Genomic DNA, 130022 nt, shown 5'->3' with positions numbered 1-130022 from the left:
TGGTCACATGGCCGGCTCGAGGCCTGTTCCAGCTGAGCAGTCCCATAGTGGGCGCAGTGCAGCCGCTGCCAGGACCCATACCCACCACGCAGCTCTCTTGTAGCTTGGCCTGGGTAGTGTTGAGCCCTTCCCAGGTGACTCAGACGCGGCCCAGACTAGGCGTGACCTGCAGTTGGTGGCGTGACAGTGTGACCTCACGTCATACCTGCCCGTGTTGACTTGGCAGGCTGCGGCAGTGGGGGGTTGAGGAAGGTGCTGGAGGCTAAGGAAGGTGATGGGGCTTTAGGAAGGTGATGGGGCTGTCGTTGAGGATGGTGCTGGGAGCCTGAGGAAGATGATGGGGCTGTCGTTGATGATGGTGATGATGGACTGAGGATGTTGATGAGGGACTGATGACTAAGGATGGTGAAGAGGGGCTGAGGAAGGCGATGAGGGCTGAGTAAAGTGCTGACAATGGTGATGAGGGGCTGAGGCTTAGGAAGATGATGAGGGGCTTTTGGGCTGAGGATGGTGATAAGGGCTGAAATGGTAATGAGGATCTGAGGCTGAAGAAGGCAATGAGGGGCTTTTGGGCTAAGAATTGTGATGAGAGCAGAGGATGTTGATGAGTGGCTGAGGGCTAAGGATGGTAATGAGGAGCTGAGAACTGAGGATGGCTGGCTGTAGACCCTCTTCCTCCTACCCCTACAGCACCCACAGCACTGTCAACAAGAAGACCTTGAAAGAGACGGCAGACAAGAACTACAGCCTGCATCACCAGTGACAGACAGACAGTATAGCAAGTCATAGTGTATTTTTTCTTTATTTAACAGCTGGCATTTCTTTCAATTAACAATATCATGCTTCACATATCACACATGCAGGGGAGGGATGGTGGGTGGGATCGGGGTTGGTGGTGGAGAGATGGGGCCCGAAGACATCAGTGTACTGGGCCCCAAGATTTCTATTGTCGGCCCTGCTCAGAGGGGCATACGTAGAGAAGACTCTGGCAATATGCGCCCGAGCCAATTTCCCAGTGATCGCTGTACTGTGCATGAGCAGATCTCCTGGTAAATGGCACCTGCACCATTAACACAGTGATTTCTGCGGCACTGAAAGATGGAGAAGTATCATCTATTGGTGCAGGTGTGCACCCATTATAGATACGCACATGGGGGTCACCCACTGTGCTGCTTTTGCTACAGTGTTGGCGAAGCTCTATATATTTTTAGTACCAATTCACGTGTTCGAGTAAAACAAAATTGTGAAAAATTTTCTTGAGAAGTGATACATGAGTAATTATATATTATATATATATATATATATATATATAAAGTCCTCAAGGGTGGCACTCCCAACATCAGCAGTATAGCGTGCAGATGCCCTCCAATACAAGTCAACAAATGCTGACCCAGAGTATACAATACACACAGGCGGCTCTCTGTCTCCAATAAGCCAATACAGGTAAGTGTGAATAAATCACCGATTTTGGAGCGTTTATTGTAAAACCTTGATGAAGGGGCTACAATAAATGCTCCGAAAACATTGGTGATTTGTTCACCAATCTGTAAAGAAAATAAAAAAAAAGGCAAAACACTGCCCAGGGCTGCTTGTTCTAGGAGTGGCGGGCATTTTTTTGCGGTGGTCCTGACTCTCTGTGGTTCCAACCCAGGGCTGACCAGTTTGGGGCTGGTTAATGGTATGGCATCGGGACCCCATGCTGTTTGTCTCCCTGCTATAGAGTTATCTCCAGGGCAGGTTCAGCCTGGTGCTTGTTATAGGGGGAACTCCACATCATTTTATTTCCCTATTTTCCAATACCAGTCCAGGATCAGGAGTCCGGGACTGGTTACTACATTTTTTTTAGGGGGGAGAGCACACTTTTTGACTGACAGCCACTGTCATGACTGACTTCAATATTTTGGATCACTGCCCCATTGAAGTTGAAAGTCAGACAGTTGCAGGCACCTAAGTAATCGTATCATATTAGGCAAAGTACAGAAAGTGTCGGTCAACTGTGTGTATTAATTCAACTGTGCTAGCAGCCAAAAGACTTCACCAGTTAACTGGTGATGTTGCATGTAATGCGACCGCAGCCAGCAGTGCTTCATTTGGTATTGTTGCATCACATGCGCCCGTGCCGCCCCGCTGCTTCCCCCGGCTTTTGCACAGGAGATCCATTCTGTACTTGAGCAGAACGGATCTCCTCTGACTCCCCAGACCACCTCGAAGTGATGCGGCGGTTTGTGAGCGCTGACATCACTTCTGGAATTGTGCCCTAGAATTCCGTGCGACTGCGAACGGCACTCCAGAGCGCATGTGCCGGGGATCACAGTGCGAGGAGGGGAACTTAGTTCCCCCCCCAAGCACTATTTGACTAATAAAGTAATAAAGGGGGATAAAGTAATAATAAAAAAAACAACATTATACTGGTCACAGGGTAGGAGGGGGGGAGGGGGCAAGGAAAATGGTCTTTTTACATGGGGGAGGGTTGGTTTAGAAAACAGGGATTATTTTTTACAACTAATGGGGTGTGTGGGGTATTATTAATAGAATTCATGACCCCTGGGGGGTGGGAAGTTATTTTATAATGGGGGCCTATGGACACAGGGGAATAGGAGCGTTGTAAAACACTCCATAGATATATATGTTTTTATATCAAATATTGAAACATAGTATTAAAAATAATTTTTTCAACGTAATTATATAATTAAAAAAAAAACATAAAAATTCCTAAATTGTTTACCGTGAAAAAAATGGTCATTTAAGTGGTTAAAAAGCAGGACATAAGTAGGGGACAAAAGTAGAATACTTTATAGTATAGCTGCAGTTAAACCAATGTGTGTGTCGGCCAGTGGCGTCCCTCCCCATGGTGACACTTGGTGCGGGGAGGGATGCCTTGTGCTCAGCTTTGCCGCACGCCCCTCAAAAAGGGGGCGTGGCTTCATAAAGGAGGCATGGCCTCAGAAAGGGGGCATAGCCTCATGGCCCGTGTATCTCTATGGAGTGGTGGGGGTGCCGGAGGTGCGGGCACTGCAGGCTCTCTCACTGTGACAGGAGCCGAGTGCTGCACTTAATTCTACAGTGCAGCACCAGGGCTCCTGTCACTGAAGGGAAGCCTGCACCTTGGTGTCACCCCACGGCAGGTGACACCCAGGTGCGGGCCGTACCCCCCGCATCCCCCTAGTGACGCCGCTGGTGTCGGCAACCCTCCATTTAATACTGGGCATCAGTTTACAGGGTAACCTCAACAGAACGACCATATCTAGATTACAGATGAGCAGTTCAGATTAACTTTAATTCGAATGCACCCAAACTTCTGGTATCCAAGTCAATCCGAGCTGCGGCATGGGTCTTCCAGGAGACACCTCCCCCTGGGGTTGCCTGTTGTATATGTGACTGGCAGATGGCGATTAGGAATAGGAAGCCACTGCCAGTCACAGTGTAGCCAGTGCAGTCACGGACTCCACTGACTACACTGAGGTGGTGGATTTTGCTGGGGGTCTGCAGCCTCGCAGCCCCCAGGCAAAATCCACCACTGCTCCAGAGTTTTGACTATAAAAATTATAAGAAAATATAACAAAATCTTCTTTGTATTATTCTAATCATTTTTATAGTCAAAACTCTGGAGTAAAAAAGTGTATGGCAGGTGAGGCACTGCCTCCCCTGTCAACTATTTCAACTATTTCCGCACATCCCTGATCAAAACACACCAAATTTCCAGCACTATATACTGCTGCACCTTTGTATAATGCCCACATGAACCCGCGCACATCTCTAATCTAGATTCATACCACCTAGACCATAGCTTGTGATACTTAGATAACGCCTTCCTGCTCATATAGAGGCATTGTTCGTGATTAACAGTGTCATTATCTAAGGATTTCAACTCTGAAGATCCGGGGGATTCTCCCTAGTCTGCAGATTTTATTTCAAATAAAAACTAAAAAATGCTGTATGCGTAAGTATTCAGTATTCAGTGCTGTAGAAGCTCCAAATATACACAGATGAAAGATATTGACCTAACAATTGGCTATCATTTAGGATTAGGCACCCCTCGGGAGCCCTAAACCTAACCCTCCCACCGCGGATGTCCGCTCGACCCGCCCGGCATCCCTTCGATCGGGATTTTAGACGCCTGTCATTTAACCCTAGCCGGGATTGAGGAGTCGGGAAGCCGGCGGTCGGTATTGCATCCTAAACGTATACCGGCAGATACTGCTTCAGTCTGCTATAAAAACTAACATTCACCTTCTCCTTGGGGCCTCACTCACATATTCTGCAATAGTTGCTCTGTGAGTGAGGAGGTGGAGTCAGCTATCAGCTCGGCCCCATTGGTTCTAGCAAGAACTACAGGGATTGAATACTTATGCTAACTGCATTTATTTCACTTTAAAAAAAAAAAAATATATATATATATATTTTAATCTGCAGACAATGAATTATGAGTTTTAAAATTTACTTTAAGAGACTAATACCAGCTGGAGAAATCTGGGTATGTGCAATTTGTACTACATACTTTTAGGGGATACTTTTTGCAAGCAATTGTATATGTTATAGTAAATATAATATAGAATCAGACATCGTAAAATAATACAAATGCACAGGACTTCACATGGCAATATATGGGGGCAAATATTTATAGCCCCTTATACTTTTAGAACATTCCAAGCAAGGAATGTGAACATCAAATCTTTTTATACCATATAATTACCTTGTAAGCTTTCAGTAATACACACATTTCTCAGCATGTCATACCCGTAATTTGAACTCACAACCACATACACTGCAATCAGGCACCTAACACATTGAGCTATTGTATTGGAAGCCTGATAATTGTACATATTTGAAGATAGCTGAAATTGTCAGTTTAAAATCATTGCATCTAAGCAGATCTATGTAGTGTGCAGACACACATCCAATCCCCTGATTCAGCACACTACATATCTGTAGATCTGCTTAGCTGCAATGGTTTTAAACTGACAATTACAACTAGCTTAGGGATGTAGTCAAAATTTAGACAGTCAACAACCAAAATGTATACACAATTAAAATGTCGACAATCATAATAAAATGACATAGCCGCACCCAAGATCCAATGGCTCCGATGCTAGTAAAACCCTCTGAGAGATGGTGGTTTAGATGTTGCAGTCTAGGAGCACCCAAATAGCTAACATTAGCAAAAAAAAAAAAAAAAAGTGTGCTCTCCCCCCCAAAAAAAATTTAGTAACCAGTCCCGGACCCCTGATCCTGGACTGGTATTGGAAAATAGGGAAATAAAATGATATGGAGTTCCCCCTATAACAAGCACCAGGCTGAACCTGCCCTGGAGATAACTCTATAGCAGGGAGACAAACAGCATGGGGTCCCGATGCCATACCATTAACCAGCCCCAAACTGGTCAGCCCTGGGTTGGAACCACAGAGAGTCAGGACCACCGCAAAAAAATGCCCCCCACTCTTAGAACAAGCAGCCCTGGGCAGTGTTTTGCCTTTTTTTAATTTTCTTTACAGATGGATAGCAGGCCCTTAATGTCCAGGTGGTTGTACAAGATCTATCTTGCTTTGACTTGTTGGTCGACTGTAAAGAACAATATTATTAAGCATATAATTACCATTAACTCTGCACTCCTGGATGGAGTGCGGTCCAGGGGTGCGGGGAACAGCTCTGGGCTTCAACCTGTCTGTATATTGTCTACATTATGTCTATGTCTACATTATGTTCCTGTCCCCATTTTGACTGTGCACATATTGATTGTAGACATATAGGGCCTCATTCAGAGGTGGTTGGAGGATGCAATCGGTCGCTCAGAAACTGGGCGGCCGCTTGCATCCTGACCGCCCGCCTCTGTTGTAGTCGTTAGGCTGTGGGTTAACACCCACAGCTCTAACGACTGCTCCGGTGATGGTCACGATGGTCATAGACCATTGCAACCATTGGGGCTTACGACGAGACCCTAGGGTAGGGTCTCCCTTGTCGTAAGCCCCGGAGAGCTTCTGGCTCTGTCTGAGCCGGAAGCTCTCCACTGACATCAGTGTCGGTCGTAGCGGGTCTCACGCATGCGCACGCCGGCGCCGGCGTGCGCATGCTCTGTGGGGGGCCGTCGACCTGCTCCGAGCGCATCGGCGCTAACGACCGGGTCTGAATGACCCCCATAGTCCAGGTAGACATTTTGGTTGTCTAAATAATGTACCTGTCGACATTACGGTGTCTATATATTGTTTGTCTAAATGTTGACTTTCTAATTTATATACCGCACCCCTAGCTTCTATACTAAGAATTACAGGGCTTCCAATGCAAGATAAAATAGCTCCATGTGTTTGAATTCAGTGTATGAGGTTGAAAGTTCAAGTCCCTGGTATGGCATGCTAAGAAATGTCTGTTTTAAATAGAGGGGGATAAAAATGAAGGTGGACATATGTCCTGAACATACAATAGCCCAGAAACAGAGGCTGCCTGTCCCACCCTCAATACATCAATAGAACATCAGATGGGGTGGGAGGCTACTTGGTCACTGAAAGAAATCGTCATTAGTATAAAGTCACAGATGCAACAACTTCAAAAGACATTAAAGCGATTGCAGTAGCATTAAACTCTGAATCAACCCAAATATGTGTAGCCACAGAGGAGGCTGTATTATTGTTTTACTTACTAACCTGAACACTCTCAAGCAATATTCAGGATAGTAATACATGACTAATAACCCCAGACCATTTTTTCTTTTCTTGTCTACAGGAGAATCCAACTCTGGTTTGCCTACAACAGATCATAGGAAACATCCTCTCAATCCTTTGATAGTGTTTATAAACAGCAGTTAGCAGGGTAAAAACTGGGTTCTCCATGGTTCCCCCTGACAACGGTTAGCGCATGTGCCATGAAGCACCATACTGGGCTTTGTAGAACATGTGAAAAGACATCCAGCTCAGTGGCATAAATTCATCCCAGATGCCTGGAGGCAAGTTATAATTTGGTGCCCTCCTGTCACAGAAGCTGACACTCTAATGTAGCAATTTGCATGCAGACAGGCTATAGATTGACAAAGACAGCAGTTGATGGTCTGACACAGAGCTCTCCACTAGTGTATGGTGGCTTCTCAGGTGCCAGGAAGGGGTGCCAAGTATTGGGCGGCCGTGACGGTACACTCCAGGTACATAGTTACAGCCATCCTCCTCTATTACAGCCCCCGCAGTATAGCAACCTACTCCTCTCTCCCATCACGGGTGACGTCACCCGCACACCTGTGCACTGCATCACTGGGAACGCTGGCCTCTGAAATGATTAGAGGTGTCTTTAGTCTCTGATCACTTCAGAGAGCAGCATTCCCAGTTGCACCAGCAATTTGGCAAGCCGTGCTACAGAGGGTGCAGGGGGACGATTGCTGGGGCAAGAGCACCCCCTGCAGCCTCTATAGTTACGCCACTGAATGCAGTACGTAAATCAGCAAAAAATAACAAAATAACCACAGATCAGCTGAAGAGTTTAAGATTGAACAGGTAGGTTTTGACAAGAGAGCAAAACAAAAGGAAAAAAACTCTTTTTGGGGGCACTTTTATTCGTAATTCTATTTAAAATATACTTTTTATTAGATATGCATTAAAAACGAAAATTGTACATAGACACACAGAAAAACCTTATAAATATCCTCTTTGGATGGACAGTAAGGCACATAATTCTTATATCATAAAATGTATAATTACCCCAAATAATTACTCTGTATATGGGCGAAAATATTTGTTAACACCACTGCTATGATGCAGGTGGTTTTTATATGGTAGTACAGAGACACAAATGGTTAATTACTTTGTTAATATACAGTATTTTTCTCACAGGTAACCTAAAAGTATTCTTCAGCAATGACATATATTAGAGACCTGAATGAAATACTGATAAGCTTAATCCGATAGCACAGTGTTGTCAAATATCACATCTACCATTTACGTATATGATATTTATCACATGTTTCCTTTTATCAAGGAACCAACATATTTGCTAGTACATCATAAAGTCGGAAAAAATAATATGATAGATAGCAGGTACGGATATCATTCCTATTTCCCTTGACAGTTATTCATGCAATTCCAAAGAAATAAGAACCTGCCAGTATACACATATCTCTTATGTTAATCATATTAAATAACAACAGCATCAATAGTGTGACATGTTTTCAGATCTCAAACATATCATGTCCTGTAACATGTGAATGGTAGTATTAGTTTTTAAGTCTCAGTGATGTCAGATTTCAACTTATCATATTATATTTAAGAGCAAAAATTAAACATATATTTCCATCTGGTCAGAGAATGTCTGACATCCTGGCAAAGATATTCAGATAATTGTATAATTTCACACACATGTTATAGAATAACAGACTGCCTCTAATAATATAGGACTGCAATTGTAGCAGTACCAGGTTTTCTGGTCCTAGTAATGTCAATTAGTATCACTTCATTAAATACAGGTGCAATACATGGTAATAACACTCCTGATTATCTCACAGACATATAGTATAATGTGAGTGTTGGTAAGCACTCTTGTAGGGAAGGGTATCTGGTACCTATGATCCAGTTACTTCTGCTTCTTTCCCGTGTAGATGCTAGTCCAGGGAACTGGAGGTGAGAGAGTAGCTGGTAGGGCAGATAGAAGGTAAAGTGTAGAGACGCTTCTGCTGTCATGACCAGGGGCGTATTTATAATGGGTGCAGGGTGTGCGGGGAACACTGGCCCCTGGGTCCAGGGGGGCCCGCACCGCACACCCTGCACCTATTAATATTATTTACCTCTCCGGAATCCCACGTCGGCGCGGGAGTCCGGCGCTGTAAACCGACTGGAAAATGGCCGTGGCGGCCATTTTCCTGTCGTTTGCTCATGCGCAGTAAAAGGAAAATGGCCGCCGCGGCCATTTTCCCGGTGATCTGTGCATACATTATAAACTCTGGGCACACTCTAGTGCCCAGAGTCTATAACTCCGGCGCTGGCCGCGCACAACTCAGTGCGCTGCCGACTGCCGGGGGGACAGGAGGGGGCCCGTGTCGGAGACTGCACACGGGCCCCCTCCTCTCTAGAAATGTAAGAGGGGCAAGGGGTGGACTGCTGTGTGCGCCTGCTGCCGTGCAGGTGTGGCGGGGCACTTACCTCTCACACCACGTGGCTCTCACCTTCAGGCCGCCTTGGTTTCTCCCACCGACGGTCCTGGGTCTTTCCGGTTTGACACAGCCGGGGACGGTCTAGCCTGTAAGATACGGACACGCTGTCGGACACGCTGAGCCTATGGACCGGACCTTGGTGCCACAGGACGGACTGACGGACAGGGGTGCGGGGACTAGAGGATGGTCATCATTGGCACTTGTGGCCTCAGACTGGTTTACACCCGCGTGCCAGGCACATCTGTGCAACCCGAACGGAAACGCCTGAAAAGGGGAAAGGGGAGAAGGGACGACACACGACAATGATACGACACACAAACACAGAATGCGCTCACCGGGTATACCCCTAGTCTCTTTGCTGGGCGAGTAGTCCTGGTCTCCACTCCTATAAGAGAGCACGGCTGCCTGGCGCCGCGCTAGAACAATACCTGCAGCCTAACACCGTATGGTGATGATGCAGTGGATATGCAGTAACCTAGCACAGGTACAGTGGTCTCGGCCTAGTGCCGCACGGTGGTGGTACAGTGGGTACACAATAACCTAACACAAGGGTACAGTGGTCTCGGCCTAGCGCCGTATGGTAGTGGTACAGTGGGTACACAATAACCTAACACAAGGGTACAGTGGTCTCGACCTAGTGCCGCACGGTAGTGGTACAGTGGGTACACAATAGCCTAACACAGGGGTACTGTGGTCTCGGCCTAGCGCCGCACGGTGGTGGTACAGTGGGTACACCATAACCTAACACAAGGGTACAGTGGTCTAATACCAAGATACAAGGGCCTCACTGAGGGCTTACCTGAACTGCCAACTCGCGTTCGGGACTCCCTCCAGCGACGGTCCGCCTGCTCCGAAGACTCCTCCGCGCTCCCTCCTCCTGGCCGCATGCAGGGGTTTTAAATACCCCGCCGCGCGGGCTTCTGGGCTGGATGACGCGGTGGGCCCTCATTGTCTCGGCCTAGCGCCGCCGGGTGATGACGCGCCCCAACACGTGGGCGCGCCCGGCAATGCGGGGTCCGGTCCTTACCGGCGTCATGGCCGCGCTGCGTCGCCGGGTGATGAGGCGCCACAACACGTGGGTGCGTCCGGTGATGCGGGGTCTGGTCCTTACCGGCGTCTTCGTGGGAGGGGGGGCGCGCGGCCCCGGACCTCCCACAGAAACACCCCTGGTCAGGACCCGCTTCCTCCCTCCACCCTGTTATTCAATGACATTGCAGGGAGGTCAGGAGGTACCTGTCCTGATGAGAGAGCGTTGACAGAAGAGTGTGTACCTGTATAGAAGCATTGTGCTGAGGTGGGCTGGTCTCTAGCCCGATTCCTGCGATTGTTAGTGCCTGATGCCGGGACTCGTGTGTGCACCTGGAAGTGACGTATAACGCATGTTTTGCCCCGTGTTGGGCTTGATCACAGACAGCCTATTGTGCATTGCCTAGATCATAGGCTATATTGCAGCGTGCAGCCAATCGCGAGCTGCATATACGTGATTGACAGCTGATAGTTCCAATCTAAGCTTATCTAAGCTTATCATGTTGTAAATCCCATGATTGACAGCTTCAGTCTACAATCAGGAAGTACCAAAATCCTCCTGTTGGTTTAATAAGAGTCTAATGGTGCATACACACAGTCAGATTTGTCAGATGAAAGATGAACAATTGAACGTTTGAACGATTTCATCAATGATGAACGATTGAATGATTTCTGACAGTATTAAAATGAATGAAATCATTAAAATCTGACTGCAAACACGACAGATTTCAGAGATCATTATCTGACATGCGGGAACGCGCATCGTTTGTTCGTCGATGCATGCCCCACACATTCAAAGATATGAATGACTGAACGATTTTTACAATCGGTATCTGAAACAAAATCTGACCGTGTGTAAGCAGCATAATAGTTGATGTAATTATGTATCTGTTCTTGTATAGTAACAATTCATGGTTATGATTTCATTATCATGCCTTATGCACTGTATATTCAGTTATAGTGCAAACAAAAGCTATTATATTGTATACATCTATAGTTTATTTTGGACATGCTTGATGATAGAGAAAACAGAGAGGGATAAAAAAAAGAGGAAAAAAAAGGGAAAAGAAAGAATTGCCGGTCCAAAAAGCAGCCTATGGATTTAATAGGATTCTAGAAAAATGATCTTGTAGTAATTTTATTAACAGATCAAAAAATTATTAAAAATATACAAAAATATATACATAATATAAAATACATACTTTTATCTGGTGCATATTATACATGATAAATATATGTATGCCATTGTTGTATATCCATTCTACTATAGTGTCAATTCATGGTTATGATTACATTCTCATGCCTTATGCACTGTACATTCAATTATAGTGCAAACAAAAGTTATCATATATATTTCTGGTTTATTATGGACATGCTTAATGATAGGGAAATAGAGAGGGATAAAAAGAAAAGGAAAGAACGGCCTGTGGATTTAATAAGATTCTAGAAATTGATCTTGTAATGATATTATTGACCTAGTATAAAATAAATTAATTAAAATATACAAAAAATATAAAAGTTATTATAAAGATACATCTGGTGCATATTATACATAAATATATGTACGTATCAGAAAAACTTTGTACACATTTATTAAGAGATGTGTGATATTATGAGCTATAATAAAAAGAGTTTAAGATTGAGCCCAATATATATAAGAAAAGTAATTGGTAAACAGTATTGTGCCTTTAAGACCCGAATGTCTGAAGCTGACAGATGTATGACATTATTAAATATGCTGTATGGCTAAATAAACACCTTTGGGGGGAGATGTACTAAACATTGGAGAGAGATAAAGAGATAAAGTACTAACCAAGGCTGTTTTTGAAAAATGATTTAGGTGTTTGGAATCTGATCCTGGAGTGTCGTGTTCTTCTTGTGAATTGCTTTATTACTACACCCTTTGAAGTGCCCATCTCCTATATATAGTTATGTACAGCAGAGTATAGCCTGGCACTCCACAAATGAATAAATCATGTGCCTTATTTCTGTGCCCTCCAGAGGCAGAACAAACTCTCACCACAACATAATAAGAACGACGGGCAGAACTCGCAGGACTGTATCCATTTCAGTAAATTAACCACCGGTCATTTGTTATGCTAACGTGTCACTTTCCTTTACTGGAGATTTTCCTGAGGGACCAAACAGCATAAATACAAAACACAGAATAAATACCTACTCACCAATGTGCAAAGTGATCAGATGCCGGTGCTGGGGGAGATTACGTCACAAAGCTGCATCCTTGCTGCAGTTGTCCCTCACACACTGGATGGTTGTCACCTAGGTAACCAGACCACATCTGGTGTGTGAGGGATGTCTGCAGCGGGGACGCAGCTTTGAGACACCCCTTACCCCCTTATGCTGGGTACACAATGGCCAATATATCGACCGTTCAATTGTATCACGGGCACGTAGGCGGTTGTGTACCAGCAATATGTCTGTGAACTATGTAGTTCACAGATATATCGTGTCGGCTGTGCAGCACAGCCGATGGCCAATATGTCTGCGGATGCCCGTACACTTCATCAGTGACTGACATCACAATTACATGGGCACATGTAAATGCCCGTCCAATTGTGACATCAGACACAACACATCGGGCCGACGATTGGTAACTGTATATGCACTTACTAATCGTCAGATAGACTGTAGTCGTCAGCCACTGTAATAGTGACAGAAAAAATAAAAAAACAAAAAGATCAATTTAAAGTTTATAATGTCAGAGGACAGGTCTGTCCAAAAGGCGGATTTACAATTAGAATCAGCCCGACAGCTTGCTTGAGAACTTGTAGAAGCTTTATTATATATAGTCATTGTGTAAATATGATCTGGCCTGTAGCATGTAAAATATAGCAGTAAGATGAGCTATAGTGGATGCAAACAGATGCAATGTTTGTCATATGCTCTTTCTGTTTTCCACAAAGACAAGGAACTCAGGGCCTGATTCAGAGCCGGATGCTATTTGCGGACGGTCGTTCCTAAAAAGGGGCCGGCTATTTAAATTGAGCGCTCGCTCATTGCGGTTTGTTGACGCCTCTATGTCTGAGCGAGTGAACGAAAAATGCGCTCGCTATGTTGTAAAGACGCCCCTTTGCCGTTCGCATCACACGTCATCTCCGGTATTTATTAGATTAATCGGGTACATCGAAAGGCATCTGAACTGTTCGCAGTGCTTGAGGTAGGTTTATCCTACCGCAATCACTGCGAGCAGTTCAGGCTAAAAGACAACCAAGTGACGTGGTCGATGACGCTCCTTTACTAATTATGCACTCCCATGAAACGTTCTTTTTACCATTAGGCACGCCTGCGTTCGGATCTTCACTCCCCTGTTTTCAAGCACTTTCCCCTGTTACCACCCACAAACGGTACATTCTGTCAATCAAATTAGCAGCCCCTCGCTGTTTTGCGAGCGCTCGATTTCCGACCGCAATGACTGGTTTACGCATGCGCATTACAACCCATACGCATGCGCAGTTGTGCGAACATCGCTCAGAGCGAACAAGCGGCTCTGAATCAGGCCCTCAATACAGAGATTTACATCAATAACATTTTCCAATCCATAAAGAAAGTAGTGTGAGACTTCTCCTATTTCAGATAATACCATCCCAGAATTCTAGTTGGATTACTTATAGGGTAGAGGATTTTGAGGTTGAGGATTTTGAGGTTTCTGAGTCAGGAGATCCATGTTTCTTTTTGCAGGATTTTGCCAGTCCAACTCTGTCATGTGCACGGTCAAATATACTGTAAAACTTGGACATAAAGATATCTCCCAAAATCCAGAGGTTTCCAGATTTTGTAGACAAATCCATGGGCTGAAACCCAGACAGGCATACGGGTGACTTTCCTATATGTTCCTGTAACAATTGGAAAAGCAGTTATGCTGATGTGCGTACCCTACATAGTTCATTTTCTAGTTTATAGAATATCACTGAAAATACATCATGCTGATCACGTTATATGGGTACATACCATAAGCACGTACTGCATAGGAGCTATTGTGTAGTCTCTCTGGCTGATGGTGAAAGTGACACTTGGAAGACTGGATGTCTGCCTGCAGTTTACTGTGTACTGTAAAATACGAATGTAAGATCTTGAGTGATGTATACTTGAGACAAGCATGCCAATAAATCTTTGTGGGTGTTATAGATGAGTTTTATATTTTTATGCTTTATGCTCAACCCAACACATTATTTTGCATTTAAAACATGTTTCTAATTTCCATATTTCTTATATTACCATTTTCACATTGACCAGTTAATTGCTGGTGGCTCTGTTGCCTCTTTCACTGACCTTTGCACCCAGCTTTCAGTATATTTTCAGTAAATGCTAGCTCCCAAAATCAGTGAGACAAAGCTACAACCAATGGCGGATTTTACCTATGGGCTGTAGTCCCTCACTTCCCGTAAAATCCCCAGTGAGATAGAGTATTCTGACATTGGCTCCCTATTAGAAGCGTTATCTGCTAATCACAGCCAGACAGGCAGCCCCAGGTGGAGGTGTTTTCTCCCCCTGGAATTGCCAGGCTGGACCACAATTAGCAGACAAAGCACTTCCAATGGGAAACCACTCGTCTGGCTTACTGTGAGCCATATCCGGCTTCAAGGGGGCAGCAGTCGGTGCAGTTCATAGAAGCCGGCGTTTGTGTGAATGCGCCGGTAGCAGGCCCTGCAAGATGCAGGGCCTGCTACCATGCACACAAACTCGGCAGCACACGGGCAGTCCCCCTCACATATAAAGGTAGGAGCCGCCACGGGCTACAATGATGCCAGAGCTTAGCAGCTAATAACAGAATGACTTCTATTCAGGGCCGGTTCTAGACCTTGTGGAACTCAGGGCGAAAGTTCCCTTCAGTGCCCCCCCCTTCCAAAAAAACCTGCAAAATTGGAAAAAAATCAAACAGGGTGTCGCTACTGAAAAGGGGAAGTGGCTTTGTGATATGTCCCCTGTTCATCACTCTAGGGGGCATGTTCAGCAGAAAGTGGATGCACTGCTGCAGTGTACTGATGCTCCATCCTTCATGCCCAGCACCACAAGCATTCTAAGAGGGACTGGGAAGAACAGCACAGTTTGTTAATACGGCACCACAGGAGTTTGTACATTATGCCACACAGAGCGCATTCACGTTATGCCACACAGAGCCCATTCACGTTATGCCACACAGTAGGACTTTTATACGGAATCGATATGTAATGCCGGCTGTTGGGATGCCCCCCTTGTCCCCCTAACCCTCCCTGCTTGTAACCTAACCCTCCCCAGTGGCAGGCTGAGCCAGAGGGGCAGGGTGCCATGTGCCCCCCAGGTCCGCAGCGTCATGCGGGCCGCGGGCCATCAGTGTCACTGTGACACAGACTGCACCAGGTGTGTAGCGCTGACCGACGGAGGCCCTGAATCAGAGCCGGTCGCTCTGACAGAGCGCTCGCCCTGAATCAGGGCGGTCTTTTTTTATTTTTAGAACCACCCACAGCTATAGCGAGCAGCCAGGAAGATGGTTGCGATGGTCAAGACCATCGCGACCATCGGGCTTGCGACAAGACCCTTATGATAGGGTCTCTTTGCCGCAAGCCCCAGAGAGATTTCGGCTCTAACAGAGCCAAAATCTCTCCCACTGACATCACTTGTGATGTCAGCGGGGCCGGCCCCAAACGGAGGCATTCACATGGGAACGCCTCCGTTTGGGCAGTCACTCCCCCGGCCCGCCCACCAAAGGGGGCGTGCTGTCACTCAACATCGACAGCACGCCCCCTTTGGTACGAGACCCGGAGCAACGGATTGCCCGTCGCTATCCGGGTCTCGCGCATGCGCACGACGGAGCCGGCTCCGTCGTGCGCATGTGCTCTGGGCCACCATCGTCCCGGTTGCGTGCGCTCAGCGCTCGCAACCGGGTCTGAATCAGGCCCGGAGCTCGGTCAGCGCTACACAAGTGACAAACACACAGCCGCCGGCACCGGCAGCTGTGTTTTGTTTTGATCACCAGCCAATGAGAGTCTGTCAGACTCTCATTAGCTGCTGCTGCGCCCACTGCAGGAGCCGCTCCATCTTCCAGCTCCCGCAGTGGGCAATGGAAGAGGCGTCATGATGTCTTGACGCTTCTCCCATAATGCAGAGCGGCCCGGCCCGGAGAGGACAGATGGAGGAGCGGACAGCGACAGCGGGAGCGGGGATTGAGGTAAGTGGGTTTCTTTTTAATTACGTGTGTCTACTGGGGGAGGGGCGGACACTACAAGGGGGAGACCACTACTGGGGGCACTAAAAGGGGGGGACTACTACTACTGGGGGCACTACAAGGGGGGAACCACTACTGGAGGCACTGCAAGGGGGGGACTACTACTACTGGGAGCAATACAAGGGGGGGACTACTACTACTGGGGGCAATACAAGGGGGGGACTACTACTACTGGGAGCAATACAAGGGGGGGACTACTACTACTGGGGGCAATACAAGGGGGGGACTACTACTACTGGGGGCACTACAAGGGGGACTACTACTACTACTGGGGGCACTACAAGGGGGGAACCACTACTGGAAGCACTGCAAGGGGGGGACTACTGCTACCGGGGGCAATACAAGGGGGGGACTACTACTGGGGGCACTACAAGGGGGGGACTACTACTACTGGGGGCATTACAAAGGGGGAACCACTACTGGGGGCACTACAAGAGGGAGGGACTACTACTGGGGGCACTACAAGAGGGAGATCACTACTGGGGGCACTACAAGGGGGAGACCACTACTGAGGATTATTACTGGGGGCACTTCAAGGGGGGGACTACAACTGGGGGGACTACAACTGGGGGCACTACAACTGGGGGCACTACAACGGGGGGGACTACTACTACAAGAGGGGACTACTACTGGGGCACTACTAGGGGGGGACTACTACTACTAGGGTCACTACAAGGGGAAGGGACAACTACTAAGGCACTGCATAGGGGGGAGGGGACTACTAATAGGGGCATTACATAGGGGGAGGGGACTACAACTGGGGGCACTGCATCGAGGGACCACTGCTGGGGGCTCTATAAAAAGGGCAATACTGGGGGTACTGCATAGGGGGGAGACTACAACTGGGGCCACTATTTAAGGGGCACTGCATAAGGGTTACCACTATTGGGGGCACTGCATGGGGGGTGGACTGCTACTGGGGGCACTATATAAGAGGCACTGCATAGGGGGTACCACTACTGGGGGCACTATATAAGGGGCTTACTACAGGGGGCACAAGGGGCACTGCACAGGGGGGACCACTACGGGGGGCACTGTATAAGGGGCACTGCATAGGGGGATCACTACTGGGAGCACTACTGGAGGCCTGCATAAGGGGGTCCTCTCCTGGGGCACAGGGGGGCACTGCATATGGGCATCATGACGGGGCTGCCCCTAATATTTATTTTTACTTTACATTAATCCCATATGGACCCGCCTCCTCCCTGGAACACTTGAGGGGGGGTGGGGGGGGCCGTAGCACGCACGTTCTTCGGGCACCCTGGCTACACGCTACTCCTCTGCCAGGGCCGCCTGCATGCATTTGCCCCCCATGCTAAAAGTTGCCAGCCAGCCCCTGACCCTCCCCACCACGCACACTAACCCTCCCCGTTAGTGCCTAAACCTAACCCTTCCCCCTCCGTGCCTAAACCTAACCTTCCCCCCTTAGTGCCTAACCCTAACCCCCCAAAGTGGTGCCTAACCCTAAACCTCCCCCCTAGGGGTGCCTAACCCTAACCTCCCCTCTCAAAATCTAACGCTAACCCCGCTAACACTAAGGACGTCCCCCCCCCGGCGGCTAACACTAAGGACGTCCTGGACTTACCTCCTTCGGGCAGCCATCCTTCTGTGTTCGGGATTAAGATAGACGTCTGTATTTTGACGCCTATCTTAACTCCCTTGTCGGGATACAGTGTCGGGATTTACTGACTACATCACCTCTTACACACATTATGCCACACTGTAGTAGTGCCCTGTACAACACATTATTCAACGCAGTAATGCCCCTTACACATTATGCTACACTGTAATGCCCCTTACACATTATTCCACAGAGTAATGCCCCTTACACATTATGTGGACCAGATACTGCTCAGTTGCTTTTTTTGACAAAAATATATTTCTTCAAACTGACCAGATTCTGCCCACTTGCTATATAGACACAGATGGCAGTGCTGCCCATACTGCCCCACTTGCTTGCTGGACTGATAGCCAGCTCACATACTGCCCTACTTTCTGGCTACAGAAGCTCCCCCCCCCCCCCCCCCAGTAACAAACACTCGGCTGCTAAAACGCAGAGAGTGGATGCAGGCAGTCCACTCTCTTCACTGTTAACCAGTGACCGTTTCTGCCGGCAACCATGCACCCTTCCTTGACTGTGGAAGGGATCTGCTCTGCGCTCCAGTCTCATGCAGCCTAGCACTCTGACATGGCCGGCAAGTGGAGAGGGATAAAGTACTAACCAATCAGCTCCTAACTGTCATTTTTCAAATACAACCTGTAAAGTGACAGTTGGGAGCTGATTGGGTGGCACTTTATCTCTCTCCAAGGCTTAGTACATCTCCCCTTAAGCCACTATTATAGAAAAAAAATCAATGTATTTATAACTGTCCATATGTTATATAATTGAGTTTTACTTTGTTAAATATCCTTGTCAGCATTAGCATACCTTGCCCTGAATCACCGAGTCACTCAGTTTGTGCATGTAAACAGCTGCAGTAAAACAGCTTCTAGGCCTGTACAGGCTGCAGCCCCTAGAAGCACATTATGGCCGACGACTTGAGCACAGCTGGAAGCTCTTAAGGCTCGTACACACTAGACGATGTCTAGTGTGCCAACCTCGTAAGCAACGGCACCCGACAGGGTGCCGCAAGTGCATACACACTTGCCCATGCAGGTCCGATGGACGAAATCCCAGATGATGCGCGGGAGCGCAAGCCAGGTCCATTCCAGTAATTTAGTCATGCTATCACTATATTTTTATGCCTTCGCTGGGACAGCATCTATTCGGATGCAATATGTTGGCGGAGCGTTCTTGGTAAATTGCCTCTAAAAGCTGGATGGTTTATTAAACATGAACAGTAAAACCTATTTATACATTTAGAATGTTTTTGCCATAAATGTTATTTACCTCTCCAAATGACTGGGGTGTAGCTCCAATGAGTTCCTGTAATTGTTTAATGTCAACACTAGGCCCAGTAATGAGGGATGTGCCTGAGTCAATGATAGCCTCACAACCATTGTGACAAAATGCTATTTTCCCATTAACTTTGACACTGCATGAGAAAGAGAAACATGCTGAGACAATGCAGACAGAATCAATGTAGAATTTAGTCAGCTTAAGTGGCTGCAATGACAACATAAAAAGGAACATATACATTTACAGTGCATTTAGCATCTATAAGCATTATTTATTTGCACAAACATTATTCTAAAATCAATATATTGAAAACTGTGTATTCTATTGTATCTGCTAAACCTGACTATTTGTATTGTAGTAATAGTCTGTGTGTTTTTATTTGACATGCTAAAAATGTCCAAAAATTATTACTTATGTTTTATTGCTGTGTCACAAATCCAAATAGCTACCAAATGCAATACATTGGGTGCTTGTAAAGACACTTACTTATCCAGTCTTATTTGCCAGTAAGCCTTCTCAGTGAGTGGAATCCAGTGAATTGGACCCTTGTACAGGGATTCATCTATCCCCCCTAATATCAGTTCTCCTCCATATTGAAAATCGTCATCTCTGTGAGAGAATACAATGTGATGTTAGCACAAGGAAATAATACAATGCTTTCCCACTCTGTAGTCTTAAGTAACATATATTTTATCTGTAAAGGGTGTTAAATACCAACTTGTTTAAATGGAAGGAGAATATTGGCTCGTCCACTAGATTTTGCTTCAGTATTTGGTCAAATACAGGAACTGCATTACCAACAGCCAGTGAGGGGTATCCAAGGCCCAAAACCCCATCAAACTGTGCCAGAACAAATGTCCGCCCAGGCTCCATGACTGACTGACCGAAATCCTGTCCAACAATGGTCAGGTTACTGATCTGTATGGGGACCGAGGAGCACAAACAAATTGTCAGTGTGAAGTAGATATATAAAATACACATAAATACATGTGAATAATTGAAAAAACAACTGTGAAATATATTCTTATCTTTGGTAACTAGCAATGTAATGGTGCATACACACGGTCAGATTTACTTTCAAATTTGAACGACAACGATTTTAAAAATCGTTCATATCTGAAAGAAAATCTGACATGTGAGGCTGCAACGATGAACAATGCGCGTTCCCATTCATCAGATAACGATATCTGACGTGTTTGCAGTCAGATTTGGTTGATTTCATTCATTTTATTACAGTCTAAAATCGTTCAATCGTTCAAATCGTTTGTAAAATCGTTCAAATCATTGGAAAAATCATTCAATCGTTCATCTGACATATCTAACCGTGTGTATGCACCATGAGACAGGGCCGTAACTAGAGTAGTGCGACCAGTACCATGGCACAGGGCACCGCAGGGCAGAGGGCGCTGTTTGGGCCTGTCAATTTTCCTGTTTATTATCATTCTCTCTTGTAGCTTCCTCTTAATTTATCCCCAGCATCTCCTGGCCTCCCCTATCTCCTCCCTGGCCCTTCCCCATGAGGCCATGGCCCTTTTTCAGCTGCACTATCTTATTTCCCTATTTAAAAAATAGGGGGGAGGGGGCGCCAATGCTCTCCATGGCACAAGGCACCAAAAAGTTGATCCAGGCAGAGACAATACCCTCCACAGCACACCCAGGGGGGTTTTACCCAGCAAAAAAAGCCTGTGTTGGCAAATCATTTACGTGATCACTTCCGGATATGGACTTGCCAGACATAGGAGCCTATTTATCAATCCGTTTTATTACATAAAATTATGCAGAAATTGCAGGTTCTATCTAATTTTATCAATGCAGATTTCATAGAAATCTCTGTCATAGTGCTAATTAGCACAGCAGATCGCAGTCCCCATTATTATCAACGGGAACTATGATCTGACCCCTATGTATTAAACTCCAAAAAGTGAAGCTTTTCGGAGTTTAGCACCGGTAGGTTACACTATCTTCAGATGGTGTAAACTACTGTAAGCCTAAGGGGGGCCCAGGTGCAGGAGATCTCTCCCGCGCAGCCCCTGGCAAGTTCCGGAAGCTGATACTGTGTGCATGCACAGTGTCAGCTTCCCCCGGAGAAGTCTCTCACTTCTGTGAAAGACTTCCCCTAAATGCTGGGGATATAACTCGCGGGGACAGCTGTTACCGCCCCTGCGAGCCGGGATATTGTTATTAAAAATGAAAATATCCCCAGCGAGTTAGGTACATAATAATCGCGGCAGTACCGTAATTATTAGTACATAGACCCCTTAATGCACATAGGTGGCTATCGGGCCCCAAAAGTGCAAGTGGGTTCTTTCCGAACCATCCCTCTCTGATTAAGTATCTGAAGATACTCTCTGAAAATATTTGCGATAATTTAGCCCATATACTACAATTGCTGACCCCATCTTAAAATGGCATTAGCTAGTAAAGCCAAGCTAAGGGGGCCTTTATGCATTCCCTGTAGACAGCTATGGGGACTGCTTTTGCTTTACTCAATGGGAGGAACAAAGCAGATATCTCTGATATCTGATGAGGCACGTCTTTGATAAATAGCCCATACACTAAAAAATTTGGCAAACCTACATAAATAGACATTTTCTGGGGTTTGGACTATATTTTTTTTAGCATGATAAATAAACTCCTTAAAGCCTAATTCATGTATCATAAGGAATTTAATGACCAGTATAAGGCATTCAGTCTGCAGTCTCAGAATGAAATCTGCACCTTTTATATTTAAAAAACCATTTGCCAGATGCTGAACTCTCTTTTTGATTTTAAAGATACTTAGCAGCCCACTGCTGTCTCCTTAACACATGAAGTGCCTACTGGAACAGCTGGGCAAAGGCATGTCACAGTCAGTCATTAACATCACTGATTAAAAAAAAAAATGGTGACGTTGGGGCACCATATTCTACCGTGATGTGTGCAGCCGAACATCTGGCGTCACATGTCAGAGAAATGAATCGCCACCTAAGAGGGTATGCTTTAAGACATGGGTTTCCAAACTTTTGTCTTGTATTGCCATATGAAGTAAAAATTTCAAAGATAAAGAGCAGGATGCACTGTCCTCAAGAATGTGGTCAAACCTCTGAAAATGATGTTTTCGGAGGTTTGACTGCATTCCCCATACGCATAAGGCTTCGGAAAGCTAAACTTTTCTAAGCTTGATCTCGATAGGCAATGCCATCAATAGAAGGTGTTGCCTAATCCAAGTGTATGGACCTATTATCAGAGTCTTTCCCGACAGGGATCCAATAGGATCCTTCCCAGTGTCACCCACGTCTCGCGCATACCCGCTGGCTGTCTTCCGTGCATGTGCAGCAGGACTCTCAGGTCATAAACCCGGAGGGCCTTACACTGCAAAGGACAGTTCTGTTTTCAAAAGCTGTCATTTGCTGTTTTAACCCCAAAACTTCATGCATACAGCGTTAATAAACGGTGCTATGCATGTGATCATTGGCGGGATGCATCCTTCAAACTGTTATGTGTGATGCATACCGCCCAGTGAATGATTTTAGTTAAACTGTGAAATAATAAATTGGCTGTACTAATTGGAGTAATGTATTTATTGGCTATAAGGAGCTGGTTCATAATTTACTTTTTTTTCTTTTGCAATGAACTATCAATTATTTAGGCTATATACAAATTTTGTTGTACAATAGCATTTTACCCTGATGACATTGTCTGTGTCCCCCATCTCCTTTTTTAGGTATGCCCTGCTATTTAGTCAATTTGATGGTCACATTTATCATATACAGTAGGTCTGTGATTTCTATAGTGAAAGACATTCTGGCTGTATCTACTCGCTAACTGTATTTATGTTACTGTTTTAACTGTATCTATGTTACTGTTTTAGCCATGCATCCTGCAAATGCACCATTCAAACAATAGATGTCAGTGTATTCCTCATTTATTTTAATTATAAACTGCCCCTGCATAGGACATAGGGAGTTCTCCCCACAAGATTTGGGCTTCTTAACTGAGACTGGAAGCTGTGTTATGCCACTTTGCTATTACAACACAACAGCTTTGGTATGTATTACAATCCCTCTATTCATTTTAGACCTATATGGAATTATGGGCCTGATTCAGAGCCGGACGCTATTTGCGCTCGCTCTTTCAGAAAATGGGGCCGGATATTTAAATAGAGCGCTCGCTCTTTGCGGTCTGTTGACGCCTCTATGTTTGAGCGAGCGTCTGAAACATGCGCTCGCTATTTTGTAAAGACGCCCCTTGGCCATTCGCATCATACGTCATCTCCGCTATTTATTTGATTAATCGAGTACATCGAAAGGCTTATGAACCGCTCGCTATTCTTGTGGTAGCATTTTCCTACCGCAATCATGTGAGCAGTTCAGGCTAAAAGACAACCAAGTGACGTGGTCGATGACGCTGCTTTGTTAATTATGCACACCCTTAAAACGCCCGTTTTGACCGTTTGGCACGCCTGCGTTCGGATCTCCACCCCCCGTTTTCAAGCACCTTCCCCTGTTACCACCCACAAACGCCTCATCCTGTCACTCAAATTAGCAGGCATTCGCTATTTTGCGAGCACATGATTTCCGACTGCACTGACTGGTTGGCGCATGCGCATTACGACCCATATGCATGCGCAGATGTGCGAACATCGCTCGGAGCGAACGAGCGGCCGCTTACGAGCGGCTCTGAATCAGGCCCTATGTTCTAGACTAGACTGTTCAAACAGTCTAGTCTGTAGACTATTTGAGTGCTCTAACAGTGTACATCCACTAGTAGACTGTGAAACGACTGCACGATTACGACATTGTAATCGTGCAGTCGTTTCACAGTCTGTGCTGTGCCTACACTGAACGATCAGTCACTCAGTGTAGGCACCCACCATCATTCCCGAACATGGCCAATCTGTCATTCAGTGTAGGCACCCTCCCTCATCCCCGAACATGGCCAATCTGTCATTCAGCGTAGGCACCCTCCCTCATCCCTGAACATGGCCAATCTGTCATTCAGCGTAGGCACCCTCCCTCATCCCCGAACATGGCCAATCTATCATTCAGCGTAGGCACCCTCCCTCATCCCCGAACATGGCCAATCTGTTGTTATCGGCAGATTGACCAGCATGTTCGGGCAATGATAGATGTCAAAAACGACCAGCCCGATTTGTGCCCGATTAACAAACGACTGAACGATAACGATGTCGTTATCGTTCAATCGCTCTGTTTAATCGGGTAATGGATGTGCGCCTTAAGATCATGGCGTGGTCTGGCTCCCAGCTCCATATAAGAGCATCAGGGAAGAGACTCCCTTATATGATACATATGGGGACAGTTTATATCAATGAAAGTATGGCCAACATTTATCATTTCCTTCTGTTCACAAAGGTAAATATGTTCTTAGTAAATGAACCTTAAGCATTTATCGCTCTCACGTGAAATTACCTGCAGAGTATCTTTGCCGGTAACACCAACAAGTTGTCCAGTGCCATAATGAATAGAGAAGGTTTTCCCACCATGCTTATATGAAGTGGATAGAAAAGACTTGAAATTCTCATGTACGCCTGCAAATAAATAACACACTTATTTAACACTCTTCTTTTAACACTCTTACTCAGTGGTCCTACTTATGTAAATGGCTTTTATTTACTTTCAACTAGCTACTCAGCAACAGACATGATTTATAGCAGTCAGAAGCGGCCTGTGCTACATAAAATAAATGTGGTATAATGATAAATGTGCATATTGTGTGGTTTTGACATTGTATTGGTGGATTGAGGCACAAATGGGATATCAGGAATGTTTGGAGATATATATATATAAATTAAAGAATATTCGAACACTTCTAATGATTTATATCCACATGTGTGATATTAAATATATCCAATAATAAGCTTGCATAACAAAAATTTATTAATTGTAGCTTATCTGTTATATTCTTTGTTCCTCTCTTGTTAATTTCAAAGTCGTGTCTCCAAACAGAAGTGCCAATGAGATTTTTCATTCCTAATTTTCTAATCATAAATTCTTGTTTTCAATATCTTGGATGGAGATGAGAGACAATAGTGTGATACGTTTCCACAAAATTTTAATAAAACATAACACACTTATCTGATCAAAGAGTAGAGATCCATAACATGTTTCAACACAATTTGCCTGCTTTCATATATTCCGGACTACCTCAAGGGATAACTGAATTTATCCCATGAGAAAGTCTGGAATATATAAAAGTGGACGAAATATGTTAGGGCATGTTATGGACCTCTATACTTTGATCAGCTAAGCCATTGAATATATGTTTTAATGTACGGAGATAGATGTTGTGTGTTTGGAAAATTCTGAACGAAAGGTCTCATTGGAAGAGAAATGAACATGAAATGAGTGACGGATATAACAATAAGCTATAATTGATTCATATTTGGTATGCTAGCTTATGATTGGATTTATTTCATGTTTCACATGTGGATATAAAACATTAGAAGGCGTTTTTATCTTACTAATTTCTCATTTTTTGACTGCTTGGAGAACAGCCAAACCAGACTAACAGCCACCCGAAATTTAAGAGTATATGAGCATTTGATAAAAGGATTTTCTTGTTGAATATAAAAAAGGGATTATTTTATCATATTTATGTGATCTGGGATTTGGTGTTAGCACCTTATGGCACTCTAGTGTGATGGGCTCTGTCTGAGACATACCTGATATCTTCTACACTCACATCAGAGAGTTCCCCAAGTCTCAACACAGTAAATGACACAAAGGATAAAACAGCATGCTATTTTATTTAACTGGATCTCTTCACAAAATCAGGAACCTTCAGCGTATAGTTAGTATCAACAATTTACTCACTATAGCACAGTTTCATATCATGACCATTTCATGTAATTATGCAATACTTCAAATAATATAAATACTTTAGCTAAGAACAGATATCAACAAGAGTTCATGAAATCTATATATATACTATGCCCCACAGTGTAATCCTGTGAATCTTCACTGGCCAGTCATAAGCGATGCACAAATCACTCCTTTAAATACTGTTGCAGTTCCTGAATAAATATGTGACATTTTAATTGAAGCAAATCCTTCTCTCTAGCTGAAGATTCATGAACTAGAAAAAGTTACTGTAATTTCCTTTTGTACTGCACTGGGGTTTACTCCTTTGAGGGGAGGGTTCATTAAAAATCCTTGCTGATGCTAAGACGACTGGGCTGGACTCAGGGCTGGATTAATGGTGGGGTCCAGGCCCACCATCAGAATAGGCCCACAGAAGCAGCTGTGTGTGCTGCTGTAGTCAGGATTTTTTTCCTTCTATAGCAGCTTGCCAGTGCAGTGGCTGTCCGAGGCCCCGTCCCCCCGGCCGCGCAGCCCCCCACCCACCCCTCCCACTTGCCTGCGGCGCCGGTGGTTCAAAAGCATACATATCATGACATCGAATGGAGGGCTTTACTAGCCCTCCCAGCGCTGCTAATGCACAGTGACCCGGCGGCATATCCGTCTTCGCATCACGTGACGTCACTTCGTGTGATATCATATAAGTGCCGCCTGCCACCACCGCACCCTGAAGTATTCCGGCGGCCGGCCCCGACTTTGTCCTCCAGCAAAGGCAGGCTCAGCACTGCAGCTCCGTGAAGCCGGCCTGGCAGCAGCAGTCCTGAGGTAAGGTGCTTGTAAGTACTGCTGGCTAGGCTGCTGCTTTATAGTTATACTAGTATCAATTGTACATAATGTAGGGCAAGCTGAGTTACTTATAAAAGTTTAATAATTATATATAAATTTTGAGTATACTTTCACAAATGTGTAATATATATATATATATACACACACACATACACACACACACATGTGCGTGTGTATATATATATATACATATATATATATATATACACACACTGTGTGCGTATATATACACTGTGTATGTATGTATATATATATATATATATATATATATACACACTCTGTGTGTGTGTGTATGTATGTATGTATATATATATATATATATATATACAAACAATTCTGTGTAGATATATATCTATAAAACACTGTGTGTGTATGTATGTAATACAAATATATATACTGTGTATATACTTGAACAGTGCCGCAACTAGGGGGGGCTGGAGGTGCAGGTATGCCGCTGCCCCCGGCGCCAGTGTCCTCCAGCCTGGCACCACAGGGAGGCTCCAAGCCGGACGCCCGCTGAGATGTTATTACCAGTGGGTGCCCGGCTCCTTCCCTGTAGCGCCACGGTAGCCGGAGGCTGGAGTTATCTCCTGAACTCCAACTTCCGGCTCTTCCCACGGCCTGGGCACTATAGGAGAAATGTCATGATGTCTTTCCCATAGTTCCGTGGAGCAGCCGGGCGGGCCAGGCAGCGGCGGACACAGGAGCAGGGTTTAAGGTAAGTATTGTTTTTTGGAAGCGGCACTACATGGGCATTACTAGGGGGCATTACTATATGGGCACTACAGGGGCATTACCATATGGGCACTACAGTGGCATTACTAGGGGTGATTACTATATGGGCACTACAGGAGCATTACTAGGGGGCATTAATATATGGGCACTACAGGGGCATTACTAGGGGGAATTACCATATGGGCAGTACAGGGACATTACTAGGGGGCATTACTATATGGGGACTGCAGGGGCATTACTATATGGGCACTACAGGGGCATTACTAGGGGGCATTACTATATGGGCACTACAGGGGCATTACTATATGGGCACTACAGGGGCATTACTAGTGGGCATTACTATATGGGTACTACGGGGACATTACTAGGGGACATTACTATATGGGCACTACAGGGGCATTACTATGGGGGCATTACTATATGGGCACTACTAGAAGGGCATTACCTCAAGGGGCATTACTATAGGTGCACTGCTGAAGGGGGCATTACTATAAGGGGGACTGCTGCAGGGGGAATTACGTAGGGGGGCGCCCAAATTACTGTCTTGCCCTAGCTGACAAAAATCCTAGTTTCGGCCCTGACTTGAAGTAGCCAGAACTCACATATAATTATACTGCAACACTCAGGGGTGCTTCAAGAGTTTGAGAGTCACAAATCCACCATGTGTCCCAATCTTTATACAATCACAAAGGAGTACACTCCTTTAATAATAAAAAATCTTCTTTTAGGGGTCTATGTACTAATAATCGTGGACCAGCCACGATTATTATGTACCTAACTCACAGGGGATATTTTCATTTTAAATAAAAATATCCTGGCTATGTGCTACGGGGAACCCTGGCATTTCGGAGAAGTCTTTCACAGAGGGAAGCTGAAGCTGCACATGCGCACAGCATCAGCTTCCGGAACTGGCCGGGGGCTGCGTGGGAGAGATCGAAAGATCTCTCTCCTGCACCTGGAGCCCCCATAGGCTTACAGTAGTTTTCACATTATCTAAAGATGGTGTAAACTACTGTGGCCAAACTCAGAAAAGCTTCACTTTTTGGAGTTTAGTATATAGGGGTCAGATCGTAGTCCCCATTGATAATAATGGGGACTGCGATCTGCAGCGCTAATTAGTACTGTGAAATAGGAGCAATACATAAAATATTTTTATATGTCAAACAGCTTGATACATAAGCCCCTTAATCGTAAATCGTTACGACAGAAACATGAAGTATCCACAATGCATATTAACAGCGTTAATGCCAAACAAGTACACTTCATCTTGTTTATGCTGTTCTGTCTTGAGAATGGTCATACAAATGACCGAAATGTCGACTGGTAAACTATGAAGTTGAATTGAATAAGGCATTCTGGCTGATAATATGCTGTGAATACTTTATGTTTGGGTGGTAACGATTGAAGAGTAAAAGAAGATTTTTCACTATTAAAGGAGAGTGCTCATTTGTGATTGTAAATATATTTATATAAATATATATAGACAGCATGTTTGATTTTTGGATGTCTGAAACAATGGCAAATGCGCAATATTTGAATGAGATAGGAAGGGGCAGGTGCAAGATTAACATTTTTGTCAGGGTGCATAGAAACAAAACTACCAAACTAAATACTCTCACTGGCCAACAATGGTACAGCAGGATCTCAATCGCATTCTTTGTTTACAGCTTACTTGTAGTCTCCCCCGGGAGATTTAGGGTTAGGCTGCGTGGAAGGGGGGGTTAGGTTTAGGCACTTGGCGGGGAGGTTAGGGATAGGCACCCCTAAGGGAGGGTTAGGCACCCCTAAGGGAGACTTAGGGTTAGGGGTGGGGGGGGTTAGGTTAGCGATACTTACTTTAGTGAGCGATCAGGATTTTCACCCCTGCTGGGCTGCCACTGTCAGGATTAGAACCGCCGGCCATGCTAATTCCATGTGGAGATGAAGTGCAGTGATGTTGTGATGGGAAGTAGTGTTGGGAGGTAGATGGCGTTAGTTGCTGTAGCCGATGGGCTACACCGAGCACTATTAGCCGGCAGAGGGATCCGCCACAACCCTCCCCGGCTATGGCGGATGTGCATGTGCAGTCCACATGACTGTGCATGCGCACCACCCCCTGCACTGGCACGGCAGCTATCCGGAGGCATCGCAGGGATGCCCGTGTCCCTGCAAGTCCCGGATGATACATCCGGTCGAAGAGATTGCTTTTTGCAATGCGATCATGGGCTTTACTGGCATGCCCTGATCGCATTGTAAAAGCGATCCTTGATAAATGGGCCCCTTGATCTCTCTCGCCACAGCAGGGTGTCTCTGTGATTTCTAACTTTATGTACATAGTTGCTTCTCACTAGTTGTTCTGCCTGTATTAGCAAGTTTTAACAGTAATAAAGTCCTGGATGTACCTGAGCATTCCCACTCCTTCTTTAATACCTTCCACTACAGGCTAATGTCTCTGAGAAGGGATCCTCACCTTCCCTTGGTGTTTCCTACTGCATTAACCCTCAGTACCTGTCCACTGCTCCACCACAGGGACTGTCAGCATTGCTCACCACTGATATCGGCCTCTGGGGACTGCTCCGCTTGCCACAGGGAGCTCACTGCAGCACACTGACACCGCTGCTGCGGCTACTGTGGTTCAGGCTAGCTGCCTCCCGGGTCCACCTCTCCAGGAACACCGTGCCTCAGATCTGCCTTCTTAAGCCGCATATCCACTACACGATATAAATGAATGATTGAACAATATCGTTATCGTTGAATCGTTCATTAATCGTCCAGTGGATATGCCATCAACGACCAGCGATACGCGCTCCCACTGGTCATTGACGCCATCGCTCATCGCCCAAACCTGCTGTCCAATCTGACGGGGATGAGGTACAGGTTCGAGGATGAGGGAGGGTGCCCACACTGAATGATATATCGTTTAGTGTGGGCTCAATGTCCACTGCGCAATATATTGAACGATTGAACTATAACGATGTCATTAGCGTTCAATTGTTCTTTAGTTGTGTAGTGGATATGCGGCTTTAGACTGAGGGACATGGAGGGAAGCCGGCACTTGTCTCTCAGCTCCATCTTCAAGTCAGCATCACTAGACTGCCGGAGCTTATCATGCTGCACTGCAGTGTATGTACCGCCGCCGTTGATCCTCCTCACAGATTCGCCGGTTAACACTTCCTGCTCAAAGCCACCCTGTCATTCAGCTCTTTCGGTGCACAGCTCCAGTCACCACATAAATCACCTCATGCTAACTCAGGACTCTCCCAACTGACTTACAACGGCCGGTGAGCTCTCTTTTATTCCCTCCGGCCGGGTGCCCGCATATTCCTGGCTGGGGTCGCGTGTATGAACTAGCTGCGGCATGCGGGGAGGTCCAGCACTCTCACCCGCATGTCTGTTCCCGCAGCTATGGCAACCCTGTTTCTGCCCACTGTCACCAATGAATGGTGGGCACGGAATCGGTATAAATGACCGCCGGATCTATGCCAGGTGGTTCAAATACCGACAGTGGATGCCCGATGGAGGAGATCCCGATAAGGTAAGAATTTAACTTATGCCTAACCCTACCCACCCCTTCCCCTAGCCTAACCCTAACCTCCCAAGGGGGGGGGGGATTTGCCTAACCTTAAGTCCTCCCGGGAGCCCTAAAACCTAACCCTCCCCCCCCACGGCTGTCCACGCCCGGCTTACATTTGTTCAGTATGCCAGGCATTGGGCTCCCGGCATAGGGATAATGACAGGCGTCAGGATTTCGATGCCTGTCATTAGTCCCCTGTCGGGATTAGACAGTCGGGAAGCCGGCGGTCGGCATTGCGACCGTCGGCTTCTTGACTGCATCCCGGTGGGCACAGTTAGGGGGCATTACTACTTAACCACAATTTGTTTGTAAAATATATTAACACATTTGAATTCAGGAGCTGGCATAATTATATACACAGTTATGTGTAAGGGTAATGCAGCCAGTGCTAGAATTTCCTCTATATGTGTCTAGTCACTTCTAATGTAAACATTCATCCTAACTGTGTATCTGTTAGCAGTGCAGTGCCTGTTTTTAATATTAAAACCTAATTCTCATTATTTTCTATTGTGTGGATAAAAATTTTCCACTACACATACACAAGGCGGAGGAGGGGCATCACTTTCAGGGGGATGTGTCTCCAAATAGGAAAAAAAAAAGTCCTGATTAACCGGACAGCAAGACAGTGAGGGTCTCATTCAGACCCGGTTGCAAGCGCTGAGCGATCGCAACCGGGTCAATGGTTAGGCCCTGTGCACGCGCAGGGGCGCACTGCGCGTGCGCAAGCCCCTGAGCGAGTGAGAAACTCTCTCGTTCCGGAGCTCGCTACACAAGGGCCAGCTGTCGATGTTGATCGGCCCATTTTGTAGGCGGGGTGGGGGGGTGGTTTCACAAACTGAGGCGTTCCTTAAGGAACACCTACCGTTTTGTGGGCGGCTACACTAACATCAGCAGTGATGTCAGTGGGGAGCTTCCTGCTCGATTAGAGCAGGAAGCTCCCTGGGGCTTGCGGCTGCCGAGACCCATCCTTAGGGTCTCATCGCAAGCCCCTTTGGTCGCGATGGTCAATCACCCTGGTCGGTTGCTAAGCTGTGGGTGGTAACCCACAGCTTATCTAGCGACCAGGAGGCCGCACTTAAAAATAGCAGCGGCCGCCCTCATTCAGAACGAGCGCTCGCTACTTGCGAGCGCCTCTGAATGAGGGCCTGAGTCATCTCAAATCGGAACAGTTGAGAGGTTTGCTTTAGTTCCAAGCTAGGGGAGACATGCCTGATTTGAGGGCCCTGGGAGGTATGTCAGAAGCACTAGTCACTGGGTCGGAGGGGTGTACCCATGTCCCTTTAATGACAGGCTCATGGCCTTATTATCTTGGGGCCATGTTTTCTTTTGCAGTCTGCCTTGATTCAAAGAGTTGGGAAGTGGAGTGTTATGCAGAAGGCACAACCCTATTAAACTACCAGCAAGTTTTTAGAGTGTGAAATAAAAATAAAAACCAGAGCACCTTGAGGGCAACAGTGCTATGAGGCAGCAATGCCAACCACTGTGCTGTTATGGCACCACTTTTAGTACTGTGTGTTGTTTGTAAGCATTATGTTTACATGTATTTGAAAGTCTGCCAACATGTGTGAGCATGTCTGTGAACACTGTTCCCCTTTTGGCCTCAACAAAGAAAATATATTTAACAATGAATATATTGAAATCTTACGGCATGCTTCACTGAAGCAGAAAGAGGATGGGATCCAAAAATTGGAAGATCCGGTGTCAAAGACCACACTGAAGTTCTGGGGAGGAGTTCCAATGCTGACCACACCATAGTACTGAGCCTGCAGACAGACATTATTTCACCACAAAATAATACAGGAAAGTTAGAAAAAGAAAAGGTACCTACAAATACAATGCATAATGTAACCTAAGAGAAGTAGTGGATCTGCAGCTACATTATTTCTCACATGACTGAATTTGTTTTAATGACTGACCAACAATATGAATGATCTGGTGAAGGTTCAATGTGTCACTCTTATGGGATTTTGTTGACTGGAACCCTTGGGCTGACTTCCTTGTTGGGACAGTGGATGACGTTGGGAGGCTGTAGGAGACTCCTCCTCATGCAGACTGACTACTAGAAGAATGGACGAGGGCCAGAATAGGGAGCAGGTGTGGGTAGCCGACTGGGAGGTCTGGAGACCGAGTGAGGTACTGATAGTGCTAAGATCAGAGGTCTGTGTCGGGTACTAGTAGCAGGGAGCTCTTATGGACTTTGGCAGACAGACAGAAATAGATGACTAGTCCTTGCGGGCTATAGCCAACAACTGGAGGCAGATAACATAGTCCAAATAGACAATGGAATAGATGCAGAGGCAAACTGAGCCAGGAGCCAGGAAAAGGTCTCCAAGTTGTTCATTAACTGGTTATAATGCAGATCCAGGTTTATATAGGGTGCTCTTAGTGCTGATAGGCTGAGCAGTCACGTGACTGGGGCAGCTGGAATCCGATTGGTTGGAGGCACTCAAGTGAGCAGCACCAAGATGGTGGTGACAATACATTACAGACACGGGAGCCGCAAGGAGGAGGACACTGACCCTGAGAGCAGTAGAGCAGACAACCCCCTCAGAGATGCCACACTCAGCTAGGACGATCCCAGATGGCACCCAGGAGACACAGCCGGATCAGGTAATAGGGACTAAGGCAGAGGGTTCCCAAACACAGTCCACAAGACTCCACAACAGTTCAGGTTTTAGAGCTATCCATGGTTGAGCATAGGTGGTTAAATCAAATTGACTGACGTACTAATTAAGTGACCTGTGGTCAAGTATGGATATCCTTAAAATCTGGACTGTTAAGCTGGGCATCCACTATACAATTATCTGTCAGATATCTGTCCAATCTGGCTGGTTGGAATGAAAACCTGGTAATGTATGGGAGCAAATGACAGTCGACCATATGGTTTTAAACACAAAAAAAGGACAAAAAAATTTTCAAATTGGTTAAATGTGTGTGTTTTAACCAATTTGTCTGAACAACCATTTTTGGCTATTTTCCAGTGTTTGTGAGCAAATGGACAACTGTCATACATTACCAGGTTTTCATTCCAACCAGCCAGATTGGACAGATATCTGACAGAAAATTGTATAGTGGATGGCCAGCTTTAGGTTACTTTGAGAAATTATGGACTAATGGGTAGATGTACTAAGCCTTGGAGAAAGATAAAGTGGAGAAAAATAAAGTACCAACCTATCAGCTCCTAACTAATTTTTCAAACACAGCCTGCAACATGATAGTTAGGAGCTGATTGGTTGTACTTTATCTCTCTCCAAGGCTTACTACATCTCCCCCTAAGTTCCCGATATGTGACACAATGTATGCTAACTAGTTACTCATCATACACACAGTTGTCATATTCAGGTGGGTCAAGTTAAGACTGATGGCCTGATTCAGTTTGGATCGCAATATAGCGTACGAATGCAATTTTACTACGAATATATGTTAATCCATAGCAATCGCTATGCCGCCGCACCACTACATAAGGACACCCACTTCACCTACACGCAGATCTGTAATGTTTAACAAACATTGGTACAATCGAGTACCATCGGACCCATACACACAGTTAAGGCAGGTCAGACCTCACTCAGGAGTTGCTAACTGCAGCGCAAGCTGTGATGCCTCAGGCTGCGTATGGTATCGCAGTGGATAATTTATGCATGCCCATGCACAGGGCCGCAACTAGGGGGGGGCTGAGGGGTCATGTGCACCGGGCGCCATCCTCCAGCGGCACCGGCCACACACTTCTCTGTGCCGGAGGTCTGCAGATAGAGACCTCTGGCAGTGGTGCGCGCCGGACAGTGGACACTGAAAAATCGGCGGAAGATCCCGCCCTCCCTCCTCCCCTCGGAAGTTAGGGTAAGAGCTCAGGGGGTGGGAGGAGGGGGCGGAGAGGGAGTGAGAGGGGCGGCAGTGCTGCACAGGGTGCACTGCCGTCTAGCTACGACGCTGCCATGCAACAGCATTGAAATGCACTGGCATCTGCGTTTTTCTGACCACCATCCCCATCACCACCCACAAACGGCACTAAATGTCATTCACTCTGCAGTCCCGATCGCAATGACTGGTTTGCGCAGGAGCACTGCGATGCATGCACAGAACGTAACAATCGGCCTATTGCATGTGTATTAGAAACACATATAATATATATATATATATATATATATATAAAAACACTGTTACTATATAAGCTGTTGCACACAGCGGGGGATTGAAAAGACAAAGGCCCTGATTCAGACCCACTCACGAGCGGCTGTCCGCTCGCAAGTGGGTCGATGGTCTGCACTGTGCATGCGCACGACGGAGGGAGCTCCGTCGTGCGCATGCTCGAGACGCGATGAGCGAAGGACTTTCCTTCGCTCATAGTGTTTGATCAAAGGGGGCGTGCTGTCGATGTTGATTGACAGCACGCCCCCTTTGGTGGGCGTGCCGGGGGTGTGCCTGCCAGACGGAGGCGTTCCCAAGGGAACGCCTACCGTCAGAAGCCGGCCCACTGACATCACTAGTGATGTCAGTGGGAGTGATTTTGGCTCTGATAGAGCCAAAATCACTCCTGGCCTTGCGGTTGAGAAACTCAACCGCAGGCTTCTGCTCGCAGTGGCGATGGTCGCGATGGTCAATACCATCGCGACCATCATCCTGCACGCTCGTATATGCTGTGGGTGGTGACCCACAGCTATACGAGCGTCCAGGAGGACGCTCCATATTAATGGAGGTGGGCCCTGATTCAGAGCGAATCAAGGCCAAAAGTCTATAGTTATGTAGTTATGGTAGGGGGGCACCAAATTGCTGCTTGCCCCGGGTGACAAAAATCCTAGTTTCGGCCCTGATATATCTATCAGTGTGTACCCAACTTAAGGAGTGTGTGTCTGATCACTTCAGATTTCTAGCACAGCTACCAGTGATGGCGATCTTATCCTCAAACATTCTCAAGCTCTGGAGGAGATGTAGTGATTTAGCAAATAACAACAATGAACCTATACCACTGTGACATGAATGCGTGACCACATCTCACGGGTCCCAACTAAATGGAAACAGTTGGGAATTATGTTAGGTAAATTTACTAACAGGTCTCAGCAGAAATAAACTGTTTAAGAACATTATATAAAATAAACGGTGACTTATGACGTAGGATCCCGGTGTGCAATCAACTCGAGGTCTCTAAAGTGTTTGCTGTTAGCTTGGGCTTATTTGTTTCCTGTTCTTTTGGAAAGTAGCAGGTTGTTCATGTTTGTTAGTGTCCACTCTATAATGAAAGAGGACATGAGACTCAATATAGTTAATTCAGTATTTTCATTTGCAACTGAAGGGATTTTTAGCTTGTGATGGGAGAGTAGGCCACTTGTTGTTAAGTGATCAATCTCTTCCGTGAATCACCAGAACCATGGCGCAGTCTTGCCTCTCACATGGTAATTGCCCTTAAAAATTCTAGGTCTGCAATGCATCCTGCAAATAGCGCTTAACAAATGTTCCAGAGGAAGACCATTGAGCCGCTCACACAACTATGGATAGAGGAACCCTGTCTGGGGCTGCTAATTGGTAACTGTTTTCCATATTAAATGGCCACTGTGTTTTCTCTTACATTAATAATTGTTGAAGAATCTAGCTTCTTATTGCATGTTTTCTGCAAGCAATGAAGAGTTCTAAGATATATTTATATTAACCGTTTGGAGCTGTTCTTTCTAAGGATGAAGCCAGACAAACTACTGCACACAAACTTCAGGTCATATTCCCCCAACTCTGTGTCTAAGCTATATATTTTAGTTCTGCCTCTCAGAATGATGTGATATCCATCTGGGGTGAATGTAAGCCAGGTATTGGCTGTTCAAGAGGACATTTTCCAGCTCTCTGAAGGGCTTTTTGTATTATTATTGCGCTTAATACCTGAGAGCAACTTTCTGTCATTATGACAACATTGGTCCTCCTATAGGAATTCTGGACCAAACAGATCTCCATTTTCTATGTTGGGTAATCAACCACCATAAGCTGGCCACACATCTAAAGATTATCTGTCCAACCAGCCAACTAGTTGATTGGTTGGAATGAAAATCTGGTAAGGAATACAATCAGTAATTTGCTTCCAAACGCTGGAAAATGGACCAAAACTGTTGTTTGAACAAATAGTTTAGATCAAACATTTAACAAACTTGTCTGAACGACCATTTTCATCTGTTTTCTGGCATTTAGGAGCAAATTGCAGATCGGCATTTACTCCCATACGCTACCAGATTTTCATTCCAACCAATCAACAAGTTGGCTGGTTGGATGTAAGTTGGTCTAGTGTGTGGCCAGCTTTAGAGTTCTAGCCACATAAACCAGCTAACACCTGGTAGGATGCATACAAGTTACCTAAACATGTGGCCTTGGCTTTAGCTGCAGATTGAATCATTGCCATCTTAGAGGCCATAATGGATACTGTGGAAGTTCAGCAACTTGATTTACTTTATCTAGAGTAAAAAGGAGAGGACATACAATATCCGCAAACTTAAACTGGATATTGCCGATGAGCTGGACAGTTACTGTTTTTACATCTTTTCCCGCTATTGCTACTACCTGTAGAACAAAGTCAATTGCTAGTGACAATAGTGCTCAGATATATGGTATTCTAGTACAACTTTGCAACATTAACTCATTCTCTTTTATCAGAGAAGGCCTAAAGGCTAAGCATATAAAATTAAATAGTGCAGACTCAGGGTCCGTAGCCCACAAATCTGATTTATATGGGAAGATGGCTGAAACAAAGACAGACATATTGTTTAAGATGCCCAATCTGCTGTTGTAGGGTCAGGCACAGGTTCTTCATCAGAAAGGAACTCAAATAAGTATGTATAAGGTTCTCTTCCTATGCCTGGGCTGAGTGGGTTGATGCACCATATTTTTTTCCACCAGTAAGTCTCCAGTAGAACAAAAGGTATGTCTTATGTTGGCCTTAGACAGGCGCGTTGGATGTTAGTGCTTATGCAGATAAGAGTTGGCATTCACTCACTCCCACATTGACGCATGTAAGTGAAGAGTGAATCCTGCCCCTCTGTCACAGGGAATCAGTAAATTTGATTATCTTTTGGACTGTGATAAGTAATTGGTGCCAAACACTTCAATCTTATTGTTTTGCCAATTGGGCACAACTGCATTACTTATCGTGCTTGTTGCTCCCAAATGCACTGTGTTAAGCCGCATAAATCATAAAGTCCAGGTTAGAGCACCCATATGGCCGTTTGGGCACCCAAAAGACCGACTTTTCCTCACCACCTCAGGAGGGGGAAATCAGAAATCTGGGCACCCCCGGTGCTCGCGCCCCATCGGAGCAACAATTGAATAGCTAACTAACAATTGGAGCAACAATTGAATCACTCCTGTGTCTAATTGCTCCAATATGGCACTACTAATTGGCCCTACAGATACTCGCTCTAGCATAAGGTAGTAAATTTGGCTTCTGCAGCTGCTCGCAACTACAGCCACTTTGTGTGTGTCTCAGAATAGGCCCAGGGAACAGGTGCCAGGAGCACAATTAAAGAGTTATAGAAGGGGAGCCTATGGCAGACAATGGGTAGCACTAGTCATGCCATTCAGTGATGCAGACATGCCCCTTCCTTGTCACACCACCTCTCCCAATATGCCCACGTCCAATGCTGGGAGGCATGTCGTACACAATATTGAGGTTGCAAAAAGCCCTGGCATAGACATCTAGAAAAGCCTTATACAGAGGGCATTTATTCAAAATATGACAGTCTTTAATTTAGTTACTACCAAATTTATGCTCTAACTTATGTTAACATTTTTAATTACTTACTTTGATAAATTACATATTAATCCTCTTTGTGCTCTCCATGACAACACAGAAATGAAACAGTACAATCCTATTTCTTTAAGCTTACTTGTATCCTATGCACAGTGGAGGTAGTCATTTTGTGGGCAATTGTATTTAGGAGAATTTCATCTCTGTAATGCATACTCTCCTGCTGTGCCGGAATATGCAAGACACTCACAAATTTTGGTAAATTTGGCAGAATAGCCCACCCTTCTGAATCCCGCCCACTTCCCCAGTGTAGTGGGTGGGACAGGGGCAGGATGATGTGAATCACTACATATTGGAAGTGAAGCTGAGGCCTTCATGACACAAATTGGTCTCCACTGTTCGTGTCATCAAGGTGTACCCCTGTTATCTAATGGAAAGTAGCACCAAAAGGAATCCTGTGGTTTCTAGTAAATTTATAGGCGGCATTCTCCTGAATTTTATCTGATCCAAACAAAACGTTTTTGTCAACTGTGTACAGACCAAACGCAAATGGAAACTGGGTGGAATGCAGGTTTTTATTCTCAGCTCACAATAAGTTTTCTGTCCAATTTATCAAGCACTATTACAGTATTTTCAGTTAAACACATAACAATTGGTGATTTTGTCCAGAAACGAGTTGAATATTAATAGCCCAGACATGTTTCTGTCAAATAACTTTTCTAATTTATGTGAACATGCACTGTTTGTAGCAAGCCAGAAATTTCTAAGATAAAAATGATCTCTTACAGGGTAAAGCACTACTTTTCTCGCACACACAATCAGTAGCTATCTATTTTTAGAAGTGTGTCAGATAACTAAAATGCAGAGAGCCACATTCCAAACTTTGGTATTACATGAAAAACACCCACACAAATTCTTGTGCCATAAGGGTTCTCATTCTGTCATCTGAACTCACGTCCATGTTTTGTGGATCTCCTCATAGGAGCGTATGTGGATGTATCAGATTGTTGAGACAGGTTATTCCACCGCTACAGGTGTAATTCACAAAACATGTGTCAGGACTACATTCTTGCCCTATACCAGGGTGGGAATGAAAGGAAGAGGTGGGCGTGACTAGTTGATGCAATTTGCTTGATTATGGGCCTCATTTAGGGTTAGATGTAAGCTTTTCCTTACTTTGCACCCATACCAAATGTTTCCATATGTAGATAAGACATGCTTGCCGACAATGTGACTGCCTATACTGGCATAGCAGGGGGGGGGGGGGGGGGGCGCATGACACTAATTTGGGGGCGGATTGGGGGCGTTAAGCAAAAAGAAAAAAAAGTGGAGCACTGAGTTCAGAGATCATCAGTAAATGACTGGCAGCTGACACAAGGGGATTTCTGCCCAGATACCCCAAGCAAGGCCAAGAAATCAAATGAAAATGTGTCTGAGCCTGAATTTACTGAAACATACGAACAAGCCAAGAATGATAATTAAAATGAATTTATTAATACAATAGCAACAATTTGGCTTGTTAATGGACCTGCAGTTCCTAAGATAAACACAATAAAATCACTTTAGCAGAGACAATGTATCACTCTGCATATAAACACCAATGTAGGATACTTTGTGCTAATTCCCAGAGGGCACAAATTAATAATGTCAATAAACACAATAAAATCACTTAGCAGAAACAATGTGTCACTCTACATATAAACACCAATATAGGATACTTTGTGCTAATTCCCAGAGGGAACAAATTAATAAAGTCAATGATAATTTATTTCAGCATGTACAAAGTCTGATGTATTGAAAAAGTATTGGTTTACTCATAGTGGACAGACCAAAATTACGAGAAATTACGAGTAATGACCGGGGGCCCGCAGTGATTGTGCGGCCATTCACCACTCCAAATAAGGTCAGTCCTGGACATAAACCGGAGTCACAGATGGTAAGTGCAGCTAGCCGTTGTTGTCCTGGGCGAAATTTGCAGACAGCCAGGAATCGGCTGCCAGACATGGAGCAGCCGGAATGACTGGTCACTTGATTCAGTAGGTGACTGCAATAATAGGATGCGGATGACTGTGGAGGGCAGACAGCCCAGGCTCCTTACCCCAGCTGGTTCACAATAAGCTGTGGTGGATAAAGGCGAGCGGCAATACAGTCCAAAACGCCGTACTCCGTGTTCATACACTCCGGTGTGTTGTATGCCAAAATGACGGGCCTCGGGCAACAAAGCACAAAGGCTACCAGTAGCACCGGTGATCCAAGGAATATCAGCAGCTCAAATAAAGTGACCTGTAAACCTTGACGCGTTTCTCCTGGATCACAGAGGTTTTTTCAAAAGGCAGGATTGGAGGCGCGATTGCGCAATCGCATCATCACGACCACGCCCCCTCCACACTGTCGAGATTACTGTCATTGAGCAGCCAGGGGCGGGGCTACAATGACGCGATTCAGCGCAAATCGCGTCATCGGCTCCCCTGTACTGCCCTATTACAAGGGGGAAGCGGACGCCAAAGGGGAGGTGCGGGCCGGCCGGGAAACTTGCCCAATCTTCCGGGGTGCCGGGAGCACCACCTGATTTTCGGGAGGCTCCCGACCATCCCGGGAGAGTAGGCAAGTATGAAATAAGAGCATATCAGACATGTAGTCAGAGGTGTAACTAGGTTTTTTGGTGCCCAGGGCAAATAGAAAAATGGCGCCAAAGCCCCCCCAAAATGCTAAATCTATAAAAGAATTATAGAAATCTTATATAGATAAATAAACTGGTTAATTGCTATAAATCTTCACACAGAATTGAATAAAAAATTGTCAAAAGTATATTAGCAAAGTGATCAGTGAAATGTAACCACATTTATATGTACATTATTCTTATGTGTGCTATAAAAATTAAACAAATGTGATTTTGTTGTGACCCTTGGTCACTAGATTTATTTATTGTTTGTTGCACCTATTATATGTATTTATTACCATATTCTATCTGTATTATTGTGTGGGGTGTGATTTCTGGAATTTGTCCATCGGTTGGTGAAACCATCAATGGTCACCCATTGCATAGGTGGTTACCATCGATGGCCACTTGCAATATCACCATCGACTTAACCATCGATAAAAACCACACCGATGGTCATCCCTACCCAGAAGGAAAGAACCTCAGTAGACTTGGAGTAGGGATGGCCATCGACCATCGATTGATTCATAATCATCGTTGGATTATGGCCAATGTTGAATGCTTTTGCCACTGATGGGGAGAACCAGATGGTTTCCCTCCATCGATGTCTAAGCAAAACCAAATGTTTTTTGTTTGTTTTTTACAAGGTGCTGAGACACTAAGCTTAGCTTTGCTCCCGGCACCGGCAAAGCCCCACCCCCAGTTTCTGATTGGCCCACAGACCAGTCAGTCAAAAAACAAAAGAAGAAGTTGGGGGAATCAGAAACCGCTGTTCACCAGTGTATGAAGATTCTGGGGGCTGCCCAGCACAAGCACCCACAGTGACGTAAACGTGGGATGTCTCGAGGCTCCATCCCAGTTTTCCCGATGCGCCGTCCCTTTTCGCGAAGCCCCAACCCTTTTTCGGACGCGCACGCCATAGGTGCGTGACCTGTCCCTCTTTGGTAAACTGGAATGTTGGGAGGTATGTATGTATACTATATAGTCTATAAAATAGATGTAAATATATGTAACCTATATAACTAAGATATCATTGAAGTTACGCAAACAATATGCTTGCTAAATATATGGAGGCTGTGTATATGTGTATTCACATGTCTATATTGCATACATGTGCCAACGTTTACATTTGTGGTATACATATAATGCATTAATTGTGATAAGACAATTGGGGATATAACGACGTTTATATTTGTAAGTGCTTTTGAAATATTGATGCAAAAAGTGAGCAGAAAAACTGCTACTGTTCCTGGCGCTGTTGGATAAATAAATTAGTAGTATTATCACCACAAAACCGGCTGCAAGTAATAGTGGTCTGGTTAGGACCAAAGAGAAAAATTTGTTAAATCAAAAGCAAAAATCCAATGTGTATTGATTACTGCGCCAGGTTTTGAGATGCATAAAATCAAATCCACAGTATGTTTTAATATAAATCTATAGGTCTGCTTTCTAATATAAACACTTGAGGCTTGTTTAATAAATCACTGGTTTATTCAGTAGCGCAAATACTTTATATAGAATAATAAAAATAATATAAAAGACAAATCATTACATAACAACAAAGTGACATACACAAATAAAACTGAAATATAGGTTTCTAAATTGTATCGTGATTCCTAGCCACACAGATAGTTAACTAATATGTTGCAATAAAAGAGCAACTAAATTCATGAAATTGATTCTTTTAGATCCGTTTGTTTGATCTCAAGATAGAGTGTGAATCTACTATTCAATAAAGTCACTGATTTAGTGCATTGTACATACATAAAAAAGCACTGAGTAAATACACTGCTGTAAACTGCTGTTCTGTGCACTCTAGTGTCTCAGTCGTGCACCTGTATAAGCAAGGTTACCTTTAGCAGTGCCAGATTAAGGTCCACATGAGCCTGGAGCTGAAACGTATGAAGGGCCTATTGTGTGTCACCGCAGGGGAGTTTGATAAGCGCTGTTGTGATGTGACTAGTGATGTGTGGGCAGGGGCGTATCTATAATGGGTGCAGGGTGTTCAGGGCACACGCTCCCCCGGGGCCAGGGGGGGCCCACACCGCACACCCTGCACCCATAGATAATTATACTTACCTCTCCGCCGATTCCCGAAGTGCTGCTCCACAACACCAGACCGGCGCTGTAGAGCAGCACAAACTCACTGGGAAAATGAGCAACGGCCATTTTCCCAGTGATCCGCACATGCACAGAAAAGATGTCCCCGGGAAAGTAGGCGCAGGCACCATTTCCCCGGAGACTCGCACATGTGCTGTAGATTCTGGCATGAAGCCAGGATCTACAGTGATCAGTGCCGCTGAGCCGCTGTCAGAGAGGAGGGGGCCCAAACAGAGGCTGCACACGGACCCCCTTCTCTCTTAAAACGCCCCTGTGTGGGGGCATGCTTAGTGTATAGCTGTGGTCTACACAGAATGTGTGGCTATCTCCATGGAGGGCATATGTGACATCTACCTTCAACCACTTTATAGTGGAGCTATAACAAGAAAATAAATTGTGAGTGAGAACTGTATGGTTTGCCTTTCCTTTACATTAATAAGATAAGAAAAAAATCCAAAATTGTTCACTGATTTTGGCATATTTCTATAAGTGTCCATCCCACATCCCTAACCACTGCAGTAAAGTAATAAATGAACTGTCTTTTTTGCTGCTGTTGTTTAAAAAAAAATAATGGCAATGCTGGACCATGGCAGCAATGGCTAACTTTTACCGCGCCTGTAGCAAGGTAACAACTTGGTAGATTTGTGGTTCTTACCTTGTTACAGACGCAGTCAAAATAATGGTGATGTGGTGGTCCATAAAAATATCTCCCCCCGGAAGGGGTTGTAGAATGCAAACTTTCTATCATGCAGTACCAGTTATGTAATCTATTTTATTAGTAGAGAGAGAGAGAGAAAAAAAAATTATATATATATATATATATATCTCAGAGAGCATCACAGGGACTTCCATATAATATAGAGTGCAATATACTGCCTTATATTACAGAGGGCTTGCCATACAATACAGAGAACATCGCAGTGAGTGCCATATAATACAGAGAGCATCGCAATGAGTGCCGTATAATACAGAGAGCATCACAGTGAGTGCCGTATAATACAGAGAGCATCACAGTGAGTGCCGTATAATACAGAGAGCATCGCAGTGAGTGCCATATAATACAGAGATCATCGCAGTGAGTGCCGTATAATACAGAGAGCATCGCAATGAGTGCCGTATAACACAGAGAGCATCGCAGTGAGTGACGTATAACACAGAGAACATCGCAGTGAGTGCCGTATAATACAGAGAGCATCGCAGTGAGTGCCGTATAATACAGACAGCATCGCAGTGAGTGCCGTATAACACAGAGAGCATCGCAGTGACTGCCGTATAATACAGAGAGCATCGCAGTGAGTGCTGTATAATACAGAGAGCATCGCAGTGTGTGCCGTATAATACAGAGAGCATCGCAGTGACTGCCGTATAACACAGAGAGCATCGCAGTGACTGCCTTATAATACAGAGAGCATCGCAGTGAGTGCCCTATAATACAGAGAGCATCGCAGTGAGTGCCCTATAATACAGAGAGCATCGCAGTGAGTGCCCTATAATACAGAGAGCATCGCAGTGAGTGCCGTATAATACAGAGAACATCGCAGTGAGTGCCGTATAATACAGAGAGCATCGCAGTGAGTGCCGTATAATACAGACAGCATCGCAGTGAGTGCCGTATAACACAGAGAGCATCGCAGTGACTACAGAGAACATCGCAGTGAGTGCCGTATAATACAGAGAGCATTGCAGTGAGTGCCGTATAATACAGACAGCATCGCAGTGAGTGCCGTATAATACAGAGAGCATCGCAGTGACTGCCGTATAATACAGAGAGCATCACAGTGAGTGCCGTATAACACAGAGAACATCGCAGTGAGTGTCCTATAATACAGAGAGCATCGCAGTGAGTGCCGTATAATACAGAGAGCACTGCAGTGTGTGCCATATAATACAGAGAGCATTAAGTGACTGCCATGTAAAGAGTAGTGAGTGCCAATAATACTGACCATCATATAGACCATCAGTGCCCACCATACAGTATAATACAATAAGCATCCAAGTGGCCACCATACACTACAAAGAACACTGCAAATAGTGCCATATAATACAGAGAACTCCAAAGACCACCACAAAATACAGGGGACATCACACCCACCGATTATGGCCCCTGAAATGGGATAAATGAGATAGCAAGCTGCTGGCAGATGTATGGGCCTGATCATGGTCAGACGGTATTGGGCAGCTGCAAGGAAGTGGCTGTGCAATACTGTATAGCAAATATATATATATATATATACTGCAGGAGGCATCTATAGGAAGCAGACGCCTCCTGACAGCATGAGCAATCCGAGTGCAGTGTCTGTAGATGCTGCCTCGGATCCCCATCGCGACTTTCGGTCTCGATGGTGGCAGCACTGGCCAGACTAAGTAAGCTCCAGCTTATTCAGCCTGGCAGCCTGTGAGGCCAGAAAATATGCGTAATGCAGGTGTCCTAAGGGGAGCTCAGGGCGGACAGAAATCTCCCGTGGAGCAGAAGGCCTCGGTGCTCCCGGAAAGCGGGTGACCCGTCTCCATTTCCGGCAACGGTGCCCAGGCATGCCCACGCTCCATCCACCCAAACACCACAGCATGTCAATCATGCTGCGGCTTGGAGGATCTGACAGCGATATTGCAGAATCTGTTCTGCACACGCGCAGTTTTCCAGCAATTGGAAAACTGCGTGGTATCCCTCATCTGCATCTGACCATCAATCAGGCCCTATATCTATAATACAGCACAGCCCTGCGCCCTCCTACCTCCCCCATCATTCACTCCCAACTCCCCCCATACTGTGTGCACAAGACAATCTACATTAGCATAGAAACCAATGTTTCAGAGCCTCCAGGTTATTTTTCAAGGTTCACAAAGTATACATATAATATATACACACACACACTATATACATACATATATATATACACACACATATACACAAACACATATAAACACACTATGTACATACATATACACTCTATATATATATATATATATATATACAGACACACATACACTTGTATATACATACACACACACATAGATAAACATACATACACACATATACACATACAGTAGATAAACACATACACACTATATACATACATATATATATACATACACATATACACACATAGATAAACACATACATAAGTGGCAGGCATTACACTGACCTGGTTATGCATGCTGTTTTTCAGCTGGTGACAGGTGCCTTCCCTCCTGTGCAAGGCAGCTCAGCCTCTGCGCTCCACCTCAGCCTCATAATTTCCAGGGCCAGCTGTATCAGCCCAGTTACAGAGGAAGGCGGGGGAGCTTTAGATGACCCGGGGAGTCGGGACCCAAGCTTCTGGTCACCTGGGGGACACAACTATGGTGGGTGACCCAGGCAGGGTTGGTTAAGCGGACCTGGGGGCGGAACTTCGGGAGCATGGGGGTGGAGGTTTGAACTGCACAGAGAGGATATTTGGAAAGCCAGGGGTGGAGCTTGTCTGTCCGGGGGCACGGCTTTGGATGGCAGGGGGGGGAGGGTGTGAATGGTCCGGGATTCGTATCCTCCTAGTTCACTGTCTGCAATACAGACAGTCATGTTGTCAGGATTCAGTGCAGTGCAGACAGTGTTTACAGGGATTTTTATTTTCCCTGTCAGTACTGTCTGCAGTGGATCCTGTGGGCCTATTTCCATAGTGGGCTTGGAGCTGCAGCTCCACCCGCCCCATTATTAATCCGGCCCTGACCTTTAGGGTAAGTGTCCGGGTATCCTTCTCTAGATCTCAGCTGTCGGTCCTCTGTTTGGTGTGGCCACGCTAAAGTATACTTTGTAGTATCTTAATAGAGGTATAAGCCGACAGTAGATATAATCCAACAGTATAGATCGGTTATATCGACAGTTTACAGCAGTGTATTTACTCAGTGCTTTTTTATATATGTACAATGCACTAAATCAGTGACTTTATTGAATAGTAGATTCACACTCTATCTTGAGATCAAACAATCGGATCTAAAAGAATCAATTTCATGAATTTAGTTGCTCTTTTATTGCAACATATTAGTTAACTATCTGTGTGGCTAGGAATCACGATACAATTTAGAAACCTATCTTTCAGTTTTATTTGTGTATGTCACTTTGTTGTTATGTAATGATTTGTCTTTTATATTATTTTTATTATTCTATATAAAGTATTTGATCTACTGAATAAACCAGTAATTTATTAAACAAGCCTCAAGTGTTTATATTAGAAAGCAGACCTATAGATTTATATTAAAACTGTGGATTTGATTTTATGTATCTCAGGACCTGGCACAGTAATCAATACACATTGGATTTTTACTTTTGAAATATCACATAATATAAGACAAATGTGATTTTTTTATCTTATTTTATCAAATTTTTCTAAGTTAAAAAACTTTTCCGATTTGATAAAGATCAACAATGTGCTCTGTTTATATAAACACCATGACTATGGAACACTAATATAGATCACATGATGGAAGAACTAGCCACTCAATATCTCTAGCGACATAATAAAGAACACAATTAGAATAGTTGTAACGAGCGCTCTAAAACACAACAGACAAGTGACTTATTGATCACATGACACAAAAAATTATTTAAGCCATAGGATCTCAGCAACTTTTTTTGCCGAGACCACGTGATATAGCAGATTATCCCCCCATGTGACGTACACGTCACGAGTCCCTCGGGCAACCTGGAAGCATGTTGCGAACACGCTCAGTAAAATGAGCATAAATAAGAAATCGGAAAGGTTTTAAGTATCTTTGTAAATACTTTCTAAGATAGAATTATAGAAGCTTAATTAGAACATATGTTCTGTCTGCACTAATTCAACCGACAATCTGCACATAATGGTTGTATGTTCACTTCTTATATGTATTAAACACTCCCCCCATAAACTGGATGTAATGGAAATTATGCAGGTTGGGTACTTATACCATGCAAATATTCAATGAGCCATTGAGCCTCTGACGATGTAGTGATTAACAGATAAGTGCGTTAGGTGGACACCTTATACAGATCCCGGACCATACCACAGAACTCCTGGTTTCGAATATCACTTGAAGCAATTCATCTCCGGTCCCAATGAGCCCTACCTTCTATGGACACAGGAATATAGGAATCACCCCAAGTGGGACTGCACCGAGCTGCAGGGATATACTACCCCGGGAATCCTCCTGTTGAACGGTATGGACACTTGCTTTAGGACATGGTCATTAATTTCCTACACCCACCTGCAGGTCAGGTTTGTTTCTTCAATCTGTGACTTCCTAAACTCCCCACTTTTTGGTGCCGGGACTCCATTGAATATTCATATACCAACATTTTTTCTGTCAACCAGATCTTATACAGAGTTTCAATGAAGGCCATAAATTTTTATGTTTTTTGTTTTATGCAATGTGCATACATTTTTATTTTCATATATACTACATGCAGTGGTTCAATATTTCTTACCATTTTTTCACATTTTATGACAAGATGTGGCAATTTATTTGGATTTCATATTTGTCAGCCACGGAACCGTTCTATAAAGCAGGGGCATATCACCCCCGTTTTGTAGGCATGGCCTGCATCTTAGTCTTACGAAGCAGATTTCCTGGTCCCGACTGAGGCGTTCCATCGCCCATTCTGAGTAAGCCTAGACTGTGATCCAATGCTGCAATACCGGCTGGAGACGTAATTTTACCCCAGGTGCCTGCTGTAGGGGAAGCAGTATAAATCACCCCTAACCCTCTCCTTTCACCCCCATAACCATAACCCTCCCTTAGGGGTGTCTAAGCCTAACCTGCCCCACTAGTGCCTAACCCTAACCTCCCCACAGGGGTGCCTAAACCTAACCCCCCTCCCTGTACCCTAAACCTACCCTCCCGTGGGGGTGCCTAAACCTAATCTCCCCCCCATGGTGCCTGACCCTAACCTCCCCTTCCCCTAGCCTAAACCTAACCCATCCGGTGGGGTTCCTAACCATAAGTCCCACCGGGAGTCCCTAATCCTAACCCTCCCACCCCCCCGTGGCTAAGTGCATGGGACTGATGATAGGCCTCAATAGTCCCATGCCGGGATTTCACAGTTGGGAAGCCAGCGGTCGGCATTTCAACATAGCATTATCACTTATCGGAGCCCGTCTCCTGACAAGAGATTTCAGTAAATTTGCATGAAGATATTCTTCACTTACTAATTTACGGGAAGAATATTTATCACATCCACTGGCATCACAAGAGCGGTGAGGGCCACACCAGGTGACACCATCTGAGGGGGTGACACCAAAATAACAGAGCTGCTCTGCTATTTTGGTGTCACCCCCTCGGATGGTGTCAATGAGCAGCCACACTCAGTGAGAGGCAGGGAAGAGGCTGTGGGCTGTCCAGCTGCTGCTGCACTGAGCCGGGCTTATTCAGTAGAGCAGCACAGCAGCTACTGGGCAGCCTCTAGCCTCTCCCATGCCCATTGAGTGCTGCCCAGAGTGTCAAACATGAGTGGGCGTGGCTTTGTGGGATGAAGCCATGCCCCCTTCCGGCACGCGAGAGCATGGATCCCGGACCGACCACTGCACTGGGTGCAATTATGGTAAGTGACGCCACTGATCACATCCGTCTTAAAAATGCCCCAATATCTCCATACACCATCCATCATCTAATAATATAGGTATCTTAACATGCATTTTTTTTCTCCCTGGGTTTCTAAACTGGTGCAATGAGTTCTCAAGTAGGTCTTCATCTCACATTTTTTCTCTTTTTAACAAAATTCTAGAATGCAGAGTATTCCCCCACAGGCCATGGAGCCAAGAATAATGGTGATCACATCACATATTTACTACAAAATTGAGATATTGAGCAATCTGCAAATGTACTTGCATTGAGACGCAATTTACTACTACCCATGCCGATTCCCAAACTCTAGTGGCCGTGGCCAATGCCACCATAAGGGATAATACGTGATGAGCAGTGGTTCTTATCCACACAGCTAACTCCTATTCCCTCTCTACACTATTGCTATTAATGGATGTAGAGAAAGCCTTTGATGGGATCTTATGACCATTCCATGACAAAATGCCTCCTGTCCAATGGTGTTACTACAGAGGTTGAGGCTACTTTGTAGCCCAGAGATGAGAGTGGTATGACAATGCCAGATCACTCTTCATGGCCTTCGAGGTACGTCTCTAAACATATTTACCACAGGGCCAAGTGATGTACTATTCCACCCCTGTTTTTATCATATAGGTTTGGGGGAACATTTTTAACAGAATTACTTGCACTTTACCCCATCCACCAGAATGACAATTAATGGGACAAACTTCAGTATTTGACCATCCGTATACAAGACAAAGATGTAAACTATCTCCAATATTGTATGTCAGTATCGAACCAATTAGATTAGAACCTTTCCATATGTTAAAGGGTTAACAGTTGGAACATGGGAGTACAGACAAAGTGCTCCTCACTGTGACCTCCCTGCATACATCCTAGTATAGGGCTAGAAGATAACCTATGCCAAAATAGACACATTCGATACCAACAACTTACACTACTCCAAGGTAATACAGGTTGAGTCTCCCATATCCAAATATTCCGAAATACAGAATATTTTTAGCATGAGATAATGAAACCTTTGCTTTTTGATGGTTCAATGTACACAAACTTTGTTTAAGGCACAAAATTATTACAAATAAAGTGTAAAATAATTTATAGGCTGTGTGTATAAGGTGTATATGACGCATAAATTAATTTCATGTATGTACACACACTTTGTTTTAGCCACAAAATTATTGAAAATATTGTATAAAATTACTTTCAGGCAGTGTGTATAAGGTGTATATGAAACATAAATGCATTCTGTGTTTAGATTTGGGCCCTATTCCTAAGACATTTCAATATGATATGCAAATATTCCAAAATACGGAATATTCAGATATCCAAAATACCCCTGGTCCCAAGCATTTTGGATATGGGAGACTCAACCTGTAAAAAAATTTTTAAACTGACAGGATCTAAAATGAAGTAATATTTAATTAAGTAAATATTACAAATAATTATGATGCTCTATACTCCACCAATTGCCCCTAGTTTATATATCACAAATAAGAGAGGATCTTAACAATGATCTCATTGTTATGCAAAATAGTATCTACAAAATGAACATTCTCCCATAGACTTTACATTGACTATAAATAGTATCTACAAAATGAACATTCTCCCATAGGTATTATATCTTTTTTTTAGACTTTACAATGACTTTAACCCACAAATGTCCTTCTAACTTCTAGATTTTATGTGGAGAGCGCTAAACTACTATTTACGTGATCTCTTACTTTGAAGAGATCTATTGGAAATGGTTCTAAAGAGAGACCTACAATATATCAAGGTATACTACTACAAAACTGCACATCTCTACTACACACTGACTGTTGTCAGTATGTAGATTAAAATAATTCCACACCCAAGACGTGGCTTTTCTGGCTTTCGTTTTATCATGAGCAAGAACTTCTGCCACTGGTGGCTGATTTACGCAAACAACATCCTCATTAGCGTCAGATAGGACACAAATTTCCCCCTCATCCCCCTTCCTGCACACAATCATCCTCATTTTCTATTATTTCACCATCTAATACTAGCACAGCCATCATGGCGTCAGTGATGCGCTGTAAAACTGGGTGGCAACTGTTATACTTACTTCCTCTATCAAAGGACTGTTTAATAGTCAATTGTTTTTTTTTATTACTACTAGTAGTAGTCTTCTTGGTCCCTTTCTGGGATGAAGATCCACCCTCAACAGCAGCAACAGGCGTAGCACTCAAGGTTCCTTCTGAGGAATCACTGATATGAAATTGGATGCAGGACTACTTCTGATCACGAATGAGGATGTTGATGATGATGCAGGTGTTGATGGTGGAGATTGCAGGCGCTTGGATCCAGATAGGAGGGAGCAGCTAGGTGACACTGGAATGATTGTTGTTAGTTTTTTTGTTCCCAAAGTTTCAGAATTTTAAAAACCCTTTCCAATTTGATGAATGCGCTGCAAGTGATGTAACAGGGAGGAGGTTCCTAGAAGGTCCTTACCTCTAGTCCTTACATGGCAACAGTTACAAATGGCTTGGCAAAGGTTGTCTGGCTTTGGGTGGAAATAATTCCACATATGAGAAGTGGATTTTTTGGTCCTTTGCCCAGGCATGGCAACAATGGGATTTTTCCCACCATGGGCAACAACTGTTCCTGATTTACAGTTTTTACACAAACATCCTTGGCTTCAACATCCTCATCATCCTTGTTGTTATCGCCAACTACGTAAATATCCTCCTCATCCTCCTGGTGCAATTCCACAGAAGCATCTCCGATTTCTACGTCAGCATGTTGACTTGTGCTGCTCATCCCCAAATGGTGGAAGGAGGATCCTCTTCAAGTACAGTATTAGAAAGGTCAGGCTCACACATGGCAACCGCGGACACACTTTCCTCGAGGATCTGTGACTTTTCGGAGACAATTTTAATTTTTTTGTACCTCTTTTACAACAGAAGGGCTTAAATTATCACAAATAAAACCACCAGTCATAAATAAATGCCAAGGCCTTATCCTTTCCTTGCCATTTTGTGTAGTGAATGGCATATTGGCAATTTTTTGTTTCTCTAAAGCTGACTTAGCTTTAGATAATTTTTTTTATTTAACAGTGTAAAAGTTGATTTTTTTACATGATCTGACTTAAAGCCCTGGTGCATCGACCTTCATAGATGACGTTGACAGCCTTGCATCGTCATCATGACTGCTGCCGGCAGCTACAAGACTGGAATGTGGATCCTGCTCTCCTGTCATGTGACTGTCCTTCATACTCACTGTGGTCTTAAAGCAGTGTCACCAAGCAATTATAGCGCAGCCACACACAGAAGAAAAAATTATTTTTTTTTGCACACTGGGAGCGGGGGGGGGGGAGAGCACCCTTGAAGGAGGCTGCAGCCCCTTGTTAAGTGACACAGGCAGCACCCCTGCGCACCTACATTGCTGATAAGTGTGGCTAAAGCACACACACACAGAAATAAAATACTTTCTTTTTTTCATACTGGGGCGGGGAAGCACCCCTGAATGAGGCTGATAAATGTGGCTAACGCGCGCACACACACACAGAAAGAAAAAAATTCACACTGGGGGTGAAGAGCACACCTGATGGACAGAGCACCCCCTGGACAACACAGCAGCATAGCCAGCCAGCCCCTATGGATAGGACAACAGCCAGCTTCTATATGGACAACAGCCAGCCCCACCTCCTATGAACATTAAGCAGCCAGCCCCTGAGTGACAACAGTAGCCAGCCCCTATGCACAGCAACAGCACAGCACAGCGATCACATTCACAGCCCCCTCCCTCTTCACTCTCCACAGCGGAATTAAAAATGGCGCAGATCACTGCCTCGTTTTGAGATCCGAGTTAGGCTGGAAAAACCGAGCCGACTCGGATCTGCCTCGTATCTTCTAAATTCGGGTGGGTTCGGATCTCTGAAATCCGAACCCACTCATCTCTAATTAGTATATCACTTATAGGGAAGATGTATCAAACTTTCTAAAGTGAAAAAGTCGATAAAGTTGCCCATAGCAACCAAACAGCTTCTAGCACAGTCTATAAAATGACAGTTAGACAAGGATTGGTTGCTTTTTCTCTTTATAAGCTATGATACATCTCCCCCCATAGGCCTTTATAGAGCAGATAGACAGTGGCAAATACAGGATTTTGAAAGGAGTGTTTCCAATCCTTGGTTACCGAACCAATGAAAAAACATCTAGCCACAAATAAATATATAGATAGATAGATAGATAGAAAGATAGATAGATAGATAGATAGAAACAGCTTACACAGGATTTAGGACAACTACAGTCAAATATACCACTCAGCCTATGATGGGGTACACACAGACTGACTGACACAGACATACAGACAGACACACACACACTTCTACCACTAAAAAACATGGATGCAGCAGGCAAATAAATACAGCTAGCATGATCTATTAAAGACCCCCCTCCCCCAGTAGTGCCCCTTATACAGAACTGGGGTGGTGAGGATTGGTTGAGGGATTTGTAAGTGAGAGTTAGGAGTTTTGAATCAGATTCTATAAGCCAGTGGTTCCCAAACTTCTGGAATCATGATGCACTAGAGCAGGGGTGGGAAACCTTTTTTCTATCGAGGGCCATTTTAATATATAAAACATTATTCACGCGCCTGGTGCAGGCCACACCCCCTCCACGTGATGCTACACGGGGCCACAGCCGCAGGTGATTACAGCAATGCCTGGAGCATCCTGAGGATGCCACTGGGAGCTGTAAGGGCAGAGGTGTGACCGTCTGAAGTGTCCTAAGGACGCTCCAGGTGGCACTGCTGCATAGATTCTGGCTGCAGTGTGCCATTCTAGGCACCCTGCTAGCCAGATGAGGCTAGCAGAAAAAAGCTCCGCAGGCCAGACCAAATGATTCCGGGGGCATTATACGGCCCCGGGCCTGAGGCTCTCCATCCCTACCCTAGAGTATCAGCATTTTTTTTCATGGCACCCTTAGGTCAAATCAAAGTTTCTTATTGAGAAATTCAGAAAACATTATTAAATTAAGTACAGTAAATTGTGCTTAGGTTCAGTTAAGTGGTGTGGATTGGGTTGTGCTTCTGGTTGTCCACATATTTTATGATTGACAGCCACCAGCACTGGTTTTGCCTTTCACGTTGATTATAAATAAATTGATTTTGTCCTAGACAACCAGCCTGTGGCACCCCTGCAAGTGCCCCGTGGCACCCAGTTCGGGAACCACTGCTATAGGGGATAAGGAGAGAGTGTAGAGACTGGCAGAGCATGGAGGCACTGATGAAGGATTATGGTAGGGAGAGATGGTTGAAAGGGATCCCAGACAGAGATTTGTTGCAGTAGATGAGCTAGAGAGTGGATGAGAACTTATCTATGAAATTTTCAAAGGTGGAAGTTGATGTGATGAGTTAAGGAGAGGATAGAGCCAAGGGTGACAACCATGTGTGTGTGAGCAGGAGAGGGGAGAGGGGGGAATGGATACTTTGGACTTTGGGCGGGATGCATCGCATTGAGGATGTGATGCATCTCGCCACTCTTTGCATGCATGCCGGCGTGCATGAAGGAGACCGCAAAGGAGAAATGTGGTCAAACCCCCGAAAAGCGGCATTTTCGGAGGTTTGACCGCATTTCTCACATTGCTGCATCCCATCCTATAGGAGGAGGGCAAAAGATTAGATACGTTTTAGACATGTTATGCTTTAAATAGCATTGGGATAACAATGAGAACAGAAGTAGTATGGCTGGATATAGGAAAACTTAGATAGGAGTAGAGGTAAGCGTGTCACCAGCATGGTGGTGGTATTGGAGCCTAAAGTAGGTGTTTTATTCCCCAGTGCAGGTATACACTGGAAAGTTGGGAAGTGAAAAAAAAGAAAAGAACAGTGTCACTAACACCAATGTTGTTATGGGTGTTCAGGACGAGAGTCAATGTTGACGGAAGCCAAAGGATGAGCCTGGATAACTGATACTTAGACTCAGCAGAGAAGGTTGATGGTGACTTAATAATTAGGGCAGTCTTGGTGGAGTGAAATGGACAGAAACCCAACTGGAGAGGGTTAAGGAGGGAGTGACTAGAGCGAAAGCTTAGAGGGGGATCTCGACAAGTTGCTCAAGTAGTTTAGAAACAAATGGAGGGAGTGAATGAATTAGAGAGAGAGAAGTATGATCAATGGAATGTTTCTTGATGTAAGGATGATGGAAAGATGCCAGTTTACATGTGGATTGAGTACAGTCAGGCATTGGGTAGAGGGAGTGGAAAAGTGAGAGGACACAGGGCCTGATTCAGAGCCGGACGCAATTTGCGGACGGTCGTTCAGGAAAAGGGGGTGGCTATTCAAATGAACCGTTCGCTCTTTGCGGTCTGTTCACGCCTCTATGTCTGAACGAGCGAACAAAACTTGCGGTCGTTTTTTGGATAACTACGCCCCCTGGCTGCTCGCATCCTACGTCATGTCTGCTATTTATTACATTAATCGAGTACATCGACCAGCGTATGAACTGCTCGCTATTCTTGTGGTTGGTTTTTCCTACCACAATCTTGCGAGCAGTTCTGACTATAAAATAACCCAGTGACGTGGTCAATGACGCTGCTGTATTAATTATGCACACCCATAAAACGCCCGTTTTGACCTTTAAGCACGCCTGCGTTCGGATCTCCACTCCCCGTTTTCAAGCACCTTCCCCTGTTACCACCCACATACGCCTCCTCCTGTCACGCATATTAGCAGGCATTCGCTATTTAGCGAACAAACGATTTTCGGGCGCACTGACTGGTTCGCGCATGGTTATTACGATCCGTACGCATGCGCAGTTGGGCAAACATCGCTCAGAACGAACGAGTGGCCGCTTACGAGCGGCTCTGAATCAGGCCCACAGTGTACATGGGAAAGGTTAAAGGGGGAAAAGATGGCAGAAGAGCATGGACCCTTGTCCCCTGAAATGGGAGGGAGGAGGGGAGTGGGGGGGATGTGAACAGATAGTGGGTTGAGTAGAGTGAAAGAATAAGAGTAAAGAGTCTGTCTGGTAGTAGAAGATTTCTTGACTGATGGTGAAATGAGTGGCAAAGTTGATGGCTGTGAGGGGATAGACATTGCCGGCAAATTGAAGCACCAAACCACTGAATTTACTATTCGAGCTCTATAACTCGTGATTTATGTCTGTCTGTTTTACAGCTGTTTTCTGATTTTTTTTTCCTGGGGTCTTGACCAAAACCGTCATAAAACCGCCACATCTATCTTACCAATCAGAATGTCAGGAATCACAATACACTTATAATAAGAGCAAACATATGTAGTGAATAAGAAGGCAGATACCACTCATATATATACTCCCTAGGTTCCTTGGGCTCTTTGAGCTTCTACACATTACTTGACGCAATAAATTAATAATTGACTTGCAGTCAGCTGTTACGTGGAGTTTTTAATAAATATTTTATGCATTAACATAAATTAACAACTGATTGAATAAAAGTATAACAAAGTGCTCCTTCAATAACATATCCATAGACTGGTCTTCTAATAGATGTGGTGGGGACAGTTAAAGAAACAATAAAAGGGTATTCTTAGCGCTTTTAACTTGCAAAAAGAATAACTGAAAAAAAGAATGATATGTCCCAATTTGGTTCTTTGGACTGACAACTAATACAATCAACAAGTATCTTATCATATATAAAACCAGTAATCAATGGGAGGAGATATACTTACATTCATGTAGTCAAATAGATATTCTGATGTAGATCCAACCGCTAATGAGAGGTGATCAGGAAAACACTCGGTATACTTCTGAGCAAAGACATGGGGTTGGTGATGTAACCAAAAGTCATCTAGTTCATTTCTTTGCCGGAGATGATGCTGGATGGTTTGGACTTTAACCAGAGGGATCCTGAAATTAAGATAAATGCACAAAGTAAGATATTTAAAAAGAGAAAATAAAATAAAAATTCTCCACATTGAAACTGATTTTACCCTGCACTTTGAATAAATAAACTGCATTTTACTATCCACAGCTACAGAATAAACTCTAAAAAGTAAAGTATACTAGTATCTGATAAACACTACAAAAATTATTATTATTTTATATGAAATACTACTAAAGATTAAATGTTCAAAAATAAATTATTAAAAGACTTTAAATGTAATCTACGTATGTAATTCCATAGCACAGAGTATATTATGGGTAGATATGATCGTCCAGCTCTTTTCCAACTGTCTGTGAGTGAAAAAAGTATCATAGTTCAAGGAGCAATTCAGGAGCAGCTGTTGAGCCAGTGGTAACTGTCCAGGTAGCTCTTTACCTATGTAGAGGTGTGCAAATATGAAGAGAAATGATAAGTAAAATTGCCAGCTTCATTGCTACTAACTGGATGATCTGACATTTCTCCTTCACTTTTGTATATTTCCTAAGGTCACAATGTGCTTGTACTCAGGTCAATCAATTATTGCGGGACAATGACCTGCTAAGTCTTTACGCAATATTCAGAAAGTTGGAGGTAATAGCCCAACACGTGTTAATGTTTGTCATAGGGCCCGATTCAGATTTGGGAATAGAGTAAGAAGGAGCAAGTAACTGTGCATCTTGGTAAAACCATGCTGCACTGCAAGTGGGGAAAATTTTATAGATATTTAGATTAGGGATGAGCGGTTCGGATTCTGTGGAATCTGGACCGCTCCGAACATCGGGGATCCGAGTCCACCCGAGCAGAGACTCGTGTGTTTCCGCCAACTCGGATCTCACTGCGAGGCCGAACGTCATCCTCCTGACGTCGGATCCTCGCAAGAGTGTCGGATTCTCGCGAGAGGCCTCTACATAAGGTGCCAATACCGGGACTCGGCGCCATTTCACTTCCACGCTGCGCACTTCTCTGCTGATATTCTATTCACTGGCTCTGGACAGGGAATGGGACAAGTGGCTGCGCTATGCTCTGCTGATTAAGTGGCTGTGTCCAGAGACTCACAAGTGGCTGTGCTGGCAAAGTGACTGTGTAAGGGGGCACACTGCACGCTGATGTATGCTGCGCTATACTCTGCTAATTAAGTGGCTGTGTCCAGAGAATCACAAGTAGCTGTGCTGGTAAAGTGACTATATAGGGGGACACTGCACGCTAATGTATGCTGCGCTATACTCTGCTGATTAAAGTGTCAAGACTGTGTACAAAAAAAAAATTTTTTAAAGTGAAAACGACTTTCCAGAAAGTAAAAAAAAAAATTATTTTTCAGTGCTGTACCCCACTGTGTATACAGGCACCATGACTCCTTGGGCCTAAGCCATCTGTATATACAAGCACTGTAACTCCGTGGGCCTTAGCCCTCCATGTATACAAGCACTGTGACTTTCTGGACCTTAGCCCTCTGTGTATAAATTAAAAGCACTGTGACTCCGTGGACCTTAGCCCTCTGTGTATACAAGCACCGTGACTCTGTGGGCTTTAGCCCTCTGTGTATACATTTAAAAGCACCGTGACACTGTGGGTTTAGCCCTCCATGAATATAAGCACCGTGACTCCGTGGGCCTTAGCCCTCTGTGTATAAATTAAAATAACAGTGACTGCGTGGGCCTTAGCCCTCTGTGTATACAAGCACCGTGACTCCGTGGGCCTTAGCTCTCTGTGTAAACAAGCACTGTGACTTTGTGGACCCTCTGTGTATAAATTAAAAGCACCGTGACCCTGTGGGCCTTAGCCCTCTGTGTATACAAGCACCGTGACTCCCTGGGCTTTAGCCCTCTGTGTATAAATTTAAAGCACCATGACTCCGTGGGCCTTAGCCCTCCATGTATACAAGCACCGTGACATTATGGGCCTTAGCCCTCTGTGTATAAATTAAAAGCACCATGACTACGTGGGCCTTAGCCCTCTGTGTATACAAGCACCGTGACTCCGTGAGCCTTAGCCCTCCATGTATACAAGCACCATGGCTCCGTGGGCCTTAGCCCTCTGTCTATTAATTAAAAGCACTGCGACTCCGTGGGCCTTAGCCCTCTGTGTATACAAGCACCATGACTCCGTGGACCTTAGTCCTCTGTGTATTCAAGCACTGTGACTGCTTGGGCCTTAGCCCTCTGTATAAAAGCACTGTGACTCCTTGGGCCATAGCCCTCTGTGTATAAAAGCACCATGATTCCTTGGGCCGTAGCCCTCTGTGTATACAAGCACTGTAACTCCTTGGGCTTTATCCCTCTGTGTTTGCAAGCACCATGACTCCTTGGGCCGTAGCCCACTATGTAAACAAGTACTGTGACTCTGTAGGCTGTAGCCCACTGTGTATACAAGCACTGTGACTCCTTGGGCCGTGGGCCACTGTGTAAACAAGTACTGTGACTCTGCTGGCCATACTGCAATGTGTATACAACCACTGTGACTCCTTGGGCCATAGCCCACTGTTTATACCAGTACTGTGACTCTGCTGGCTGAACTCCACTGAGTGGGTGGGAGGGCCCAAGGACAATTCCATCTTGCACTACCTTTCATTTCTGCCACTGCTGTGTGGCAATGTTTCATAGATGTGCTTTAAACTGCGGTGTCTGTGCCGCTGCTCTGTCGCTTAGTAACCAGCCAGTTCACTGCAGCCTTTGGCGAATACTGTTGAAAACAATATTGTAAGCTGTGAGGTGGTCTAAACTGATTATAAATTACTGGAAATTAATGTTATTGAGATTAATAATTCTCTAGGAACAAAATAAAGCCCAAATTACTGTATGTGATTTTAGCTTTTTTTTTGCAATTTTTGTAAAAAAAAAACGAATCCAAATCCAGTCACGACAGGTTTGGCAAATCCAAATCCAAAGCCAGACGACGAATCAGAGCCAAATCCGGCAAAAATGGTCCAGCACACATCCCTAATTTAGATTTGGGAGGGGTGTGTCCATACTGAAATCCAAATTGCAGTGTAAAATGTAAAAATAAAGCTGGACAGCATTTGTGGGCTACATGCAAAAGCAGACAGTATTTACCCTGCATGCAAAACTTTTTTTTATGTATTTGTACTCCTTGCATTGCAAGATTATTTTTCCAGGAACACAGTTACTTGCTCTGTCTTAAGCTGGATACACATCAGATTATTTTTCCAGGAACACAGTTACTTGCTCTATCTTAAGCTGGATACACATCAGCCCGACATCACGGATGACAGAAACCAGCATATGGCAAGCGCATACACACTTGCCCGATGCGGGTCCAACTGGAGGGAGGCAAGCGCCATGCCACATTAGCAAAATCCCCCATCGGCCCTGCAATAGGAGTAATTATTTTTAGTGGGGTTGATCGTGTCGATCAGGTGCTGCATTTTCATTAATTATTCACTTGACACTGCCCACACTGAAATCATAAGAACTATGGGGTCTGTTTACTAAGTACCAGCCAACCAGCTCCTAACTGTCCTAAATAAACTCAGCTTGCGACATAACAGGATCTGATAGGCTGGTAATTTATACTTTATCTCCATCCAAGGCTTAGTAAATAGATACATATATTATATTTGTTATATGATTAAGGTTAGATGTTAGTATACGTAGATGGACAAGTGAAAATAATCGCAGGGCCAAATGTAATAGGGTGAGTGTTTAGAAAATGTGAGAGTTTTCTCACACTATTTAAACTCGGCCAATGTAATAAAGTCTGAGAACAAAGCAACAGAGCAAACTCGCATGTTTTTCAGACTCAAAAACTCACGACTTAAAATCTCATCCAGATGTTTTCCCATTTCGAAGATAAAACTTACTGCTAAACACTCACATTTTCTAAACCTTCACTCTATTACATTTGGCCCAATGTGTGTTATTTACTTGTAGTCATGGTGATGGGAGCACTTTGTTGACGTCCATGAGCCGTGCCCACTCATTAGCCGGCAAGTGAGAGAAGCGTTCAGCCGTGGCTGTTAACGGAGAGGCACCGGGCGAAGTAATCCTTTGTTGCAGCATGGGAGTGCTAGTCATTGTACATTGCATATGTACAGTATGTTTGTATGTACAGTATGTAGCCAAGTGTTAGTTGCCCTAGTGGGGAGTAAGAGATAAATTAAATTACAGTAGGGAGAAGCATAAGAGGGTAGAGGGCCCCGCTTGCATTCTTTAAGGGAGTGGCAGACAAACAGGAGTGACACAGATGGGGTAGACAGGGAAGAAGGAGTATGTAGCAGCAAGTTAGGATGAGAGCTGGAAGGCTTTCATGAAGTAGTGGGTCTTAAGAGCTCGTTTGAATGATTTTAAAGAGGTGCAGAGTGATGGGTAGAGGGGGGGAGTTCCAAAGGTGGGGAGCAGCGCGGGGAAAATCTTGGAGGCGGGAGTAGGAGGAAGTAATCAATTGGCATGAAAGGCAGCATGTATTAGGTGAACAAAGAGGGCGGACAGAGGAGTGAAGGGAGATGAGATCAAAGATGTAAATGGGAAAGGAATGGGTGAGGGCTTTGTAAGTGAGTGTGAGAACCTTGAATTGGGTTCTGAAAGGGAAGGGGAGCCAGTGGACGGCTTGTAAGAGAGGGGAGGCAAATGTAGAGCATTTGGAGAGGAAGATGAGCTGAGCAGCAGCATTGAACACAGACTGGAGAAGGGAGAGATGGGATTTGGAGAGGCCAGATAGGAGGAGGTTACAGTAGTCCAATCTGGAGATGACTGATGAATGTATGAGGGTTTTGGTGGCATCCTGGGTGAGAATGGGTCTGATCTTGGAAATATTCTTGAGATGGAAACGACAGGACTGCAAGAGGTTCTGAATATGTGGTTTGAAGGAGAGGGAAGAGTTCAGGATGACTCCAAGAAAATGCATTTTGGGACTAGATGAGATAGTTATGCCATCTATTGATAAAGAAATAGTGGGACATGATGATATGTGGGAGAGTGGGAAGATGATGAGCTCAGTCAGAGACATATTAAGTTTGAGAAATTGCTGGGACATCCAGGAAGAGATAGCAGAGAGACAGTTGGAGATACGAGTCAGTAGAGATGGGGAAAGATCAGGTGAGGAAAGGTAGATCTGAGTATCATCAGCATAGAGACAATAATGGAGGTCAAAAAGCGGATGAGTTTACCTAGAGAGGACGTATACAGAGAGAATAGGAGAGGTCCAAGAACAGAACCTTGGGGAACACCAACTGTAAGAGGCTGTGGGGGGGGGAGGAGTCGTGAGAGGAAACAGAGAAGGAACAGTCAGAGAGGTAGGAGGACAGCCAGGAGAGCAGTGTCACGTAGACCAAGGGAGTGAAGGATATGCAGCAGTAGAGGGTGGTCCACAGTGTCAAAAGCAGCAGAAAGGTCAAGGAGAATGAGCAGAGAGTAGTGGCCCTTGGAATTGGCAGCAAGGAGGTCTTGCTGACTTTTGTGAGGGCAGTTTCAGTGGAGTGGAGAGAATGGAAGCAAGACTGAAAAGGGTCAGGAAGGGAGTGGGAGGAAAGAAATGTGATGAGGCGGTTGTAAACAATACGCTCAAGGAGTTTGGAGGCAAAAGGGAGGAGAGAGATTGGTCGGTAGTTAGAGAGAATGTTAGGATCAAGGTTAGGTTTTGTAAGAATGGGGGAGACAAGGGCATGCTTGAATGCAGAAGGAACAGTGTCAGAAGAGAGGGAGAGATTAAGGAGGTGGGCAAGATGGGAGCAGGCAGAAGGAAAGAGGCAGCACAGAAGGTGGGAGGGGATTGGGTCAATGGGAGAGGTGGAAGGGGGGGAGGACTGGATAAGGGTCTTAACTTCCTCTCCAGTCACAGGGGAGAAGGATTTCAGAGTCAGTAAAATGGATGGGGAGGGGTGATCTTGGAAAGGAGGAGGTGGAGAGCTGGGGGACTGGTTGGATATGATGTCCTGACGTATGGAATCAATTTTAGATGTAAAATAGGTAGCAAAGTCAATGGCAGAGAGCAAGAAGGGGAGACGAGGAAGGGGTGGGGAGAGGAGGGAGCTGAAGTTGGAAAATAGACGCTGGGGATTTGAGGACTGGGAGGAAATGAGATTCTTGAAATATGACTGTTTAGAGAGAAAAAGGACAGCAATGTAGGATGACAGCAGGAATTTGAAATGGAGAAAATCTACCTGAGAGCGTGATCTTCTCCACTGTCGCTCAACGGTTCGTGAACAATTTTGCAGGTATCTGGTGCATTTGTAATGCCAGGGTTAAGGTGTGGATTTGGGAGGGTGAGTAGTGATCACCGAAGCAACAGAGTCAAGAGCAGAAGTAAGTGAGGCATTGTATAGGGAAGCAGCTTGTTCAGCACAGGAGAAAGAGAGGATAGGGGATAGAAGTGAGTCAAGTAGGGAAGAAAAGAAAGCAGTGTCGATAGCTTCAATGTTACACTTAGTGATGGGGGTTTTCGGAGGTAGAGGAGGGGAAGGAGAGAGGGATAGGTTAAAAGAGAGAACGTGATGGTCAGAGAGGGAGAATGGGGAATTGAAGTAGGCAGAAATATCAACGGTGAGTGAATACCAGATTAAGCAAATGCCCACTCGCATGGGAGGGTGAGGAGGTCCATTGGGAGAGGCCAACTGAGAAAGTGAGGGTGAGTAGTTTGGAGGCAGCGGATTCTGTGGGGATATCAATTGGAATATTGAAGTCACCTAGGATAATAGAGGGAAAGTCTGAGAAGAGAAAGTGAGTGAGCCATGAAGCAAAGTTGTCAAGGAACTTGGAGTGAGGGCCGGGGGGATGATAGATGACAGCTACTCTGAGGTGTACTCGTTGGAAGATGCGTATAACATGAACTTCAAATGTGGAGAATGTTAGGGATGGTTCTGAGGGTATGAGTGGGTATGAATAAACAGGGGATAGATTATGGTGAACTGCGTGGTATTGTTGCATTTCTGCTATTATTTTGTGTTGTGTGTTTTTATACAATAAAATAATTCTTGATTTGTTTATGTTGAGGTATTGGGAAGGCGGCAAATGAAGCTGACCCACAGGCAGAACAGTAGGCTAGCAGGTCAGAAAGACCAAACGTTACCCTGGTTTCCTTACAAAGCAGGTGTCTCCAACTGGAGCATTACAGCCAAGTCATGGCAGGCACAGATCAGCTAAAAGAAATTAATGTAATAGCCAGAATGGAGCAATTCTTATCTTCTACACGAGTCAATGTCGCACTGCGCCCTACCTCCAGATAGCGTTCACACAGAGTTAGCGTTGCAATTCAGGTGCATGAGAAACAGATGGTCTCAGTAATGTCTTGAAAATGCATTGCATGTTCCTGGGCGGTGACAGAAAGGTGTCTTACAATCAGCTTCTCCATGTGAAGATTGTGCCTGTATGCAATGTTAGTTAGTGAACCCTTAAGTCCTTTACTGTGGCAGAATATTCACTTTTGTTAGCGGATTAGGGTTTGGGAACTGTATCCCTGGGCAGGTGCACACTTGTTAGTGGATTAGGGTATGGGAACTGTATCCCTGGGCAGGTGCACACTTGTTAGTGGATTAGGGTGTGGGAACTGTATCCCTGGGCAGGTGCCCAATATTGGTTGCAGATTAGGGTTTGGGAACTGTATCCCTGGGCAGGTGCACACTTTTGGTAGCGGTAATGTATCCCTGGGCAGGTGCACACTTTTGGTAGTGGATTAGGGTTTGGGAACTGTATCCCTGGGCAGGTGCACACTTTTGGTAGCGGCACTGTATCCCTGGGCAGGTGCACACTTTTGTTAGCAGTTTAGGGTTTGGGAACTGTATTCCTGGGCAGTTGCACACTTTTGGTAGCGGTACTGTATCCCTGGGCAGGTGCACACTTTTGGTTTGGGAACTGTATTCCTGGGAAGGTGCACACTTTTGTTAGAAGTTTAGGGTTTGGGAACTGTGGGCCTGATTCAGAGCCGCTCGTAAGCGGCCGCTCGTTCGCTCCGAGCGATGTTCGCACAACTGCGCATGCGTATGGGTCGTAATGCGCATGCGCCAACCAGTCATTGCGGTCGGAAATCGAGCGCTTGCGAGCGGGTCTGAATCAGGCCCTGTGTCCCTGGGCAGGTGCACACTTTTGGTGGCTGATTAGAGTTTGGGAACTGTATCCCTGGACAGGTGCACACTTTTGTTAGCAGATTATGGTTCGGGAACTGTATCCCTGGGTAGGTACCCACTTTTGGTAGCGTATTAGGGTTTGGGAGCTGTATTCCCGGGACAGGTGCCCACTTTTGTTAACAGATTAGGGTTTGGGAACTGTGGGGGTCATTCAGACCCGCTCGCGAGCGCAGGACGCTCGCAAGCAGATCGATGTTGCCCTACTGCGCATGCACACGATGGAGGGAGCTCCGTCGTGCGCATGCGCGAGACCCGGCGAGCGACGGGCTCTCCGTCGCTCCGGGTCTCGCACCAAAGGGGGCGTGCTGTCGATGTTGATTGACAGCACGCCCCCTTTGGTGGGCGTGCCAGGGGCGTGGCTGCCAGACGGAGGCGTTCCCATGGGAACGCCTACCATCTGAAGCCGGACCCACTGACATCAGTAGTGATGTCAGTGGGAGAGATTTTGGCTCTGATAGAGCCAAAATCACTCCAGGGATTGCGGCAGCGAGACCCTACAGCAGGGTCTCCGTTGCAAGCCCAATGGTTGCGATGGTCTTGACCATCGCGACCATCATCATGGACGCTCGCTATAGCTGTGGGTGGTCTCCCACAGCTATGCGAGCGTCCAAGAGGTCGCTCCATTGTTAGGTAGGAGGGCACTGATTCAGAGCCAGCGCTCTGGTCAGAGTGTCCGGCTCTGAATCAGGCCCTGTATCCCTGGGCAGGTACACATTTTGGGCACATGTGCTTAATTGACGTTAAACAATAAAAAAAAAAGTTTTTTTTTCTGTTGACTCATGTTGGATTGGTTTAATTATCAACCAATTTTGTACTGTTGATATCCAAAATGTTACAAAGGGTCACACTGACCTTTATAATAGATAATTTCTAATAATGATTAATTATGTGGCTTCCTTCAACCTTTTTTTAAAAATACGTCATGTGTGGTACCTATATGTTAAGAACACTGCTACCTAGATATAGCTAAAAGTTAATTTATAAACTGTCATTACATTAATTACAGGACACAACAGGGCATAAACAGTGCTGCAGCCAGTTAAGTACCCTCTAGCCACAACCCTCGTGGAGTTTCAGGCATTAGCAGGGTCTTCTAATAGGTTATAATATCACAGAAGTAACTAAAAGGTTGTTTTAGGTTGATGTGTGTGTGTTCATGCCTATGTAAATACTGCAGAGGCTGGTTGAAAAACAGTAATAATTATATAATCAATACCTTTTTAATAATAGAATGAGAATTACAAGTGGTAAATCCGAGCAAAAACCTACTTGGCATACCTCCACCCCCAGCGCATGTGAAGTCATGATGTCACAGGAGAGGAGGCCGGGAGCAGTAAGATGGGTGCTCGGCATCCCAAAAGCAGGAGAAGATGCCGCTGGGACAGCAATCATGCCAGCAGAGAAGCAACCGTGCCACGCGTTGGCCTTGGCTCATTATGTGAGTTGCAGTACAGGGAGTAAATTTACAAGGAATCAAGTTTTTCTGTCAGTATAGCTCTCCAAACTGCATTTTCTGTAATGCTGCGTACACACTATACGATGTATCGTATGATATATCGCTCCAACCGAGATCAGAACGATAAATCGTACACATTGTTTTGTGTGTCCGCCCGATCCGTCATTCCTGGCCATTGTTTATTGCATTGTCCCATCTGCTGTCCTACACAGCAGGTTACATGCAGGTGCTGTTACATGCAGCATGTAACGAACGATACATCGTGCCATCGTACTTCAGATAGTGCAGTGTGTAGGGCGCAAGCGATGTATCATTACAACAGTCGCCGCATAGCTAGGTTGCACCATCGTAGGATGTGTACCCAGCTGAAATGTTAAACCACTGCTGATTTTCAAAAGTCATAATGACTTACAGAAAAAAATGCTGGAGAAAATCAGAAAAGGTATCTAATTAATCATAGGCACAATACAATTATTTATTCATTATAGGGGAATCTATTTATTCATTGTGGGGCATTTATTATTTATAAAGGGAGCAAAAACAGTTAAGTATTTTATTAGGGCAAAATTATTTTATTCATATATTACAGAGGCCAAATTTATGTATGAATATATTGAGAAGACAATTATTATTTCAACATTATCTTAAGGGAGCATTATTATTTAACCCCATCGCTATGGATGAAGACTGGGAGTCCAACCCTCAGCCATAGTGATGTGGACCATTAAAATAACTACCCCCACCCACCCAACAACAATTTAATTGGTAAATCCCCAGTAATCAGTAATGAGTGCTGATGGGAAGTCAGCATTATCTGCAGAATAGCTACGTTGCACAAAATACTGTAATGTTCTGAAGATAATGCAGATATACAGTAGGATGTCTGAAAGGAAAGGTGAATGTATGCACTAATGAAGTGTATCACTCATGAAATAATGGGTAAATGACGCAATCTGATGGACTTGGAATGTGGGATGATCGTTGGTGCTCGGAATGTACTTGGAATGTGGAATGATCATTGGAGCATTATAAAAACAGCTGCACTGGTAAATTGTTCAGGGGCAGCAGTTATTTAAGTGTACACAGAGTGGACCAGCAGAAAAACAATGGGTCTGAGCACAAGGATTGAGGTCGTAAGCGGTTGCTGGTGCAAGTTTTGATGGTTTGTCTAAAAACGCACCAATCAGTATTTCAGCGCCTATGGAGGCTGACAGTGGGCGTCTCAGTCCCTGCACAATAGGACGCACAGATGTACACCAGGGTAGGGCTTTGTAGCTGCATTTACATTAAGTTGCAGATGGACAACCACCAAAAGACACTGCCCCTGTTAACAATATGACACCGGGCACATTGCTCACCTGGGGTCATGACATCACTAATTGGACACTGGAGGACTGGCAACATATGGCATGGTCCAATGAGTCCCAGTTCTAGTAGTTTCGGGCTTCTGGTAGAGCTCTGGTGTGCCGTAGAGCCCATGGCTAACTGCTACATTGCATTGCTTAATGACCATTTGCAGCCATTCACTGATTTCATGTACCCCCACAACAATGGAATATTCCAGCAGGATAATGCGAGGAGCATTCTTGAGAGTTCCGACAAATGGTGTTTCCACCACGTTCGCCTGACATGAACCGAATTGAGCATTTATGGGACATGGCGGTGAGGTCCATAAACACCTAAGATCCTGCATCTATAAGGGAGCTGTGGGAAGCTGTCCAGATGGCATGGGTCAATATCTCTCCAGAAGTCTTCCGTTCACTTGTGGAACTGATGCCACGTTGACTTTCTGCACTTCGCTAGTTTAGAGGGAGTCCTACCCGATATTAGACATCTACCCCATAACTTTTGGCACTTCATTATATTTACTGTGTGTGTGTGTATGTGTATGTATATATAAATATATATATATATATATACATACATACACATATATACATACACACACACACAGTGTTCCATAGGCACCGCTCTGGACAAATAGTTCAAGAAACTGGACACAACTTAGTACTGCTGTGTCCAGTTTCTTGCATGATTTGTCCGGAGTGCCGACTGTGGAACGTTATGACAGTGCATCTTGGACCAAGGCACACTGTGGAGGGCACCCAGCGCAGTATTCCCTTGTACCTTTTGAGTTCTGGATCATGTATGTATATATATATATATATACATATATACACACACATACATACATACATACACACACACACACACACACAGTCAGGTCCATAAATATTGGGACATTAGCAGAATTTTATATTTTGTCCTCTATTCTCCACAATGGCTTTGAAATGAAACAAACAAGATGTGATTTAACTGCAGACTTTCAGATTTAATTTGAGGGTAATTACATCCAAATCAGGTGAACGGTGTAGGAATTACAACGGTTTATATATGTGCCTCCCACTTTTTAAGGGGCCAAAAGTAATGGGACAAACTAGACAATCCTAAATCTAACTTTCACTTTTTAATACTTTGTTGCAAATACTTTGCAGGCAATTACAGCCTGAAGTCTGGAACGCATAGACATCACCAGACGCTGGGTTTCATCCCTGGTGATGCTCTGCCAGGCCTCTACTGCAAATGTCTTCAGTTCCTGCTTGTTCTTGGGGAATTTTCCCTTCAGTTTTGTCTTTATCAAGTGAAATGCATGCTCAATCGGATTCAGGTCAGGGGATTGACTTGGCCATTGCATAACATTCTACTTTTTAGCCTTAAAAAACTCTTTGGTTGCTTTTGCAGTATGCTTCGGGTCATTGTCCATCTGCACTGTGAAGCGCTGTCCAATGAGTTCTGAAGCATTTGACTGAATATGAGCATATAATATTGCCCGAAACACTTCAGAATTCATTCTGCTGCTTTTATCGGCAGTCACATCATCAATAAATACAAGGGAACCAGTTCCATTGGCAGCCATACATGCCCACGCCATGACACTACCACCACCATGCTTCACTGATGAGGTGGTATGTTTTGGATCATGAGCAGTTCCTTTCCTTCTCTTCTCTTCCCATCACTCTGGTACAAGTTGATCTTTGTCTCTTCTGTCAATAGGATGTTGTTCCAGAACTGTAATGGCTTTTTTAGATGTTGTTTGCCAAACTGGTAATCTGGTCTTCCTGTTTTTTGTGGCTCACCAATGGTTTGCATCTTGTGGTGAACCCTTTCTCTTGATTGTTGACTTTGACCCATATACATCTACCTCCTGGAGAGTGTTCTTGATTTGGCCAACTGTTGTGAAGGGGTTTTTCTTCACCAGGGAAATAATTCTTTTGTCATCCACCACAGTTGTTTTCCGTGGTCTTCCGGGTCTTTTGGTGTTGCTGAGCTCTCCGATGCATTCTTTCTTTTTAAGAATGTTCCAAACAGTTGATTTGGCCACACCTAATGTTTTTGCTATCTCTCTGATGGGTTTGTTTTGATTGTTCAGCCTAATGATGGCTTGCTTCACTGATAGTGACAGCTCTTTGGATCTCATATTGAGAGTTGACAGCAACTGATTCCAAATGCAAATGTCACACCTAGAATCAACTCCAGACCTTTTACCTGCTTAATTGATAATGAAATAACGAGGGAATAGCCCACACCTGTCCATGAAATAGCTTTTGAGTTGATAGTCCCATTACTTTTGGCCCCTTAAAAAGTGGGAGGCACATATTGAAACTGTTGTAATTCCTACACCGTTCACCCGATTTGGATGTAATTACCCTCAAATTAAATCTGAAAGTCTGCAGTTAAAGCACATCTTGTTTGTTTCATTTCAAAACCATTGTGGTGGTGAATAGAGGCCAAAATCTGAAAATTCTGTCAATGTCCCAATATTTATGGACCCGACTGTATATATATATATATATATATATATTTTGTGGCAGTATCACCAGAGATGGCACTGGTGAGCAGCAGATTCTGTGTGGGGTTGTAGAGATCCTCCCATGCAGGGTAGAAATACTGAGTTGTGACATACCTTTGGGCTGCCTTGTGGAGACAGTCTAAGTGGGACTGTGGCAGCCAGAGAGCCCAGTGAAATGAAGCTAAGCCAAGCCATCGGGGGTCTGAGTCCGGACCTGCAGGAGGCAGGCGCGACCACAAACCTCTCAGACTGTGTGACATTAAAGCAGCTGGGCTGCAGGCTGGGTAAGCCAGAGCCTATACCTGGAGGTGTTTTATATAGCTATTGCAGCCAAGCCAAGCCAGGCCAGGCTGGAGCCGGCGACAGACCCGCCGAGAAGCAGGCAGAGACTTTACTGGCAGATTAGCTGCACCCTTATAGTCAGGGGTCAAAAAGTGAGTTACACGCCCTAAATAGGGGCTAGGTCAGAGGTTCCCAAACGTGGTCCTCAAGGCTCCCCAACAGTTCAGGTTTTAGAGATATCCATGGTTGAGTACAGGTGGTTAACTCAAAGGTACTAATTAATCACCTGTGCTCAACCATGGATGTCTCTAAAACCTGAACTGTTCAGGAGCCTTGAGGACAGTGATTGGGACCCTCTGGGCTAGGTTGTTTATTATTTTCTGGTTCCTGATTTCCATGCTGGAAAGTAAAGCACCACTACCCAGGTTCCCTCTGTAGAAATGATCCAAACAACGAAGAAAAAACAGCAGCACTCAGGGTCTTGAAAAAATCAAACTGGTGTATTTAGAAAATATCACGACATAACACCAACGTTTCGGAGCCCGTAGCCCCTTTGTCAAGGTGAGTGAGAACAAGTGAAAAAAAGAGTCTTACCTTATAAAGAATGTGTCAAGGAGTGAAGAAACCGCCCGTGTGGAAAACAGCGCTGGTTCCGTCGCGTCCAGCCCCGCACAGAGTACTTCCTGTGCGGCAGGAGATGACGTATGTTACATATACATATAACATACATATATATAAAAGACAATATTCTACCAAAAATTTAATTAATTATAAATGTTCCAAGAAATCTTTTCATTAAGGCCAGAGGGCCTTAATGAAATAGTGCCTCTGGTGTCCAGTTGGTTCTCTTTCACCCATTTCTCACATAACAAGAGATATCGTAAGAACTTACCTTTGTTATCTCTGTTTCTACGAAGTCCATAGGGTCCACAGGGTTGACCTTGGGGTATAGCTGGATCTGGATCCATGGGCACCACGCAGTTAAAGCTTTAGCTGCTCCCAGGATGCACTTGGGTCTGTCCTCCTCTATACCCCGCCCCCGGCCACAGCACCTCAGTTGGTAAGCAGCCAAGGCCGGAGGAGGAGACTAAACAGAGAGAAGGAAGACTGGAACACACAAGAAACCATACTCACAGAAATGGGAGACGGAAAACCGGTGACCAGCCACACAGCCCATTTGAAGCCAGGTGCGTCAGGGCGGGCGCCCTGTGGACCCTATGGACTTCGTAGAAACAGAGATAACAAAGGTAAGTTCTTACCATATATCTTGTTTTCTACTTCAGGGTCCATAGGGGGTCCACAGGGTTGACCTTGGGGATGTCCCAAAGCAGTACAACTAAGGGCGGGGACGCTCCTGTGCTGAAAGGAGTACCCGGCGCCGAAAGGATGCATCCTGAGAGGCAAAGGTGTCAAACGCATAGAACCTCAAAAACGTTTGAATTGAAGACCAAGTGGCCGCCTTACACAGCTGAACAGCAGAAGCGCCACGTCTAGCAGCCCAAGAGGGACCCACAGAACGAGTGGAATGAGCCTTAACAGAGGCTGGCACAGGTAAGCCCTCCTGTGCATAAGCCTCACAAATAACGGAACGAAGCCAACGGGCTAACGTTTGTTTGTTGGCAGGCCAACCCCTCTTGTGAAAACCAAAGAGGATAAACAAGGAATCAGACTTCCTAACCGAAGCCGTCCGGTCTACATAAATTCTAAGCGCCCGGACCACATCTAAGGAAGTCTCACCAGCTGAAAGATCAGGGGACTGAAAAGCTGGCACAACAAGTTCCTGATTAATATGGAACTTCGAGACCACTTTGGGCAAAAACTCAGGACGAGTGCGGAGCACCGCTCTGTCCTGGTGAAAAATCAGGAAAGGAGGGCGACAGGAAAGCGCCCCCAATTCAGACACCCTCCTGGCCGAAGCAATTGCCAGGAGAAAAACCGTCTTAAATGTCAGCCACTTGAGCTCCACCGCCTCAAGAGGCTCAAACGGAGGACCCTGCAGGACCCGTAGCACCACCGCCAAGTCCCAAGGAGCCACAGGAGGCACAAAGGGAGGCTGGATCCTGAGAACACCTTGGAAAAAGGTGTGAACGTCTGGTAGTATTGCAATCCGCCGTTGAAACCACACGGACAAGGCGGACACATGAACCTTCATAGATGCAAGGCGTAAGCAGAGATCCAATCCTGACTGAAGAAATTCCAAGATCCTAGAAACTCGGAACACCTGAGGATCATAATGTCTGGACTCACACCACTGAAAGTAAGTGTGCCACACTCTGTGATAAATCCGTGCTGAAGCAGGCTTGCGTGCCCTGAGCATGGTACCAATAACCGAACTGGAGAAGCCCCGAGACCTCAAGACGGCTGTCTCAAGAGCCACGCCGTCAAAGACAGCCGACCCAGATCCGGGTAAAGGCAGGGCCCCTGAGACAACAGGTCCCGACGCTGAGGAAGAAGATACGGAGCGTCGATGGAGAGGCTCCTGAGATCGGAGTACCAAGGACGTCTGGGCCACGCCGGAGCTACCAGCACGAGCATGCCGCCGTCCTGCTTGAATTTCCGCAGAACCCGAGGAAGCAGGGATATCGGAGGAAACAGATACGCCAGGTGAAACGTCCATTTCACCGACAGCGCGTCCACCAGACTTGCACCTGCGTCTCTTGTCCTTGACCCGTAAACGGGCAACTTGTGATTGTGACGGGAGGCCATCAAGTCCAGCTCCGGCAGTCCCCACCTGTCCACGAGTAGCTGAAACACCTCTGGGTGAAGCGACCATTCCCCGGGATGCACGTCGTGACGGCTGAGGAAGTCCGCCTCCCAATTGAGGACTCCGGGGATGAAGACCGCCGAGATCGCTGGAATGTGACCCTCCGCCCAAGTCAGGATACGACACACCTCCGACATCGCTGCCTGACTGCGAGTTCCGCCTTGGTGATTGATATACGCCACCGTGGTGGCGTTGTCGGACTGCACCTGTACCGCCCTTCCGTGAAGAGCGGGGCCGGACGACTGCAGGGCCCTGTATACTGCCCGCAGTTCCAGGATGTTGATGGGGAGAAGTGCTTCTTCCGCTGACCAACGACCCTGAAGCGACAAAGAGCCGGTCACTGCCCCCCAACCCCGGAGACTGGCATCCGTCATGAGCAGGACCCAGTCCGGGATCCAAAATGGGCGCCCCTCGACCAGATGAGCTGTCTGAAGCCACCAAGCCAAAGATAGCCGAACGTCCGGAGACAACACCAGCACCTGAGAGCGGATCCGGTGAGGTAACCCGTTCCATTCTGATAGAATCAGCCCCTGCAGGGGCCGGGAATGGAACTGGGCAAATTCCACCATGTCGAATGTCGACACCATGGACCCCAGAACTCTCATAGCCGAATGGACCGACAGGCGGCAACGGCTCAGGCAACTGCGTATCTGCAGCTGTAGGGAGGCGACCTTCTCCGGAGTCAGGAAGATCCTTTGCTGACGCGAATCCAGCAGGGCTCCCAAATGAACCATCCGCTGTGATGGAATCAGGGAGGACTTTTTCCAATTTATCAACCACCCGTGTGCTTGCAGGCAAGCGATCGTCAGGTGGAGATGTTGAAGCAGTACCTCCGGGGAGCTCGCCAGCAACAGGAGGTCGTCCAGGTACGGCAGCAGCCGTACATTCTGGTTCCGAAGATGTGCGGCCATGACCGCCATAATCTTCGTGAACACCCTCGGTGCCGTGGAGAGACCAAAGGGTAGCGCCCGGAACTGATAGTGGTGTTGAAGGATAGCGAACCTCAGATACCGCTGATGTGAAGATGCTATCGGAACATGGAGGTAGGCGTCCTGGATGTCCAGGGACACCATGTAATCCCCCTGTTCCATCGCCAGAATGATGGAACGTAACGTTTCCATCCTGAACTTGGGAACCCTGAGGAATTTGTTCAGAGACTTCAAGTTGAGGATAGGGCGATGAGAACCATTGGGTTTCTGCACCAGAAACAGAGACGAATAATACCCCGTCCCTCGTTGTGATAGAGGAACGGGAACAATGACCCCTGCTTTCAGCAAGGACTCTATAGCCTCCTGAACCTGTAACGCCTTGGTCTTGTCCTGAGAAGGATTTGTGCAGAAAAACTGGTGGGGTGGTCTGTGCCGAAAAGACAGGGCGTACCCCTGGGAGACCACTTCTTGAACCCAGGCATCCGTGGTGGTATTGTGCCAGCACTGGGCAAATAGAAGAAGTCGGCCTCCCACTCTGAGGTCCCCCAGAGGGAGGCCCGTCCCATCAGGCCGCAGGTTTATCTTCCTGCTTGGAAGAAGGGCGCCGAGCACTCCAGGCTTGCTTCTTGGGTTTAGAGGCCGTCTTACTCGCAGACTGTCTCGGGAAGGACTGACCTTTCGCCTTACCCTGAACCCGAAAGGAACGAAAAGCCGAACTCCGAACCTTAGCAGGCAGTGCCGCCGAAGGGAGGAAGGCCGACTTGGATTTAGCCAGGGTGTCCACTATTTTGTCCAAGTCCGGACCAAATAGTAATTCCCCATTGAAAGGTAAGGCCTCCAGACCTTTCTTTGAATCAGAGTCCGCTCTCCAGGACCGCAACCATAAGGATCGGCGGGCAGACACCGCTGCAGCCGATACCCGCGAGGTCAGCAGACTAGCATCTAAAGAAGCTTCTCCAATGTAAGAAGCAGCGTCCCTCATTTGTCCCAACAACGCCCGCTGGACATCCGGAGCGTCGTCCGGGAAGGTATCTTCCAATGCATTGGCCCACCCCTCAATGGCCTTGGCCACCCAGGAGATGGCCATGGACGGTCGGGCTACCGCCCCGGAGAGGGAGTAAATAGACTTTAAGCAAGTCTCAACTTTCCTGTCCGTGGGATCCTTCAGCGAGGATATCGACGGTAATGGTAAGGTGGCGCCCCGAGTTAAACGGGTGACATGGGAATCCACCGCCGGTGGAGTTTCCCATTTTTTACAATGTGCCTCAGGGAAGGGGTAATTAGAAGCCAACCGCTTCTGAGGAAGGAATCTCTTACTGGGCGCCTGCCAAGCTACCGCCATATGATCCGTCAACTGATCCGACAGGGGAAACACCGCAGAAGCCACCTTAGTTTTTTTGAAACTAGGAAACTTCGACTTAGGAACCGGTGCCTCATCCTCTATAAGAAGAATAGCTTGCACCGCCCTAACTAGTGCTCGCACATTAATGGACGACTTGGTATCCATTTCCTGGACCGAGGCGTCCGAGTCAGTGTCATCAGGGACCTCCCCATCATCTGAGGAACCCTCTGAGTCCGATACCTGAGCAGCCCGTGTCATGAGTGGGCGTTTTGAAATCCTAGAAGGCATGTCAGTCTGCAACATTGACTGAAAAGCCGAGGAAGCGGCCGCCAAATTTTGCACGGAGTTGGAGAGCACATCCACCCAGGGTGGAGGAGTCACCATAGGGGCCTGAAAAGGTACCACAGGCTGCTGCGGCACAGGGGAAGCCTGTATATACATAGGCAACCCCGCATAGGGACCCACCGACTGAGACCCAGGAGGACTCCGCAATAACTGCGGGACACCCGGGGAATGGGGGATGGTCGGCTGGGACAACGACCTAGTAGGGAGAGCAGTCGGGACCGACAGACGGTCCGCAATAGACACCAGCACTTGAGAAAACATCGCCCACGGTGGTTCCTGCGCCAGAGAAGGTCTGGATGGGCCAGGAGCCACCTGGCATCTACTACACAGGCCATCCTGTGACAAATCCTCCCTATCTACTCTTGCAGAACAGCGTCCGCAGGAGGCAAACACCGGAGCCACTGAGCGCTCAACCTCCTCGTCTGACATGACAGAATATATTATATATCTGGCACCAGGGTAGAAGTAAAACGCACTCACCGGTGTGCTGAACAACAGCCCACAATATGGCACTGAGTAGCACACAACTGTATGTGACGGACCTCAAAAATACGTGATCTATATAAGTGAGGTCAGTAGAAACGCCCCTCCCCCACACACCTGTAGGGCTTGTAGGAGAAGTAAAGGGATAGGTATAAGCCGACAGTAAGTAGAAAATAAGCACAGACAGGCAGCACTAGCAAAAGTCACATACCATGCAGGAAGATATACTCACTGCACCTTTCCACTACAATCAACCTGCCCAGATTCAGTGTCTGGGAGGGCTATAGTGCTGTGTACGCTGTCCTTAATCAGGGGAGAGGTACACAGGGGGACCGGTCCGCGTGCTCCCTGAAGATCTGCGCTGCCACTGTGAGAAAATGGCCGCTGGAGACCTCAGAGGAGGAGTGGCCGAGTAGCTGCAGCTCAGCGACGCCAGACTCCGTGCTGAAAGGCGCGCTGAGCTGAGGGGAGGAGCCGCTGACAGGGAAGGCTTCCTCCCCTGGCTAGCATATTAACCCCAGGGCTTGCCGGCATCCCGCTTGCCATATATCCCTGGTGGTCCCACGGGTTATTCCTCCTCAGAGGGGGAGCCCGCCGCCACCGCTAGCGGCCCCCGGTCTGTCCCCTAGGACCGGGGGCAAAGGACTGCATCTGCAGGCAAAACCCGCGAGCCGCCGCTAATCGGCGACTCGCGGCTTACCTTGTCCCCGGCGACTCCGGCAGCAGTCCAGGGAGGGACCCAGAGTCCGGCTAGTACGGACTCTGGCCTCCCGCCGCGATCCCCAGTGCAGTACTGGCGTCGCGGCGCCAGCGGGGAAGGAGAGCGGCAGCGTGGGCATCTGCATAGACAGCCAGTCGCTGCCACACTAGAGCCTCTGTTTTAAAATAAAAATCTAACAGGCTTTTTTTTTTTTTTTTAAATAAAAATAGAAAGCTTTTGGGGGCTGCTCCTGCAGCCCCCCTGCGCAGGTGACCCGACTCCGGCCGGGCACCAACTCAAACTGAGGTGCTGTGGCCGGGGGCGGGGTATAGAGGAGGACGGACCCAAGTGCATCCTGGGAGCAGCTAAAGCTTTAACTGCGTGGTGCCCATGGATCCAGATCCAGCTATACCCCAAGGTCAACCCTGTGGACCCCCTATGGACCCTGAAGTAGAAATTTATAATTTCAGAGCCGGTTCCATGGGGGGCACAGCAGCGTCACTGGGTTGCCATGGTCACGCAGTTGCCTGGACAACGTGACACCGGGAGGAACATACGTCATCTCCTGCTACACAGGAAGTACTCTATGCGGGGCTGGACGCGATGGAACCGGTGCTGCTTTCCACATGGGCGGTTTCTTCACTCCTTGACACATTCTTTATAAGGTAAGACGCTTTTTTCACTTGTTCTTACTCACCTTGACAAAGGGGCTACGGGCTCCGCAACGTTGGTGTTATGTCGTGATATTTTCTAAATACACCAGTTTGATTTTTTCAAGACCCTGAGTGCCGCTGTTTTTTTCTTTCGTTGTGTGTGTGTGTGTATGTATATATATATACACATACATACATACATACATACATACATACATACACATACACCTCAAAATATCTTGCGCTCAGTATATCAAAAACAAATTTAAATATATAGCAACATAAACAGCAACTCCGGCTAGATCCTCTGTTGGTGAGGATCAAATCACATAATCTGATAGAGCGTTCAAAATCAGAAAAATATCCTCACAGGGCCTGATTCAGCACTGATTGCAACTGCAACAGCGTAAGCAGTAAGTCAGTTGTTGCATACTGTGCATGGATATGCAGTGTGCGATGGCAGCATTGCGATCACGCAGGCCATGGAAAGCCATGGCAGAGTGATTTACAGATAGTCCGCATTTGGGGGGGGTGACGGGGGTTGGTCGGAGAGACGGAGGTGTGCCAGTCTGTTTGAATGCCGTCGCATGGGCACGCATAAATTAGTCACTACGATTGCATACACACAGCTTGAGTACTTAATGTGTGCGACGAGGTTAGCAATTTCTGAGTAGTCAAACCAGCTGTAATTGTGCGAGGAGCCGATGTTACGTGATGTTCCCGATTGGTAGTGGGCGTCACTATGCTGGCAGTGCAACAGCATATCTAGGCTGTATCTCTAGGGATCATGCTACACTTACTTGTGCACAACCCTTTTGGACTCAACTATTCTGTATATGCTCCTATTCCACCTCTTTAGGTGCATGGGGCTGTGGGTTCCAGTTCCATGAAACTGTACATATGCCCACATTTATCTGCACATGCATGTAATTCTAATCCCTTGGTTGTGAAATGCAGCTCTTCGGTTACACTGTTTTATATAAAAGATTATGATGGGATGACAATTAGAATTGGAATTTCAAAATTAAAATAGACCATAGATGGAAAATGTAACTTATAATAGTATTCTTTGAAGTTGCTATTGTCTTCTCCCTTGGATAGGTATAAAGTAATTATGCCTGCCCTGACATTAATTGTACATGTATTTCTAAAAAGTACTTCAGTTTCCACTTGAGATGTGAAGGAGACTGTGTGCTTGCCGTGACAGGTATTGTACACAGCATCTCAAAACGTCTGGATTTTTTGTTGGTATTTTAAAACTTGTAATGTTTAGTTAACATGAATCCATATTTAAAATCCTGCATTTCCCAGAGTTTATTATCCGGATGTAGATACCTTCATAAATAACAATGCGCATACCACATCATGTTTTATTCCTTTCCGCTGTATTTTTCATGTGAATGTTTGCAAGGAGCAGAACATTCAATGGGGTTTTTTTTAGCTTAATTTTGCCATTACAGTCAGACAGACTTTGTAGTCGAGGGAGAAATTCTCTTTAAAGCCACGTCTGCCCATCCCATCACCAGACGCTCTTTCAGTTATCAGTAACATTTCACAACTCTTCAGATTAATCACAGTTACCATGTAAACAATGCATTGTAATGGAACGACTGAAATGCCACTCTCAACAGCCTCCAGAAACTATAGTTCAAGAATAGTAAGAAGTCTCAGAGCATGAAGCGTCTGTGAAACACATAGAAGATGGGCAATACAATTAGAGGAATTATTGCATTCATTCCATCTAATAGCTGCCAAAAATACCTTTTAGGAGACTTGGAAGAAATGCCTATAGATAAGATGGTGGATTTGAGCAGCATGCAGCTGAGGATATTTCCACTAAGAGTATGTGCTTTTACAGAACTCATCAAACTGTACCTGAGTGACAACAACTTAAACAACCTCCCTCCAGAGCTGGAACTACTTCAGAACCTCCAGATTCTAGCCTTGGACTTCAACAACTTTAAAGCGCTTCCATTAGTTATATGTAGCTTAAAGCAGCTGTCTATATTATACCTTGGAAACAATCACATTAGAGACCTTCCACAGGAGCTAAGTTTCCTCAAGAATCTGCAGACCCTTTGGATTGAGTCTAATTACCTGACACATTTGCCTTGTGTCATCTGTGAATTGACCAATCTAAAAACACTTCATGCTGGTTGTAACCCAATACGCAATATTCCCATGGAGCTAAAAAACCTTAAAGAATTACGTTATATCTGGATGTCCGGGAATCTCCTTACAGAATTTCCACCAGTTTTACTGGAAATGCCTTTCGTAGAGGTTATTGATGTAGACAGAAATGGTATAAAATTTTTCCCAAGTCTGAAGCACTTGTCCGGTCTTAAGCTTGTCATCTATGATCATAATCCATGTCGGAACGCTCCCAAAGTAGCTAAAGGAGTTCGGAGAGTCGGAAGATGGTCAGAAGAGAGCCCAGAGCCAAAGAAGAGGTCAGAGATGGAAGTGGAGCTTCAAAAGGCTATGGAAAGTAAAGAGACACAACAACCAACAGTGTCTAATGAACCAACAGCTCTGACAAATGATAACACAGAAGACAAAACTTCTTAATTTAAGTGTAGATTTCAGGACTGTTACTAAAGGTATGGACAATTATTGAAGTATAAGTTCACAAACTGTATTTTATGTATTTACAGGTAATCACAGTGGGATACATTAATTCATTTTCCTTCCTGCTTGTTTTCTCTTATGCATACCCAATTAAGGTTGTAGTACAACAAAGTGTTTATTTTACATGTCTAACAAACTGCTTACGGGCACATATTCTAATGCTGGCCACACACATAGCGATATTTTACCTGAGCTGGCCCATTGCAACACATTGGAATGACAGATCGTGTAAAATATGGCCAAATTGAGAGTAATTCCTGAGTCCCCACTCACAATCACGATGAGACGCGCGTCCCCGCCGCTCGCACATCGCATTGTCAGATCTGCCGTGCAGTAGGGCAGATCTGACAATCTAGGAGGCGATGTACTGTGAAAGTCTGACTGCAGGAGAGATCGTATGAAGTTTGGACACGAAATCGTGTGCTGAGCTGCCGGGGAGAGTTTCAAGGGAAATCGTACACATCGGCTGATCGTGTGGACACCTACCGGGGAGAGTTTCAAGGGAAAACGTACACATTTTGGCTAATCGTGTGCACATCGCCATGTGTGTGGCCAGCTTAAGATTAACATGTAAATAGGTGATTAAACTGGTTTTAATGCAACATTACAATGTGCTACCCTAGAGTATTGCAAACTGTTAAAGCTTTGTGAACACCTTTGTATAAATCTGTTATATGAAGTGTATAATAAACCTGGCAAGGTGTGGAAATGTAGGCATGTGTGGTCTCCTTCTGATCCTCTTAAGCGGGAAAATAAGCACAAGCCCACCTACCTTGTCCTGCCATTTCAATACATTTTCTCAAACTTAATCATACAAGAAAAATTGTTTGCTTTATGTAAAACAGTATCATATTTAGTAGGGCTAGTAGAGCAAAAATATAGAGGACAGTGACGTATTCAGGAATAAGAGGATATTTTACATTATTGCTCCTTTCTTTAGCTCTTACTCCAAACTCTAAAGGTGCGTACACAATCCTCTTTTGCTCTGATCTGGCCCTGTCGAATTGGCCGAATATTAAACAGCCCATAAGATGCGATCCATCGATTCTACCAGTTTTCTTCAGAGTACACATGATCGAAGGTGCATACACCCTTTCAGTATCGAAAACACCTCAAAATCAAAAACTCAGCCTGACAATTGTATAGGTGTGCACCCAGCTTAAGGTCATGATGAAATAATCAACACTTTCAGTCTCCAGCATAAACTCTATGCAGACACCCAAATCTAGGTCTCCCGATCTTGCCTTCCATCTTCTACTGTGTCCAGCTCTCTCATTGCATCTACTCATGGATGCCCAAAGGATATTTAAAACGGAATAAATCCAAAACAGAACTCATTGTCTTTTTACTCTCTGGTCTTCCCCCCACCACCGTCCCCCCAATCAATGTGGACAACACCTTGCTTTCCTTGGTTAATGTTTGTTGCCTGGGTGTCACCCTCAGCTACTCTGTCCTTCAATCCCTTGCCCAGTCTGAACACAAATCAAATCTCAGCCTCTCCATGCCAACTAGAACCACTAAATATGAACAGATTAAAATATATGCAGACAGGGTATAAACACACAGCACTATAGTGTCCACATTTATTTTCATGGATCTTATTTACATATTTAACGAGTAGAGGACAGTCTCTTCTAAAAGGTGCCCATCCACTAGAAGACAGGCAAAAGACTGCACGATTATGACATTGTAATTATCTGCAAACATGCTGAACCTGACGTTATCGTCAGGTTGACCAGCATGTTTGCCCGATGATAGATGTCTAAACAATCAGCAGGAGCGTGCATCCCTGGTCGTTTTAGAAATTGACAAATTTTTCGAACGATAACGTTATCGCTCAATCTCTCATTTTAATCATCTAGTGGATAGGCACCATAAGTTATAGAATCACCATCACGTCAACACATTGTTACATACAAAGTCTTTGTCAAGTCTTGGCAGACTTCGTAAGTCAAAACACATTGGAGCGGTGGAAATTCCTTACTACTTACCTGCTTATGATTAACATCTGAGTTCAAGCTTCAGCCTGTATATTTTCTCTCTCTCAGAGATATACATATCTTCTATGTACTTATCGGTTTACATGCACCGTTGATACCTATTATGAATCGGAACAGTGCGGTTTCTTCGACATCTTGTAAGAAATATATCTAAGGGAGAATACTCCATCTTAAAGGGAAGACTAGCACACTTGTACTTTGTTTCGCCTTGGTGAAATATTTTGAGGGTCTATTTCTTATTCCTGTTTCATCCATAACTGTTGTGAAAATAATGCGCTATTTTTCGTTTTCTTATTTTGCATGCAATACATCGGTAAGGATACCATCAAATTGAATAGAGAAAACTGTCCTCTGCTGCTTGAATACATAAACAAGACTCAAGTTGTTTTAGAGATACTGTATAGCAGTTTTTCAAACTCGATCCTCATGGAACCCTACCAGTGCATGTTTTCAAAGTACCCTCAGCAATAATTAGTACTACCTGTGCTCTAGCTAGATTATCTGGAAACCATGCACCGTTCGTGTTTCATAAGGATCAGGTTTGAAAAACATACTCTATTATGGAGTATTCATCAAAAAAGGTATCTGGCAGTTGCACAGATTTTTTTATTTTTTTTTTTAAAATACATTCAATCATTAGGAGAGATTCATTAAATTATGCCTTCTCATGAAACCAGCAATCCAATATGGCAGAAGATGGGAACTACGATTCGCTGTTAAGGTGCCCATCCACCAGCAGACATGAAAACGACTGCAAGATTACAACATTGTAATCGTGCAGTCGTTTGACTGCTCATTCAGTGCAGGCTCATCACAGACATTCAGTGCAGGCTCATCAATCATCTGCAAACATGCTCAACCTGACGTTATAGTTAGGTTGACTAGCATGTTTGCACAATGATAGCTGTCTAAACAACCAGCGGGCACACGCATCACTGCTCGTTTTAGACATTTTTGCAAATGATTTGCAAACGATTGAACGATCGTTATCGCTCAACTTAATAGTCTAGTGGATGGGCACCTTTACTGGTTTTGTGTTTTATGCAATCTATGGTAAGTAATCTTGAATTTTGGTATCTATGGACTTTTACATTTATATCAGGTATGCATACAATGAGCTTACCTTCCCCCCCATCAGCTAAGACAACATTTGCTGCAAACCAGTTGTGCTACAAACCTGCTCTAAAAGAATGAAAGCTTTACCCTTGTTCAAATGAAACAGACATTTTTTAACTGAACTCCAAGCGCTATGTTTGGTAAACACCAAGCACATCATCATCTAAAATGGGTGTGGATTAACAGATACAGTAAAAAGGTCAACAGTGTCTAGATAGACAACAGATGTTAGACAGTCAATAGGTCGACAGGGACAAAAAGGTCAACACACTAAAGGTAGACATATACGGTTGACAGGTAGAAATGGTCGACAGGGACCAAAAGTAGTCATGAAAATTGTCGCTTTTTTGTTTTTTGTTGGCGCTAATAACACCCTAACCTCACCCCCATCTGGTGCCTAACCCACAAGTGCCAAGCTCTAAAAAAAAAAAAAAAAAAATTGAAAAAAAAAAAAAAGTGTTGACCATTTTCATGTCGACCTTATGACCCTCTCGACCATTTGTACCTGTCTACTTTCTTGCATGTCTACCTTTTGTCCCAGTCGACCTATTGACTAACATCTGGTGTCTATCTAGACCTTGTTGACCTTTATACTGTCTGTCTATCTATAGTCCAGAACCCACCCAAAACACACGATGCCTACTGTTGAAGCATGGTGGTGACAACATTTGCTGTGGGAGCATTTGTCTTCAGCAGGGACTGGGCAATTGCTCAGAACTGAAGGAAAGATGGATGCTGTCAAGTACACCTAAAACTTAAAGGAAAACTTGCTGCAATCTGCTAGACAGCTAAAGATGGGAAGGTGATTCACCTTCTAGACGACAACGACCCTAAACATACCGCCAAAGCCTTAAGGATAGGAAGGTGATTGTCCTTGAGTGTCAAGTCAGAGCTATGATCTAAATCAGATAGTAGATCTGTAGATTGAATTTGAGAGCAGTCCATCGCCGCTTACCACAAATTCTGCAAGGAAGAAATGGGAAAATATTCCCTAATCAAGGTACTCAAAGCAGATAGTCATATCCAAACTGAATGATGGGTGGAATTGCACCAGGGGTGACTCAAAGTATTCCATCAGAGGACATGTTTCCTGTTATTCTAGTGTTTTTGTTTTGTATTAATTTTCAGAACAGTTGCTTTTTTCATTAGCTGAAATTTGGAAGTTGAAATGTGTAAATATAGCTAGAATGCGTTTGATTTAATCTTTCAGGGTGCATTATGATAAAATGGAGGATTGTAACAAGGTTTGAGGATTTTCTATAGGCACTGAATGCAATAGGCTATACTAGTGGTTCTCAAACTCATTCCTCAGGACCCCACGCAGTTCACATTTTTCAGGTCATCCGGCAGGTGCATTCATTACTCACTGACAAGTTTTAAAATATCCACAGGTGGAGCCAATTATTTCACCTGTGATTCGGTCAGGAGACCTGGAAAACATGCATTGTTTGGGGTCCTGAGGACAGAGTTTGAGAAGCCACAAGGCTGCTATAGGCCAACTCTGGTGCCGATTCGCCACCTGAAAAAAGTTATAGAAGTGAATGTCCATAGAAATAGTGTAAATAGGGCGCGAATGTCCATAGAAATAGTGGAAATAGGGCGCGACTAAATGGGGAATAAATGTCTTCCCCATTTATTTAAGAGGTTCAAGAATTTCTTAACACTTACTTTAAAGCAGGGCTCGACAAATCCCAGGGGCCAGGTCGCCATGGCTACCAGATTTTGCAGTGAGAGCGGAAGCAGATTCTCATCGGTTCCGGTCGGAGATTCGTGTCAAAAGTATTTTTGTGTTCATATCATGCACAGGAGTGCACGTGCTGAGTGTCACCTGCTGTGCCTGTGTCCGTCCCGGCCTGCGCGGATGACTCCTCTCCATCCTGGCCTGCTCTGATCCCTGCTGTCTGTTCCAGTCTACGCTGATCCTCCTGTACGTCCCAGCTGTCTACTGTCTCCTATCTCCGGCTGCATATAGCTCTCCGGTAGCAGGGTCTATGCATGGCCAGGGATTGTGGAGCGGCTTCATAGGGATAGTGGTGTGACCACGAGGGGAGGGGGATTTCGTTGTACTTTCTAGCACCATTGTTTTATGTGAAACGTGGTCCGTTATTACTGGATGGTGGAGCAGGGGAGCAGTTCATTTTACTGTATCCATTCAACTGTGACCATTTTGTGGACTAGTACAGTGTTTATAACTGTTACATAACACACATCCTGGCTCCTAGATTTTAGAAAAATTTGTAAAACCCTGCTTTAGAGCCTACATATAATCTGTACAACGCCTGTCTCAGGTACACATTTGCCTGCTGGTGATTGAGCATTGTCGATTTGCCTACATTTCATCATTTCCCCACTTCTCATTATACAGTATACAATATAATATAGTGCAGAAACATTTACACTGAAGAGGAATGAACAACTGAACAGGAAAATAGGAGATCTAATCATGTTTCTATGAAACAAGAATCAGATACACAAGCAATTGTAATTCAGAAGTTATTTATTAGGTGCACTGAGTGCGTATACCTTTTATCAGAGTGCTGCATGTGGCATTCGTCCATTGTACTGGTCTGCTGTCTCTATTGATCTGCTGGACTGACTGCTCTTGTATTAGAAAATTAAATACAAATCCTGAAATCATTTATGTGGTCAAATATTCACTATCTTTCTAGCCAGTCACCAACTGCTGCTTAGAAATGTGAAGAGTAATGACAATTTACCAGCTCAGGCAGAATGGAATATAATTGCTTAAGAGACCATCTGCAAGTTTTAAAATATCCCTTTTAAAATGTGGGTAAGTTTCTACACTCTTACAGCTTTGCTCAACAAGCAAAATACATTTCACATGAACATTTTATTTAAGCACTCTATCCTGAAAGAGTACAAATGTGTTACCAAAATTGTGTGACAAAACAAAAAACATTTCTTGTAACAATAAATAAACTACAGTTGTGGGGGAAATCCTCAAGTGCCAAGATGACAATTATACAGCCTTTACTGCGACTCTGCCCTGCTCAATGTTAGGCACGTCATTGCTGCCGGGTCCACAAACTCTGCTTTCTTTTGAAATGTTAACAGGGGTGGTGATCAGGAACACGTTTTCTAAATAGAAAAGAAAATACAGAACTCTCAATTTGTTACATCGTAATAAAAAAATAAGGTAAGTGGATGGAACAAGCTCACAAAATGTACTATATCATACAAAATAAAACTGACATGGGTAAAGGCACGATATTCCACAATTATATTAATCCTTATTTAATCCTTTTCAGTTAGACTATTAGCAATCTTTAAAAAAAAAAAAAAAAAAAACTATGCACATACTTCCCCTGCATGTAACCATCCTAAAAGGACGCCATCGGCGAGCAGGTTACCCTCAATAAGGGTACATTCCATAGGTAGCAAATGTGGGAGATTTCTATACTGGGACTCCCACCATATAAATGGCAGCTTACTCAAATCCTTTGGACTAGACCAGAGGTTCTCAAACTCAGTCCTCAGGACCCCACACAGTACACATTTTCACATCACCCAGCAGGTGCACAGGTGTACTCATTCCTCACTGATGCATTTTAAAAGATCCACAGGTGGAACTAATTATTTCACTTGTGATTCTATGAGGAGACATGGAAAACATGCACTGTTTGGGGGTCCTGAGAACAAAGTTTGAGAATATGTGGACTAGACAATTCTCAAACTATGAATGGCAGAAGTGATGGTTTGCTCATCAGGGGGGAGATAAATCAATCCGTGGAGAGAGAGAAGTTACAGAAGCAGATTGGTTGATCTTGCGGTCTTTGAAATTACATTGATCGGTTGCTTTGGGCAACTCGTTTATTTATTTACCAGTTATTTATATAGCGCACACACATATTCAGCAGCACTTTACAGAGAATATTTAGCCATTTACATCAGTCCCTGCCCCAGTAGAGCTTACAATCTATGCTCCCACATACATAATAGGGTTAATTATTTTTTTTTGTTAGGAGCCAATTAAAAACTACTAGTATATTTTTGGAGTGTGGGAGGAAACCGGAGTACCAGCAGGAAACCCACGCAAGCAAAGGGAGAATATACAAACTCCACACAGTTAAGGCCATAGGGATTCTTCCACTTTATCTCTATCCAAGACTTGATACATCTCCCCTCATTAGAGAGCAGTAGTTCTAACCATATTCTATACTTCCAGCACAAAGTTGGGTATCTATTCCAAACACATTCCAAAGTACCACACACTTTTATAAAAGAGTAGAGATAAAGCAGCTTATCTGCAGTACATTATTAAATATGTATTTAAAACCAGATCTGTGCTATATCATAGAAACCACCTGCACATTCATAATATGATTTTGCACATTCATAATATGATTAAGTGAACATACTGGTGAAGACCAGAAAACTTTAGCCAGACTCAGGAAACAAAATGCCCATAAATCTTCAGCACTGTTTAAATCTTAACTCGCTAAACAAAACTGTCTGTGATCTGAACATATCCTAAATGTTAAAGCTATGGTAACAAAGGATGTATAACTAAAGCACAGAAATGATAAAATACTATAAGCTTTATTGCATAATTGCAAAACTATGTATCTGTACTATTTTACAGAAGTCAACCATTTTGGTCCCAGAAAAGTCAGAATAGAATTATTGGGAGCAACACTGTTTACTGAGGAGACAATTTTAAATGTGTTAAATATAAACATTCTAATATAGTATTGCATATGTGGCGATTAATTTTAGGTTGCGGACAGGGGGAGGGGAGTGGGGGTGGGTGTTCGATTTAGGCACCACTGGGGGAAGGTTAGGCACCAAGGGGGGAGAGTTAGGTTCAGGCACTAACAGGGAGGGTTACGATGCAGGAACAGAGGGTTAGGGGGTGAAGGGGGGAGGGTTAGCATACTTACGGAGCACCTGTCACAATACTGAGCATCTGGATGCCACTGTCTGTATTTTGACAGGCGACATCCAGACTGCCGGTCTCCCATACCCAACCAGGTCAGATGACCATTGTTTTATAGTCTTCTGGTACAGATCCAGAGATTTCATAGTTAATTGTGTTTCCATGAACATAACATATTTTTACAAGGTTTATTTCCTCATGACCAGGATCATAGAAAAGAGCACAACATTGCTGTTAGGTGAGCATGGTTTTCATTTTCTTCTGGTATGTAGGTAAATTGAACTTGTTTATGGTCAAGTTATTTTCAGTGGCATAACTAAGGGGGGGGGGGGGGGGGGATCAGTCCGGCCCGTCCTAGTTAGGCAGTGTAGCGCCGACCGCAGTGTGTGCGGTCAACGCTACACATTTACACAGGACCGGCGCTAGGCTTTCCTGCGCCCAGCGCCGGTCCTCTGCTGCACAGCCAAGCCCCTGCCCCTGAGCGCTTAACCCAATAGCGCCAGGAGGAGGGTGGGAGGTGGGCTCAGCCTGTGCAGTTTAACACACACATCGCAGCCAGCGCGGCAGTGGTGTGTGTGTTAACCAGCAGCCAATGAGTCAGACAGCCTCATTGGCTGCTGCACACACATCACTGCCACGTGGCGGCGATGTGTGTTAACCAGCAGCCAATGAGAGTCAGACAGACACTCATTGACTGCTGCAGCGCCCACTGCAAGAGCTGGGCTGGAGCTCACTCATGAGCTCCGCCTTCCGGCTCCTGCAGTGGGTAATGGAGAGAAGTCATGTCGTCCCTTCCATAATGCAGAGCGCGCTACTACTGGGGGCACCATTACTGGGGGAGGGGGGAGGGAGCCTCTACTGGGGACTACTACTGGGGGGGGGGGGAAAACTACTACTGGGGGCACTATATAAGGGGCTTACTACTAGGGGCACTAAATAGGGAGGACCACTACAGAGGGCACTGGATAGGGGGGGGGGGGGGGGGAATCACTACTGGGGGCACTATATAAGGGGCTTACTACTAGGGGATGACTACAGGGGGCACTGTATTAGGGCACTGGATAGGGGGTATCACTATTGGGGGCACTATATAAGGGGCTTACTACTAGGGGCACTGCACTGGGGGGGGGGGGGGGGGGTGTAGAACCACTACAGGGGGCACTATATAAAAAGGTACTGCATAAGGCCACTGCATTGGGAGGACTGCTACTGGAGGTACTATTATAAGGGGCCCCACTACATGAGGCACTGCATAAGGAGGACCACTACCGAGGGCACTGAATAAGGGGAACTAATGGTAAGCTGCATAAAGGGGACCACTACTGGGGGCACTGCATACTGGGGGTAAAGTATAAGGGGAACCAATGGGGGGGCTGCATAAGGGGGACCACTACTGGGGGTACTGTATAAGGGGCACTACATGGAGTTCTATCCATCCCAGACCAGGCGAAAAAAATGCAAAATCCCTCTTTTTAGCTAACAATGAGGGGATTTCTTTCAGAACCCTTTGGACACCCCCCCTAATGATAAATGACCCCCCAAAAAATGATTTAAGTTGGCACTTTGGTGAAAAAACCACCGCGCAATTTGGATGAAATTTTTTTTTTATTTTTTTTTAAACGTTGAAAATTATACAAAGCAATACCGCCTGCTGCGACCACATGCGATGTTTAAAAACACTTCACACATCCCTACCGCCCCCCATAAAATCAGACCCAATACATTAAAAACCATTTTATTTTTTTACCCAAATTTTGTGCAGCCGTTCTTCGAAATTTGTTTGGGGTCATCATTAGTGGGGGGGAAGGGGGGGGGGGGGGTCCAAATGGTTCTGAAAGAAATCCCCACATATTTAGCCAAAAACAGGGATTTTGCATTTTTTTTTATTACGCCTGGTCTGGGACGGAGATAACTTCGTTATTTTTTCGCCAATTGTGTTTTCGCCTGTTTTTTGGCACAAATATCACCTTTTTTTCTCAAAAAAACTTGCAGTTTTCACCGCTAATTGAATACGGCCCTAAGTCTGGTCACCAATGAAGGAAATATCAAATCAAGAAGGGGTTAAGTCTTAAAACACCACATGCAAACAATGCACATGGTGTTTAGCGAGTGGGGTACATGAAGATGATATGAAGCAGTTCGCTGAATATGGGGAGGGGCTTAGGTTTAGTTTATTTAAGGAATCTGCTCTGACCCATCTATATATAGCAATTGCTTCTGAGACAGATAAATCCAGCACACAAACTCTCATGCCACACTCCCTGCCAATTACAGCCTGCACATCATAAAAACGAGTAATACGAAGTTAATGTTAGACAACTAGCCAAATTATTTCAGCAGAATTTACAAATGAAGTTATTTTGGTATATTTGAAATGCAAAAAGTAATGTTAACCTAACATTGACAACACAAAGTATACATGCAACCCGCCTGCTCTGCAATTATGCTATTACTACTTTGCATAATTGCAATACAGCAAGATATATTTCATGTGTGCTTCAAATAATACAATTCACCTGGCAACTAGAAGAGATTTTTTAGCTTTAAAAAGAGAGCAAACTTCCAAAATAGGCAGTATAAACTAGTAGTAATATACATGCTCAGATGTTTAGTGGATTTGCAGTACTTAGCGCTAAGGCCATGAACCTCTGAAAGGAAATGTTAATCTCATTAAAAATGGAGTTACCTTGGCGCAGCTTTAATAATATTGTCTACACGAAGGATGACCTCAGCAGCTTCAGCCGCACTGAGCAGGACTTGTCTCTTCACCTGGAAGCTTTCAGTTATTCCCAACTCTCCCATATCACCTATTATGCCATTTTTCATGTCTGCAAGAGCAAAAACATATCTGGTCATCATTCCAGTCAGACTACAGCTCTATAGCACCATTGTGATCATGGAAGAATAATATGTTAATACATTTATGTACAGTAGTGTAATTCTTTTCAAATCTAATAGGGATCTATGTACTAAACCTTGAATAGAGATAAAGTGGATGGAGATAAAGAACTAACCAATCAGCTCCTGTCACTTTACAGGCTGTGTTTGAAAAGTGACAAGCGCAGATTAAGTACTAACCAATCTCCTTCCACTTTAGCTTTCTCCAAGGCTTAGTACGTAAACCCCTAAGGATTAGCAGGAATTATGAGACAGACCGTTTTGGGACAGAACATCCAATAATTGTGCTCAATTTCAATTTACAACAATAGTGCACGACACATACATACACACAGTGTGTGTACACACACACTGCAATATACACACACTTAAAAGAAATAATGCACGGTCATGTAATTTAGTGCATGTAATCATGTTAGTGGGCTTTCTTTCAGTTTAGCACAACATTTTATATGTAATATACCACTCTTGGGTGTGTGGTCGCACTCAGATATACACACACGCCTTGGTGTGCGTTCAGTCACCCAAGGCATGCATATACGAGAGCACAACCGCACTCCCAAGAGTGGTATATCCAACATAAAATGGTCCCTGTTGTGACAAAACAGTTATACGTGGAGAACGATGTAGGGTGACACAGATACAGAACTGAGGAAGAGAACAGCACAGAACAGGCTGTTTTATTTGAACTATTTTAAATGAACAATTAACTGGATGAACAGTAAGTGAATGAAGCCATTGATCATTAATAACTACTGTCAGTGTAAAATTGGTTCATTTTGGAAAGAAAGTGTGTGCTGTACAGTGACTTGTACTGGCAGGAGGTGCTTCATGCTTCTTCGGGGTCGGGGCTGGCATGTGCTCTCAGTGTTTGCTGTGCTGGAATATAAAGTGGCTGCTCAGGTAAGTCCTGTTCAAGTTCTTTGATTAGGATTGGTGTCATTTCCTGTGAGTTATGAAGTAATTTGAACATTTCTTAATATGTTTCTGTCAGCAATGTGTAGGTGAGTGAGGCAGTGATGTGCTGCTTATCTGTGAGCAGTCTGAGAGGTTATTGCTTACACTTGTGGAGTGATACAGCTGTGGCTAAGTGATGAGGCTCAGATTACAGCTGGAAGTAGACCATGAATGAGGTTTGTGGTCGTTGGGAAACATGCACAGTCATGTGATCTAGTGTGTCCAATCATGTTGGTTTTGTCTCTCTCAATACTCCACAACATTTTATAACTATATGAGGTCTATTCATGAAGCACAGAAGAATCTTGTTTAGCTTAAATCAGAGCTCTTATCTACTTCGTGCTATTCATGGAGCAAGTTAGCAGGGAGAAGTGTAGTCCTTCCCCAGCGGTACCCCCGCTCCATGTCTGCATCACATCACCACAATTTTGTAAGGAAAGCGCGATTCATAAAAGAACGGAAAGCTCAGCTTTCCCATCCTCTCCAACGTACACATTTGCCATCTAATGATGGCATAATCTGTACTGCAAGCCAAACAGAGCAGGGAAATTGCATACTTCCCTGTCTGGCCGGCACCGGCCCCGCCCCCTTTTCTTACCAACCTTTGCAGCAGGTCTGACCTGACCCGCTGCTCTCAGACGCTGGGGCACGCGCAGTGAGAATACAAACATATCGGGCACACAATATGTCTGGGAGGAGGGGCCGGACAGCGCATGAAGACGTTGGAGTGGCAACTATACATGAATGGCTACTAATCATCACTATATATCGCATCAATGCGATATATAGTGATATTTATCATTAGCCACTTCATATTCTACATGAATGGACCCCTATATACACTATCTCTGCAAGATAAGGAGAAATAAGATACTTTTATGTGATTTGGGAAAAATCAGCCTGACACCCCCCAAAATTTGCACTAACATTGGGGATCAATGTAGTTGCCCCAGAATAGCCCTAACTGAAGCTACTTATGGTACTTAAATGAGTCTTTGCACAAGTGGTGAAGACTAGCATTTAGCAGGTTTTTTTGCAGAAAAAAAACTAGTCAACAACAAATTTGGGGTACATGAAAATGGATGCAAGCATGGGGGGGGGAAAAAAAAAAGAAAAAAGAAAAAAAAAAAAATCGCAAAAGTGAAGTTGTAAAAAAACGCACCTTCAGCGAGCACCTGCAATCAAAAAGACCTCCCCCAAAAAAATGCTTATTTCGCTAGTTAAGTTTGTACCCCAAATCTGTACTTTTACGTAATTTTTTTGGGTGTTCCAATTTTTTTGACACAGTTAACCATTGGGGGCCTGTCCCATGGGTGCAGGGTGGTTTCCCCACTTTTGCACTCCAAAACCGCAATTCTGCACTTTTTTCCCCACCTGCTTTCATAGGCAAATCTTTTTGGTCTATGCCAATTCATTGACTTTCCACATAAGCGAAAACTCTGGAATTGAATACGGAAATAAGTTTTCGCCTGGCGAAATTAATTCATTGGCGAAACTTTTTCGCCGAAAACGGCTTATCGCGGCTAATTGAATATGTCCCATAATTAAATTAAATCCAGTTTTCCTGGGGCGTGGCCTGGAGTAGCTAGGAGAAAGAAGCATCTTGCCAGCTCTCCTGCATATATCCTTCAATTATCCTGTTTTTTCTGGTTGTTTCTCCCCCAAACTGGATATTTCAGTGTGTTACCTTCTCCAGACTTACTGGGCTCCGAGGTGGAAGTTTGCAAGCAGTGTTTCCCAGTTTATTTCCAGGAGTTTGTAGCAGCCAGGTCCTCTCTCACTGGGGCCTGTTTTTCCTGTCTCCAGCTCCCTGGGCTGACTCCTGTTATTATACTTACCTGTGGACTCTATCCTGGTGCCTGACTGTGTGCTGCGGGATCCGGTGTATGTCTCCTGCCGACTCTTGTCTATCTGTTGGGGAGTATTGGAAGCGGACGTCAGCCATCTTGTCTTCTTGGGCGGTGGCTGCGAGTCTCCCTGCGCACCAACATCTCTGCTGCTGCGGCTGATCTGCCCTGTTGTTCCAGACTTCAGCGGTCATCTGAGGATTTCTCCTGGGATTTCTCCTTTATACCTGCTGTCTGATACTGTACCTCCCCAGCTGTTGACCTCCTTGTGGCTGTGTGCTGGTAAGCTCTGGTGGTGTGCTAGCCGCCATCATCTTGCCACTGATTTCCCTCCTGGCTGCTCCTCAGGTTATCCTGTCTTGCTGAGACTACTACCCCGGTGGCTACGTACCTCAAAGATGGCTAGTTCTATGCAGCAAATTATCCAGGCGATTAATGCCTTTACCGTGAGGCTGCTTACCAAGCTTGAGGATGTGATGATCGTGTCTGAGTTCTGCAGCTGCTGTCCGCATGTCTCCTGCAACAGTGCAACATTTGGATATATCCTGTCCGAGGTCTGTGTTTACCTCTGATTCTGATGCCCTCTCAGTTTATGGATGTTTCCAATTTGATGAGGTTTTTACAGAGATCCGTTCTTCACTTCCAACAGACAAGTTAAAGTTCCGGGACTTATCCTTGCAGTACTCCATGACCCTTTTTATCTACTCTCCGCTGGCAGAAAGTTTACAGTATTTATTACTTCCATGTTCCATAGTGTGTTCTTGGGGAGATGGGGACGGGACTATTTATCTAATCCTACAAGAGGCTGAGGCCTGGCCAGATTAAGATTAATATTTTGAAACCTAATATTTTGCTCTAAGGTCTTTTGGATATTTTATTTTTGTTTATTATTTTTTATCCAGTTGTTTGAATTACTTAATTACTTTGCTAATTTGGTTTTCATATATAGAAGTATAATGCTATGTATTTTATATGGAAGAAACACCATTCCTTTAAAATGTGGGAGAGCTGGGCAGAACCTATCTTAGGGTCATTAGTTTATTGCTCTCATCAGATATATGGGTTTCTGTTATCCTGTATTTCTGGTTGAAGGGGGAGGGGTTAGGTAGTTAGTGTATGGTAGTTAGGGTAGCTTAGTGTGTTTGGGGGGTATTTAGGGATCCAAGTATGCCTGAGTTGGGGTTAGGTTATACAGGGTGGGGGGTCCAGGGAAAGGGTTGTTTTAATAATTATTTTTATTTTTTAGGGATACCTGTATAGGTTTTATTTTGATATTTGGGTAGATGTGGATGTTTTATTATTTTGATCTTACTCAGTATTTTGATATGCAATTATATGTTTAAGCTAGTTTCGGCAGGTATGTATCACTTTATTTTGAATACTGTATTTCTCTTATCTCTAGATTTATGTGCTCGAATGGCGCCGTCGAGTCCCTTTTGTTCTAAATATAGATAAGGAGTATTCCATATATCCTGTTATTCTATACCATAATATAATATTATGTGCAATATTACACACTTGCTCATTGTATCTATATTTATTTTCCATATTTAATCCTGCTTAATTGCTGTATATTCTGTTTTTGTTTTGTATGTATGTTAAAAAATTTCAATAAAAATTGATTGAACTAAATCCAGTTTTCCTATTTGTGGGAAACATAATTGTCAAAAATCCACTAAAAAGTAGAGGACATACTGTAACTAAAATGCAAAAACGAGTCTCTGTATTCAGATGTAAACTTCTCTTTAAACAGACAAAAGTAGTATTTAGTATCGCAAAAATAGAAAGCATAATATTCATATGTATAAAAAATATATATTTAAAAAATAAAAAAAATTAAAAAAAAAATGTAAAATTTAAAATGTCCATAAGGCTCAACCACTTGGAACACAAGTCAGATTTTAAAAGGCTAATGGTTGCCCTGAAAGTATGCTGCAAGACCTGTCCCAATCTTATATTACACATACTAAGAGTATTTACATGGAGGTATAATGGGCAACAAACAAACAATGTGCATACAACCACCCACAATCGTCTTAAACATAAATAAAGTGGATTACTTTAAGGAGATTTAGAATAAAAAGTGTATGGAAGTAACATTTTGAGCAGAGAATATAAAATGTAAACAAATGAGTCAAAGATCGGTACATACCTAGCCCGTATGTTGACTTTCCTTCACTGTGAGCAGCTCTGAGCTGGGATACCAGATCAGCACTATCGTAGCCAGCATTGTCTGCTATAATAGTTGGAAGCTAAAACAAATGAAGATCACAGTAAGATTGTGCTACATTCGTATTTAAAGACGGCGCTCCTACGACAAAACTATAAACCAAACAAAAACTCTACATAGGTTTCCGTCTAACTTACCATTCGGAGTGCCCTGGCAAAAGACTCCATGGCTACAGCCTCCTTCCCAGGTGTTCTGTTGGCTAGCTCCGTCACAGCATGAGCCATCAGCATCTCAGAGCATCCTAATATTCACAAAGTTATCATTAGAAACAACCCTGAAAACCTGCAAGAATACTGTTAGACTAACTACATCAAGTACCTCCACCATAAACTGTTCTGGTATCTTTCACAGTCTGAGATAGTACACACAGGGCATCATGAAGAGATCGCTCTGCCTCATCCAGAATCTGCTGTGTTGCCCCACGAAGAACAATGGTGCAAGCTTCTCCTGGAAAAGTCAAACACAATATGCCTCAATGTCATGAACACTTTGCACAGTCTATATCTATGCCCATTGGAAAGAATATCCCACATCACACAGGTGATGAATGTTAAAATTCAGAACACTCAATAAAAGTTCTAAGGACACGTTCTTCTAGAAGGGGGTACAAGGTCTCCCTGTATAGGTTAAAAGGAGAGGGTAGTAGAATGATCAGAATGGAACAGAGAAGCAGCAACAATTCTTGTTTTGTCCTGCCTCCAATGATGGCACCTACATGTAAACCTCAATACATTACCCTATGTAAACAATATGTCATGGTATGCAGTGCTTATTATTCCACATTCTGACATCACGATGTGTTGCGTATGTTCCTTAAAGTTACCTTTATGTGAAAGGCACAGGGTGCTTATCTTGCGAGTTGGGTACGCAGTACGCACCCTTCCTGTTTTGATGATATCTCAAACCTGTGAATACACTCCCTACCTTTAGCGAAAAGTTTCTGTATGTTTTTATTAACAACTGCTACATAGTAGTTTTTATTTTGTTTCCTCTATCCCATGTACTACGATTGGGAATAAGAATTTCTGACTACCTCATGAAATACAAGGAGGACGTCTAAAAGATCCAGACATTACACAAGGGATGTATAATTCTGTTTAGAACATGTCTTTTTCAGTGACATTTTAATGGCGCCTATGTGATAACTACTGTCCCATTTTAGTTTGTTTATGAATATCGCCACATTCATATAAGACAATTTAATAAGGGGTAGTGTGTAACTGGGCAGCTTTTGTGCAAACCGTTGGAACTCAACACATTACTATTTATATATTCTATTTAAACAAACAGTTCAGTGGTCACTGTAGCTTGACCAAAGTCAAAGACCAGGGTTTGAAGAAAGAGGACCATAAAGATTTTTTACCAGGCATGTCAGCTGGTAGTATCACATTTACTGGGACCACCACACATTTAGCCAGCTAGATCACCCAATAATGTAAAAACAGTACTGTAATAAAGCAGCATGTTATTTACACCAACACAGTGAACTTTGTAGTAGAGACCTGCGGTGTATCACTCCAACAACAGAAGAGTGAATTTGGCGGAGGATTTACAGATGGAAAGATCAGGTATACAGTAGAATGGGATCTTTGTAATGACAGAACACCGGTCGTTCCCAAAGAGCTTTTCAGTGTGTGAGTTATGTTATTCAATTGTTACATTTATATAGATATATAAACAAATGTAAATGCATTAGCAGAACAACATTATTGCAAATGATCATAAGCTCAGTACTTTAATCTGTATGTTTAAGAAAAATAAAAAAAAACACCACATACATCTTCAAATAGGTCTATTTTGGTGTATTTGGACAATGCAATCTAATGGCCAGAATCGTTCCGTCTAACTTAATATAAAATCATGACCACTGCAAGTTAAGTTGCTTGCCAGAAGAGAAAATTAATACAGTAAATTATAGAATAATAAATGATACAAGGCTGCCACAGGTAGCATCATCAGAAAGTGCCTTGTTAACGGGCACTTAAAAGGTCTTTCTGGCTAGAGACTATAGAGGAAAAGTCTGTCTTAATACTGCAAAATTTCGCAAACTCCTGTGTGCACCTCTTATATCCCCATGATTCCAGCGTCTCACATGGTACAAGAGTGCCACCACACCCTACTTCGTCACTCCCACAAACAGGTCCATATAGGTAGATGAGCACAGAACACACACAGACATACAGGCTGGACACCACCAAGGAGAGGAGAGTCACACTACAAGGCTAACATAACTATGCAAGAGTGGTATATTAGGGGGACACTCACAATGTTCGACATTCATCATGTCAACATGGTCGTCTTTTTCAACGCTGAACATGTCGACAGGTTTATAATGTAAACATTGACATGTCAACACAGGTGATATGTCGACGGTTATATTGACATGATAGTTTTGTTCCAAGTCTGTCCCTAACGGCAACCCTAAGCCTCCTGGAAGTGTCGACATTTCCGTTGTTGACACTGTCAATGTCAAAATTTCTCAGGTGTTGACATTAATGATGTCAATTCAACCATATCGAAATAAAGTTCGACCTTCTGAGGTCAAAATTGTGACTGTGGAAATTCTGAACACTGACATGACTGCACACCCCAACCCCCTATTCTTATATAGCTTTCTCCCCCTGCATGCTCGCTCTTGGCTCATACACAGAGCCAGATAGGGAACTTTATAAAGGTAAAGTAATTATGTAGTTTTAAACATCACAATTTATAATGTATAGGCTTTAGTGGTATTTGTTAATCTCTGTATTGCACTGTTTTAAGTACCATATAACACTGTCGTTTTAGTAGCGGATGGAGTGTAGTCTGTGGGCATTTGAGTAATAGTTATGATACATTGTGCATTAATTGATATTATGGAATAGAGTCTCTGCCTAAAATCGATCACAAGGGTTGTAATATGTATAATACAGATTAAAAACAGGAGTGAATGGCTTTAGGTCTAGAGAACAGAGCAGAGAGATTGTCTGTGCTAAATACAAGACTTTGCAGTAAATAAACAGATTTACACAAATTCTTACCCATTGCAACACCTGAAAAATGGATCAGCTTATCTTCTCCAATCATTACTTCTTCAATAAGTTTACAAGTGCCAAGCTTTACCAGCTCAGGATGGTCAAATGTTGAAGCAATCTCTCCACCTAGATCAAACATTTCAAGATAAAAGAAAACCATTTTTTTTTACACATACTGTATAATCAAAGCAAGGCAATGAGTGACTGTTCTTTTGTCTTAAGTCTTTATTAAAAAGTGCTGGGCTTCATCAAAGCTAGACACAATCAGGTATTATTTAACTGAAAGTTTAACTGGAGTTTCCTGAGGCTCAAGAAAGACAAATAAAAGCACCTCTCCTACACTGCAGCCCTCAGCACCAAAAATAGTTATAAAATGTAAAATTATATTTTAGAAAAAAAATTGTTTTAAATTAAAAAAAAATGTAAATGTGACATCCAAAAATAATAATGAAGGCTAAAACCCTTTAGTAACCACTTGAAACTAAAATGATGTAATAATACCTGTAACAAGAGCTAAACGTTCAACTCCAGCAAAATCGGCATGTTCTATCGCCATAACTCCAGCAGTGGCAAACAGCTGCTCCGGGTAGTTATAAATCAGTTGTCTACAAACAGGAAAAATACATTATTGCAAAAGAAAAAATAAGAAAAAAAAAAAAAAAAAAAAAAGGATTCTTGTTCTCCAAATCCATTAGGGACACTAGCCATGAAATATAAGGGGCAATAAAATTATTAGCGTTATCTGTGAGTTGCTGGCATTCAGACTGTTGCCCTGGCAGCTTGCAGCTACAATCACAGATTTCCCTTGACAGCCCATAAAGGCGAGGGGGTGTTCCACCGTAAATTTGGACAATCTGCACATTCCTTGGGGTCAAGCACCACAGAAGGGAGAAAGGCAACAAAAACGAGGGGGGGAAGATATTGCCCTCCTACAATAATCATCATCATCTTGAACTTAAAGGAGAAAACCTAGAGTGTAGGAAGGGGAGAGGTGCCCACTAATGGCTTCAGAGAAAAAAAAACGGTGTCCATCATCCTACTGTTGGACACTACAACCATGAGGACGTACCAAGCTTCCCTACAGAAGGATACGCTCTCAAATTGCTCTACACAACTCCTTGCTCCAAAAACTAGTAACAAATATGTCACAATGGGAAGTAGCCAAGTATGTGCAGGAGAGAAATGATCCAACTTTTCCAGTCACCTCATCAATAGATGAGTAAAAAATTATCCAACATTGCTGATGTTCAGGAAACATTTCACTAAGACTGCTCCCCCACAAACGTCTGGCTAACCAATATTTCACACATTAAAGGTCTGCTAGATTAGGGCTAGTTTTTACCTGTTTATAAAACAGTTTATTCCATGTTTCAGAATACGCTCCACTTTTTCTTTCATTTTCTCTTTCTCTGCTAGCTCAATCTCAGCCACTTTTGCTGTAGAATCCACACGTACCCTAGAGCCAAAAACCTGTATTAAAAAACAAAAATTAGGGGCACAGTTAGAAGAGGAAAAAAATAAAAATAAAAAAAAAATACCTAAAATATCAAAACGCCAACCTTAATTTTGTCAGTGTCCATTCCTGTATTTGCAATAAGTATTTTGGCATTTTCTATACGTTTTGGTTGGTTTACGCCAATCTTTTTGTCTAATAAGAAACCTAAAAGACAATAATGCAGAGACAGTAAAAAAGTAGCACAACATGTGAACTGAATACAAAAATATATATTACTTGTTTAACTGTTAATAAAATGATTTAGGACTACAAAAAAAAAAAAAAAACTACCATAACATCTGAAAGATCACCTCATGCATAATCTTATATCCAACACACAAACCAGGGCAGTACTTCACTGTTCAACAAATACAGCATGAAATGCCAATATTGTTGGCACGCGAATAATTATCTCAAACAAACCTGTTTTAATAGCCTATTATAAAGAAAAGATTGAGAGGGCCAAGACACCTTAAGGAAAGACAGACGAAGACCCATGTCCAACCTGGTCTGGAGTAAAACCAAAATCCTGGAGGCGGAAAACGGCATCATGAAGTTGAATCCTGCAAAGACAGGAGAAGTAGACTCTCCACACCTATCTATACGCCCTAGTGCACAGGTTCTCAAACTCGGTCCTCAGGACACAAAACAGTACATGATTTCCAGGTCTCCTCACAGAATCACAAGTGAGATAATTAGCTCCACCTGTGGATCTTTTAAAATGTGTCAGTGAGTAATGACTACACCTGTGCACCTGCTGTGTTATCTGGAAAATGTGACATGTGTGGGGTCCTGAGTACAGAGTTTGAGAACCACTGCCCAAGTGAAAACAGGTTTCCTGCACACAGCATTGTATGCACAACTGCATTGGAGAAACCCCTGGCCTTCAGGAGGGCTCTCTTGACAGCTAAACCATTAAAGTCAGGCATGGGAGATTTCAAATCTGATCCAGAATGAGAAGGTCTAGTCTAAGCAGGAGACACCAGGTAAGAGCCACCAACAGCATGCAGAGGTCCACGTACCATGCGTTGTGATTCCAATCTATGAGTTAACCAGGATGGTAAATTAAAAGTTAAAGTAATAAATAAAAGCTGAAAAATGTTACTACTACAGCTGGAAAAAAAAAAAAAAAAAAAAAGTGCCCAGTCCTATGGGCACTAAAGAGAACTGGCTGCGCTGCGAAGGGAGTGGGGTATAGGAGGAGAAGCTGGAGCAGTCAAGCTTTAACCATTTAGTGCCCTGCCTCCCCCAACACCTCATATACCCCCCCGTGTCTCTCAAGTATCCCCCCATGGATGAAAGAGAAATAGAAAATATCCCAAGTTATCAATGACCCCTTTCAGAACTTTACAGGACTGTTAGAAAGCCCTAGTGCATCCATGTCTAGCCAAAAACCTTACAATTAAACTAGAAAATATCTGTGGCAAGGGCAGGATGCCAGGTTACGTAAAATCTAGATGTGCCTGCCAAAACCTAGAAGACATTGCACTTGGTCCCTATCTTGATGGTAGAACAGAAAATGAAGTGGCTAAGTTCTTCAAGAGATGGCAACGACAGCCCCAATAGGGAAGTGTTGTTAAGTAGGCAGACTCTTTTGTATGGTAAACCTTTGGTAACCGTTCTGTAAGTGTTCAATGTGTTTTGGGTACAACAGACAATTTGTGCCTTTCCTCGACTGTTCACCTAAATAATTCCAACCCACATAAAAATAAAAAAATAAAAAAGGTACAAATTGTACCAGTTTGACACGTAAGGCTACAACCAGACCAGATAAACATTAACTAATATTCTCACAGTACCTTCATCCAAATAAGATTCTGTTAAACTTCCTCCCAACTTCTTAATGACATGGATAGCTTCCAGATTGCCAGAGCCTTTCAGTCTCAGAACAGCTTCCACAGCGAGTTTAGCAAAATGATCTTTATGGTGGGTCAGTAGCTTTGAAGACAATGTAGTCCTAGCAATGTTCAAAAGGTCAACCTGAAACTGCTCTTCGTCATTACTACAAAAACAAAAGAATGGCAAGCTGTAATATGTACTCTGACCATATACATATATTTTGGTACGATGTGGCTCCTACTAGAAAAATCAGGCCGAAAAAAAATAAAACTACTGAAATGATTCAGATGAAAGAAACACATCATGGGCTTCTTACAGTCATCTAACCTTAGAAGAACTAATTCAGCATTTGTGCCTGTAGATAATTCCTGTGTCACGGATCGCCCAAGATCTGACTCTCTCTCCTTGCAGCGCAGTGTCTGCATTGATGCTCCCTATGGACTGTGGGCCTGATTCAGAGATGGACGCTAATGTGATTTTACACAGATCGAGCAAATGTGTGTCACTGCACGTAAGCCACATTGCGCACATGCTGCAATTACGCATTCTCAAAGTGACAGGTAGTCGGCCTTTGAGGGACGTAATGGAGGGGAAGGGGGGGTTGAGGGTCAGAAAAATACAAGGGTGTCTGACGTTTAAACGCCGTTACATGGGCATGCATAAATTAGACCTGCTGCAAGGGCTAGATGGCTGCTCGATGTGCGTCAATGTTAGATATTTCCGCAGGTGTGTGACATCATACACAGATGAGAAGGTAGCAGTGGGTGTCCTTATGCTCTGCTAAACTTTGGATTAGCATATTTTCGCAGCTGCGTTCCGTGTGAAATCACAGCTGCGATCGCATAAGCGTCCATCTCTGAATCAGGCCATGTGCCTGCAGAAGTTGCACTGATAGGAAACCCAGGATTTCCAAGTATTCATGAGCATTCCCAGACAAGATTAAGTGAGTGCCAAGTCAGCAGAGCCACTAATATGCTGGAGTGCATGCTCTTTTTATTGTGACACTACAAGCACCTTGTCTGAACATTTGTCCATTAAAACAGACATTTGGAAACTAAAGCAACGGTTTTTATTGAACATCAATTAACTGTGACTGATACAGTATTAAGGGGTTTATGTATCAAGCAGTAAAAAGCGTGGGGAAGTGGACCAGTAGAGAAGTTGCCCGTAGCAACCAATCATCTTTGAAGTAGCATTTATCAAGTACAGTCTATAAAAGAATAGGTAGGAGCCGATTGGTTGCTATGAGCAACGACTCCACTGGTCCACTCCTCCATTCTTTTAACTGCTTGATATGGATACATAAACCCCCAACTGCGCCACCAATTAACATGATTTTTTGCACTATTTTTCAGTTCATCTAGATTGCTGGTAATTTAAGACTGTTGATGCATCTTGCTTCTTCATTTAGGTATTTTTATATTTTATTAGAAGTATGCATCTAATAAATATTCATTAAATAGATTTAAGCTACCTAATTTCAAACCAAGTTTCTTAATTAAATCTTGGCATTTGAGATAATTTATACCTGGACTAACACCAGCGATGTCTACTTCCTTTGTATACGGTTTGATGCTTTTGGGCTCTTCAAGGTATTGGAAGAATCCTGGGACAGCAAGTCAATTGGGACTGGTTAATCTCAAGAGAGTGCCATTTTTTTTTTTACCATTTTACCCACCTCAGAGTGACAGATTCATATAACTAACCCAACTGCTTTCCAAGACTGCTAGAGTTTAACTACAACTTAACATTGTATACACAATACATGTTACATTGTTCTATCCCATCTGTGGAAAAACATACTGAATAAACAGGTGTGCAGAGAATGTATTGACATTAAACAAACTAACTAACCCGTGATCCATTGATGCTTTCAGAAGTGCTTCTCTGGCAGCTTGTGCTGCTGGTCTCCACCCAGAAATGATGGTCTGAGGGTGAATTTTCCTAGCAATCAATATTTCGGCTTCCTGATGATAAACATTAACACATTTACCACAAATTGCTCTATCTGGTGACAGTTTTACCTTTTAAATTTACACTTTTACCACCAACACTAATTAAAGGTTTACAGCCAATAAGAACAATGTCTGACATACAAGCTACTGATCATGTGACACTACAAGGACAAGGCTGGGCTTAAACAGCATATGAGCATTTTAATAGGTTTAAATGGAGAAATGCAAAAAAACAAAACAAAAAATCAAATACCAGTGTTGCAGAAATCAGTGTTAACTGCTGCCTTGACTGCTTGTAGGACTGCAAGTGAATATCTGCAGGCACTTTACCTGGGAGAAGAGACCGTATGACGACCCAGCTGTAATTGAATCTGCCCCATTGAATTCAGCTTTAGGTGGCAAATTTTGTGGTTTCATCCTATAGTCTAAACGGCCACTGTTTGCGCCATCTTCAATTGTCTCCACTACCAGGTCAACAGCAGCAATCTGCCAGTCAGTTTTACAGGCACCACAAGCACCAACATGAGACCAATTTGCTGGGGGAGTCAGCTTTAGCTAGAAGGTCTACTTAAGAGATCTAGAGTCCACAAAAGGTAGACTACTTGTGTGCTGAGACATTATACATACATTAGTACTAGAGATGAGCGGGTTCGGATTTACTCGGATCTCAAAACGGCATTTTATTGGCTATCGGCTATCACGTGTCGTCTCTCCCATCACGTGTCGTCTCTATCGGCTATCATGACATCTCTCCCATAATGCAGAGTGCGCCAGCCTGGGAGGACTGAGGTGTGGATGGCAGCGGGAGCCGGGATTCAGGTTAAGTGTTTGTTTGTTTTTTTCTTCTTTTTTATTACTTGTGTGTCTTACTCAGCACTACTGGGTGCACTGCATAGGGGGAACTGTATATGGGGCAATGCATTAAGGTGCATATGGAAAGGAATGTTCAGAGTGACGAAAAAGGGATGTGTCATGTTCATCCATTCTTCAATTTGCCCTGGGCTCCAAATACCCTACTTACGCCACTGATGCATAACATTTTATACGTTAGATATAGAATAGAATCTTGCAGTGCTACAAAATGAAACCAGCCAAAACATGAGGATTTTCAAAATAGTTTAAATTTAAAAACACAAAACTTAATATTGGCAAACATGCTTTTTCTATGCAGCTTCTACTTTAAAAAAAACAAGACGATCTATAGCTATTAGATGACAAATCAGCATCATCATACGATAAATAGCATGATTAGCACAGGGTGTTCGTTATGTTTGCCGAAATCACAGAAGTATACAATTTGCAGCCTGTACACAACATTTTTGTTACTTTGGAGACTATAGGGAGACATCATCTGTTTTGGGCGCCTGTAGCACTTGTCTAAAGTGACCGGGAGAAATTAAATTGTTTTGGGTGTCCATTACATATTGCAGATTGGTACTCGCAGCCTCTAGAGGTGCAGGCAGAAATATGCCCAAAGTAGGGCTTTTGGGCGCCTTAACATCAGCACGCCCTGATTTTGGGTGTCTGAACTGGCACTTTAGCAGCGTAAAGTGGAGTTTCTCATGCAATCTCGTCCATTTTGGGAGCAGGAACGTGGGGCTGGTCCGGCAAACAATTGAATCACTGCTGTCACTTTAGACAGGAGCTATGGGTGCCCAAAATAATTAAATTCCCCACTTTGAGCTGCACACTCTGATCCCAGTCATCTGCCAAACAATTCAGGTTTGCAGATGTCTTTTAGCACATATGGATCTCTCTTTACCCAAGGAAGAAAAGTGTTCATTCATCATATGTCACAAGACACACTCATTCAGCTTAATCCAGAGAGTGCGTTACCATCTTTACAGGTAGGATTCTGCAACACCTTACAAAGTATTGGCATTCCTCAAAGATCAGGCACTGGCTCTGTTCAACATTTATTTATTTTTTTTTGGGGGGGGGGGGGGGGGATTACAATTTTGTACAGTAATATATAGGCTTGATCAAATTTATTCTGCCTTCTGACGTAAACCAACTCCTGTAACACATTGCACAATAGACAGTCATAAGCTGGGTACCACACTATCTGCCGAGGAACCAATTCCAAAGTAAACTGCTGACACAATACTACTAAAGACCTAGGCCACAGATACTACACCTAATCTTTGATGCAGGTCTCCAATCCACATCTGCTGAAACCACCTGTTGAAAGGATTGTGTCACTTTACAAATTCTTCCACTTTTTGGCAGACCAGCTGTCACTCACTGCTTGATGGATGAATTAGGATAAGAATTGGACAAACCATTCTCAGGAACGTACACACTTCTGTATTGGTTGGGTGATTGGCAATCTGGTCTCCTAATTTTTCAGCAGGTTTAAAAATCTTTTGACAAGACCAGGCGGCCAGGACTGGATGAAACCACCTACCAGTCCACACTATCATGTTGGACTGGTAGGTGGGATTTGTTGAGTATTAGACAAGTAAGTACAAAACTTTACTTTGGCCAACCACTACAGGACTATCAATTTACTGGTGTAGTAGTGCTACCTTTTATTTTATAAAATAGTATCTGTAGCAGAAGAAAAGCTACAAAGTTACAGTGTCAACAAGTGGGAAAACTATGCCTTGTGTTCCTAAATCAGGCTGGCCATACATCAGCACCACAATTCCCAGTACGGTGATCAAAAACTCTGATCCACAAACATCGATGAATAGGGATCAGTCATGGAAATTCAACATGTTACAAATCCCAGACTCAGACGCATTTCAGGTTGGAACCAGGGATTAAAGATTGTCTAACATGTTGCGTGTCCACGATACCCCAACAGAACGGGGAATTAGGACAATCCATGAATGGGCTCCATTACACATAAAAAAATAACTAATACGGATATCAATTTTCTTACTCTAAGCATCTCAGCTGCCAACACCGTCACTGATGTTGTTCCATCACCTACTTCATCATCTTGGACCTTGGACATATCTAAAAAGAGGAGGAAAAAATAAAGTTAAAAAAAAAAAAAAAAACCTTCAGTAAATTTCTATAATACAAATGATTGCTTGAAACTTACCAACCAAAACCTGGGCAGCAGGATTGTCAATTCCAATAGACTTTAGAATGGTTGCACCGTCATTCGTTACAGTAACGCTGCTATCTCTGCCACCACTGAGGAGAATCTTGTCCTGTTACAGTAACAACCATACTTGAGTACATAACAATCGTTACATTTTCTCTACATGCTTTGATTTAAAAAAAAAAAAAAAACACCCTAATTATTTTACCATTCCAAAAAACAATTTAGCTTGATAGAATTATGTACATTTAAAAATACCACATCACCGTTCCCCATAACAAGCGCTAATACAGATGTGGTTAACTCCATGGGATGACAGGATTTTGCTTAGTTCAAAGTCCCAATGACCAATTGCAAAGACCTCCAAGTGCCTGACTAAGCATCTCGCAAGGCTAAAAGCAATAGTCAGCTCACAACTAGAAGAGTGTTGTCGGTATTTAATCAGCTATCAGGAAACAGCCCCTTTCATAGAAAAATTGTTTTGTGCTTGCACAGATTTCAAGTGTATTCACTTTGGTTAATATTCCTGGGCAATTGCAAATTTGACAAAGTTCAGCTCGGTGAGACAGCCATTAAGCCATCAGGACCACAAATGGATCTACCACACAGGTTCTCAAACTTGGTCCTCAGGACCCCAAACAGTGCATGTTTTCCAGGTCTCCTCACATAATCACAAGTGAAATTATTTGCTTCACCTGTGGGTCTTTTAAAATGTGTCAGTGAGTAATGAATACACCTGTGCAGCTGCTGGGTGACCTGGAAAACGTTGCCTGTGTGGGGTCCTGAGGACAGAGTTTGAGAACCACTGATCTACCACATTGGGTTGCTTGACTTCACTGTGATCTCTTAAAATAGCGAGCTATTGCTAGGTACAGTTTAGGTTCCTTGTACAGATCTGCCCTTGTAGCTAAAATACAAAAAATAAACTAGCTTGAGATATCCTTGCATAAGGAACAAGTCCGAGACCCAAATGTTATTTGGAAAAGCTTTATTGAAGACACTTACATCACCAACCTACAAATGGTGAGAGCAGGCAACTTACAGATGATTTACAAAACAAAATATGATCTATAGAGCAACCTGCCCTGCTCATCACAATCCTTTAAGTGAATTTGGATATAATGTGTGCAGTGTTGAATGACTGCATACATACATCAAATCATAAATAAATTGAAGCACTTACATTTGTCAAGTTTTACATGGCCAACTATTATCCCCTTTTGTACCCTTGTAATTTAATACAGTTAAAATTGTACAAATCCTTAGGGTTGGTAGTAAGTGGGATTTGGGTTTTGTACAAAGATTTTCTGTATATTTGATAACATGAATAAAACAGAACAATCTCATAGAAATAGGTTCGTCCAAAATACTCTAGTCTAATGCCAGCCATATATGGTGCGATTTAGAAACATAACGATGTGTTGTGTGATTTCCCTTGAAATTCTCAATACGATGTGGTCACATGGTGTACACAATTGTGCATACGATCCCGATATGCATCACATCCTACACGATACGGTTTTCCCGTAAGCTCTACGATCGATCTATGCAATGCATGCACGCGCACCGGCATAGTAAACTGACAAAAACACCACACGATGTGCACAATTTATCGTTACGATCGATCTCGGCCACATCGTGCAAAAACTAAAAAATAAATCGCACAGTGTATGGGCCGCTTAAGTAAACAGAACGTATCAGTTGACTAAAATTTAAAAGAGGGGAATTCAATCGCTAGCAATGTGTTCATCTCTATAGTGTAAAAGGTAAAATTTGCTGTGTACATGGACATGACATGCCGTTCAGCAATAGGATATGTGACCATCATACTGAATTCAAATCCCTCCAAAGATTATGTTTTGTAAAGGTAGGACATCTCCATTGAACCTTCCAATGCCAGGAATAAATAAGATCTCAGCCTTAAACACTTACCATGCCCTTTGGTCCCAGAGTGCTTTTCACCAAGTCTCCAATCGCAATGGCCCCAATGAAGGAGGACTGAAATGACAAATATATTATATGAATATTGTGACAATTAAATACTTGAATCCACACTTAAAACAGCTGACAAGTAAATCAGCCATGTCTCTGCATTATTTAAATATAAAAGGAAGCCAACTAGTGACACACAAGTTACATTTAAAAAAAATATGACGTACTTTGGACAATTCTGTATGATATTTAAGTGATGAATTTACATGGACTAAGAAAAGACAACCAGTTTGTAATAACGGCTTAAATTTAGATAACAAGAAAACGACTGAGTAGCAAAACAAACATTCTCACCTACAGACAGACCAGTTTATGGACTTTTAGGACTCAACCCCAAGTGCTATTGTTTAAAAGCACTGCTACAGGAGCATTACGCCAATGGTGATGCTTCACCATTCCATAGGGCTAACTGGACGGAGCAAGAGATAGTTAATCTTGGAAGAAAACCTACAGCAGTCTGAAGACAGAATCCCTGAAATGACAGCACCCTATATCCACTGAGAATCTGTGGAAATTGAAAATTGTTATTCAACAGTCCCCGGCGGCCAGCCTAATGCTCCCTAAAGGGAAATTGCACATGAGGGAAAATCAATTAGCCACAGGTTCTGTGCTTCCTGTTCTTGGGTTACCTTTATGAGTGTTTCACTGAATCGTGGAGCACGCTCAAAATACCTGCGCAATTCCATCAGACATTGCGGATTTCATGCGTTAATTCTGTAGCGTATGACCAATATGAAGAACAAGAAAGAGGGGGGAAATCATCCTGATCCCCCAAATAAGCAAGTAAGTATTGGAGACAGTTCAATGTTGTCAAATGGTTGCATTTGCAATTTTTATAAAATGGAAGCCAACAAGTGTATTTCAGCAAATAAAGTAGAGCAGGGGTTCCCAAACTCCGCCATTACAGGTCAGGTTTTAAGGACATCCATGCTTTAGCCCAGATCATTCAAACTGACTAAGGTGCTAATTAAGTCAGCTTTGCTCAATCATGGATATCCTTAAAACGGGTTGGGTAAGTGATGCAGACGGTCAGAATACCAACAGTAGCATCCCGACAGCCAGAATCCCAAAACATTTCTGTAAGTATTATAAACCTTACCCTCCCCCTAACCCCGCTATCTGTATTCTGACAGTCGGGTTGCTGCTGTCTATATTGTGACAGTCAGCAGACTGACTGTTGGGATGCTGACTACATCCCCTTAAAACCTGTGTATTTACAAGTTTGTGAAAAGTTGTAACAATAAATAAAACAAAAAACACACAGACCCTTGTAACTCCCAAATGCAAGTTTAAAACTCGCTTTCCTATCAATACAACAACTCTATATACAGTGCATCCGGAAAGCATTCACAGCGCTTCACTTTTTCCACATTTTGTTATGTTACAGCCTTGTTCCAAAATGGAATAAACTCATTTTTGTCCTCAAAACTCTACACACAATACCCCATAATGACAAAGTGTAAAAAGTGTGATTTTTGCAAATTTAATTTAAAAGAAAAAAAAAAAAAAAAAAAACCTAAAGACATCACATGTACTTAAGTATTCACAGCATACTTTGTTGATGCACCTTTGGCAGCAATTACAGCCTCAAGTCTTATTGAATATGATGCCACAAGCTTGGCACACCTAACTGGGCAGTTTCGCCCATTCCTCTTTGAAGCACCTCTCAATCTCCATCAGGTTGGATGGGAAGCATCGGTGCACAGCCATTTTCAGATCTCTCCAAAGAGGTTCAATCTGATTCAAGTCTGGGCTCTGGCTTCAACTCAAGGATATTCACAGAGTTGTCCTGAAGCCACTCCTTTGATATCTTGGCTGTGTGCTTAAGGTCATTGTCCTGCTGAAAGATGAACCATCGCCCCAGTCTGAGGTCAAGAGCGCTCTGGAGCAGGTTTTCATCCAGGATGTCTCTGTACATGGCTGCATTCATCTTTCCCTCTATCCTGACTAGACTCCCAGTTCCTGACGCTGAAAAACATCCCCACAGCATGATGCTGCCACTACCATGCTTCACTGTAGGGATGGTATTGGCCTGGTGATGAGCGGTGCCTGGTTTCCTCCAAACATAACACCTGGCATTCACGCCAAAGAGTTCAACCTTTGGGCTCAATCTAATTAAGCGCGAATTGCCAGTAGAGTTTGTTTCTTTAAACTCTCACACTTTGCCGCGAAGCGCGCTCCCGACAATTCTCCAATACAATTAAAAATGCCTATTCGCAGTACCTGCAGCGGAGGGGTGCGAATTGACTGCCAAATGAGATTTTCGAGAAATGCATGAAAATGTGGGGAGACCATCCTGGACTGTGTATGTCCTACTGATCTCTGCATGTGAATTTTACCTGTTTTAATTGTAATTTTTACAATGTATCCAAATAATATTCTTAGCAATAACACATCCTATGCATAAACCCTTACTTACCTAAATAAAACTATTTATACACAAACACTCATCTAGGGTCGGTCTATTTGCACCGGCAAACACTGCAATCTTATTACCAGTTATTTATATAGCGCACACATATTCCGCAGCACTTTTACAGAGAGAATATTTGGCCATTCACATCAGTCCCTGCCCCAGTGGAGCTTACAATCTATATTCCCTACCACATACATGCGCACACACACACACACGTTCATTTTTGTGGGGAACCAATTAACCACTTGCCTGGCACGGTCGTATCAGATATGAACATACCAGACTGGGCTTTCCCTGACATGGTCGTATCTGATACGACCAGTCAGAAAAGATCAGTGGGTGGCTGCTGGAAGATGATCTTCTAGCAGCCGCCTAGCTCAGAGGGACCTCCCGGGCCCTCACCACTCTTCAATCTTCCCTGTGTGCCTGATTGATCAGGCAGCCCAGCGCCCGCAGCACGCACACCCGGCGGCTGCAGAAAGGAAAGAGCAGCCGCCGGGAATATAGAAACCAACAGCGCGCTCTCGGCGCTGTCATCCTCTCCATCCCCCCTGCCCTGCAAGCGGCACCCACACACCCAGTGGCTGCAGAGGTCAGAGCAGCCGCCGGGGTAAATATAGTGCAGAACAGCGCTGTCATTCACTCCCTCCCCCCTGCCCGAGGAGCCCATGGAAAAATGTACAACAGCACAGCGCGCTTATGGCGCTGTCATCCACTCCCTACCTCCGCACTGCAAGGGTCAGCCTGGCGATGGCTGCAAAGTGGACGGAGCAGCCGCCGGGCAATCAAGGTAACACTGCGGGCCTCCACTCCCTCCCCCAGCCCTGCTAGAGTCCGGTGGAACAGGAGCAAGCTCCACCCCTCAAGGTATAGCTTTCCAAAAAAAAAAAAAAAATTATATATAAGCATGTGTGTACAGTATGTGTTTGTAAATATATACATACACACATGTACTGTAGATGGCAACCCCAACCGATGTTTCTCAATCGATTTTTCTATCGATGGCCATCGCTACTGTATACCTTAAAAATTGCCATTTTTATGGTATACAGCGTGTAAAAATATATATATATATTTTTTTAAATTGTGTTGGATAAGTTTTAAAAAGCTGTTTTTGATCTAATTCAATCAAAAGAATTAGTCAGTTAAGTGGTTAACCTACCAGAATATTTTTGGAGTGTGGGAGGAAACCCACACAAGCTCAGGGAGAATATACAAACTCCACAAAGTTAGGGCCATGGTGGGAATTGAACCCACGACCTTAGCGCTGTGAGGCAGTAACGCTAACCATTACACAGTCTGTGCTGCCCATACACACGGTCAGATTTTCTGTCAGATCTGAACGATAACGATTTTAAAAACGTTCAATCGTTCATATCTGAAATAAAATCTGACATGTGAGCCTGCAACGATGAACGATGCGCGTTCCCGCTTGTCAGATAACGATATCTCACCTACGATGTGCTTGCAGTCAGGTTTGGACGATTCCATTCATTTTAATAGAGTCTAAGATCGTTCACCTGACCGTGTGTATGCACCATTACACTTATGTGTATAAGCAGCAGAACACTTACCAAACGAGCGGTTTCTGCTCTCTCTTCATCAGCTCCCGCTTTGAAAATATTCATAGGTGCTAGTGACATGGACGCCTGTGAACGAAAACAGAAAAAATAGGGATGAGCATCTTGGGACACCATGGTTGCCTAAAGCTGAGAGCAGTGTTTGATGATAACACACAATTCACAGCATTGATAGTGCTTTCATACAGCACTCCTGTAGAGAAGATCTATGGAACATGAGTATCACACTCTTCCTGCAGCATGCACCTGGTTTTGGTGACAAAAGGAGACACCGGGAAGAGTAATACTCACCATAACCATCATAGGGAGGTAGGATCGTTTAGTAATGTCCAAAATTTGACAACCTCTTTAAACCAAGAGAGCTTTATCTACTTACAAAACAAACATTTTAATATTGTACATTAAAAGATGAACACCCTTGAGACAAGTGATCCCTTTACACAGTAGTTTAAATGTCTGATTGTGATAGAACATTGTGGTGATGCCAAGCACATACCCTGCAGAGACCAATAGTTTCCAAATTCCAGGAGACACAGAAAATACTTTTTCCTTATGAATAAAAAGAGCAGAGTCCTCCTCATACTGCTAAATTACATTCTCACTAGTGTCGGTCTGAGTAGGCTGACAGGTCCCTTATTTTCCATCCATGTCTTTCATTCCCTCTGTGTGTCAGCACTCTCACATTATAAAACATAACCTACATAAATAGCATGTCAGTAAGTGCAGGATGGACTGGTTTTTCTCTTCAAGAGATGTCAGTGACAAAATATTGCAAGGCTTTGCAACCATGCTGGCCGGTACCAACACCCCAGGGGGTGCTTACTACAGAGCAGGGAGGCGGGGTGACACTGGGCGGTGTGTATACTATATGTATGTACCCGCAGCGGGGCCACCAGTCCTGAACATGGCACCGGGCACGGCGCGGCACACCCATCTCCCGCGGCAGCTGCTGACTACGGGAACGGACGTATCATTAACTCACCATTTTGGAAATACGGAGCAGCAGTGGACACACAATGGAGGAGAACACGCTGCCGCTTCAGACACCGGGCTGAGAGGAAGTGACGTAATAACGGCAAGTAGGAGGGCCTAGAAAGCACTAGAGAGTGGGCTGTCACTGTTCGTGTTGACAACTGACGTCCATCTTTGACGTGGGAATAGAAATCTGAGAAGAGAAATGTCGTTTGTTAATCTATATTTGCACATATACATTCATTGTCATTTTGCGTTATCCTAAAAACCATTGTTTAATGGATAAAATCGCTATACAGTCATTGAGCTTTTTGTGCACTTTCCAGTTTCAAACATGGCTGTCACTAGGGCTCTGTATATTGCCTGACTTTTTTTTTTTACCTAGCAACCAATCATACGCCCCTATCCTAATAAGCCTTTTTAAGTGTGGTGTGAAGCAAGAGCGGTTAGGTTAGTAGAAAGGATGGAGATGAGACGACTTGATGTAAAGGCACTAAAGGGCAGTGTTGCCAACTCTGAAATGAGAACAAGCAACTGAAGAGTGAAAAACAAGCCCAAACCAATCCAATAAAGCCCAAAACAAAAGCCCAACTTAATGCTGTGGTACGGGTCATTTAATGTAAAAAAAAAAAACTTTATTGTCCACTTCATTAAAATACATATAAGGTTATATATGCAAAACAGGGCATTGATCTATGAATAGACCTAATTGTGCGAAGTAAAAAGTGCAGGGAACTGATTCAGAAAGGATGGAATTGCAAAGCCGCACACAAGCAGCTTTGCAATTTCGTCCTTGCTAAAATACAAATGCAGCAGGAGGTGTCAGCTGTATCTGTGATCCCAGTGCTATGACCAAGGGATCTGGGATCACCATTTGTCCATTTGGTCAGGATCTGGGATCACCATTTGTCCATTTCGTCAGGATGCGGTAGCTGAAGCTTACCGCAGCCTGCCCTAGACCTGTCAGCCTGCAAGGCTAGGAAATCTGCATCCATGGACTTTGTTACTCTTGGATAACGGGGGCAACACACTCCCATTTCCATACGTCCCAACATGACCCTCTCCAGGAGGGACACAATGCTCTGGTCCTGGACTTCCCTGGTAATTTATGATTGGTGGCGGCTCCAGAGGTGGGGCTACAGCACTGTTCAAAATTCAAACAGGGGAGTCGCACCAACTGCCAGTGAGTCCCAGCCAGTGATGTGTGGCAGTGTGTGAAATGACAGTTGGTGTGACTCCCCTATTTGAATTTTGAACTGCGCTGCAGCCCCACCTCATACCATGGAAGTCCAGGACCAGAGCATTGTGTCCCTCCTGGAGAGGGTCATGTTGGGAGGTATGCATTTCCAGGAACGCAGGCCATCCCCGCTCCCTCTGCCTGTCAATCATGCAAAGGCATACGGGGGCCTGAGTGCAATATCACAAGACCCATTCTGTACTTGCTCAGAATGGGTCCTGCGCATGCACAGATTCCCAAACAACGGGAATCTGCGATCAGCAGTGCACTGCTAAATCAGGTCCTCTGTGCGTGGTAAAGTGCAGTACAAAAGTGAAATTTAAACAAACACCTCTAAATAAAATAACTGTACTATAGAAACAGTATAATTGCCATTTCTATGTCATTACACTTGCAGGTTGGACCATACTTGCCTACTCTCACGAAAGCTGCAGGAGGCTCCCGATTTTTGGGGTAACCCCCCGCACCCCCGGAAGAGAATATCTCCTGCATCCCGCCCACTTCCTAGTGAGGTGGGCAGGATGGGGAGATTTTACGGGGAATTTTCGGGTCCGCGAGTAGGGGGCGGGGCTAAAATGACGCAAATCCGAATATGAAACCAGAAGAGGTCAACAGAATCTCCTCCCCAGGCTTCTCCTGAGGAGGAGATTTATAAAGTCGACAAGTATGGGTTGGACCACTGTTATTGCCACTTATTATTAATAATATAGATTAGCATTAGGACTGTCTGGTAAAAGAAGGAAAAAAAGACACATGGAAAAATTTAACTTTTATTGATCGTTTACACAAGTCATGAACTAGTTAGGTAAAACTATATAACTACATATACAAAGAGACATATAAAAATAAATTGATAGGTGAAGCAGATATGTAACGTGCTGACCTTATTAGTGAAACCTGGCTACTCAAGCCCAAAAACAAGCTACTTAAAAAAAAAATAAGCCAACAACAAGCAACCATCAAAAAAAAAACAAATTTTAATATTAAAACCTAATAAAAACCCGGAATCAGTATCCTCATACAGACCTATAACACTCCTTAATCAGGACTATAAGATCCTAGCAAAAATTTTTGCAAGTCGTTTACAATCAATGTTACCTTCCCTATTATCACCACAACAGACGGGATTCACACAAGGTAGACACATAGTTCAAAATGTTCGATTAGCAGTGGCGGCTTCATACTCTTCCTCAATCAATACTCGATCACCCAATGTACTGTTGAGTTTCGATGCCGAAAAGGCGTTCGATAAGGTGTTATGGCCATATTTATATGCAGTTTTACAAGCTAGACAATTTGGTGCCCCTTTTATACAGATGATTAAATATTTATATACTTCCCCTCATACAAAACTTTACATTAATGGTCTATTGGGCGACTCTATAACAATGTATAGAGGAACACGACAGGGGTGTCCATTATCTCCCATGTTGTTTAACTTAGTATTGGACCCACTGTTAAGAACGCTGCAATCATGGCCCCTTTTTAAAGGTATTCGTCTGGGACAAACAGAAGTTAAAGTTTCAGCTTTTGCCGATGACCTTTTATTATTTATCTCCAATCCAAGAGAAAGTCTAGCCCCTCTTTTAGAGAGGCTGGAGGAATTTGGCAAATTTTCAGGCTTCTCAATAAACTACTCTAAATCCACAATAATGGCTCTAAATAAATCTGTTACTAAAAACAATCTAGATTTTGGAAATCTGCAATGGACAGACACTGGAATCTTATATCTAGGAATTAGAATACCCCAAAATATTTATGAATTATATTGTTATAACATCCAAAATATTATAGACAAAGCAATTAAAGAACTAGATGGATGGCAATATTTACAATTGTCCTATTTAGGCAGGGCGAATCTTATAAAAATGATTACTTTCCCAAAATTATTGTACCCCATTCAGATGCTACCAGTAATTTTCACTAAAGCAGATATTAAAAGAATAGATGCGGCTTTTAGGCAGTTTATCTGGGCAAAAAAGAAGCCTCGCATAAGTCTTCAGTTACTCCAACGAGATAAATCAGAAGGGGGTATAAATTTTCCAAACATGGAAATATACAATCAAGCAGCGATATGTAGACATATCAAAGATTGGATATTACACTCCAATATTTACTCTAATTGTCTAATAGAGAAGTCCTTTCTTAAAAATACTGAACTAGTTAGCTTCTTACATTTAAATAAATCTGAAATTTCCATTGAAGTATTAGATAATCCTCTGCTGATGTCGGTGTGGTCAGCTTGGCACACGATTCGTAACAAATGGAAATTAAATGCATCTCATTCATTGTTCCTTCCATTTTTGGGTAATGTGAAATTCCGGAATGGATTGGCTTCCTCTCCTTTCAATTCTTGGAACTCTAATGGATTAAATGAAATTCGCCAGCTAACAAACCCAGACACATATCGTGTTCTTACTTTTTCACAAGCACATACTAAGTTTCCCTTCATACGGATTCATAATTTAGCCTTCTTACAGGCACAACATTACATAACCAAAGTAATTACTTTATTATCTCCCATGGACTGGTTGAATCGGTTGGACATAGCTTTTCAGACCCCGGGGTATTCCAAAGGAGCCATTTCCTTATTTTATAAAATACTCAAAACACCTTATTATAGTGGTTATTATGAAACCGGAATAACTAGATGGCAGAGACACTTCCCGGATCTTAGTGAATCTGAAATTCTACAGGCACTGCTATATTCAAATAGAGTTCTTTCAGCAATCACATACCAGGAAATGTTTTTTAAGTTGTTTTACAGAGGCTATGTATCACCCTCTCGTAGTCAGTTAATTGGTATCTCTACATCAGCAAAATGTCTGAAATGTACCAGATCTGAGGCTACATTATACCACTGTCTCTGGGATTGTGTCGCTATTAAAACATTTTGGTATCAAGTCAAACAATTAGCAACTTCAGAATTAATTAACTTTTTACCACTAACTCCCGAATGGGCCATTTTTGGAATTTTAACAACTGATTCAAAGATCTCCCCGGGGTGCAGAAAATTACTACTGATGCTCTCAGCCGTGGCGAGGAAATGTATACTTCAGCAATGGATATACTCTTCCCCCCCGTCTATACAAATGTTCAGAGACAAACTTTTTCACTTGTTTAAAATGGATTGGATAGAAACGTCATTACACAAAGAACAAAGAGTAGAAAGATTCTTTGAAATATGGGAATCTTTTATTGACACTCTGAATACATCACTTAAACAACAGATACATAACTGTTTTCGAATGACTTTATGGTATGAAACCAGAAACTTTCAACTAGACCCTCCTATTCAACTTAGCTAGAGTCCACGGATGAAACCCCTCCCCCCCCCTCCCTTTTTTTTTTTCTTTCTCTCTTTTTTCTCTCTTTTTCTTTTTCTTTTTCTTTCTTCTCTCTTCATACATTCTGATATGTGCTGATTAATTAAGAAAATTACATAAGTAATTAACATAAGATATCTACCATAAAAAAAAGGATCTGAATACTAAACATAACAACAAGAACATTTAATTAATATAAAATGTATAACAATCAATGTATTATTGTACCCTTGTTGAAAATTACTGTATGTTAGATGAAAATGTTTGAAAAACCCAAATAAAAACATTTTTGAAAAAAAAAAAAAACAAGCCCAATTCCGGGACTTGGCAACTATGACCTATGCTGGGCATACACTATACAATTAACTGTCAGATATCTGACCAATCTGGCTGGTTGGAATGAAAACCTGGTAATGTATGGGAGCAAATGACAGTTGATCATATGGTTTTAAACACTGGAAAACAGACAAGAAACAATTGTTCAAATTGGTTAAATTTGTGTGTTTTAAGTTTAACCAATTTGTCTGAACGACCATTTTTGTCTGTTTTCCAGTGTTTGTGAGCAAATAGTCTATTGTCATTTGCTCCCATACATTACCAGATTTGCATTCCAACCAGCCAGATTGGACAGATATCTGATAATTGTATAGTGTATACCCAGCATAAGGGGGAGGTGTTTTAAGCCTTGAAGAGAGAGAAAGTGGAGAGAGATAAAGTATTGATGTATTGATCATATTGGTTTGTTAGACAAACAATAATATATATTTCATGTAAGACCAGCTATTCTAATAACAAGGTACTCTTTTTCATGTAATCTTTATTGTACTGATTTCCCTATTAGTTGCCTTGGTGATGTGTAGTCTATTAACTAGAGAGATTGTAGTATAATAAGTGATCTCCCTACTTTCAATTATGTCATACCTAGTAGCGATCATTGCACAATGTTTTAGGTTTATGGATAGCGGTTTCTATGGTTACGGACACGGGGCAATGACGTCACATGAGAGCGCCATCTCCCTGGAAGTTGCCGGAAGCCTGGAGCCACGTTACACGTGGTGTATTGAAGGTGCTATAAAGTAAGTGGATTTATGTATTGTAATTTATTGTACCTTGAAGATGGAGTAGTAAACAGTACTCCGAAACGTTAGAGAATATTCACCTGCCTGAGATTGGTTTTATTTACCCGAGTGCTGTCATCCACGCAGTATATTATTGGGACTTCAATAGAGGTCCTACCACGGAGGGCAACGGGGACTTTGGAGATTTCATTATTGGAGTGCCGCCCCATTGGACATATACTGGAGGTGAGTTCACCGTGCAGGAATGACTCACTTTGGGCTCAGGCACCCGTTTTCTAGTTGTGTATAACATCATCAGTGCAGCACATCTATTCAGTATTATCACTGTTACATAACAGTGTTGTTTTTAACATTTTTGTATATTGGATTATTTTTGCTTGGAAGAGTGCATATGATGGCTGAAGGAAGAGATGACAGCTTAGATAAGGCATTTGAAGCCATCAATATTGCTATATTGACACAGAGGATTTCCCTCATGTTTTCAGACTCTGAAGCCGAGACCATTTTAGTTAAGGATCAATTTAGTGTTGACAATGCCACCAATTTAAACAACGTGAGATTGACTTCTACTACCATGGAGTCACTCTCAGTGATTATTACAAACAGGAGCGTAATCCACAGGGTTTCAGAATAAGATATTATCCCACTATAGGGCGACATAGTCTGGACTTTTGTAAAAAAAAAAATGGATTTCAGTTCTAAACAAGGTACGACCTGATGTTACTTGTTATAGAAGAGTTCTAATTGTTTAATACACCATTATCCATTGCATTAATTCCATATTTACAGACCATCTTTAGAACAAGAAAAATAAAAGTGAAATATATCAGTAAAAAAACCACTTCAATAAATCAATCCTATATTAGACTTAACTTATGGTCTAAATATGGGTATGTTTTGAAAATAGCAAGACTGATTACATCCTCATAATTAACCCCTGTCAGATAGTTCACATATAATAGTAAAATGACAAGGTCTGAAATGAGTATAGAGGAAAATATGTTACACAATTTAAAATACACAATCACAAATGTCTGACAGTATGATGAAAGAAAAGCAATATACCGTCCAATGGAAATTATAATATAGGTAAAGTGGGACTGTTGGAACAGTCCTAATTATAATAATACCAGTGCTGATGGAATTTGAATGATACAGGTGTAGATTTACTGTCCATTGTTGTGATGTCACAGAATCATCAGAAATACAGTTCAGAAATCTGCAGGTTAATAACGATGGTGTAGAGGACGTTGGGTAGGGTCTGAGTGGCAGCCCGGTGGCTGGTTGTAGGAGTTGTTTAGATGTGAGAAAAGCCTCCTTCTAGACGTAGGGCGTCGGTTCACTGTGTGAGAGACGGCTGCCGCCTGGTTGGAAAAGGGCAGCTGCTTCTTCAGTCGCTCCGGCGGAGGGTGTGCACAAATCCCTCACCGCCGGTGTAGTTGTTTTTGGGGTCCGTCCGGCAACTCGGCGAGTAGAGGGGGCGTGGCCAATGCGTTTCACCCGCTAGAGATTGTGCGGGCTTCGTCAGGGCTGTGTGGATGTGGAGTTTGCAGGATGTCCTTTATTTAAAGGGCTTGCTCTGTCCCTCCTTAATTGTTCATTGGCAGCCAGTTTGCAGTCATCAGCAATAAATGAGTTTTTTAACCGCTTGTGATCCTGATTATTATAGTGTCTCCATTTAAATCCCATTCTCAGTATTCACAGTGTATAGCACAAACGCATATAGAGTAGAAATCATATAGGGTAAAAATCATACCAGCCTAAGTGCCTATGGATGTGTACATAAGGAATAGTAGGTAGTTAATTTATCAGGTGATTAGCTCACTGGTTGTCAGTATACTGATTGCTCACATAGGTACACCTGGTGTTTTTTGTAAACAGAGTGGAAGTACACTGGGGGGAGTATATTGAACAATGTAAACAATGTTGAGATGCAAAAAAATGAAAGTATGAAATATAATATATAGATATAAATATGAGAAAAGTAGGTGTTGGGGGTGTTATTAGAATCTTAAAAAATTAGTTATGCAGTTATGATATTCGTAGAATCCAAGGTATGGTGGTACTGAATTGTTCTAGATCAGATATTATTCCCATGTTGTAGAAGTAGTTGTCTCTCATATTGGTTGATAGATATTGGTCTCTTTTAGAGTATTATCTTGAGCTCCTTGATGTGAAAAGGATTAGCTTGCAGTGATAATTGCTACATAACCAGATCTTCATGAGAGGTCTCCCAACTCATTACTAGTCTGGCCCGACCCTACTTAGTTTCGAAGTTCGGAAGTGTTTGGGCGTGACCAGGGTGGTATGTATGTAGGATGCACTTGCGAAGCTTATTTCTATTTCTTGGAGTTCATTCCTTCAGGAATTCTGAAAATTCAAAGTCAATATTGACCTTTAGGTGCAAGGGTTTTCAATTTATATATCCATCTAGATTCTTCTTGTGACATGGAACGTAAGTAGTTGCCACCTCTCCATGCTGTTTTAACTTTCTTTATTGCGGTGAACGTTAGAAGGTCAGGGTTTCCGTTATGTTTTTTTATTGAAGTGATCGGGTACACTATGAGAATCTAGCTTGTGCTTGATATTCCTTATGTGTTCTCCCATGCGAGTATTTAGTTTTCTGGCTCTTCTGCCTACGTATTGTAGGCCACATGGGCATGTGATCATGTACATGACCCCTTTGGTGTCGCAGGTCATAGTATCCTTAATCTTGTACGTAATTCCAGTAGTTTTTGATGTAATTTCTGTTGTTGGCGCTGTGTTTCTGTGTTTTGATGTACTGCAAACTATACATCTGTTGCAGTGATAGAATCCAGGATTTTTTTCCACTAGCCAGGTTCCCTCTTTGGATTTGTTCTTTCCTTCTGGGGGTAGGTGATTCTTCACTAATTTTCGACTGATGTTCTCCGCCTTTTTGTAAGTGAATTGTGGTCTTCTAGGAATTCTATCTTGTAGAATGTCATCTTTCATCAGCAAATGCCAGTGGGTATGGATGATTTTCTCTATGTGTTTGTATTGGTCATTATATTGGGTAATAAATCTTGCACTTGCGTTTTCTTCTGTTTTTTTCTTGTATGTCAAGAGACTATTTCTACCTGCATCCCTTGCAGTAGATATTGCTTCGTTTATTGTGACTGGGTTGTATTTTTGCTTCAGAAATTTTGATTTGAGATGTGCCGATTGTGTTTCAAAGGTGGTTAGAGTTGAACAGTTCCTTCTGATTCTTTTAAACTGGCCTCCTGGGATACTGTCGAGCCAATTTTTGTGGTGGTTGCTTGTTGGTGGTATGAACCGATGACAATCTACCAATTTGGTGTATGTTTTGTCTGGATATTTCCATCTTCAATGAATATTGTTAGATCCAGAAAGTAGATAGATTTGGTGCTGAATGTGGCAGTGAATTCGAGGTGCTTGTCGTTGTGGTTAATATGGTTCACGAATTCGTAAAATTTTTCTATTCCACCTGTCCAAATGATAATGATGTCGTCTATTAACGTCGCCATATAGATATATGATCTCTATATTTGTTGTTTGCCCAAATTGTATTGTTCTCCCACTCTGCCATAAACAGATTTGCGTAACTTGGAGCAAATTTGGTCCCCATCGCAGTTCAGCGAACCTGTCTATAGTGGGAGCTGCCATACCAAAAATGATTGTGACTGAGAACGAACTCGATACTTTTGATCACAAATTCTATTTTATCATCCTCACAATTGTGAACAAGTCTCATGATATTCTCCACACCTTTGCAGCCCTGCTTGTGATCTATGCACGTGTACAGGGACTTAACATCTAGTGTTGCTAGGAGATATCCTTCTTCCCATTTGGTTGTATTTAATATTTCCAATACTTGTGTGGTGTCCCTTAGATAACACTTAGTTGTTGAATGACCATCGGTTGGAGGATGATGTCCACAAATTCTGAAAGTTTGGTGGTGGGTGAGCCTATCCCGGAGACAATTGGCCGTCCTGGTGGGTTATTGTGGGTCTTGTGAATTTTTGGTAGGAAATAGAAGACCGGTAGAATCAGATGCGGCTGTAAGATGTATTCTAGTTCTGCTTTGTTAAGGATTCCTTTGTTTCTTCCTTCTATAAGTAGAAGGTTCATTTCTTTTTTGTATTGTTCTGTTGGGTCCTTTTGTAGAAATTCATATGTGTCCTGGTCTGACAGTAGTCTCTGTCCATGATGACTACTCTTCCTTTGTCCGCTGGCTTGATGATGATAGAGTTGTTCTCCTCTAAGTTTTGCAGGGCTAGTTTATCTTTTTTCGTGAAGTAAATTTTCTTATTCCTGTTTCTATTTTTCCATGCTGTGCTTTTTATTGATCTGCCCAGTAATTCTATGTCATGGTCCACTACTTTTTCAAAGGCCTCTATACAGGCTCCTTTGATATGTCTAGGGTAGAATGTAGATTTGGTTTTTAGATTGGTATGTGAGTCTGTATCAGTACCATGGTCCTGTTCTCTCTCTCATTGTTTGTGAAAAAATTTCTTGAGAGTTAATTTCTGGGTGAATTTGTGAAGGTCTATGAATGTTTTGAACTGGTCAAAGTCGTTATTGGGAGCAAACTTGAGTCCTTTTGCTAAGACAGCTGTTTTTTCTTTGTTGAGCGTGTGGCTGCTCAAATTGAAAATCCCTAATTGTTGGATCTTTTCTTCAGTGATTGTTTCTTCTCTCTCTGTTGTTGTTTTGGACTTGCGTCCTCCTCTAGTTCCTCTTCTGTATTTTCCCTGTCGGATGTGTTGTGTTTTATTTTTTGTGTGTTTGTTGGCCTCAGATCCGGTGGGGTGTCCCCCCTAGGTATTCTAAAAAAAGATCAAGATTTTGTTCTGCCACATCTGTACCCATATGGGGGTCTGGTGTAATGTTCGTTGTTGAGGCATTCTTTTCTAGATTCTTGAGAATTGTTTTTGTTTTTTCCTGTTCCTGGTTGTGTGCTTCTGTCATGCCTCTTCTATAACTATCTCTGACTTGACTGGTGTCAAGAATGCCTGGGACTTGATTCCTTGGATATTGAAAATGAATAGCTCTGTATGGTTGATAAGTTCTCTCTCTGCTTGGCTTCATTGGAAGATCTTCAATTAAGGGTTTCTTATAGTGAGATTGCTGGAATCTCTGTGTGGTTGTGTAAGAATCTTCAGTTCTTTCTTTGTTCCTGATGCTGAACCTATGATCTGTTAGTCCTAGTTTGGTTCTTTGTGCTTGTTTATAGTGTGATTTGAAGAGTCCGGGATGAGAGTTGGTATCAGAATTGTCGTAAAATTGATTGTGGTGTCTATTAAATATTCCTCATTGGTGGTATTGATTGCTTGTCTTTTGTAAGGTTCAGGATCTTCTTCCTTCCGTGAAGTCGAGTCTGTCTCTTTGGAGTTTGCTCTTTTTGACTCTGATAATTTTGTTCTCAATATTCCTGAGTTTATTGTTGGTCATGGTTTCTAGGGTTTTGAAATCCTCCATTGCTGCAATGGGTTTTAATTTCTCTTGAATTGTTTTTATTTATTTATTAATAGTGTTTAGTGAGTCATTCCGATCGTCAATGATGAGTACCATGAGTTTGATGGAGCAATCATCCAATATTTGTTCCCATTTTTTAGTGAAATCTTGTTTGCATGACATGAAGGTGGGAGTTTTAAATAATCTAAGTCCTCTTGGGACTAGTTTATTTTCAATATATTTTTTTAAGGTGTTGGTTTCCCACCATTGTTGTATTTCAGTGATCATTAGGTTCTCCATTCTCCAAAACAACAACAGAGAGAGAAGAAACAATCACTGAAGAAGAAAAGATCCAACAATTAGGGATTTTCAATTTGAGCAGCCACACGCTCAACAAAGAAGAAACAGCTGTCTTAGCAAAAGGACTCAAGTTTGCCCCCAATAACGACTTTGACCAGTTCAAAACATTCATAGACCTTCACAAATTCACCAGGAAATTAACTCTCAAGAAATTTTTTCACAAACAACGAGAGAGAGACCAGGACCATGGTACTGATACAGACTCACATACCAATCTGAAAACCAAATCTACATTCTACCCTAGACATATCAAAGGAGCCTGTATAGAGGCCTTTGAAAAAGTAGTGGAACATGACATAGAATTACTGGGCAGATCAATAAAAAGCACAACATGGAAAAATAGAAACAGGAATAAGAAAATTTACTTCACGAAAAAAGATAAACTAGCCCTGCAAAACCTAGAGGAGAACAACTCTATCATCATCAAGCCAGCGGACAAAGGAGGAGGAGGAGTCATCATGGACAGAGAATATTACAACCAAGAGGCAATGAGACTACTGTCAGACCAGGACACATATGAATTTCTACAAAAGGACCCAACAGAACAATACAAAAAAGAAATGAACCTTCTACTTATAGAAGGAAGAAACAAAGGAATCCTTAACAAAGCAGAACTAGAATACATCTCACAGCCGCATCCGATTCTACCGGTCTTCTATTTCCTACCAAAAATTCACAAGACCCACAATAACCCACCAGGACGGCCAATTGTCTCCGGGATAGGCTCACCCACCACCAAACTTTCAGAATTTGTGGACATCATCCTCCAACCGATGGTCATTCAACAACTAAGTTATCTAAGGGACACCACACAAGTATTGGAAATATTAAATACAACCAAATGGGAAGAAGGATATCTCCTAGCAACACTAGATGTTAAGTCCCTGTACACGTGCATAGATCACAAGCAGGGCTGCAAAGGTGTGGAGAATATCATGAGACTTGTTCACAATTGTGAGGATGATAAAATAGAATTTGTGATCAAAAGTATCGAGTTCATTCTCAGTCACAATCATTTTTGGTATGGCAGCTCCCACTATAGACAGGTTCGCGGAACTGTGATGGGGACCAAATTTGCTCCAAGTTACGCAAATCTGTTTATGGCAGAGTGGGAGAACAATACAATTTGGGCAAACAACAAATATAGAGATCATATAACTATATGGCGACGTTACATAGACGACGTCATTATCATTTGGACAGGTGGAATAGAAAAATTTAACGAATTTGTGAACCATATTAACCACAACGACAAGCACCTCGAATTCACTGCCACATTCAGCACCAAATCTATCTACTTTCTGGATCTAACAATATTAGTTGAAGATGGAAATATCCAGACAAAAACATACACCAAATCGGTAGATTGCCATCGGTTCATACCACCAACAAGCAACCACCACAAAAATTGGCTTGACAATATCCCAGGAGGCCAGTTTAAAAGAATCAGAAGGAACTGTTCAACTCTAACCACCTTTGAAACACAATCGGCACATCTCAAATCAAAATTTCTGAAGCAAAAATACAACCCAGTCACAATAAACGAAGCAATATCTACTGCAAGGGATGCAGGTAGAAATAGTCTCTTGACATACAAGAAAAAAACAGAAGAAAACGCAAGTGCAAGATTTATTACCCAATATAATGACCAATACAAACACATAGAGAAAATCATCCATACCCACTGGCATTTGCTGATGAAAGATGACATTCTACAAGATATAATTCCTAGAAGACCACAATTCACTTACAAAAAGGCGGAGAACATCAATCGAAAATTAGTGAAGAATCACCTACCCCCAGAAGGAAAGAACAAATCCAAAGAGGGAACCTGGCTAGGGGGAAAAAATCCTAGCTTGCAGTACATCAAAACACAGAAACACAGTGCCAACAACAGAAATTACATCAAAAACTACTGGAATTACGTACAAGATTAAGGATACTATGACCTGCGACACCAAAGGGGTCATTTACATGATCACATGCCCACGTGGCCTACAATACGTAGGCAGAACAGCCAGAAAACTAAATACCCACATGGGAGAACACATCAGGAATATCAAGCACAAGCTAGATTCTCATAGTGTACCCGATCACTTCAATAAAAAAACATAACGGAAACCCTGACCTTCTAACGTTCACCGCAATAAAGAAAGTTAAAACAGCATGGAGAGGTGGCAACTACTTACGTTCCATGTCACAAGAAGAATCTAGATGGATATATAAATTGAAAACCCTTGCACCTAAAGGTCAATATTGACTTTGAATTTTCAGAATTCCTGAAGGAATGAACTCCAAGAAATAGAAATAAGCTTCGCAAGTGCATCCTACATACATACCACCCTGGTCACGCCCAAACACTTCCGAACTTCGAAACTAAGTAGGGTCGGGCCAAACCAGTAATGAGTTGGGAGACGTCTCATGAAGATCTGGTTATGTAGCAATTATCACTGCAAGCTAATCCTTTTCACATCAAGGAGCTCAAGATAATACTCTAAAAGAGACCAATATCTATCAACCAATATGAGAGACAACTACTTCTACAACATGGGAATAATATCTGATCTAGAACAATTCAGTACCACCATACCTTGGATTCTTCAAATATCATAACTGCATAACTAATATTCTAAGATTCTAATAACACCCCCAACACCTACTTTACTCATATTTACTAATATCTAATCTAGAACAATTCAGTACCACC

At 43.6% G+C, this 130022-nt stretch overlaps 3 protein-coding genes across 4 annotated transcripts; 1 reads left to right on the top strand and 2 right to left on the bottom strand.

Moving 5' to 3' along the window:
- Positions 1-11809: 11809 nt before the first annotated feature.
- LOC148538650 (cathepsin E-like) lies at positions 11810-58560 on the bottom strand. Its single transcript, XM_088452464.1, has 9 exons — positions 58505-58560; positions 57915-58092; positions 32846-32963; positions 24678-24796; positions 19988-20187; positions 19756-19878; positions 19261-19405; positions 14117-14215; positions 11810-14001 (listed from the first exon to the last, which is right to left on the bottom strand). Exons 1-9 carry the CDS (start codon positions 58558-58560, stop codon positions 13774-13776), a joined length of 1266 nt encoding a protein of 421 aa, XP_088308590.1. The 3' UTR covers positions 11810-13773.
- A 21639-nt stretch (positions 58561-80199) lies between these two features.
- LRRC10 (leucine rich repeat containing 10) lies at positions 80200-82314 on the top strand. The gene has a single exon (XM_088452463.1). It carries the CDS (start codon positions 80688-80690, stop codon positions 81552-81554), a length of 867 nt encoding a protein of 288 aa, XP_088308589.1. The 5' UTR covers positions 80200-80687; the 3' UTR covers positions 81555-82314.
- A 4895-nt stretch (positions 82315-87209) lies between these two features.
- Positions 87210-115995, bottom strand: CCT2 (chaperonin containing TCP1 subunit 2). 2 transcript variants are annotated; one of them, XM_088452512.1, is made up of 16 exons: positions 115888-115995; positions 114900-114974; positions 110850-110915; positions 108915-109026; positions 108750-108826; positions 105762-105874; positions 103868-104070; positions 102133-102233; positions 101916-102043; positions 101075-101178; positions 100580-100699; positions 97878-98006; positions 97697-97800; positions 97482-97581; positions 92314-92455; positions 87210-87829 (listed from the first exon to the last, which is right to left on the bottom strand). In XM_088452512.1, the coding sequence occupies exons 1-16, from the start codon at positions 115888-115890 to the stop codon at positions 87799-87801; spliced, it is 1608 nt and encodes a 535-aa protein (XP_088308638.1). In that variant the 5' UTR covers positions 115891-115995; the 3' UTR covers positions 87210-87798. The 2 variants fall into 2 exon arrangements, with proteins under 2 accessions (XP_088308638.1, XP_088308637.1); XM_088452511.1 differs by lacking the exon at positions 115888-115995 and adding an exon at positions 115197-115223.
- Positions 115996-130022: the final 14027 nt, after the last annotated feature.

The sequence above is a fragment of the Taudactylus pleione genome, unplaced genomic scaffold, assembly GCF_031769625.1.
Source record: "Taudactylus pleione unplaced genomic scaffold, aTauple2 ptg000038l, whole genome shotgun sequence".
Classification (NCBI taxonomy): domain Eukaryota; kingdom Metazoa; phylum Chordata; class Amphibia; order Anura; family Myobatrachidae; genus Taudactylus; species Taudactylus pleione.
The sequence above is the reverse complement of the archived record's forward strand: the minus strand, read 5'-3'. Positions and strand labels throughout refer to the sequence as shown.

Coding starts and splice junctions, on each gene's coding strand:
- LOC148538650 (XM_088452464.1), bottom strand. CDS start 58,560: ATGAAGCTGGCAATTTTACTTATCATTTCTCTTCATATTTGCACACCT. Junction 20,188..24,677: donor CCGGCAAAGATACTCTGCAG/GTAATTTCACGT, acceptor GTCCCCATACAG/ATCAGTAACCTGACCATTGT. Junction 19,879..19,987: donor TTCTCCTTCCATTTAAACAA/GTTGGTATTTAA, acceptor ATTCTCTCACAG/AGATGACGATTTTCAATATG.
- LRRC10 (XM_088452463.1), top strand. CDS start 80,688: ATGGGCAATACAATTAGAGGAATTATTGCATTCATTCCATCTAATAGC.
- CCT2 (XM_088452511.1), bottom strand. Junction 102,234..103,867: donor AGAATCTTATTTGGATGAAG/GTACTGTGAGAA, acceptor ATTGTCTTTTAG/GTTTCTTATTAGACAAAAAG. Junction 101,179..101,915: donor ATAAACTGTTTTATAAACAG/GTAAAAACTAGC, acceptor TCCTGTTTGTAG/ACAACTGATTTATAACTACC.